This window comes from Amblyomma maculatum, chromosome 3 (assembly GCF_055883805.1).
Source record: "Amblyomma maculatum isolate TAMU_Amacu chromosome 3, ASM5588380v1, whole genome shotgun sequence".
In the NCBI taxonomy this organism is placed as follows: Eukaryota; Metazoa; Arthropoda; class Arachnida; order Ixodida; family Ixodidae; genus Amblyomma; species Amblyomma maculatum.
The window spans coordinates 112934138-113078316 of record NC_139346.1 but is presented as its reverse complement, the minus strand read 5'-3'; the positions used below and the strand labels follow the sequence as shown (position 1 = coordinate 113078316).

Sequence of the window (144179 nt, the reverse complement as noted above, 5' to 3'; positions counted from 1 at the left end):
TTGTATGGCGAGGGAGGGGGTCCTTCGCTGGCGCAGTTGACTGCTTTAACCTGGGGAACACCGTACGCGTACTGTATGCATGCCGCCAGTGCTGTAACCAAGATTAACTGCTACGCCGAGCACATTACGCTTCTCGTACCTAATGTTCGCTAATTTATCGCTCTACTTGCGACATTATATTTATGATATTGAGTTATCATTTCCTAGTTCATTCATACAGGTTATATTTTGTGTTCAGAATGTACTGGCTAAAACGAAATGTGCGGATTGGCTTTATGAGTGACACATACAATAGGAAGACAATGAAACATCATCCGAGTTCGAAAATAATTGAATAATAAAATATTTCCAAAATAATCTACGGATTCCTAATGAGCAGCAACAAAACCATTTGACTTCAAAAGAATTTCATAATTCGTCCGATTTCTGCTGTACTGACATTTAATGCGTTTCCGAAATCTATCCGCTTTACTATCACGGCATGAAAGAGGTTGTTCTCATAAGACAAATTATTTACTCCATATATGAAGAAATAATTAGAGCCCTGTTCTAAAAAAGCATCTATAGAGAAGAGAAGGTAGTATGAGACAGAAAATCTATGTTTAGTTCCCTGCAGATATACAACAGAGGTACCTTCCTAACCATTCTTGAGTCATGTTGATACTTTTCGAATTTTTGTTGCGCCAGAAGAGAAAGGCTAAGTTTAAAACGAATAAAAGGTTAAGGGCGTCTAATTTTGTTTTACTTCGAACTGAACTGTATGTTTCCTCGAAAAAGATATTGCAAATACACATTCGCTAGTATGCGCTCGGACGTTGCCAAGTTTTACGTTATGCATTTGTTGTTGCCTAACGTTGCGTTTTTCGCATGGGCTTGCAGCTTATGTAATCACAGCTACGTTTTCAAACTCGATTCACTTCTTGTCCGGGTTAAGACTTTCTACCACGAAAGCTGAATTTAACGCAGCGACAATCTTTTCTCTGCGCCGATCCCAGCTTACCAGTCCTCGGGGCTCCTTTTTACTAAGTATCCTTAGCGCAGCCTATTACAGGACATTATCCTACCATTGAAATACAGATACCCTCGCCCCAACACGCCAAATCTGGCGTTGGCTCTTGAGCAGGCGGGAAACGTTACCAGTTATTTATGGTCCTATAGGGTGACTCTATGCACCCTGCCCTGCGGAATGTTTGAAATGGTCATCCCATGTCAAACATTCCAGATCTTACAGCGCAACCATCTCTGAATTCTTCAAAGAAAAGCGAGGCTAATTTGCCTCAATGTTCGTACCAAAGACTAAATTACTTTGACGATAGTATTTATTAGTGAGCCGAGCATAATTTGAATATTTCTAAACGTGAGACACCAGACACCATTCAATCGTAAAAAATTCAAATGTTGAGAAAACATGGGAAACCTTTTATTACCCTTTCAGCAGCTTCTGGCTTTCAAAGGAATTCACAGAATTCGCAGAATTTAGCTTTGTATACGGCATAAACCTTCTTAAAAAATTGCAAGAACTGTGGAAGTGCACCAGTTTTGTGACACGTTTTTTAAATTGCAAATTACGAGCGCTGCGACGGAGAACAACAACGAGAGAGTAATGACAAGGACTCGACAAGAGTAATGACAAGTAATGACTCTCTCGTTGTTGTTCTCCGTCGCAGCGCTCGTAATTTGCAATCATGTACCAACTAGCTCAACTTTCCGTATTACTACGTTTTTTAAAATATCGACTTGCACTCGAGAATGACGAAATGGCCTTACTTACCCTGCCTCTATAACTATTTTCATAGAAGTAAAAGAATATACTGAGGCGCAGACTCGGAAAGGCTTACCTTCGGCCCGAGGCCTCCTTTCGGCCAACATATAACAGAGGACGCCAGCGTACTCTTGAAGCACTCCTCACCTCTCCTCACAAGAAACGCATGCAGTCTCGGCTTGAGAATAGCGTCCCAGGTTTTCGCGAACACCTTTATTCAATAAAACACGCAATATATTGCACAACCTGTACCTCAATTACTCACATCCAGCATGTAGACATTAACTTTCATTTCTTATACTGCAAAGTCACCACAGGCGACCAGTAACAAGCGACAGTCTAGCAATAATGGTAAATCGACATAGCAGCTGATCTTTGAGAGCTCTAACGCATAAAGGAAGGAAAAGCTTTGATTGCTTGATTTATTGATTGCTGATTGATTGATTGATTGATTGATTGATTGATTGATTGATTGATTGATTGATCACAACCATTTTCTACCGATTGAGGAGGCCCATGACTCTCCGCTCCTGGCACGCAGGCCTGAGGAACGGGGGCTGGAACCTCTACGACTAAGACTGGCGAATATACATCGGTTATTCGCGACCTCAGCCGCAACGCGGACGGCTCTTGCTGGTCAGCGGGGACGTAGATTCGCAGTAGGGTAATCCAGGCTTTTCTACTTTTAATGTTGTCCCTAGCGCCCGAATACTTAGGGCAGTCACTAAACATATGGTCGAGGGTCCCCCTAACTTTGCAGGCTTCACATTTATCCTTGTTATCATCTATCTGGGTGTAAAACAACCTAGCAGGGTTTGGGAAATTTCCGGCTTGTAATCGCCGACAGGTTTGTAAACGTTCGTCTATCTCCTGGAAGTCGGGCTGCAACACGTGTGCCCAGAAGTAGAGATCTCGGGCTAAATAATGGGCCGCCTTGTTGCTGGGGGCGGACGTGGTTGCTGGGATCAAAGTAAGGGGGATTTCGCGATCAATTTTAGCTGCAGCTGTTAGAATTCGGGCGGCTTCTTGCGAGACCCTGCCTTTTCCGATATACCAGAGAGCAGTCTCAAGATCAATTTGGTCTTCGTTCCGACGCAAGCGAGAGCTATTGCCACCTCTTCAGCCGTGTCCATGTTTCTGCTTCGGATGGTGGCGGAGACGACTGCTGCGCCGCCACCACCGACTACCGCGGCGACTGCCGCCACTGATCGGCCGCTTGCGGCGTCTACGTAGGAGACTTCTGTTCTTCTGAATTGTTTTGCTCTTTTAGCCAGTGCTTCTGCTCTTGTTTCTCTTCTCTCCTTGTGGTACTTTGGGTGCATGTTGCGGGGGAGAGGATAGAAAATTATGTACTTGCGACATTGTGGCGGCAAGGCGACGTTGTCTGTTGTGCCCCTATATCTTTTTCGACCACCCGTTTTAAGATGGTTTAACCCGTGCTTGATCTACTTAATCTGTCATGTCGATTCTCACCGCTTCAACATATTCCATCCAGCTATTATGCACTCCCATTTCTAGCAGGCTTTCCGTAGAGGCGGAAGGATGGATGGATGAACGGACGGACGGATGGATGGAAGGATGGATGGATGGATGGATGGATGGATGGATGGATGGATGGATGGATGGATGGATGGATGGATGGATGGATGGATGGATGGATGGATGGATGGATTTATGGATGGATGGACGGACGGACGGACGGACGGACGGACGGATGGACGGATGGATGGATGGATGGATGGATGGATGGATGGATGGATGGATGGATGGATGGATGGACGGACGGACGGACGGACGGACGGACGGACGGACGGACGGACGGACGGACGGACGGACGGACGGACGGACGGATAGATGGATGGATGGACGGATGGACGGACGGACGGACGGACGGACGGGTGGCTGGATGGATGGATAGACGAACGGACGGACGGACGGACGGATGGATGGATGGATGGATGGATGGATGGATGGATGGATGGATGGATGGATGGATGGATGGATGGATGGATGGATGGATGGATGGATGGATGGATGGATGGATGGATGGACGGACGGATGGATGGACGGATGGATGGATGGATGGATGGATGGATGGATGGATGGATGGATGGATGGATGGAGCAGTCAGTTCTAGGCGCTTTGTATTCTGATATCTTGCGTTGTTCCCTGATCTGCGGAGATTACCCTATCGTCGCTCTTATATAACTCGGCTATAACTGACGTAATGTAGTTCACTGCGTTGTCTCCCTTTAAACAATTTCCCTCGTTATCTTGAATCCGGTCCTGTTTCTTTGATTGTTTTTGCCTAGCCAGCTTATATGGTTCCAGAATTTTCTTGGTCTGCCTCTAGTGAAATCAGGTATTTCTGCCATCCAGCGATCGGTGGACTGCTTTACTTTACTTTGGACGAGGTACTGTACATCGTTTCTTGTGTCGATACGATTCCCATTTTTGGTCTATTTCTTCCAGACGGCGCAGTTTGAGGGAGAAGTGGCGGTAAAAGTATATAGCCTCCCAGAGCTGCACATGGCGCCAAGTACGGGATGTTCGCGTCCAACTCTAGTTTAGCATTGACAGATATGTGGCGCAAACAAAGACACATATCTGAATACGATGATGCACCAACTAGCCTCTCAAGCCGTTATTTTTAACATTGACAGCAATGGCGCAATTGAAGTGACTAAATACCGTGTCGACGCATGGGTGACGCGTAGAGAAACGAAATTTTGCGTTTTCTCTGGTGTTTTTATCTTCCAACTCTCCGCAAAAGAGGGCCACATGTATGAGGTAAAGTTGTGCAGCAGAGCCTAGTTCGGTAGCATAGTTTAGTAGCATAGTTCACTAGAATAGTTCGTTAGGCTTTTTGTGGTTACTCCAGGAACTGCTGTTTGCATGTTTTTACATTTCTTCCATACTATATTTGCTCGTACAGATGAATCAGGAGACAAGTATTAGTACCGGCAAAGTAAAAAAGGGTGTGATAGGCAGGAAGCAACCAGCTATGCTGATACTTACTCGATTGGCTACAATTCGAGTGTGGGCTGGGCCACTAGGGATTGATACTGAACCCAAGAGCCTCAGTCGAGTGTTCACGGCTGCAGTGGGATGAATTGGATCGCCGACTATGCGGAGTAATTGGACTGCCCTGTTGGTAGCAAGTTACGTATTTTGTGTTCCTTAACCTTTACCGTAAATTTATTACGGAATGCTTAACGTCTTTATATGTTAAAGCTATGTACATATAAAAACAAGTTTATTCCCCAATTACTGCCATCTAGGAGTGGAGACTATACGGAGTAATTTAGACCACCTGGGGATCTTTAACGTCTGCGCACGTTAAAGATCCCCAGGTGGTCGAAATTACTTCGTAGCCTCCACTACGGCTCCTCTTTCTTTCTATCCACTTTCATTCCCACCTTCCTCCCTTTCCTTACGGCGCGGTTCAGGTGTCCACAGAAACTAGTGACAGATACTGCGCCTTTCCGTTCCTGTGAACCAATTATTATTGTTGTATTGAAAGCCGCCCCAAAGTAGTCTCTGACGGGGTACCTCTGGTGCAATAAAAAAGCCTTCTTGTCTTTATCACCTTCATCGACTCTTGTCTCAATCACCCAGGTAATTGTTCTAGTATAAGAAAATAGACGTACTTGGATGCAGTACTAGATGTACGCACATGTAAAAAGTGCGCCATTCTACTTCTCTGTTCCTATTCGACGTTTTGGCATCAGCCGCGCCTGTCTCTTAAACAGATAACCACGTGCACTCATACATGTGTGTATATATGTATACGTATATATATATATATATATGTATATATATATATATATATATATATATACACGCATATGTGAGTGCACGTGGTTATGTGTTTAAGACACACACACACATATATATATATATTTTATACAGATGGTTCAAAGACAATATTTCATGTAGGCAGTGCAGTAATAGAAGACAAACAGGAAACAACAGTAAGGTTACCACAGTGTGCCTCAATATTTACTGCTGAATGCTACGCCTTATCCCTAGCAATAGATAAAATAGTCAACAAAAACATCAAAAACAGTATCATCTATACAGACTCTCTGAGCGTACTCGCATCACTACATCAAAAAAATGCTACAGAACCTTTAGTAGGGGACATAGTCCATTATGTAGTGATAGCAAAAACACAAGGACTTAATATCAAACTTTGCTGGGTGCCAAGCCACGTAGGAATCAGCGGTAATGAGAGGGCTGATGCATGTGCCGCGGCCGCCTCCATTGCTCAAGTACAGAAGGTGAAAATTCCACATAATGATGCCATAAAATTCATACAAAGAACACTGAGACAAAAGTGGCAGGCTGCATGGGATGATGAAGTTAATAACAAGCAAGACAAGTCCACTTGTCGAAACGTTGGCTCATCTGCGACCTGAGGCGTACCCTATTTACCCTTGTTCGGTTCTTCTTTTTTATACCGTACACCTAGTAAAGCCAGTTATAAAAGAATGGAAAACATGCAGCCATCAAGAACGTTTTATTGAAGTAATCTTATGCCGCCTTCGTATCGGACACACCCACCTGACTCATAACTTCATCCTAGCAAAGAAAGACAAACCCATTTGCGAACACTGCGGAGAGGTGGTCACCATAAACCACATCCTAATATCCTGTATAAAACTCGATCAACTTAGAAAAAAGCATTTCCCACAGTTCTATGACAACTACATTCCCCTACACCCTAGCTTACTTTTATAGGAGAAAGTTCACTGGTTAAAACGTCTTCTCTCATTGATTTCTTAAAAGATGCCAACATCCTAAACCTACTCTAGTGTATTAAAATAATCGCTCGCTTCCTTTCACCAAACAGATGCGCAAACCCCGAGTTTGGCGCATGATGGCCTTAGCTGCCTATGTGCCACAAAACACAACACAACACAACACATATATTTGTTCAGAGAATCACACTGGAAAACTTAAAACAGATTTATTTCGAAGTTTTGGTTATAGCACCACCTTTCTCAAGAATTTGTTTACAGTGTGCTAAGGCGCCTTTCTAACAGTTTTATAATGACAGCCACAGAAGGCAGAGAAAGGGCAAATGACTGGGAAATTGACGAGTGGGGCGGAAAAAGCAACAAGGAAACGTCGCGGCATTTCGCCGCCACGCGAACACCACAAAGAAGCGGATGCACACGAAAAAAAAGGGGGGGGGGGCGAATAAGTATTAACAAGGGTGGGTGGTCAACAGCCGACGAGGCGTCTCGGTGGGTGTAGACATTTACGTTGAGTGCAGGAATTTGCGGCACATTTGGGCTGATGGCACCCAGCAACAAGACACAGGTGTACCACAAGGGAGACAAAGCAGGTACAAGGTACCTAGGAAGTAAAATGGACAAGAAGAAGAAGTAGAAAAAAAAAAGTTAAAGCGGTAGGAAGAAACGAACATCTCTCAAAACGCAGTCACACAACTCTAGGAACACACGCCATAATGGATTGATTGAAGGTGTCCGAAAAATATTTACAAAGAAATCATCACACTGTTACCTAGATATTAATTTCAGTGAACAGGGCAGAAAAACTTTCGGAAAAAAATCAATTTTTTATTTTTGTGTAATTTGAAACCCTTATTCTATCCTATACATAGTCCAGTCTTTCATTTACGCGCGCGCGTACTATTTACTCCGAAAGCGGCATTTCTCGAAACCTAGGCGGCAACCTACACCACCCGCTTTCACACCTGCTTGAGATGTCTGCCCCTCCTAAGCTACGCAAAAATGTTTTTCAGCGCCTGTTTTGTTCGCGTATAGCGGGTTGGTTGTCACTCATAGGGCAACAGTGAAAAGCTGGTTAGCATATTGTGTTTAGCCAAACAAATATTCAGACGCAGCCAGATTACTCTCGACATGTGGTTTCTCTCTCGTGCTACGGCGTGTTTTTTATTAAGCGACTTTTTTTTTAAATTTTGGAAGAAGGATATTTACGCACTTCCAAAGATCAAGACGAAGAAGTAGATTACAAGAAAATGCTTCCACGGCAACCGGAATAAGTTGATCAGCATTGACACCAAATCTCCGCGACACAATCCAGTGGCGGACGCCGCGGTGACCGCGCGCGTCTCCATCGAAACTTACACTCTGGGTGGGACGCATGGAGACCATAAAGGCAAATGTTTTAACCGTGGCAATGGCCTGATTAGCATTAACCTTCTCTCGTGCACCGCTGTAGTAAGCTGCTCGTGTAAAGCGTGTGGTGACGATTCGTATCTCTTTGAAGAAGTTGCACGATAAGGAGTTGCTTGCGCGTACTCTCAGCAATGTGTAAAGTGTTTCTCAGCGCACCGGTTCTTGACATCCAAACGAAAAATATCGAGCAAATGGCTCTGGCTAACATTTGAGGCATTCGGAATTTCTCCTGGGTGGCTCACAGTCTACTGTTTATGCGTAGCTGACGGACGACGACTATACTTCCTGCATAGGGCTGCACGACCGGTCACTAAGGAGATCCAGAGGGCAAGGAGATAGCATACGAAGGAAGTATTGATAATCGAGGTGCCTATCAGGCTAATGGCTATTAAAATAAATCGTCAGCATGCAGATATAGATTGCTATATTGTAATATATCTTTTTAAATTCAAAGGCAATCATCTCAAAACACAAGATGTTGCTGCATTTGACCCGTTTTTTTTTTTTTTTTCAGAAACTACAGGAGCTAGGGCGATACAGATTTAGAAGTATTCAGTTAACATTACAGAAAGTTTACTGAATTAGAATAATCAGCATTCATGGGTGGAATTGCGATTAAAAGGCTATTACTGTGGATTTTAGCGTTAAAACTTGGTACCCCTAGTAAAGAAATGCAAACAAAAACTCCAATGTTCAGAAAATAAAACTCGTAACTAAATATCACTATCTGAGATACCTGATTAATATGATCCCGACTCGAATGCTCTACTTCAAGCAGATCACGAGAAAAATGGTCACAAACATAGCTTAAAATTCATGGGAGGAATGGGGCCTAGCCAATCCCTTGCACTCAGTGGGGCAGGGCCCGAGGTCCAAACAAATGTACAGTGTACAAACATACATTTGAGGGTGGCACTTTACAATAAGGCAGTGACTACGTAAATAACAAATAACAAATTGATTACGTAACAACAATGACTGTGTATAGAAGTGAAGATCATAAGCATCATAAGCCTCCAAAAACAACAATCCCATCGATTGTAATTCACGTAGAAAGACAAAAGAGCTTGCCAGCCCTCTCAGTAATGCCATAATTCAATGTAAATAATTTGTATATGAAGTACAACTCGCAAGCTTCCCTGTCATAATGTGTTTGGAAGCCTGACCTAATAGCGTCACCATGAAGGAGTCAAACAAATTCCATTTTGTGCTTACTTGTCTCGAGATAGGAAGACTTGTTAGTGTTCTTATATGTGCCCGGTGGTTATTTATTCTTAATAAAAAAAGCGTTTCTGTTTGCCCAATATAATGCTCATGGCACCCGCCGCACTGGAGAAGGTAGACCACATTACTCGTGTGACAGTTGCAAGTCTGCTCTAATTTTTAATGAAAAAGAGGAGACTGTGCTTTCGACCGTTGTGGCTGTATTAACCACTGGACAGAACTTACATCGAGGCTTATTGTACGGTGTATATCCTGAGATATGTCATTTGTAAAGAAGACAAAGAACAGAAAACGCTGCGGCATCGCCATCACCATCGCTTGTCTCCGGCGCCCATCTCGCTCGCGCTGAAGCTGTGCCCTGCGGCTGGTAATTCGATCCTACTCTGCCCGAAGTACTGCCAGCGCTAGACGTTCCAACCAACCATTAAATCCACATTTCACTTGGTGGAGGTCAATCTGAGGTTCCCTGTACCCATCTCGCCCTGGAACTTCGCAGCAGAACATTGACTACCCCAATGACGGAGCCGACTTCGTTGCACCTACCTCCCCCAGTCACCTGCACAGGTGCCGTTCGTCAACGGGACCCGGCTACCTTCAGTGGAAGCAGCGATGACGACGTCGACGATTGGCTGACCACTTACGAAAGGGTCAGCCGTCACAATAACTGGGACGACAACCGTAAGCTCAACAATGTCATCTTTTACTTTGCGTTGCCGCTAATCTGTGGTTTCGAAACCACGAGTCGGACTTTGCCACCTGGGCGAATTTCAAGACGAAATTTTCTGATGTCTTTGGTCGCCCCGCCGTCCGAAAACTCCGCGCGGAACAGCGTCTTCGGTCGCGACTGCAGCTGCCCGGTGAAACGTTCACCAGTTACATTGAGGACATTGTTGATATGTGTCGTCGCGTTGACCCGACCATGACCGAGGCCGTTAAAATACGTCATGTCCTCACAGGAATTGATGACGGCGCTTTTCACATGCTCATCGCGAAAGGCCCCACTACGGTCAAGGAAATCTATGACCTCTGTCAAAGCTACGACGAGCTCCGGAAGGAGCGTGCTTTGATTCGCCAGCCTCATACACCACTTGCTGGACTAGCCGCGGAGAGGGAGTCATCTAGCCTCTCTGAAGACATCAAGGCTTTTGTACGCCAGGAAGTCGCGCGACAACTGTCCCTGCAGCCCTATGTTAAGGAGTCGTCAACAACTGGCCTTGTTCCGGAGCTTCGCCATGCAATCCAACAGCATGTATCTGAAGTCCTCCCTAATCCTGTTCCTCAACCAGCTCAGGTCGCACCTTCAATGCCGTTACTCACGCCCACAGTTTCGTCGTCCGGCGTTGCGCCACTGAGCTACGCTCCAGCATTCGCGCCGGCTCCTCCTCAAGTATTGCGCCGCACGTATGCCGAAGTCACTTCAAGTCCACCGCCTGAGCCAGCATATGCCTATGCTTCGCCCCCCATGCGGTCGATACCAACAGCTTTTGCTCCCCCCTTGCTTCCGACACGATCTCCATGGCGCACTTCAGACAACAGGCCTATTTGCTACCACTGCGGCATCCCTGGGCACACTACACGCTACTGCAGGCGCCGAATAAATATGGCCTTTGCTGCACGGTCTGCGCCACCTTATTTGGCCCCCCAGATCCCAGTCCCATCGGGTCCTCCAACAGCACCCACTGATCCTCAGGACTTCCTCCCTCGTCGTTCGTCATCACCACGTCGCCGCTCCATTTCGCCAATGCGCCGACGACCCGCTACCCAGCCGGAAAACTAACCGCCGCAGTTCGCGAGGCACGAACTGCGTATTCGACAGAATTTCAAAGTCCTCGTCTTAATCCCGCGAATGTTATTCCTGTCATCGTTGAAGGTGTTCATACTCTTGCGCTCGTCGACACCGGTGCCGCTGTATCAGTTATCAGCCAAAAACTCTGCCGCTCCATCCGAAAGGTGACTACGCCTCTCGAGGGACTATCGCTTCGTACCGCATCCGCTCACAGTATACAGCCGACAGCTATCTGCACTGCTCGCGTCGTCATTGCTGCAGCCTTGTACATCATCGAATTCGTCGTTCTCCCCACATGTTCTCATGACGTCATTCTCGGCTGGGATTTCCTGTCCCAGCATCATGCTATCATTGACTGCGCCAGTCCTCAAGTAGAGCTCATTGAATCGAGTGATGCACCGTCTGATGCCCTGCTCCACGAGCCGTGTCCTCGTTTTGCGACCAAACTCCTCGTAGCACATGACATAACCATCCCACCCGTTAGCGCTGTTCTGGTTCCCCTCACTGCCTCTTTTACCACCGCCGCGACAGTCCTCTTTGTGTCCTCTAACGTTGTCTGCCGCCGCCGCCACTTACCGCTGCCGTTTGCCGTCCTTGACATGAAAAACGGCGCTAGCACGCTTCTGGTAGCCAATCCTCTTCCGTCTCCCGCTATGTTGATCGAAGGGGAGTGCCTCGGCCGCATCGAGCCCGTGAACCTTCTGTTCGCCTTTGATGATGTGTCATTCGCTGTTTGCCAAGTTGACGCCTTGACTCCAACTCGTGTGGCTTCAGATCCGCTACAGCGGGACCTTTTTGACCATTCTGTGGACAGCGCTCTAGAACCGCGCCACCGCGAGCAACTTCTTGACCTTCTACACCAATTCCGCGACTCCTTCGACATTCCGCAATCTTCCTTGGACCGCACGACGACCATTTCCCACCTCATCGACACTGACGCTCACCCACCTCTCCATCAGCGGCCGTATCGGGTGTCCCCGACTGAGCGCCGTGTTATTGCCCAACAAGTCGATGACATGCTGCAACGCGGAGTAATTAGAGAATCCTGTAGCCCATGGTCGTCTCCTGTGGTCCTAGTTAAAAAGAAGGATGGCTCCATACGATTTTGTGTTGATTATCGCCGCCTCAACAAAATCACTCGTCGTGATGTGTACCCCCTGCTCCCACGTTCCTGGCCGACAGCTTCGTTTGGCTATGCGTTCCTGCCACCAACAAACTAGACACCAAATACCACGGACCTTATCGCGTCTTGGAACGCACATCCCCTGTGAACTACGTAATCGAGCCAGTCACCCCTTCTTCCGACCACCGCCGTCGCGGCCGCGAGGTAGTCCACGTTAGCCGCCTCAAGCCATATTACAACCCTCTGGTCGTCTCTTCTCCCTGAGTCGCCAGGATGGCGACTTCTTCACGCGGGGGAAATGTAAAGAAGACAAAGAACAGAAAACGCTGCGGCATCGCCATCACCATCGCTTGTCTCCGGCGCCCATCTCGCTCGCGCTGAAGCTGTGCCCTGCGGCTGGTAATTCGATCCTACTCTGCCCGAAGTACTGCCAGCGCTAGACGTTCCAGCCAACCATTAAATCCACATTTCACATTGTTTAATTTCAATGAGGTCAATACGTCTAATGTTTTTGTCATTTAGTTCAATGACATGCAGTGGTTCAGGAAAGAGGCTACTCATTTTTTCACTTTGGAGAATAATATTATTGAGTTTTATTAGAATAGTATTGACGTTTCGGGGCTGTAGCTGTGTAGATTAAGATAAGATTAGTTTGAAAACCAGATTGCGCAGGTGTTTTGCGAATTAAGACGGTGCGGTTGGTTGGTTCGTAGGAAGGGAAAGGCGCAGTATCTGTCACACCTGTGTCTGTGGACACCTGAACCGCGCCGTAAGGGAAGGGAGGAAGGTGGGAGTGAAAGTGGAAAGAGAGAAAGAGGAGCCGTAATGGAGGGCTACGGAGTAATTTCGACCACCTGGGGATCTTTAACATGCACTGACATCGCACAGCACACGGACGCCTCTTCTTTTCGCCTCCATCGAAACGCAGCCGCCCAGGTCGGGTTCGAGCCCGGGTATTCCAGACAGTAGTCGGGCATCTTACCACTGCACCGCCCCGGCGGGGCTTAAGATGGTACGGCTACGTTGCACTGCAGCTTTTTGGACGGCATCATCAATAATGCTCTGCGGGTAGCGCTATAGGGCCAAATATTTGCTGAGCTTCTCAGAGTTGGAAACGAAATCCTCCTCACGAGAGCAAACACGATTGAATCTTATGGCCTGGCTGTATGGGATGCCCTTCCTGCAGTGCTTTATGCGGCAACTTTCGAGATGTATGGTCTGTCCGTGGGCGTCCTAAACACTAATGTTATAAGTTAGTTATACGAAACACGAAGCGTGACATCAGGAATCTAATTATAGAGGCGGAGTATGTATGACAGGAAGAAATAGGGCTGTGAACATTGATAAATTAGCGATGAACTTCAATATATTTTCACCATGACACCATAAAAGAAACATATCGTCTATAGAGAGAGAGAGCAAGAACATTTATTGCACCCGTCAAAAGGTTGGTGAGGATCCGAGGCGACGCTCTGTCCCAACCATGTCCTCCCCCTCAGCCGTCGACCTGGATCCCTTGGATCTCAGCAGTAGCCAGAGCAAGACGGATGGCTTCTCGTTGCCCTTTTTCGTCCTGCTTGAGAAGTAGTGCCTCCCATGTCTCATCTGTTCTGTCAGGTTCTCCAAAACTAGGACACGTCCATATCATATGGATCATGTCCGCTATGCCATCGCAACGTTTGCACCTGGGGCTAAAAATTTCCGGGTGCCACTTACTGTAAAGCTGGGGGTTCGGGAATGCGGGAGGTTATGTAGTTTACGCCACATAACCTCCTAGCTTTTGGTGAGGTGCTTACTGCTTTTGGTAGTACTGATCTGACTAATTTGTAATGATTTAGGATATCTTGGTAGGTGTTAAGGTCATCGTCGAACTGTAGGGGCTCCTCATCACGCAAGAGGTACGGGGTTGCGCATAAGTCGTCACTGGGACCCCGGAATGTAGCTAATCCTCGGGCCAGTATGTGCGCTTTCTCGTTCCCCCTCAACCCCTGGTGCGCCGGTGTCCAAATGAGTGCGACCTGCTCTGTCGGTGGTGGACCACTGGCCAACACTCTTGCTGCTATGGCCGAAATGCGGCCCGCGTCAAAGGTTTTAATCGCTGATTTCGAGTCTGTAACTATAATTTTGACCTGTTGTCGTGTTAGAGCTAGCGCAATGGCCACCTCTTCCGCCTCCGTAGTGGTCGAATTTCGGGTGCTGCAGCAAACTACCGAGCCCCCGTCTTCTCTAGTTGCTACTGAAACACGTCCCCTACCGTTCACGCATTGTGCGGCATCTGTATATAAGACGTCCTGTCTTCCCTCAAAATGGGCTTGCAGCGCTGTCGCTCTATCACTCCTCAGGCTCTCATGGTAAACGGGGTGCATGTTTTTGGGGAGCGGAGGTATTTTTAATTTGTCCCTAACCTGTCTAGGTACTTTTTCTGTACGTCTGGAGCATGCTTGCGGCTCATACCCCAGTTTTTCCAAAATGCTCCGACCAGTACGACTGCGCGAAGTCCTTGCAGCTTCAATGAGCTCTTCGAGGGTGTTGGAAACCCCTAGTCTCATAATCTTGTTTGTCGATGTATTGGACGGTAAACCTAGTGCCGTTTTTTTATCCCTTTACGAATGAGAACATCAAGTTTCTCCTTTTCTGCCTTGTGAAGCCGTAAATACGGTGCCACGTAGACTATCCTACGGATTATAAAAGACTGGACTAGCCTAAGGAGGTTAGCTTCTTTCATGCCCGCATGTTTGTTTGCGGTCCGCTTCAGGAGTCTACAGGTTTGACTGGTGCTCTGTATCGTTTCCGAGTTCCTGCCATTCGCCTGAATTCGTAATCCCAGAACTCTAATGGTTGACACCGTTGGTATAACGTTACCGTTGACCCTGAGTGCTATTTCCGGGTTATCCTGCTTTATACGCCGACGATGGGGCGATCGCATTGATGTGAGAACGAGCGCTTCCGATTTCTCGGCCGAACATCTGAGCCCGATCGGTTCTAAGTATCTTTCTATAACTTCGATTGCCCGCTGGAGTATCTGTTCAATTTCACCGTCACTATATAAATCTTCTAATAAAAGAGGCTTGAGGAGGGAACTTTCAAGCAATTCAGTTTGGAATGCCCATAAATATATTTGCAAAATTAGGACCAACTATAGTGCCCATTGAAGTACCATTTATGTGTACAGAGTGGTGGCCGTCGAATTTGAAGTTATTAATTTCTAGCACTGAGCGCTGTAGTGTTTTAAAGGTCATGTGGTGACTTAATGTCTCAATTTTAGAATCTCTGTAAGCATTTACGGCTGCCCAAATCCCATCAGAGTGGGGTACGTTTGTATATAAAGACAAAACAATGAGGGCAACAAGGAGGTTATTATCTGGGATGAATAGATCAACTATGTCTAAAAGGAACTGTGTTGTGTCCTTGACAAACGAAGGGAAAGTGGGTGGGATATCGCAGAATAAGCTGCCGACAGAACTGGAAAATTTTTCTGTGGTGGTTTCTATCCTCGAAATGATAGGTCGATCGGGGTTATTCTCCTTATATATCTTTGGCAAACGGTAGAACCTGCCAGGAACATGTGATACCGGAAGTAAAGATTTCGCGATTTTATCAGTAATTTTGTTCCCTCTTAAGAGGTCCTGCAGCGTCGTTTGATCCACATCCTTGAAATTCAAATTTGGGTCTGAAGCAATAATACAGTAAACAGTCGATCCAGTTGGTCAGACGACATGATGCACACACAGCGGAGTAGGTGACGACGTACAGGACGCATCGAACAAGATATTCTGAGTGCATCCAAAGGATTGTCTATCGCATTCCCTTGTCCTGTGGCAAGAGTTACATCCGCCAGACCGGAAGATGCTTAAATGATATAATAAGAAAACATACTTCTACGATTTTTAATAAGTCCGAAACTAACCGTGCGTTACAGTGCAACGGCTGCATTTTATGTGAAGAAGAAATGTCTTCAACAGAACGTAATAAAGTAGCAGTTTTGAGGAAGAATAAGGACCGATTAACGAGAGAGATTTTGGAAGCCTGGGAGATATCTTCAGCTGATGAAGCTTGCGTCAGCATGCCTTCTGCTCTCCTATCGAAGAAAAAGAAAGACTTTTTAGATCACTGGGAAGACCGTCAAGTATGAAGTGGTGTGCGTGCTTAGAAGCGGAGAAGGAAGGGGTTGTTGGTTTTCAATTATTCACTTGTCAGTGCAGCATTGTCCTTGTGTGTGTGTGTGTGTGTGTGTGTGTGTGTGTGTGTGTGTGTGTGTGTGTGTGTGTGTGTGTGTGTGTGTGTGTGTGTGTGTGTGTGTGTGTGTGTGTGTGTGTGTGTGTGTGTGTGTGTGTGTGTGTGTGTGTGTGTGTGTGTGTGTGTGTGTGTGTGTGTGTGTGTGTGTGTGTGTGTGTGTGTGTGTGTGTGTGTGTGTGTGTGTGTGTGTGTGTGTGTGTGTGTGTGTGTGTGTGTGTGTGTGTGTGTGTGTGTGTGTGTGTGTGTGTGTGTGTGTGTGTGTGTGTGTGTGTGTGTGTGTGTGTGTGTGTGTGTGTGTGTGTGTGTGTGTGTGTGTGTGTGTGTGTGTGTGTGTGTGTGTGTGTGTGTGTGTGTGTGTGTGTGTGTGTGTGTGTGTGTGTGTGTGTGTGTGTGTGTGTGTGTGTGTGTGTGTGTGTGTGTGTGTGTGTGTGTGTGTGTGTGTGTGTGTGTGTGTGTGTGTGTGTGTGTGTGTGTGTGTGTGTGTGTGTGTGTGTGTGTGTGTGTGTGTGTGTGTGTGTGTGTGTGTGTGTGTGTGTGTGTGTGTGTGTGTGTGTGTGTGTGTGTGTGTGTGTGTGTGTGTGTGTGTGTGTGTGTGTGTGTGTGTGTGTGTGTGTGTGTGTGTGTGTGTGTGTGTGTGTGTGTGTGTGTGTGTGTGTGTGTGTGTGTGTGTGTGTGTGTGTGTGTGTGTGTGTGTGTGTGTGTGTGTGTGTGTGTGTGTGTGTGTGTGTGTGTGTGTGTGTGTGTGTGTGTGTGTGTGTGTGTGTGTGTGTGTGTGTGTGTGTGTGTGTGTGTGTGTGTGTGTGTGTGTGTGTGTGTGTGTGTGTGTGTGTGTGTGTGTGTGTGTGTGTGTGTGTGTGTGTGTGTGTGTGTGTGTGTGTGTGTGTGTGTGTGTGTGTGTGTGTGTGTGTGTGTGTGTGTGTGTGTGTGTGTGTGTGTGTGTGTGTGTGTGTGTGTGTGTGTGTGTGTGTGTGTGTGTGTGTGTGTGTGTGTGTGTGTGTGTGTGTGTGTGTGTGTGTGTGTGTGTGTGTGTGTGTGTGTGTGTGTGTGTGTGTGTGTGTGTGTGTGTGTGTGTGTGTGTGTGTGTGTGTGTGTGTGTGTGTGTGTGTGCCTGTGTGCCTCTTCTGTGTGTCGTCACCTACGCTGCTGCGTGGTGCATCATGGGTCTGAAACTGCTGCCTTGTCGAAGGAATTGTTTTTTTTTTATATGCACCTGTACGCCATTTCATTTCTCTTTTGCACTGGTGTTTATACTATCAAATTATTGCTCTCAAATGCCATATTTTTGCTTCTGCTTTGCTGTTGTACATTAGTTGTTGTACCGCCATCTGCCAAGCGATAGGGTTCCACGGCCTCGTCAAGCTGTTATAACAGCTTTTAGTCGCGGGACCCGCCCAGGATGTTTTCTCGGCAACTAAAGAAATGAAATGTCGTAGAACTCATTCTTCTAGTCAAAAGTATTCATGAAAACAATTGCCTCTTTTGTCTGGCGACTTTATAACAATATCGAAACGTCGTCCGAGAAATTTTAAAGTCACTGTGAGAGATTCTTTCTGTATTGAGACTGCCTTCTATATTCTGAGAGAATATCGTTTTGCACAGGCCTGATGTAGAGATCTAGATATTTATCAAGCTGTGGAGGAGGACTCCCATTATTGCTGAAGGAAAAGTTAAGGAGCATGCTTCTCTGTCGATTAGTCGTCTTCGTACTCGCGCAGAATTGAGCGACGGGCAAATTTCAGCTTAAAGAGCTGAAATTCGTTAATGTTTCCACTGGCAGTGCAGAGGCTCTGACTTTTGGATAAAACGTCATGCTCTGCCTTCGAAAGAATCACGCCTAAAAGATTAATTATGGTTGTTACCACAGACGTTTCCATACCTTTAGAAATGTTACCACGGTAAGCGAATTCCCTGGGGAGATGTTTTGTTCCTTAACCTTCGCTGGAGAGGTTAATGCCATCTCGGCTGAGGTTTCCGTTATTTTGATCAATAATAAACAAATTTTTCTGCTTCAGAGAATTTTAAAGAGTGCTTCTCGTGGTCTCTGAGGAAGTTTGAGTCCATCACCTTCTTCTCTCGTTCTTGTAAACTCTGAAAGAGAGATTCATGGTACCCAATTGCGACTTCTAAAATCTGCATGGACGCATCTCTCAAGATATCGTTCCATCATTTCATGCGGTCAGGTGCGAGGTCTGACATAGCTGGTTTCACAAATAAAGATAAACCCTTTGGTGTCACATTCTGGTACTTCTAAGAAGTGAAAGTGCTTACAACATGTTCATACCCGATTCTTTAATCAGTAATTTTGCGAACGTTCAGAAGCATTCTCGGCAAATTAAAACTGGAATGTTCACCTGACGCACTCTGGCATTAGTACGTCGTACTTTTGCGTTCTGAATCAATGACAGTCGTATGACGAAAATTGCAGCGCCGTCCTGCTGTTGGTAGAGGTTAAATATCTGAGGTCGGATTTCTAGCCACAGTTCTGTTGCTTCTTTTACACGAGGCGTGGTCCATCCACAGGTCCTGGTTGCGGGCTGAGTCTCAGAGGATGATCTGGTGGAAATGGCATGCAATTAGGGCGACATCTTCAAACCTCGGGTGGAGGCCATCTGCAGCGAGTAGCCGGCCAGCTGGAATGTACTCAAGCTCAGGGTCGAATAGAAGACGCATCTCGTGCGGCGACCGTACTGTCGCAGGAGACTGTTGAACCTGCAGCGCTGCCGGTTGCACCGATCGACGAACTGACGATTGCGACCATCAGCGCGCCGGTTGTTAGCCCGGAGGAGCAGTGGCGTCGCGTAGATTGTGCGCACGTTTGGGCGCTTCTGCCGGATAGTGCCAATCAGTTGTCGGTACTTCTAGAACGTGATCCTTGCCGAGATTTAAATGCGAAAACATTACTTTCGTACGTTCACAGATTTTTGTCCGCAGGCCGCGTACACACATCACGTCGGCAGACCACGTCCGCAGAACGTGTCCGCAGCAGTTGCGAAATTGAGAAGTAGTAGGAGGTTAATTAGTGCTGTCAGTCGATAGAGGGTGACGTGATGTTGTGGCAAAAAATACAGATAGGCTAATAAGCTAAATAGCTAATTATTAGAGGCAAAAATGCCAAAGCAAAGGCGAAGGTGGCCTCATTAGCCAAGGCTTGGCGCCACATTTGAATGTATCAAATACTGAAATAGTTTTTTAGGTCAGTCAATTAGGGTGACGTCAAGATGTATGAAATACTAAACAGTTAATTAAATCAGTAAATTAAGGTGACGTCAAGAATCTGAGTAACGCAACCCTACGTCGAGGCAAAAAAGGGCATAGGAAGGGATTGGCTCGCAATTGTAAAGACAAAAGACTAAAACAGTTAATTCAGTCAGTCAATTAGGGTGCCGTCAAGGATTTCACATCACGAAACCGGCCGTAGAGCCCACAAAAGCGTAGGAAGGGATTGACGCGCAATTTGAAAGCACCAAAGACTAAAATGAGTGACCAAGAAGTGAAATAATATTACGTAAAGGATGTGACGTCACACAAACGGAAGTAAACCTGAAAAAGGGCATACGTAGAGGTTGGCACGCAATTTGACCCGCCTACGCTTTGGTGGTGGACGACGGCCGTTGTTTCGGCGCCATCTTTCTCCCACTCTTCCTTTTTATTCTTCTCTTTTTTCTCTTTTCGAAACAAACAGGTGATGTCTTTATATACGGCCAGTAGGACTCGAGAACTCCCTTACGAGACCGTGGTAATTTACCTGAGCAATGCCACTCTAGCCATAATAATGAGGAATGGAAGGCGTAGCATCTGTCACACTTGTTCTGTGGACACCTCAACCGAGCCATAAGGCAAGGGAGAAAGGTACTAGAGAAAGTGAAAAGAGAGAAAGGGGCGCCCTAGTGGAGAGCTGCGGAGTAATTTCCACCCCCTGGGGATCTTTAACGTGCACGGGTGCGGCGCGCGTCTTTCTCTCCCTCCTCATTTTCCTTCTTCTCTATTTTCTCTTCTGTCCGCACGACCCGGGTTCGAACCCGACCTCGGCGGCTGCGTTTCGATGGAGGCGAAACGAAGAGGCGTCGTGTGCTGTGCGATGTCAGCGCACGTTAAAGATCCCCAGGTGGTCGAAATTACTCCGTAGCCCTCCACAACGGCTCCTCTTTCTATCTTTCCACTTTCACTCCCATCTTCCTCTCTTCCCTTACGGCGCGGTTGCGGTGTCCACAGAACAAAAGTGAGACAGTTACCGCGCTTTTCCCTTCCTATAAATAAATCAGTTTAAATCAGGCAGCGGAGGTAACTCAGCTACAGAGCCAGTAGCACCCCCATGCATTTTCTTTTCCTTCTTTCTATAGCCACAAAAACAAACAGTACACTGACGAACACGAAACGCAGCCGCCGGAGGTTGGGATCAAATCTTGGTACTCCGGCTCAGTAATCTGGCGTTTTACTGCTCCACCACTGCGGCGGGGCAATGAATATGGGAGAATAAAAAAGAAAAAACGCGTCTTTTTCCAATGTACGCAAGAACCACCTTCCTGTTTAGACACAGCAGTCATCTTGCTGAGCAAATGATGGAGCCTTATCACATATAGAATTGTCAGAATTTGTGTGTTTTGCCCCGCCGGGGTGGCGCAGTGGTTACGGCGCTTGACTACTGTTCCCAAGATCGAATCCTGACCTCGGCGGCCGCTTTTCGATGGAGGCGAAAAGCAAGGCGTCCGTGTGCTGTGCGATGTCAGTGCATGTTAAAGAACCCCAGTTGGTCGAAATTTCCGGAGTCCTTCACTACGGCGTCTCTCATAGCCTGAGTCGCTTTGGGACGTTAAACCCCACAAACCAAACCAAACCAAACCAAATTTGTGTGTTTTTGAGCCAGTGCTTTGGGAAAGTGCGGATTGCGAATTTTATTTTTGGGCCTCCGACCTTTAGCAGTTCCTGTTGCGTGTTGCTGTCTACGTTACTGGAGTTGCGATATCTACACAGCCTGCAGTGCTCCCGCTCTGATTGGAGCCGAATCGGTGGGCATGCGCTTAGCCAACATCACCTAGACTAAGAGAAGGCCAGCGCAAGTCCCCATTTCCACTAGTCCAACGTCACGACAGTGCAATCTGGGGATAGATCGGTGGCGCCGAGCGCAAGCGTAGCCAAGCAAAGCGATCTGGAAGGACTCGGCCTGAGTGTGCGTGTTTCCAGCCTGTGTTTGCTGTGTTTCTAATTTGTGCTGCATAGGCCAATGCGAGCAAGGTATCTACAATGTCTGGGTGTTGTTGTACGCTAAACTGTCGTTATAACTTTGCCAATGAATCCAAAGCGGCAGTGTACAAGTTTACGTCAGAATCATTTCAAAATGCAGCGTGGACAAAGGCTGTGCCATGGAAGAAAATATTGTCGCGTAAACAGCGACCTTTACAGTTGCGTCCGAGGTCCAAGGCGTGGCAAAGGTTCTACAAACAGCGTCAGAGTTCAGGCTCGAGGTTAGCACACTTCTTCCTCTCACACTTCCGCGCTTCTTTGTCGTCAACGCATGCTACATTAGCCCCCCCGTGCGAAAAGCATCGTCCCGATGCTATATTGAAAGAGGGACAGAGTAAAAGGGGCCGCTATCTGGCATGAAAAGGCTTCAAGCGGACCACGTGGACCACTTCAGAACGCTTGGGACGCCGGGGCTCTGGTTCCTCGTGCGGAACGACTTCATAGTCCAGTTCACTGACGCGTCGAAGAACGCGGTAGGGGCCGAAATAACGGCGCGAGAGTTTTTCGCTAAGTCCGCGTCGTCGAATGGGGTACCAAACCCAGACAAGGTCACCTGGCAGATAGTCTGCAGTCCACCGCCGCAGGTTGTAGCGTTGTGCATCTCGGCCTTGCTGCTGCTGTATTCGCACCCGTGCAAGTTGACGGGCCTCTTCGGCACGCTGTAGAAAAGAGGCGACATCATCATTTGGACCTTCGTCTATGTGGGGCAGCATGGCATCGAGCGTGGTCGTCACTTGTCGGCCGTAAACTAGGCTGAATGGAGTCATGCTGGTAGTTTCCTGAACGGTGGTATTGTATGCGAATGTTACATACGGCAATACTTCGTCCCATGTCTTGTGATGGACGTCCACATACATTGACAACATATCGGCAATGGTCTTGTTCAAACGTTCTGTCAGGCCGTTTGTTTGCGGGTGGTATGCAGTCGTGCGACGATGATTGGTGCGACTAAGAACAAGGATATGCTGGATGAGCTCTGCAGAAAATGCAGCTCCTCTGTCAGTAATGAGTACTTCTGGTGCGCCATGTCTCAGGACAATTTGAAGAACGAAAAATTTCGCAACTTCAAAAGCGGTAGCACAAGGAAGAGCAGCGGTTTCTGCGTAGCGAGTCAGGTAGTCAGTAGCTACTATAATACACCTGTTCCCACAGGTGGAAGTAGGGAACGGTCCGAGCAAGTCCATCCCTATTAGCTGGAATGGTCTGGACGGTGGCGTAATGGGCTTTAAAAGACCGGCTGGCCTCAGAGGCGGAACCTTTCGACGTTGGCAGTCACGGCAACTTCGAACATAATGCGTTACATCGCTTGGCAAACGAGGCCAGTAATACCGTTCTTTAATTCTGGATATCGTCCGAGTCACTCCCAGGTGGCCGGATGTGGGTTCGTCGTGGCAGGCTTGAAAAATCTCATCCCTTAAGCTTGCTGGTACAACGAGGAGGTATTGGCGACTGTTCGCTGTAAAATTCTTCTTGACGAGAACGCCATCACGGAGACACAGAGAAGACAAAGTACGACTGAAAGGGCTAGGGACCATGCTGCCGGCACCTTGAAGAAAGTCGATTACCTGGCGAAGTTCGGGATCATTCCGTTGGGCATCGGCAAAATTGTCTGAACTAATTGCACTCAGAAATGCGTCGTCGTCACCTGAGGCGTCCGAAGCTGGTTGTACAGGAGCACGAGACAGGCAGTCAGCGTCTAAATGCTTACGACCTGACTTGTAGGTTACAGTGATGTCGTATTCTTGAAGTTGTAGGCTCCACCTGGCGAGACGTGCAGAAGGATCTTTAAGGCTTGTCAGCCAACAAAGCGCGTGATGGTCGGTCACCACTTTGAAGGGTCTGCCGTACAGGTATGGTCGAAACTTCGAAATAGACCACACGATGGCCAGGCATTCCTTTTCAGTGGCAGAGTAGTTTGTCTCAGCCCTAGACAAAGCCCGACTAGCGTAGGCGATCACACGTTGTTCACTGTTCCGTATCTGTACTAGGACAGCGCCCAAACCGACATTGCTTGCATCCGTGTGGAGTTCGGTGTCTGCGGTTTCATCGAAATGTGCTAGAACTGGAGGTGACTGCAGGCGACGTTGAAGCTCCTGAAATGCGTCCATTTGCTGGTCGCCCCATGTGAACGGCATATCAGCCTTAGTAAGAAGTGTAAGGGGGGCGGCTATTTTAGAAAAGTTTTTCACGAAACGTCGATAATATGCACATAGTCCAAGAAAGCGTCGCACCTCTTTCTGGTCCCGCGGCGTCGGAAAATTTGCGATGGCAACTGTTTTTTCAGGATCCGGCAGAACTCCCGCTTGGTTCACGACATGGCCCAAAAACTTCAGCTCTTCATAAGCAAAATGGCATTTTTCGGCTTTCAGAGTGAGGCCCGACGTTTGGATGGCGTCTAGTACTGCGTCTAGGCGACGGAGGTGCTCCTCGAAATTCGGGGCAAACACAATTACGTCGTCCAAGTATACAAGACATGTCGTCCACTTCAGATCTCCAAGAACGCTGTCCATGAGTCTCTGAAAGGTTGCGGGCGCGGAGCAAAGGCCGAAGGGCATGACTTGGAATTCGTATAGCCCGTCAGGTGTAATGAAAGCAGTCTTTTCGCGGTCCCTTTCATCGACCTCTATCTGCCAGTATCCAGACTTGAGATCCATGGAGGAGAAGTATCTTGTGTTGCACAGACGATCTAAGGCGTCATCTATTCTGGGCAAAGGGTAAACATCTTTTTTCGTAACGTTGTTCAGTCGGCGATAGTCTACGCAGACACGAAGTGTGCCATCTTTTTTCTTCACAAGTACCACAGGTGCAGCCCAGGGGCTGCGGGAAGGGCGAATGACATCGTTATCGAGCATTTCCTTCACTTGGTCTCGGATGGCAGTACGTTCTTTAGGGGAAACTCGATAAGGCGACTGGCGGAGTGGTCGAACAGTTTCGTCTGTAATGACGCGGTGCTTTGCAAGGTGGGTTCGACCGACGCGTGATGATTTGGCAAATGCATTAGAGTAGCGACGGAGGAGGTGCCGTAGTTTCTCTCGATACTTTCGAGGTAAGGCCGGGTTTATATCGTACAGAGGTTCAGTGTTGTCGGAGGGTTCTGTTGCTGAAGCGCTGGTGAAATTGCATTCATAACTAGTGTCAGTTATGGCGTCGAGATATGCGACAGTTGTCCCTCTGTTCAGATGTTGATGTTCATTGCTGAAGTTCGTGAGAAGAACATCAACTTTGCCATTTTCAACAAAAACAACTGCCCTGGCAACGGCGATGCCTCTTTCAATAAGCAGTTTCTGTTTTGTCTCGACGACGCCTTCTGTATCTTGGATTGGGAGGGAACCCACGGAGACCATAATGCTTGAACGTGGGGGCACACTAACATGGTCATCAATAATGTGGAGTGCAGCGGGGAGCAGGCTGTTGGATTCGATAGCATTCTCAACTGAAAATCTCACGGACTTATTCTGCAGATCGATAATGGCGCCATTTTCGGTTAAAAAGTCCATACCGAGGATGACGTCACGGGAACACTGAGCCAATACGATGAACGTCGCCAGAAAAGTTTGCCCTTGTACAGTGATCCTCGACGTGCACACTCCCGTGGGCATAATTAAATGTCCGCCAGCTGTGCGTATTTGCGGGCCACCCCATGATGTTGTGACCTTTCTGAGAGCTTTGGCGAAGTGTGCACTTAGAATTGAATAATCAGCGCCAGTGTCGACTAGAGCAGTGACGTCTACGCCATCAACGGAGATCTGCAGGTCGGCAGTTTGTTGTGTCGGGCGGCGACAGCTTCGTGGGGTTCGGTCTCGACTTCGATGCTCTGAAGGAGTGGTGGGGCGACTGTCGGCGTTGTGGTTACGTTGAGGATCAGCGGAATTTCGTAGCGGCGTCGATTCTGCTGGTGGCCGTATGTAACGAACTGTAGTTTGCAGTGAAGAACTGTCGTGGGTCTGTGGAGGATCTTGAAATTTTCGCACTGTAGCAGCCGCACCTCCAGAGGCTGCTGCATCTAGTTTCCCCTATGGGGACTTTGGAGTTGCTCCTGGCGTCCAGGAGAGCTGTAACGGCGAGGCGACGGCGATCGGAGGCGGCTTGGGCCTGTGTTGGAACGCGAAATGTATTCTGCGATTTCGCGTGGCTGCTGACCAGGCAACGGACGACGGGCATCAAAAGAAAACCCACGGAGGCCGAGTTCCCTGTAGGGGCAGCGGCGACACAGGTGTCCAGCTTCGCCGCAATGGTAGCACAACGGTTGGTGATCGGGCGTTCGCCAGATATCGGTCCTTCGGCGGCGTACGCTCGGCCGTGAAGACACATGGGCGACCGGTGCGCGAGGCTCGTAGGATGCTGTCGAAGGCGGCAGGTAGCGGCTGGTGACCGCGGCGTAGCTCAGGGTCTGGGGCAGCGGTGTAGCTACGACGGGTTCAGGCGCGGCGACGGGTGCGGGCCCGGTGACGGGTGCGTGCACGGTGACGGGTGCGGGAACACCCGTCACCGTGCACGCACCCGTCACCGGGTGCGTGCACCGATATTACCGATGAAGTGCACTGTGGCAAGAAAGCGTTCTTGTTTGCTTCCTAATACTCGTCCTGCTATTCACCACTATTTGATTTAGCATAGTGTATTAAAGCGTAGGCGTGCCCATATCGAGCCCGCCATTTAGACAGTACAGCTACTAGTAATCGAGTAGCATGCGCCATGTTTTGAGTGCGGAACAAAATTGCTTGGCAACCTAAATTATTTTCTTATGGAAACAATTTTATTTCGCTAGTGGCCACGGGATGGTAGTTGCCATATTAAATGACTGGTTTAAAGCCAATTTAGCTGCTCGCTGCGTTAATATATACATGGCAATCGCTGCTCCCAGCTTAAGCAGAATGTTTTTATATTTACTTTACAGCTTTTTGATCAGCACTTCCGTGAAAGCGACCTCGCATTCACGACAAGCTACACCGAGTGTCGTCAAGGTCACCGTTCTGAGTAATTTCTGTGCCTACCATTCTTAGCTTTGTCTGTCTATCTAACACTAAATGTGCTCTGAGGTGAATTTTGTGCCTGTCTTAATGTTTATTCAAGTAACTCTGAATGAATGTGAAAATTTCCTCGCAACTTGACTTCTGCCATTGAAATAAATGCCACGAGGATTGTGTCAAACTTCTCATGTACTTCAAAAGACTGGCAATATTTGATAACACAGGTAACACAAGTATAACCCTCTTCATCGCTAGCACTAAAAATTTCAAGAGGTAGCTCCAGAGCAGCGTCGAATTAAAAAACACGAAACAGCGTAAAGTGAAGCCGACTTTCAGTATGATCTCACTACGATGACGCCCCTTATGCTTGCACAGGCCTTGTAGTTAAGGGGCTTTACTTGTAGTAGTCTAGGTTTGTGTTGGCTTAGCTGACGAGTAACTAGCGCCATCTGGCGTCCTCTAGGCCAGCTGCCATGTGTTGAGACCCACGTCTCGCGTGCGCGCAGTCGGCGGGAGGGGTCTAGCAACTCTAGCAAGTCAAAAGGTGTCTATTAATAGATGAATTATTTTTATCAGGTACTGAGTGAAACTCCCAGTTTGCAGTGTACCTCTTTCCATGTACTCGATCGGCTTTCCACTGATGCCATGTTATGGTTTGTTTGTACGTTTATGTACAAAATGCATGTCTTTGTGCAATAAACTTTATTTGCGAGGTATTGCTTATCCTCGTAGTTATTTTCCGTCTTTGTGTTCCCTTTGCTCCATCCTTCATCACGTCAACACTCAAGCACTGAATGTCAAAAACATTTGAAAATCACTATCTTCATGCTGCTGTTTATTGCCGTTTCTAAGGGGTACAAGTACACCAAACATACACCCTCGAAATCTGCTGTCTTTCACGGCACTCATTTCAGCCTAACTAGCGTTTGGGCAGCGCTGCTGGGGCTGCTAGGGCTGCTCGGGCTGCTGGGGCTACTGGGGCTGCACCAAAGGACTGTTCTCGAAAATTTTTCTCAAAATCTGCCGTTGGACTCAGGTTGCTTTTGGCTTTCTTTCTTCTTCCCAATAATTTGCGTATTCTTCCTCGTGCTCTGGTCAAGATTGCCCGCTTACTCCGTTTTAACTGCCTCAGCAAATGAGGAGTTTGACAGACGCCATCTCCGCACTGAAAAACCTGCACAAAAAAGCACATCACATTGACGAAAGTAAAGCTTTAATGCAGACAAATATTAACCGATTATAGATACCTGCAGGATATCAAACGCGGGTCAGCTAAATACGTCTGCTTAAAACAACTCCATTATGTAAACCCTGGGATAAAATATCCGAGACATAATCAGTGTTTTGGAATGAAAGTTAGGAACGGGTGCCAGTAGACACATTTACAGCATGTATGTGTCGAAGAAGTTTGAGGCGGCTTTTTCGCTCGGCAAAGCACGCATAAAAATGCAGAAGCAATATTTTGCAGTCAACTAACCTTTCGCTTTGTATGCGTTGGCACATTTAGCCAAACTTTGCTTCGTATATCTCCTCTCAGAGCACCGTCATCATCACAACCGCTAACAGTAATAGCCGCAATGCGATGATAAAATGCCTCGTTAGGCTGGGATAGAAGCGAGCTGTATTTAATTCATTTAGCTGGGCTTCGTCAAGTGTTGCCAAGTCTAAAAAGCATTTAGCGTATATCTTAGGTTTTATTAGGAAGAAGGAGGCTTATCCAAGGTCTTTAGAGCTAGTTTGCCACTGGAGATGTGGACGATGAGGACAATGAACTAAAATCCACAACAACGAAGCACTGCGTGAAAGAGTGGCGGCTTAGGACTTGAAGACTAAAATGCCGACATAACGTTATGACCTATAGCAAAGGCGAGTCAAGTATCTCTTGGCCTCAGCCAGGATTCGCAACCAACTGGCGGGGACTTTTAATGCAGAATTACTTTTATTCTTGCCGACAGATTTTTATAGCTCTGCAGCGAAGGCTTGAAATGAAAGGTGACATGTCATTGTCGCTGTCGCTTTGTGTATAATTTTCAGAATATGGGTGCGGTGGGGTTCATGAAGGGTGAATTGAAGAAACATTGCGGGGCCAATTATTATCCAATCGAAAACGCGCAATGAGTTCCCTTTCTTGCGTAGTATTCGCTTTGGAGTCACAGAAACTTGTCCCCGATAGTTAGCACATGAGGATGTATTTACGTGATTTCAGTTTTCTCTCTATCTAACCGACCAGCGCTCTGAAACAGCCAAACTTAGCTTTATTATGCATACAAAAGTTGCTGTGTGAGACCATGACTGTTACCGCGACCACGACCAAGGGCAAAGACATGGATAACTCAATATAGATCTGATTGAAAATGGTGAGTCCGAGCCAAGCGTTATAGATAGAAAAGGAAGCCTTAAATCTATAAGATCAAGTTTTAGTAGTACTTTTCTCTCCAAACAGCCACTGGTTTTAAATATTCCTTGCTACTTATTCAGCTTGGTTATGTCCCCTAGTTGAGTGCCGGAAAGATACAACTGATATACTTCTCTCTTGAGCGATAACGATGAGCTGCTAGTCATAATATGCGAGTACTTTCCGAATGCGCTCCATCCCAATCTCATTACTCTGTTATTTATACCCACTTCATGGTCCGCATTTTTGCTTACTGCCTACCCTATGTAGATATCTCCAACTTCCAGTGGTTTCAGATATTGTTAAGGTTGGTGCCTTTCCGGGGATGTTGAACATTTACAAACTTTTTCTTGCATAATAATTTTCAAGCCTACCTTCCTGCTTTTCCTGCCTAGGTAATTCTTAATGCTGTGCAATTCGTCGCCTAAGTAATAAAGCAAAACAATATTATCAGCGAATCAAAGATTTCTTGTCTCTGTAACTCGCCCAAGCACCAAGTTGGGCTAAAGCAACCATTTAATACCTATAGGGGCCCCTTAAGGAATTAAGCGGGCAAGCCCAAATTGGGGTGGCCCCTGTCTATTCTAGCTGAGCATCAAATAGGCGTGGGAACAGCTAACGGAGAATATATCCCCTAATCAAACCCCACGGGTCCCTCGCGGAAAACGTAAATTAAACGGAAATTTTCGGTTATCTACGGTTGTACGACAGTCATCTTCACGCGACAGCGTTATAGTATCCCGTTATTCAGAATCTTCGTCGGTGTTGTGAGCGAAAAATCACAGGCATGGCGCTGGCACAGGCATAAAACATGGCCCCACACTGAGTGAACGTATCGTTTCCTGACACTAGAGCTGGAAGGAGTTGCCAACTCGGGCTTCTCGTTTCAAGTGAGTGGGTGTCTTCGATGGCTCCAGCCATGACATTCGCATTCGCGTTACCCCTAGGCCAAGCAGGCACGTTGATACGGCTAGGATCAAGTAGCACTTTATATGTGGGTCAGTAGCTTACGCTGTCGTATCATGCACTTACAGCCGGAGCTTGAGTGTCCCCAATAACTTTCTTCCGAGTGCTTGCACATGGGAAGCTTCGCAGCCACCTCGGCAAAGTACAGCCGCCCTGATTTTTAACAATATAGCGCGAGCATCGACCAAACTGCTGGTTAGCGCCTTACAACGGCGATAAGCGTGCACACGGTGAGAGTTCGTGCATGCGCAAGAATGTGGAACGTCGCCAACAGATATTGTGGCAGGGCGTGTGTCTTTGTGATCCGAACAGCGTAGCTGAAGACGCTCTCTCTTCGTACGCGTGCGCGAACTCTCGCCGTGTTGCACGCTTATCGCCGTTATAAGGCGCTGAGCAGCAGTTTGGTCGACGCTCGCGCTATATTGTTAAAAATCAGGGTGGCTGTACAATGTGCTTAGCCTTGCTTCTGCATTGAAACTAATAGCCTGTCCAAATTAAATATGCACACGATATACGAAACCCTTCACAACCTTGAGCGTACCAGAATTATGAATTGAAACTTTCCTTAATCCATAACAAGGGTCGTCGCGAAGACGAAATATTACACATGCATCACCGGACCACCAGTTCCATACTAGGACCAGAAAAAGAAGTTAACTACTAACATAACCCGATGAAAATAATGATTACATTCAACCAAATGAACCACCTGGATCTGTGTTGGCTCCTTCAGAACAACCCAAATCGACAGCATCGACCACAATTAGAGCTATCTTACCGACCCCTCCATTTATACCCTTCATTGCTAAATACAAAGTATTTCACCACGTCGACCAAACTTTAGTGAAGCGAATAGTGCTTAATCACTTTTTAGAACCCCCAAATGTAAATGGTAGGGCGATTGTGTTAAGTAGCTTCATTGAGAATGAATTACAATTACGTTTAAGGGGTGTCAACAAAAACACATGATTTCTACAGTACTATATATCTCTTGCTAGCTGGAGTTGTAAGGGACTTTGAGTGGAAATTCAACCTATAACATTCTTGAGACTACATTGCTAATGAGGCTTACACAGACGAAATTGCCTCCCCACTTGGCAACCTTTTCCACTGGGACCTCAATTGATGCGGGCTTCAGTGGTGAATTAGGACGTTTCGCGAATATTCCGCTGAACCCACCACTGGCCGATAAAATGGCTAATATAAGTTCAGGATCCCAACGCACACTGGGGAAACAGCAAGCACCAACCTGATTGGTAATAACGATACCAAACAGTTTAGATGGTTATTTAATTAAAGCGTTGTACCAAAGATATCACATGTAATGAAATCCTACCTCCCCAAATCAGTTTTGTGAAGAATACGATACTGAGTGCTTCGACTGCTAGCTATGCTTTACCTATATTGGGAGAAACTTACCTGAAGTGTACTATGTGGATGAGCCCCAACCTGCAATAAAAAGTGCAGTATAATTAACAATATTTTATAGGTTCAACTCTATTTGAACCAAGTCAAGCGCGTTGCCAATCGGCCGGTGCCGCATTTGGTAGTACCACTTGAACCTTGGTTCCATTCCAAACTTGGCTGCCTTCTGGGCAACGGCTAGTCTGACGTCTAGCTGCTCCATGGTCTCTGGCAAGGGGGCGTGGTCTGCCTTTTGCGAAACGGGCTTTTTGTACGCCCATCCGCCTCCTTTTGTCACGCCGCCTGGTGAATTTGTCCCATCCTAGGATCGCGGTCTCGGCCGCACTCGAAGAAATGGCGTATGTGATCACGCATTTACCTAATGAAATAGCGGCGCAGATGAAACTTGACTGTGTTCATTACATAGCGCGAGAATGTGCGGCAGCTTGACACGAAGCACAATCAGTGTAATTAGTATTATGTTACTAACAAATGTGCCGCTGGGGTAGTGCTACTGTGCCTATGAAGTTTTATGGAAATGCAGCTGCAGCAAAGTCCCTTCAAAGTTTCTTTACAACGTAGGTCACGTGGTACATGCTGTCGCTACGCGGTGGATTGGCTCTGATGCGATGGCAACTCGTGTTGTTTACACTAATAAAACAATCACGTGATCTTAATGAATGTGAGCCGCAAAGCTAACACCTTAAAACAGAAGACAAATATAACATAGGACAAAACAATGACCAATTTCAAGTGTATTCCGCTACTCTGAAGTGCGCAAAAGGATATTGCGCATATGACTGTAATATATGCATTTCAATGCTCGCTTGTTAAACCTAAAGTCGCGGGCACGCCTTTTTTTTTTTTTGCTTTGTTTATAAAATATGCAACCAGTGTTATTTTGAATAGTTAACACCACGCTGAAGGACACACAGAAGCTAGGGGCTAAAAAAATGCTTTGAAGAAAGGGCTAAAGATTCGACCTAAAAGAAAATTGTGGATGCCATCCACAGGTGCCAGAAAACATGCAATATTTTTCCAGATAAACTTAAATCTTGAAACTGCTACGTCTCCCCCCCCCCCCCCCCATTTTTACACCAGCATTAAAATAAACAAAAGGCTCTGAATATCCTGGCCTGCGGAGAGCTGCCGTCGCTGCAGCAGAAAAATGTGAATAGAAATGCTAGCTCGTCATAGATGACATTTTGCTGAGCCCACTAAGTTATTGCCTCTGTGAAAATCGATCACCCTAGAGGTCTTCACAAAAGTTCCCGCTGTGTTTTGGTACATACGTTTACTCTAGCGGGACGTTACAGACGACTAAAGTTTTTACTATACTTTTGGAGTCTATTTCATACAAGGGGTTAGAAATGAGTACTTTTCAGCGCAATACCGTGTACTGCATTCGCATTTATGTGGAAGCGTGTGCAGTAATGAAATAATCAATCCGCTGTTATAAGCATACGCGGGACAACATATTGAATAACACGTCGTAAGTTGTAATTTGCGTATCAAATTAAACCAATCAATCACTTTCTAACTGACCTTTCTACTCAGCGCATCAAACGACACCTTCCTGATTCTGAATTCCGACATTTCCTTGGATGCAAGGCCGAACTACGTATTGTTGTCCGGAAGTGTTTGACACCCGCTTTGGAGCAGTTGAAGTACAGCGCAATAAAAGGGCAAGTCTTCAGGGCATCCCTAATTAAGGGCACCGGGTTTAGGCTTTTAAATGGGGGCCACATTTCTCGAATGTAATTACACGCTGCCTCTAAGGAGGAGGTCCTGTGCAATTATTGTTCGGCCGAAGCGCCAAACCTAACCAAGAAATACACCCTATCAAAATAATTGCTGGAGTAATTTCATCTGAATGCTGAAAGTATCTTTCAGACACGATTTGTTATTAAAAAAAAAAAAAAAAAAACTAAATTGACAACCTCAAGCATGGCCAGACAGAGCGCAGATAAACTCTTAGATGCGATGGTATATTGTCACTAGCCATCGAAAGTACTGAAGAAGCAGAAAAAAATTTTAGCTCAAGGACGAGCTATTGAAATATAAATTAAACAAGGCATTGCGCTAAGGAACACCATAGGTAAGGCAATGAAGGCCATGCCGCCGTTTGCACACCACTAGTGGCCGCTATGTTTGTGCAAAAAACACTAAGAGCTCAACAAGTGCTGGCGAACCCATACAGTGTTCATGAGGCGGGCAGACAATTTCCTAGTACAAAAGATTTCGCACTAGGTTATCTTATTGTTTGTAGCTGAAGGTTTCATTTTACCAATCGGTTTAGGCTACAAAACGCCGTTGTGGAAGGCTTTGGGTTAAATGTGAGAGACACTATGCATATTACTACGAAAAGAACTGTCAGCCTTTTTTTGCGGACTTGTTCATTTATTTCTTATAACCTCAAACATAAGATTATAAAGTAGATAGCGCATTAACATTTAACAGTTACTAAACTCAAACCAAGAGCAATGTGCTGCACGTGTTATTGAGGCGTTTTGTTTTAGCGCCCTTCGTACAGCTAGTATGGTTGTTATGTATTCATTTTAATTAAAGCAATAAAAAATATCTCATAATGAATTTAGAGGTATAGTATGTCTAGGAGATGTTTTGTGCAGACATTTTGACAGCGTGTGTAACTCAAACAATTCTCCGCCATTTGAAACACATTCTTTGGCTCTTTATATAGAAAATACCTGCACTGTACGATCTGTGGGTAGTTTGCTTCATATATCGCTTAGTTGCGAATTTCTATTTTAAAGCAGGTGACTCGTACAAATCTTTGCACATCTCTTCAAAAGAAATACCCGCAGGAATCTTACGTTGAAAAACAAACAGGTCGCCTTCGTTAAGACCTGAGTACACCATTTACGTGCAACAATACTCTTTCTAAGGAAACAAATGAATTATAAGAAGTGTCAATTTAAACCCCCTAAGAATCTTTAACGTGCACTGACTTTGCCATTCTCACGACCGCCTACTGTGTTTCGCCTCAATCAAAACTCGCCTGCTGCTACTGCGTGACAAATTACCTGACTCTAAATGTATGTTATTCAAAATACGGTTAAAAAAGGATTACAAATAAAATACTAGAGAGGCTTGAATGTCATATTTTATCAATGGCCAGCTTAGGTGCTCAAAGTGAGAGGTTTATCCTGTCGGTGACACGGCCAGTTGAGAGCAATAAGTCTTAATGCTGTGTTACACACAGGGCTACAAGACTCATCTACTTTTTTGTGCTCTCATCTACTTCTTTTTGTTACGCTAGCAGCTTATATTCATCGCGGAGAACAAGGTAAAAAAACAAGTTTTGAAGTTTTTTGTCACAGCAAAATTTGCGCCTCAACATAACATATTTCTAATCCCCTCAAAGAGGCACAACACAATATAATGTTGCTACGGGATAACACATATCATGAATTCGATGTGGTGTTTTCCAAAGTAATGTAATTATTTCTTTTGAACGACAAAAGTCAAATTTATCTTTCATGTCACGTTTGGCCACTTACTCTGCATGGTGTTCCATCTGGCTCTTTTTGCACAATAATTCGGGGCTCCTGGCTATTTGATATCAGGAGACATGGGAAAGTACATGGAGTAATGGCAGATGTCTGTAATGACATAAACGAGGAAAGATCAAACTAAACGTTAAATTAAACATCCTCATTAACCACAAATAATTTATTTGGATGTCCTGCAGCGGACATTGCGTAAATCTCCTTACACGGGCTTGTGGCACCAGCTCCATGCACACAAACTGAACTTGCGTTCGAGCCATTCACGCTCCCGATGGAACTAGCGCAAACATCACAAAAAACACACATCAGAACACGCTGCGCGGGACCCGCGTACGGTGGCTTCGAGGCCTCTTATGTTCTGTACAAACACTATCATTCTTACCTCACATTGACATCTTCACAATGAAAGTGTCTCCATTTCTCGAAGTCGACAAAGTACACTATTTTAAACGTTAGGGGTCCGACCGAACATAAAAAGGCAAAGATCACGATGCGTGTGTACTATATTTCTTCCTGTTTTTTGCATCGGTGATATACACGACATGCGGAAATCAAATTATCGAAGCATGATATCAAAAATATGTTTGTGTGCATTGGGCATTATAAATATAATAGATATTCAAAAGAAGAGTTGGACGACCGGTCACAAGTCACCGCCGAATGCTTCGGACCTCTCCAACACGCTTTAGGCCTGTGTAGGTAGAGTAAAAGCACTATTGAAAGTGCATCCTCCAGCCGTACAGACAGTACACGCTTGGACAGTACCACAAAAATGCGATATGGACAAGGATAGAGCACCAAATTTTTTTTAAAATAACGTTGGCGCTTTCTTTTGCTTTACCTTGCGACTCACATCAGGAATCTTTTTTTTTTTCTTCAGTGTAAAGGCATATATCGTCAAAATAAGTTTTCAGTCGAGCACTTGGCGACCATTCGATACTCTCGTCAGGCGGAAATGCCTTTACCCTTCTCACATATGACACATGTAAATTTTTTTCCCAAATAAACTCCAGCATCTCAACTACTGCAACTAGTACGATTACTGTTACAACTGCTAATACTGCTACTGCTACTACTATTAAAACATCTAAAAGGCGTTCGCCTTGCGAGCTACTTCTTTCTATCTTGTGTAAAAAGAGTTCCGCTGTGAACGTTCTCTAGGCAAAAGGAATTCAGCAATACCAAGCAATTAACACGTCAATGTATTCTGCGATTAGTTCACGTGGCTCGACATCTACAAGGAATAAAACCGCATCTTTCCGTTTCCCAACAAACGCGTGATGGAGTCTATTCCCTCTAATACTCATATTTATAGTCTACCAGTAGTTCTATGTTTTTAAGGCGTTTGATAATTAGGAGAGGTATTTTGGCTTTCTGCCGATATACAGGTATGCACATGAGCTTTAATTCGAGCGTTATGCGTTGTTCGACGAAGCGCAGTAATAACGATAGTAGTCGCACCTTCTGTTGCACATCCTATTCAGTCTAGTATAGACCCTATTCACTATCAGGTTTAGCAGGAGGCGGTAGTGGCAACCCTGTATGATGGAGACGCCATAACGTTGGGCGGTTCGAAACTAAAAGCGCACAAAAAAGGTTTCCGACGCGTCGGCGCTGGTTTACCGGCGTCCTCCCTGCTGCGCGCCGTTCATTTGTCGGACACTTTAGACGCTGTTTGCAACGCCGTCCGACCAAAGTTCGGATTACTGATTCGCCGAAGCCCCCCCCCCCCCCCCTACACACACACTCTCTCTCTCCAACGTTGCGGTGTGCGTTCCATGGTTGCGATTGAACCACAATGACGTAGCGTAAATAAGCTCCATATTTAGGCTAACCGCGTTTAGAGAAAATCATGACCTATAGAAATATGTCTCCGAATGCGAAGCCCATTCGAAATTTCGATAGTTCCTCTTGTGCGGCCTCCTATCTACCTTGCTTATATATGTGATGAGCTTCTTCCTCTAAATCAACCTAATGAATGACGTGCAGTTTTGTCGAAATCTATTTAGATCACGAATATGGGGATCTGGCGTAGTGATGCAATATCCATTCTATATTGGGCTACGCTTATGTGGAGTTCATTGTGGATTCATTTTGTATGGTTGTTTTTTACCCTTGGGGAGAATGTCTTATCTGCCGTGTATGCGCGCCTAACCGATATATGCCCAGAACGCGGCCATTACTGGTGTCGCCCCGCCGGGGTGGCGCAGTCGTTACGGCGCTTGACTACTGTGCCCAGGGAGAGCGGGATCGAATCCTGGCCTCGGCAGCTGCGTTTCGATGGAGACGAAATGGATTGACGTCGGTGGGCTGTGCGATGTCAGTGCACGTTAAAGAACCCCAATTGGTCGAAATTTCCGGAGTCGGAGTCCTCCACTACAGCGTCTCTCATAGCCTGAGTCGCTTTGGGACGTTAAACCCTACAAACCAACCAACCAAATTACTGGTGTCTTTTAAGGAATTGTATCTACGCCACTTGGGATCGTAGCTTGGGGCCTTCGACATCGCTGCCGTATGACCTCCCAAATGTCCGCATGCCTTAAATGGCGGTAGATAGAGCAATCACGGCGGCTAAATACAATTGTTTCTACTTAACTTCTCGAGTTTCCCACGGGTACATTTATTCACTTTAGGCTGCGAAGCTCCGATACGTCACGAAAATGTTTAAGGCTACTCTGCCATCTAATGTTGAGTCTCGCACCGTCATACCATGGTTTCACTACAAACTGAATGTGTTGTGATTAGGTTACTAAGCCAGCGCAGAAACATATTCTTGGAGGAGCTTCTCAAGAGTGTTGGCAATACGGTCGCGTGTTCCAAACGATTATACTCTGTAGTATCACAGTAATCTGGTATTAGAGTATCTCAGTAAGAGGGCGCATAAGCGCCCTTCGTATATTTAATACCACAACATTGAAAACATGAACGGCTCCGGTTTTGAACCGTACAGGCACGACACTAGTGCTAAACATTTTTAATAGCATAATTAGCCAAATTTATGTGAAACAGCTAGGCTTGTTTTCATTCGAATGCTGCACTAGCAATGAGATAAAATATCGTGCAACTATCAAGGTGCATTGTAAACAGCTCTACTTAGGGAGCCACTGTTCAAACTCATATTTTCGGCACTGCAGCCAAAATTGTTTGCGTATTGTTTCCTTCCTCTATTTTCCCGCAATTTGCAAGCTCTAGGAGGAATAGGAGGAGGAGGAGAAGAGGAGGGCGGAAGGCAGGGATATAAACCAGAAAGAATGAATTAAGGTTGGCTACCCTGCACTGGGGAAGGGGAATGGGGGATGGGGGAGGGTAGAATAGGAGTACCTCCACCAAGAGGCATGTGCTTGCCTCATTCATTTCAGCTGTTGGGATTAGAAAACAGCAGTCCAAGGGGTCTGTATCTTGCTGGCCTATAAATGTCTACCCTTTCCTCATTGTTATACACTGTTGGACTACTACCGTTTCCGCAAAAGTTATCCGCCACTGTGTCTTGGCGTCTTTGGTACTTGAATACAGATTAAGGTTTTGGGCTCATATCTGACCAAGGGCGACCTCGGTTTGACGCCTGTAGGATAGCCGTTCATGTTTAAAGCGCTCGGATGCACCACACAGTTCATCCATATCCCTCCACTAGGACATCCTTCCCAGACCACAAATGAGACAATAACACAGCATGCCGCGACATAACTGTTCATACCATGAGAATGCTAAAGGTAGAAAAATTCGCACGTATCACTGCACCCCTCCCCCCCCCCCCCCTCTAGGCCATTCTCGTGACACCCAGGGCAGGCAATGAAATATTGGTAAACCAGGTACTGCATGGTTAAATGTTTTGTACAGCATACTCCAGTCTACGTTCGCTTTGCTAAAAAGAAATCAAGGCACGCACAACTGGTAACGGATAACACACCGATACCGGTATCTTTGTTCGCGGTGTTGACACCAAGATAGCGTAACTTATATCTCCCCAATAGATATCAGTCTTTGCAACGCTAATGCGGTTATTTATTGCGCGCTCAGCCGGTTCTCATTTGGTTTCGTGAAGCCTGCAGCATAAGGTCATGTGTGTAACAAATACATTTTTTATTGAACAAGTCACTAGCCTAACTGCTAAAGGCAAAATTATTAATTATGCATCCTTCTGTTTATAAATGAAGATCTCTTTGATAATTTTTGTTTCAGACCGGCAAGGAAGGCGTAGAGGGCAGCTGCGCCACCGTTCATCCGCTAACCACACAAACCGGTGCAACGGGAACTCGGTTCATGGTTCGTTGATTTTGGACCGCCTATTGTTGGAGCTATAATTATCAGCAGTCAAACAAAGTGCGAGTTCACGAAAGGGCATGTTTTAAGCTTTGAAGTACGCAGAATGTACGTTCTCGTGATGCTACTACGTGTTCGTAGTAATGGACAAACGCAGGAGAAACAAACAACTTAACTCATACAGTTCCAGAAAGTCGAAAGTGCACTTACGATTGGAAACGGGGCCAGTCGCAGGCAGTACCATCCCATTGGGCCGTATGCCTGGCTATATGAAAGCACTGGGGGAACGTTGATTAGATATAAATACTTGACAAAATCTGCACGTCGGCATTTTAGTGGGGGTAATATATTTCTCTCTATACATCAATCAGGGGACGTTTGTTCGCCAGTAGCTGACATTACAAGCGTGTTCATGCCATTTGAGCCTGTATTCTTCAGCCTGTAAAGGCTGAAGTAGGAAACAACTGTATTATTCACGGCGTATAAGCTCCGTTGACTGACATTGCTACCCTGAACGGGCGCATGGTGGCTCATTTTCTTCCTATTAGCTACATTACGTAAAACATATACGCATTTCTAAATTAATTAGAAGCTGTGAAATAATTTTGCCCCCCCCCCCTTATACTATTCACTGCTTCTTCTGTTACTTGTTATTGTTTTCCCTTCCATTCAGAGCGCACTAATTGAAATACTTGTCGGAATGGTGGCATTTTAGACGTTTATCATGGTTAGTGTTTTGCTGGAACTGTGCTATGGCTTGCAAAAATTTTAAGCACACACTTCTTGCTGATTCATTGTATAAAAATAAATAGATGTTGCATATTATACAGCCGTTTTCTCTTTCCTACAACTGTTTTACCTTGCCAACTCACGAGTGTGAAGAGTGAGACCGTCAGGTGCTTATGATAATTCACGCTCTGCCCCACGTATACTTTAACATATCAGTAAGCTGACTGGATTCTCCATTGAAGAAATAAGAAGTAAGCAATCCAAATGTAATAGATCTGCGCATATGTGCACGTGAAATCCATGCAGGCTATGATGGGTAGATATGTCTGATCCTATCTATCGTTGCAGTACATGTGCACTTAGGGATTAAAAACTAAGTGCCTTCAAAGTGAACAATATCTCTTTTCTTTCATTTAATTTTTGTTGTACATCAGTGCAAATTTCAGCAGACAGAAATTTTTACATACCCGCTGCTGCTATCAAAATGGGCCCAAAGTACTGAATAGACGTCATCGCTGATACGAACACTTCTAAACCCGAGACCTGCGTGGCCGCTATACGTTTTGCCGCCACGTGTATTATTGTGCAGCAAGAACAGATATAGCCTGCCTCCCAAGGACGGTTAACCTATTATGACTTCCATGTAGTGTTCTTGCCCCTGGCATTGTTTCCCAATAGCGATGCCTTGGAAAGAACAATCGGTTTACATAGAGTTGTCTCTCTGCAAATACGCACCAAGGACGCTGTTTTTGTTCCCTCTTCATTGCAATATATTGTGTACAAAATATTTCATTATAATTGTGTGCTTTTAGTTACTTTTGCAATGACATGGTCTCTTATAATTATTTTAACTTTTCAGCCATGCCTTACAACCGCAACTGCCGTAAGAGGAAGAAACGATTTTTTGATACAGATATTGGTTGCCGAAGAAGCTCTATAGAAGCCTAAAGAGCTAACAACATTTATCCAACGTATTCTAGGTGCTACGATCGTGTATTAGGAAATTGGTGTGATAGTCTTGAGAATACACAAAGCGCTAATCGCTTGAAATGATATTACTCGGCCATACTTCATGTGAAATCGGTGAATCGTCGTCTTGAAGTTTGTTTTGACGTAGACAGAAATATTTTATGCGACATTCTGATTGAATTACTATCTTCGAAGTTTTAAAAGTAGAGCTTACCAGTGAGAAAATGATTGCTCTCAAAATCATAATTAAAACATTCCTGTTTTTCTATGACAATTATGGTTCTCATGAACAGTGCAAGAAATAATTTATTTTTGCCCCTTTAAGAATAACACACTAGTTCTTACTTGTGAGCAACTATGTCGATAAAACGAATTGCATCTTCCCTTGTTTATTTTTCAGCGTTAGGTTATCAAGTGTGAAAAAACATTCTGGTGTAACCTTGGTACTCCTGCTTAAGCGGTGAGAAATTATCGTTTGGTGCTCTATGGCACGGTATAAGCTAGGAATTCTGTATTGGAAGGTTGGTAAAGATTTTGACAAAGCGGTAAAGTGTTAAAATTAACATTTAAATTTACCGGCATATTACAGCGAACGATTCAAATCCTAATTTGTTGTTTTTTACAGCCGCTTGCATGCGACCTGATTGTGATTCTAGCGCACAGACCGATTCTGTATTCTTTGTTTATTCCTGCTCCTTGTCTCTAGATCCTGTTTTTATTTCATTTGTCGCGCGAGAAGCGTCGAGGTGTATCTAGAAGGTTCTGGCCACTCACGTACGTTTCTGCAATGTTCCAGGCTATGCTATGCATGGTTACTGCTTTATCTACATGTTTCTTCACCGCCTTTAAATTTATCGTTGGTGCGTGCGATGGACATTATCAGCTCTACAAACGGATAGCACGTTTGTTGCTATCTCCACCGACGAGTTCTTTATTTTTTTTTTTGCGGCTGCAAGTCAGCCCAGTAAAGAGTTGGTTTTCACTGCGCTTACACAAGTCTCCTCTTTTGTCATTTACAGTTTGTCTCCACTGCGTGACATTAGGTGGAGATGCTGCCATTCGTGTTGCGGTCTACCCTTCAAGCGACCATAGCCCTGTTACTGCCATCCTGGGGGAGCAGCCAACAAGCCTCTAAACCAGCCACCAACTTCAACGGCACGAAGTCGAACACGGTTTTCTTCCAATCTTCGTTCAACCCCAGAAGAAGGCCTCAACGTTGATAACGACCCCGTCTACAGTTCCAGTTGTTATGCAGCAGCCCCGAACTCTTCCCGTTTTCCATGGCATCCGGGGAGAAGATGTCGAAGAGTGGCTTGACCAAAACGAGCGAGTGGCAGCGTTCAACAATGAGATGATGTTCTAAGCTCCGAAACATCTTCGTGCTTGACGGTACCGCATGTAATTCATTCGAGAACCACGGATCTCCTCTAACAACACGGGAAGCATTCAAGAATGCGCTTTTGCAGGTATTCGCAAGCGTCGTAAGGAGGGAAAGAGCTTAAATCTTCCTTCAGTTCAGAGATCAGCTCCCCAACGAAGCCGTCTTCACGTACGTGGAAAAAATGAACCGCATTTTTAGTGAGGCCTACCCTGAGATTAGTGAGGAGAAGAAGGAGTCGCTCTCTGCCTGCCTCTTCAGGAACCAGCCGGAAACCGTCGACGAATTTGTCACGGAAGCCTCCAACATGAAAGGGATCCTAGACGCCCGCACACGACAATATAACTGTCCAGTGCAAGCGTGCGCTGTTTGCCCACACACTATGTAAACTGCTAGCAGCAATTGGTGGGAACTTATTCCTGAAGTGACCTGGGAAAAACTGCTTCGACACCTGCCGTCGCCCATGCAACCTCACTTAGCGTCGCTCGCGGACACCGTCTGAAGATGTTCAGTAAGCGACCTCTCCGAGGGCGGCAACGCAAGGAGCAACTGTATGAACTGTGCGGGCGCTTTACGCCACTCTGCGTTCCGACAATACATGAGAAGCCCCCCTAGTGACGAACAAGCCGCTGCTGAACGACGCCCATTGAACTACACCCGCCAAGCCTACGAACGACCCCCAAGCCCCAGTAAGCGCGACACCTGGAGGACTTCGAACAAACGGCCATCATGCTTCCACTGTGGTGAGGCCGGCCACATTCTACGCCACTGCCCGTAGACGCATCCGCCAGCACGACTTCGCCATCGATGCCTCACGACCCCGATCCGGTGAAGGACTGCGGAAAATCGACGGTTATCTTCGCGGAGCAGAGCCTGGAAGCCGTCGGTACCGCTCCCCATCGCCGTAAAACGCCCAATTTGCGTCGCCGTGCCACAGTTATGTGCAAGGATGTTCCCTAAAATAAACGCAGTTACTTTTGGAAGACAGTTTGCTATAGATCAGTATTTTAGGCGTTCTCGGGCATGGGCATTTTCTGCCGACCGGCGCGCCGCAGTGCGGGCGTTTCCTTCAGGATTGTGGGGCGGAGGTCTCCGCGACCACGCCGCCACAGTAGCCAAGATTAGCATGCTTTCGGGGGCTAAATAATAGTGCCATATATATTTTTGACAACCGGTTTTGCAGGAGCGAGCTTATTTGCCTTTTTATAGAGTTAAAATCGACGCTTTATTTATAGAAGTTTGTTTCAAATTGACGTTTATTGTGTTGGTACTTAGTACGCAGTGACGCTAATGCTACTGTTTCGGTACCAAACAGCCGAACAATAAAACGTTTTTAAAGAAGTGAAAGCATTACTGGTATATGCACGGCTCATATATAATTCTGGCCATTTCCAAGGGCTCTTTATGCTTGCTGACAGCCATAGCGAACGTCACCAATTAGCCTATGTTTTCGGGTGCGGAGCCAGTCACATAAAAAATTATCCTCATGTGCTCATGTGTGATGCCAAGCTAAGAGAGGGCAAGTATTGTGTCTCATTATATATAAACAACAAAGCATTAGGATAGTTCTTTATGCCTGGAATATCTGTATAGTGACTCAAACTGTTGCGCCTCCATGTCAAGCAAGATATGCCTTTTCAAACCCTGCACGTATGCAGTCGTGCATGCCAAAGGAAGATGGAGCAAAGAAATGCTAGCTGGAGCATAACTCAGTTTGCATATATTATATGAAGTTTAGCATCCCAAAATGGCATTGGCTATGAAACACACTTGTAGGGGAATGCCTCCGGAAGTTTCGACCAGCTGGGGTGCTTTAACGCGCGCTGACATTACACACTACATGGGCTCCTTCCGCTTCAACTTCCTCAAGGCGCGGCGGTCGCTGATGTGGTCTCCCCTACGTCTTCTGGCTCAGTAATTAAGAGTCCTAACCACTGAGCCACCGCTGTGGGGCACAACACCGTTTCCCTAATTGTAAACTTGAATACTAAAAGAGTAGAGAGACCTCTTGACTTGTGACGTCAAAAGACGAGTTAATTTTGTTTAGAAAATATTGGTATGCGTGAAAGTGCTGCCCAGCTATTTGGGCCAGCGTCATTGCCTGTATTTAAATCTTGTTTAAACAAGAGAAAAGCTGCTTCAGTGTTACATTCCAGACCCCATTGGCTGCAATTAACTCAGTGGTGTGTGTGTCGAATGCGTGGCTCGGCGCCGATTGCATTCAGTTACAGCAGCCAGCCCTACAAAAATGCTTCAGTGTTCTTTTTTCTTCATCTGCTGTGAATAACTCTGTGCTGCGTGTGTCGTATGCGTGACTTGGTGCGGACTGTATTCAGTTACAGCAGTCACCACTAATAAAACGGCTTCAGGGTTCATTTTTTCTTCATCTGCTGTGATGAACCTAGTGTTGTGTGTGTGTCGTATGCGTTGCTCGGCGCCGACTGCCTTCTGTTACAGCAATCAGCACTACGAAAAGTGCTTCAGTGTTCTTTTTACTCTGCCTGCAAGGATTAATTCATTGGTGTGTGTGTGTGTGTGTGTGTGTGTGTGTGTGTGTGTGTGTGTGTGTGTGTGTGTGTGTGTGTGTGTGTGTGTGTGTGTGTGTGTGTGTGTGTGTGTGTGTGTGTGTGTGTGTGTGTGTGTGTGTGTGTGTGTGTGTGTGTGTGTGTGTGTGTGTGTGTGTGTGTGTGTGTGTGTGTGTGTGTGTGTGTGTGTGTGTGTGTGTGTGTGTGTGTGTGTGTGTGTGTGTGTGTGTGTGTGTGTGTGTGTGTGTGTGTGTGTGTGTGTGTGTGTGTGTGTGTGTGTGTGTGTGTGTGTGTGTGTGTGTGTGTGTGTGTGTGTGTGTGTGTGTGTGTGTGTGTGTGTGTGTGTGTGTGTGTGTGTGTGTGTGTGTGTGTGTGTGTGTGTGTGTGTGTGTGTGTGTGTGTGTGTGTGTGTGTGTGTGTGTGTGTGTGTGTGTGTGTGTGTGTGTGTGTGTGTGTGTGTGTGTGTGTGTGTGTGTGTGTGTGTGTGTGTGTGTGTGTGTGTGTGTGTGTGTGTGTGTGTGTGTGTGTGTGTGTGTGTGTGTGTGCGTGCGTGCGTGCGTGCGTGCGTGCGTGCGTGCGTGCGTGCGTGCGTGCGTGCGTGCGTGCGTGCGTGCGTGCGTGCGTGCGTGCGTGCGTGCGTGCGTGCGTGCGTGCGTGCGTGCGTGTGTGTGTGTGTGTGTGTGTGTGTGTGTGTGTGTGTGTGTGTGTGTGTGTGTGTGTGTGTGTGTGTGTGTGTGTGTGTGTGTGTGTGTGTGTGTGTGTGTGTGTGTGTGTGTGTGTGTGTGTGTGTGTGTGTGTGTGTGTGTGTGTGTGTGTGTGTGTGTGTGTGTGTGTGTGTGTGTGTGTGTGTGTGTGTGTGTGTGTGTGTGTGTGTGTGTGTGTGTGTGTGTGTGTGTGTGTGTGTGTGTGTGTGTGTGTGTGTGTGTGTGTGTGTGTGTAGCATGCATGGCTCGGTGCCTACTGCATTCAGTTACAGCAATCAGCACTACGAAAACTGCTTCAGTGTTCTTTCTGTTCATCTGCTCTGATTAACTCAGTGGTGTGTGTGTAGCATGCATGGCTCGATGCACACTACAATCAGTTACAGCAGCCAGCACTACAAAAATGTTTCAGTGCTCTTTTTTTTTCATCTGCTGTGATTACCTCAGTGCTGCGAGTGTCGTATGCATGACTCCGTGCCGACTGCAGTCAGTTACAGCAGTCAACACTAATAAAATGGCTTAAGTGCTCATTGTTTCTTCATCTGCTGTGATTAACCTTTTTTCTGTGTGTCGCATGCGTGGTTCAGTGCCGACTGCATTCAGTAGAACAATCAGCACTACGATAACTGCTTCAGTGTTCATTTTGTTTTCACCTGCTGCAATTTACTCAGTAGTGTGTGTGCCGCATGCATGGCTCGGTGCCGACTGCATTCATTTACAGCAATCCGCACTACAAAAACTGCTTGAGGGTTTTTGTCATCTGCTGTGATTAATTCATTGGTGTGTGTGTGTGTCTCGTATGCTTGGCTAGGTGCGCACCGCCATTCGTGTAGAGCAGTGGGTATCACCAAAGCGGTTTGAGTGTTTTATGCCTGATCTTACTGCCTGCGAATAATTCAACATTAGATATCGTGTAACACGCACAGCCAAGATCGCCTTATGATGTAGCAGTGATCACGAGAAAAGCTGCTTCAGTGTTTCATTCAGACCCATTGGCTGCAATTAACTCAGTGGTGTGTGTGTCGTATGCGTGCCTCGGCTCCAACTGTATTCAGTTACAGCTGTTAGCACTGCAAAAATTGCTTGAGTGTGTCATTTTTTTTTTCTTATGGTATGTGTGGTGTGGAAGCGAAGCTGCCATTTGCATGGCTAGCTGGCTTATAATATAGTAGTTAGGATGTAGAAAGAAGTTTCAATATAATTTATGGTCCACTGAGACAAAATTTAGTACATGGCTTTTGTAGAAGTGTTATATGTAAATATAATTGATCCCCCTTCTTTGACACATTTTTTGAGCGTCACTTTGCCTTTTTGCACAGTAATATTTGCTTTCAATGCACACCTGCGGAAACATAATCAGTTACTTTCTGAACGACTGTAACTATTGTAGTTGTTATGGCGGTCATGAGCTAGCTATACCAAGATACATATTAGATAATGACACAGAACTGCAGGCCAATTGTCACCTTGGTATGTGTTAACATGCACAGGGCACTCCATTATAGCATTCAGCTGAGTGGCAGAAAGTACAGTGCCATTTTATAAGCATCCGCCCATAATCCGCATCATATGCCTCGACCATTGTACAAATTTGTTTTTATAGCACAGATAACTAAGAGGGTCGTATATACAAATACTTGATCGCCTATGATTGAAGAATGCATCAGTTTGCGTGCCCTAGCTGTGCTATGTTCCCCTGATATGTCAAGCTTGCAAAATAATACAGAATGCATAGCCCGCCATTAAAGTACTGTGGTGAGATGCTATTGCAGGATATGAAACTATAGCATACTGCTTTACTGTGTTCAGATGTTGGCGGCCAAAGGATTTTTCTTTTCGGTAGTAATGACACACAATGACCGACAATGCTGCGAAGTGATTGCATGTCAAATTAAACGGGTAGACACATACACAAGCTAACAACTGTTACTTTGTTCAATATGTTCGCATGTAGATAAGCTTGTAATCCAAGCGCAGACTACAGGTGAAGCTAGCAATGTGAAGCTTTTCTCGCATGCCCGCACTATCCTCTGCGAATCAACTTATAAAAGGGTCCTGGAAAACCGAAAGTAATCCCTCATTCTTCCCCGATAACCTAAAGCACGTCATAAGTATCTGCTAAAACGGAATCCTCTGAAGACACTGCTGTATGCCACCTTTTAAGCTTTTTCTCAGCCTTGAGTGCCGACGAAGAGACCAGGGCAGCGCTGCGTAACCTATGATTATAATTTCACCTACACCTTTCTCATGCACAGGGTGCCCTGACCCACCTATTTGTTTTTTGAAAGCAAGTCACCTTCTACTCAGTGGACTGGCGTCTGCCTAAAGAAACATGCGGTAGCCTTGGGGCATCACATTGGTATTTCAAGCTCTATTAGTGTAAAATGATTAACACCATGCCATATGAAACTTGTTCAGGCTTTCTCGTCTAGTGTATTCAGCCAGCGAGCAGACAGAGAACGTGTTGGTCACATTAGCAGTATGTCGGTGAATACTGGCGCCACAAGAGGAAAACTGCATGTAGTGTGCTAACCATCAACATGTCCACTACCGGCATGTACCGACACTATACTGTGCCCTAAAATGAAGTGGCCCACTCTCTTGCCTCTGATTATACCTGATTGTGTGCCACAAGATCCGTCACAACGGCTGAGGCGTTATGAGCCCGCAGAATAAACGTACCCTTGTACACTAGCACAAATGCCTCGTAGTGCTAATTGTAGATGATCGTTGTTCACTATTGTCTATGACACACCCAGATGCCGTCTGATCCATCCTCTTAATAAAATGCTATTCGCTGCACTAGCACAAATGCCTCGTAGTGCTAAATGTAGATGATCGTTGTTCACTATTGTCTATGACACACCCAGATGCCGTCTGATTCATTCTCTTAATAAAATGCTATTCTTTTACTACGGTGTTACTCATAAAAGTTTATCTTAAACTCCTCTTCTCCGCTTTGGGATATTAAGCCACGTGAAACCAAACCAGATTACAATAGCGTACAAGCATAGTTCAACACAGTATCGGCAGCACTGAACGGGTGCTACTGTTTTGGCCTCTAATACCAGGTTTCAGCAACATGTGCAAACTTTCTTGAAAGAAGAGATAACTGACAGAGGAACCAGTGCGGGGTCATAGCAAATAAAAGTTCAGGCTCATAAATTCAGGCAGCTTATTAAAGCATTGTGCACACATGCCCTGGAGTTTCCACCTATTTGCGCACAGAAATCTCGTACTTCATTAGCACTTTGCAACAATTTGTACTAAAAAAGAATTTCTCTGTAGAAAAATGCAACTGTACCAAGAAGCTCTAAAACAAATTTGTCTGGTAGAATGATTTGCAGAATTTATGCATAAGATGCGGGAGCAATGTTTTCTTATAACAGATTGTTTTGCGGAAAATTTAATTTCCTGAAAAAAATTAAAGATATGATGCACAATATTCAGAGTAACGTTTTTTATTTCGAAGTTTGCATGCAGTTGCAACAATCGCTATACTTTAGCAGATGTTGCTTGCATTCTATGATGAGAAATGCAACCTTGCCATGCTTTTTTGGCGAATAAGTCGTGTGTGAGCTTTTGGTCGAGTCAGTTGTAAGTGCTGCAGTGCACTGTTCACACAGCAGCTTGGTGTTCAACGTGACGCTCAGTACTGCACATGACATTGAGTGCTGTAATCTGCCTTCATAGGATGAAATTGCGGAGGTGGCCGTACCAACGCCGTAGTCTTATACAGCAGCGAGAATGGAAGAAATTCTGAAGGGTGCACTTCTTTGTCTAGAATGGTATTATATTTCATAAATTGTCTTCATGCAGATGGTCATGGGAGCAGAGCTTCTTATTTACAATTCCGAGAGCTACTCAAATGATAGAAGCACAGGACAGGTAGCACCTATCAAGTCACTGCTAAAAACGTTTCTCGAGGCACTGCTAAAAACATTGTTGTGGCGCATAATGTGTATGATCATGCACTGTAGATTTTCAATGCTACATTTTATTGCTTGGCATGCATTTTTGCAGCTGTCTATATTCATGAAATGTAATTGGTGAAATGCTAACGCATAGTGTAACTGAAGCATACCTGTGATGCACAACTCAAATAATGGAAGTGAATTTTTAGCATTTAAAAATCGTCTGAAAACCTTTTATTTGAATACAACTATACACCTAAATCCAACGTGCATTACTACTCTTACTTCATTCATAAAGTGCTCCTTCATAGAAGTAACAAAGCAGCTGCCTATCACAGAGTAGACAGAAGGGAGTTAAAGCCTACCCATTAAGTTAACACGTTATATAAAGGAGTTATCTTAGCACATAGCCGGGTCGCACAAGAGTGAGACCTGTCTGGAAACTAACTGGGCTGCATGTATGCATTCACAATCAAAACCTGCAGAGATTTTGTTTCGTATTATTGGCTATCCTTAATTACGTGCAGAGTTAAAAAACAAAGCAAATAAAAATCAGCAAAAGTGGATCACAATGCGCCCGGCACAGCTCCAATAGGGCATGGAGGGCTTGACACTTCATTTACATTTCTCTTCGTTCATCTCACAACTCTTTCTGGCTTTACCGTCGTGCGCTACTCACCTACTGAATATCAAGCACCGGCGTATTCACAGATAAATAAGACCCAGAAGTTGTCGTCAGCTTTCGCGCTCGCTGGTGCGATCAGAGCATGGGCAGCAACATATTTTCACTGATATCGGAGGTACAAAACGGGAAGCCGATCGACACGCACGCTCACACTTAGAAGTTCACGCACAAAAAAAAAAAATAATCCTCGGAGGGCGACTACCACCACTGCGTGGCACACAACATTTAGAATCACAAATTAAAGACGTAAATATCCCAGTAAACAGCGACGGTCTCCCGATGGCTCGTCAGGTGATAACGGAATGCTAGAACGATTGTTGTCCCCCTGAATACAAATCCCCTCTACACAACCCACAAATAACGCTTTCGCCGAATCCCAGCTTGGGGTAATCAGTTCACAGCATCAACGTTCGACTAGGTGCGCACCTATTTTAATTTGGCGGCACCGACGGACGGACGCGACAATCGGAGCCAGCGATTTTGGTAAAAGTTTGCGAAACCGTGAGCGCCGAAGAACACTTTTTTTCTTTGTTTATTTTCCTGTGTGTTCCGTGACGTCACACATTTGGAGAGATGCCACTGGCTGGAAGGGGGTCGTTTGAAGGCTGTTTGCCGCTTTTTTCGTGACCTGTATCCAACTATAGCATAAGCTGGAAAATGTGAGAGACACGCAAGTGGCTGGAATTTCTGAGATACACCTCGGCGCGTCTCCCGCGACATTGGGCATGAACCAACACAGAGTACAGAACAATCCTTGCGCTAGGAACCCATTTATAAGGCCGAATGTCGGGGGCTGTCGAAAAAAACAAATAAAGATTTGAATAGTTGGCGTAAATATTTTTATCCTCATACCTGTATGAACCCACGTGAATAACGCCATGATTCATTGAGGCTACACCAGAATCCGGTAAGTCTATAGGGTTGACCTTTAAAATGCCTAGCACATAGAGGAGGATAAAAAGGGCATAGAAACATTTCAGGACGCTTATATAAAGCTCGCTTGCAGTTTTCTCCTATCATATTGCCTTTTGCCTGCATTAAAAAGTTTGAATATAAATTCTTATTTGGTATTAGAGGCTAGACTATTATACTTGATGCATTTTACACTGAACAAAAATTGTGGGTAATTATATTACTTCCTAAATCTGAGCGCAGCTCAACAGCTATTTCAGTTTTGCGTAGATTAGAGGCAAAGAATTCGAGCAAGTCATGTATGTACAGTCACAGACGTTTTAGTTTCCACACATTTCCATACCAACTAGTTCCTCTCCCGCTTGTTGCTGTTGTTGCAACTGTGGAAAGAAGGAAAAGTAAATGCATGGGCCTGCTACTGGCTCTGTAGCTGAACCACACCGGATGCGTCGCGCGGACAGAGGAGAAAAAAGAGAGAAAATGGAAAATGAAGAGGTAGAGAGGAAGACTCCCGTCGTAACCCCACGCTAAAGATCTTCAGGTGGTCGAAATTACTAAGGAGCCATCCACTACAGCACCCTTTTTTCATTTTTATTTTTTTACTCTAATCTTCCTCCTTTCCTTTACTGCGTGGTGAGGTGTCCACTGAACAGGTATGACAGACAAGCGCCTTACTGTTTCTATAAAAATTGGTTCACCGAACTATTTATTACCTAATTAAACAATATCAACCGTTTTGTCACTTGCAGACCTTTCTTACGCTCTACTTTATGGCACCATTCTTTTTTCGTAGTTACTCTTTTACAGTGCCGACAAAATCATTCCCATGCGAAACCCTCCTTGGCTGCTAAGCTGGTTACGAGGGACCCCGACGACGTCGATGGCGACGCCGCGAAACTCAGGAACGGGGAAACGGGGATCCACGAGCACATGGTGGATCACGTTTGCCTCATTATTATCATCAACTAAAGGCACCGTCATTATCATTGCTAATGTCATCACTGTCATTATCGCTAACTGCTGCAACATTGCCGTCGCTACCATCCTCACGATAGATAAGGAGAATGGCGATGTGCGCTTCACGATATCCATTTTCGCCAGAACTACAGTATGTAATTTTTTTTTCATCAGTAAGCTATGGTACGCGTTGCAAGTGTTGCATTGTTCGCGGTTAAACATACAAAAGCTTAACAGGATTTTTGTCGTTTTTATTTAGGCGGCGGAATGGGAACGCTGCATCAGGACGAATCTGTTCCGATGGGTTCAAGATGAGGGATCGGGCTCGGGCATCTCTTCTTACGCTAGGTAATCAATCGATTTTTGTTTTTTCGCGACGTTTCCGAGCCATTATTAGACACCGTCTGCCAAGTTGGGCGGCTGCGCCTGTTACCTGAGTTTCTTGTCTCCACCGAAGAAGTAGCGGGTGAGATTTTTGGATATCACAGGGAGGTCAGCAAGGGTGTTAGATTTTAATCAGTGCGTTTCTACCTGGAATATTTATTCAGTTTAAAGAGGAAAAAGTTCCATCGGGATCTGTGCGATATTGTCTTCCTAGAACCCTTGTACAGGGCCATATACAGTGGAAGCCCTGGCACAGATGTATTAAAGAGCGTAAAGAAAACGCTAGTTCCGCCACAAGCTAAGACTTTTTCTTTTTAAATAACATACCAGAACATTACCAGTAATGAGGCTTTTGGAGGTAACGAGTTTTTTTTAACCATATGGGGAGCACATTTGTTAATCTGTAGGCAGTCGGAAACAATTCATCATGTTTTTTTTACATTGTTGGGGAGAGGTATTTTTATGGGATGTATTACAATGAGCCATAAAGAAGGATTTTTCACTAGACTCGAACAGTAGTCGATATTTAGGCATAGAGAATGAGGATGGGGTTCATTTGAGGTAATTATGCTTATAGACCTCCACTGTATATGGTGTTACAGAGTGGCAGGCTATCACTGTGACAGGAATGCCAGACCTGCTTGAATTTGTTTTCGAGAGAGTATGGAGCCGTTTATTGCCATTCAAAACGTGGCTGCCGAACCTCCCAAATGGCCCTCAAGGGTTGAGCCTTTGTTGTTGCTGCGGAAGTTTTAAAGTGACGAGACCAGCCTAGCACTTACTGATCGTGACATGTATTCATCTAAAAGGGCGTGTGCGTCTGTTTTCATGTTTTCATGGGATTTTCTTTTTTCCTTATGTTGTGCACCAAAGCCAGGCAATACAGAAAAGAAAATCCAGGGGGACACGCAGTTGGCTAAAGCGTTCGGCTGGGTTCCAAGCGATGGAGGTTTGATTCCCGATGTAGACAGAGTTTATTGATGGTGATTACGATGGATGGGATTACGAGGTACAAACCCAGGTTACCACAGATTTTAGAGCGCAGCTCTTTGGCGCAAACAGGCGCCAAAGAGCCTCGCTCTAAAACTTTTCTGCTGCAATTTCGCCCTTGTAACCTGTTTTTGCTGCTACAACGGGCGAAAGAATTCAATTAGTAGTGCATCGCTTTCTGCTAAACTCTTCCCACTGCTGGAAAAGCACTGCTCCTTGGCATCAGTCTTTCTTCTGGTGGGGTATCCTTCTTTGTCTCATTTCCACATCATTTCAAACACTTCAAATCTGTAAGTGCTGAACTCAACATTAAGCGACAAGTAAACCATTCACCTAACGCTTTTTATAACCAAAAATGATTCAAGCAAACAATCTTCGTTTTTATTCAATCTGCTGAGGCATATTCTACAGCAACGCCCATAACTCTGGCTCCGTTTACATTTTCATCAACAGACTGTAGTTTACACGCACCAAATTTACATACTCATTGCTTTTTTGTGAGTATGTGAGAGTCGGGCTCTTCATGTAGGAATCCATCCACATAGTTTTATTCAATTTATTGACATCACCTGTTAAGGTTGCCACCTTCTATTCCGCCAGCGCTCGTGCTGTTGTCGAACCCCTCTTCTTCTCTTTCGGGGAGTTTATAGGTGAGCTCCGCTTTGAGCGGCAGCGTTCCTTCCTTTATTCTTCTCTTCCACCAAGAATCCTTTTCGCCATTCTAAGCGGCGCTGTGGCTGCCCGCATTGCCATCCTGGGGCCCGCCAATGCAAGATCTATTAAATCCCTCTTCATCAGATGCCGACCAGGGTGACGCTGTTAGACAAAAAAAAATTGTGATAGTTGTGAAAACATCGTCGCAAGGTATTCATAAAGGACTGTACAAGGCATATGTCTTTAAGGCATACATTGACAGACCTGCACGGTAAATCACCTACTCGCATGCGACGCAGATACGCAGAAATGGGCATTATATATGTTTACAGAAACACTGCCCCACATTAAAACACTTCATATCTCAAAAATGATAGAAAACCAATAAAACTTTGCAAGCACACTTAAAAGATTAACACTCGATAGTCATGTACATTAATATCAGTAAGGAACGAGGCACTAGTCCCTCATTTCTGAAGCCGTTGCTGCATCGTTAGGCCCAAAATTCAAATTCATATGTAATGTACTTGCACATGAAAAGTAGGCGTGCACTAATATGACCAAGTTACGGCGGTGGACATCTTTATCAGTTACTCTGATAACTTGCCGCCTACCTTACTGCTGTGGTAAAAGTTGTATCACTTCCCTGATAAAACGCGGAAATCGGGGCGAGTACACGTCAAGGTCGCCCACAACAAAGCTGCCGGTGAAATGAGCATGAGAAGGCTGCCCTTTTTAGCCTATTGTTAGTAATAATGACAGTACACCCTACTCGTAACACTCCATATTTAAGCAAATTAAGGCCTCATTCTTCTTTGTCCCAAGCAAATTTTATTCCTTTCATTTTGGGGGCCTTGACACCCTCTGCTGAAACAAGTGATACGGTTATGAAAAAGAAAGTGATATAATGTGCGCTCCAGCTCAAAGCAGGACACGAAGCTGTCTTTATGGACGTCATTATAAGAACTAAAAGATAAATGTACTCACTTCCGGAAACGCAGCCGATGTAAAATCAGGCGACTGATTTGGAAAAGCGTCCAGAAGACGAGGAAGCACTGTACCGGGAATAAAGAAACAATGATAATAATTTAATTTTTAAGCCTGTGTTGATTAGTGCATTTTGTGAGAAGCGTGCAGTTCACTTTTTTTTTTTTAAGTACGCATATTTACCACTGCTATGTTTACAAACAAAATGGATACTCACGGGCGACGCAGGAGAAAGGAAGGAACTGTAAAAGTTTGGCTCAGATCCCGTTACAGTACATGGAAGCGAATGTTGTCTAAGCCGTTTTCTGATTTTACAGGACACCTATAATGTCGTAGTTTGGCGCAGAGCCAGTATTAACATCCGGACGGACTGAGAAATCATGAGATCTCCCTACTAATGGGGGACAGGTATTTTAAAACAGCGCGAAGCGCATGATATTTTGTGTCGCGAGCTCTGTTATATTAATACACGTAAGCAAACGTACGTTAAAACTTTTTTTTTTCGTTTCGCAGAGTGCTAATATAGGGTGCCATTTGTGAGAATTTGGCGAGTGCTGTAAAAACGTGTGACAAGACGTGCTACATCATTCCACGCGCCATATATTTTGCAACGATGCTAAAATATGTGCTGACAAGCTAAGAAAACCCTCGACAGGCTTCCTAACCGCTGACTGTTTCTCCAAGTCGCGCAAGCTTCTCGCGTAGTCTGATATGCTGCCGCATGAATTACTGGTCGTTCAAGAATTGCAATCTGCAAGGTAATACCGGTTGTTCAATGCATGTAGCCTAGACAATACTACCTTCAAAATGCACGTAATAAACATTATGGAAAGGAAACTAAATGGAACGGCCCAGAGTAACAGATGGTGGCACATAAGAAGCCACGGCGTCCGCTAGGGCGACTTGTGTGAGCAACCAGGGATCTTGGTCGTCTCCTTCTGCGTGTAGTTCGCTTTTCATGCAAAGTGAGGAGTGCCTACGGCTTAGCTGTTTCTGTGCTAAGAGCGGTTGTTCTATCTAGGGAATGTAGCTTCCGCCGAATAATTTGGGCAACGCTGTGCCGAGAAGGGGAACGCAGCGCTTTTTAGGATACATATTTGCCGCATCTTTTTAATCATTAACTTCTAAAGGACGTAGCATGCTTTCTCACACTTTTACCTCAAACCACTCGCTATCTTTTCAACATCGGCCGTATGTACAGGTAGTCTACGAAACCGAAAAATGTTTTTCTAACTTTGCTTTTCCTCTGTAGCTATGGGTCGGGCTCCCGACTTCTGTCTCCTAATGATTTGCGTTGTTTGAACAAGCTCTGCCACTGGAAAGAGTTTTCTTATCGTCATATGGTGGTTTATGTGCCAGAGGTTACAAAAAAAGAAAATAAACAATCTATTGCGTTGACGAGGTCCCGGGAAAAAAATTAAGCACAAATTAAGCAAGCAACACGGCTGCGTAGATAGCAGCAATTGTGCTCGTTGTCTTCAAAGTATGAATGCCTGTTGGACCCCACAGCGCTCAATACAGTCACCGAATCAATATCTAGATAGAGCCTTAAATGTAACCAGATCGAAGTGGAACATTACGTAAACAAACGCGACTGCCATGAACCATTAGCAATACATCTCGGCTCTTACCACGTGACAACGACTGTGATAAAGCCGCATCTCATGATACCGAGCGCAAAACATACAAAGCCCATGATCCTTTCGTGCGCTAAAAATAGGGTGATTTGGCCGCATGCCAGCGGTTCTTGGAAAAAGCATAAATATTCAACGATTTGCGACGTTACTCCCCAATGAAAGCAGTGCATGGTTGCCTCCAGAATAAATCAGAAGGGAAAATATAAACATTAGAAAGTTTAGGTATCACTAGTTTCCTAACTCGCTTAATACGACTTAAGATGGACTACATGTACGATTTTAGGGCGCGCGTGTCGCCGCGGAGACGATGTTCCATCGTCCGGAATGGCTTTATAGTCCAGTTGCCCGACGCGGCGAAGAACTCTTTATGGCTCAAAGTATCGACGTAAAAAAATTTGGTTTAGTACGCGACGGCGCATCGGCGTCCAAGCCCAGACTTTGTCTCCCGGCTTGTACTATGCGTCGAGTCATCGTAAGCTGTATAGGGCCGGGTGTCGGTCTGTAGCTTATCTTTAATGCGCAGACCACCGAGACGCCGGGCTTCCTCTGCGCGCCGAATGTAGGTGGCGACTTCGAGGTTCGCCTCCTTTGGGACGTGCATTTGCCCGAATCCGGCAGTTGAGTTTACTTCCGTTATCCAGATCTACTAACGGCGAGTTAACGCGGACCCCCCGGATTCAGCTTCTTGACCTGCTTGACCAGCTCCTTTACGTCTTTAACTTGCGTCACCATAAGTCTGGTCACACGTTTATTTTCACCCATCAGGTCGACAACGGCACCAAATCGCCCCTAACCCAATGATTGTTCCTTTCTTTGTGGTAGAACGCAATATCTTCAGCGAACATAGGGCCTAAATGTTTCAGCTTGGTGTTATTTCAACAGCGCACACTCCTTGGGCTTTTCGTGCCGTCCTTGTCACAATAAAGTTGGCCTAATTCTGGTTTGCGTACATTATCAGCGCCTGAAAAACTTTAACCTGCTAGGATGACTATCCCTTCCTCTGAATTGACGCCGTTTGATCCCGTTGCAAGGGGCCAAATTTTACTCATCTTTAGACAGTCGTTCAGGGTAGTAAGTCCAATTTCCGACACTAAGCATACCGACATTGCTTTTGTGACACTCAATAGATTTTGTGAATTTAACGCCGTGACGTTCAGCCTGTAAAGCACCTCAAACTTTTAAGCTCGTGATAGACACTGCATTTCATTGACTGAAGTAGAAAATCTGCTTGTAATACTTGGACAACGTTGATTCCTCTGCGGCTCTTTCACCGAATCTCGCTCTAATGAGGCATCTGTTTCGTTTTCTTATTATGGCTGACCTCTAACAGACTCTGAAGGAATGTCATTTCGCGTCCCGCCAATTTTTGATTTTGGGCCACGTTTCTAAAGGCGGTTTGCTTCTTAACCTAGGTAAATTTCCTGATGTCGCTGCGTTCCAAAATCTATTCATGATGAAGAAACTTCGAAATTTCATTCACATCTACTCTTCTTACACTTTATCCGCGATTTCTCTTCCATCCTCGCAAGTTTGAACATATTCCTTCGCGGCAGCTATTACCTCTCCGGCTGCTGTTAGGCCTCAGTTCCTCACACTAGGCCAATCGCCTATCTCGCTGCACGTATTATGCCATTTTGTCCCTGATCCTCCCATTTAAATCTGTATAGAAGCCAGCGGCATTGGTATGGGTGTTCTTCTAGTGCTACAAAAACCAGATTCTGTTGACTATGTTGTAGCATATGCGAGCTGCGCCTAGATGAACCCGTTTTTCAACTATTGAGCAAAGAAGAGTGCTTACCCATCGTCTAGGTGATAACAAATTACGACCCTACCTATACTGCTGTATATTCGAGGTGACTGCGGACCGCAATTCAGTTTTGGCGGCCCTGCCTCAAAGAGCTCAATGATCGCTTTGTTCGCTAGATCTTAAGCCTTCATGAAAATGATATTCGTGTATTACGTCGCTCTATACAAGAAAGCACAACTACGAAAATGCTTTGTCTCGCTTTCATCCGACCAATTAACGCGTTAGCAATTTACATTTGGTGTGTGGTTCTTTGCCGCTCCCCAATATGGCAACCGACTGGCCTGAAGATCGTTGGATCAGCTCCCTTCTCCACTTTCTTTTGCACCCTTAGCCATCGGCCACTTGAATCGCTGAAATAATTTTTTTCGTCCGCAAATGAGTGTTGTGTTTCGTCGGTACTCACTCTGTTATATTACTGCGCCATTCCACACTGACGCACAAGCCGCTAACAAGATGCGTTCAAGACTTATGGACGGCTTCGTCTGCGTCAATAATGAGATGGATTTGGTATATACGTCATAAGTTCGTTGGCTTGTGCCCTGATCGATAATGCCACAAGCCTGGCCATCGCGATTCGACTGGCGCTATGCTGCCTCTTCCTTGCCTAATCAGGCTGTTGGATTTGGTCGTCATTAAACTCTATAATCTGAATCCCTACACTGCCGCCGTAAAGCCGAAAAGCGCTGGGAAATGTAGCGATGGACCACCAAAACCGCTACGCCGAAAACGCTTCCCTCTTTGCTCCTATGGCGTGCGAGGTTCCCACCATCATCTTACACCACTGAAATACTTATTGATATAAGTTCTTGCCCGAGACCGCGATGCGTATAATGTACGAGTTTGCTTTATATACTCCAAATTGGTGATAACTTAAGGCCGGAAAGGCATGATACCTAATAGAATTACGTGTCGCAGACGAACGGAAGCCAGTGTACTTTAGTCAAAATACTTTTCAAAGGAAAGGCATGATACCTAATAGAATTACGTGTTGCAGACGAACGGAAGCCCGTGTATTTTAGTCCAAAAACTTTTCAAAAAATGTTGAATGCCATCCTTGTTTCATATCGAATAAGCAAGTAGTTTTTACACCAACAGATATAAAATTATCTGCTCCTAAGATTTCCTCAATAATTCAGCTGTTATAACTTTTCACTACGCGCGCATGCCAGATGAAAGTCCTTCCATACACTGATCATTCAGAAGTTGCTCGTAATAAACAGAGGCATCTGAAGGCGCTGGTCGACTACCTCAAGCATAATTTCATTTTTGTACTGAGGCAGGTTGCGTTTTGTAGAGTGAGCATAAGTACAACGTGCATGCGCCCTGTTTCTTTTGGAAAAATTAAAAACGTCTTCGGTAGCTTTCATATTTTCTTTATGGTGTCGTTACAATAATACAATAGCTACCCGTCTCGAACATTGATAAATCTTGCACCTGGTAAATTCCCTTCCAAAGCGCATGCGCAGCAACAGAAGAAGTGCGAACGACTACCTCTGTTGCAGCTTGTTACCAAATATTTTGTGAATATCACCATTCGAAATACGTAGCGTTATGGCGGCATAACCCCCCTTTTATTTCAAAGACCAATGATTAAATATTTTTTTTTTACAGCATAAACTCTAGGCTAGAAATTTTCGACGCATGACAATATGAAAGCTATAAAATATATTGTTATTGAAGCCGGACAAAATGCAGTGCAGGGATCAATATGGTCTTCTCACTACTGAGCGAAACAATTCGCTTCCAAATCTATAGAATTATTTCTACGCTTTAAACATAAGCACTAGTGAGGAGAAAATACAATCCAAAACAGCGATAATACATTCGCTGTTTTAGAGGGTAGTTTGTACGTTTTGGTGGTAAACTTTAACGAGATCATGAAAAACGTTTCGCATCGCTCTTGGTGTTTTAACGTTATATATATAAGGTGGTTCCTTTTAATTAGTGAGTGCGCTATCAGAAAATTGTATTTTCTCCTCAAGAGTGATTATGCTTAAAGCGTAGAAATAATTATCTGGATTTGGAAGCGAAGTTTTTTGCTCCGTAGTGAGAAGGCCATGTTGATCTCTACACGAAATTTTTTCAAACTTCAATAACCATATATTTTATAGCATTCATATTGTCATCTGTCAGGATTTCTAGCCAAAATAATGCTGTACGTCTCAATGACATCGTTGAATCGTGTCTCGAAAGAATCGTACTAAGCATTCAGGTGTGTTTGACATGTACGTTTAATGACTTAACAGCCATACTTAAGTCATAAGTGGGCTGAAAAAAGAAGCTGATACAAGTGTAGGAGCCCTGTCTTCTTCTTCTACCCATCGGTTGAATGCGTCGGAAAAGGATACTTTGTTGAATGGTTCATCTATCGAAGCAACTCTGCCTAAATGCAGTTTTTCATTAATTACTGCCACGGCGCGCAGGGAATACTCCCGTCGGCATAATGTAACAAAAGTCTGATGTTCAGACTCACCTTTTTATTTCTTCTTTGTTATTAGTTTTACTAAACCTACATCCCTTTTAACCTAAAAGTCTCGCATTGACAATACAAGTAAGGAAAGGAATTCAGAGTAAAAGAGATTTAACATGCCAGACATTCGGCCAAATCTGCGGAATAAGCTTGTTTTGTCTGATCACAATTACAGAGATTCCTGTCATTTTATTGTAACCAGTGAGTTTAAAAGAAAATAACAGATGCTTTCACTCCAGGGTATATCTAGTGACATTTTAGGGCTAGAAGCAGAAAATTACAATGTGGATATTTTGCATCAAAACACGGAAGCATGCGGAGACTTACGAATTTTCAAAAATTAGTGTTCTGCTCAAAACAAACAGCATTTCTTGATCACATGAATGCAGAGAACAAGTACTAAAATTAAGCAGACCATACTGGACTAAAATGTCTTAAACATGCTATGTATATGTTAAATGAATGAACGGTTAGTCACGGAATCGTCAAAATTGCGGGTAAATGTGGCGAGTTGAATTCAATAACACACATTTATCCGACGGAAACGCAATTCCAGTGCTTATAAAGTGAAATGCGCACTTGTATCAGCCATAGTATTATGAAAAATATGTTATCGCATGGTTCACCTTCCTTCACTAACTTTTTCTTTATGACATGCGTAACCTAAGCAACCTTTTTTATTTCACCTTGTGCGTTAAATGTCCTAATGAGAATTCTGGTTCTATTATCTAGCATTACAATATATAAGCTTGCGCAATCCCCTCTCGAGAAATAGCGACTTGACAAACGATGTACAGTAGGTGTACTACGTCCGTTGTTCTGATCATGGTAACGGTTATGAATGTTCGGAACACGTTGCAAAGCGAAATCCGCATACAGTCAAGAATTGTAATGGCGACCGGCACGGCTATAAAGGAATGCATGTAAAGTACTGACGCCTTTGGTTCAGATAGTAGAGGACATGACTTGCTAATTTTTCTGCAGTGAAACGAATTATCCTCCACCTCAGTCATAGCAGAACTTTGAGTTTTGAATAGCCGGGATAAAGAAAGAAAGGTTAACCTCTTCTACGTTTCTCATGGTTTCTTTAAATGTGTTTTTACCTTGAATAAGCTAACCAACTTCTGATACTTGCCGCTTTTTTCCTCAGCTGTATATTTTATATTCATATCATAAAATAACGGCTCCGGCATAGCGACCGTTGCACTTACCTAGAATAAGGAAAAGGAACATGAAAGCAAACTTTGTGGTTGCCATGGCAAGCGTCCTCCCGGTGTTACTCGATAAATTGGTAGCGCTGTAGGGACTCTCGTTGCCTATCGAATAGCTGTCAGAGCCTCGTGGAGACCCAGAAATCGGGGTCCCTTTCATACTGTCGCATTGTTCAATCGTCATATGTTTTATTGCTCCATGTCCATTGTTCCAACTTTTCACATTCTTGATCCAAATATAAACAGTAATGTCAGGAGAAATATCTCCTGTTTATGCTTCCACTGCATGAGAAAATACACAATTCTTGTGACTTAAGGAGGAAACAAAACAAGACAATAGAATTAGGGAACCGCTCGCCCAGACCGCATTTATTTAGGTTAAGAAATTACACCATTTATTGCGGTAATTAGGTGTACTAAAACACATAACCTGCTACAGGGGGCCTTGTTATTTCTTCAACACGTACTAACGAATGCCTGCATTTGAAAATATGTGCCGCCTCTGTTCTCGCACCTTGTGCTGGCTTGCCAGTTCAGGTTTTTTGTGAGGCATATTATGCCTGGCTTAACAATTGATTTCCCGCTACTTACAGTAACAATGTAGTGCAGACAATCCTTCAGTTATGAGGGCACCGAAAGGTTTGAAAAGAAACTATCTATTGATGAGACATTCGCATATTAATGCGTTCGACTCGATGGCCGAGATAGGAGCAAACGAGATTGGTGACCGTCGAACTACAGAATTTCTGCCTCTCTGTGCCACGGTCAGTTTAAAGCTGACAGGAAGCACGAAAAATTCAAGATAAAGAGCAGGAGTTAATTACAAAACATCAAGAAATAAAAATTACTACCTGAGAAGGAATTAAAGGCAGCAAAAACAATATACGGCAATATACTGGCAGCTGCGTGTGGCTGTGATCATATAGCTTTGGGAAGTTAAACCCCACAAACCAAACCATACAAGATAAATCTTGTTCATCTCGTGTTCTGTAAGGCTGCAAAAGCAGGTCTTGCCAATATCTAGCATTAAGGGCAAGAACATAATTTCGCATTGTTACTGCCCCTGCAAAAGGGGCAGTAACCTGTTGCTATACCGAAGATTGGCAGCAATGATCAATTAAGAAAACAGTGCTATTAGTAGGGATTTTCGCCACGGATATACAACATTTCGGTTCGCACGTGTCGCCATTAGAATGCTATCAGTATGCAGCTTACGGCTTCACCTAGATGACGAATAGTCGTGTATGGGCGAAATTAATAGTGCAAATGCTTTTGACTCCGTCTAAAAAAAAATGGCTGCGGTTTAGCTCCACTGATCCGGGTTATGCGAGCGAAAGCTTTGTTCTACTTGTTTATTCTGTGCTGCTAAGCCACGTTTGATGCTTAGCTTAGTTTGCAGAGCAAAAGTGCGATTAAGCATGGTCAGATATTGTTTGCTGTGGTTTTATTTTTTCATGGCTGTCTGCGAACGTCGAGGAAACGCAGCTGACGCACTGGCTTCGGCGCGTGACTCCTTTATGGCTGCCTGTGAACCTAAAGGACACCGCAGCCGGATCTAGACGACACTAAAGTGTAAAGGATATTTTGACGAGGGAGGTCACAAGATGCAAGCCTGATTGGCAATGGTTGCGGCGAAGCGAAGGCTAGGCTGAACACTTGAAGTTGTGTGGCATTGTGCAAGGCAGCGGTTTATATTTGGAGAAACATGTACCGATAAAGCTTGCCAGGCGCGTGAACAAAACGAAGAATCAGCAGGTATCCAAATTGGAAGAAGCAGAGCAGCAGAATAAGCGAGCGTCGGTGGCTCCTCGCGCCGCACGTGCTGAGAATAACCGCTGCACCTCTTCCTCAGTCTGCACCTTGAAGGCTTCCGAACTTTCAATGCTTTAGCGAGGCTCAGATTTGCTTCCGACTTATGCGTTTGATTTACAGCGCGCATGTAAATTTTGAGACCCATAGTAATGTGAGTATGAGGCAAAGATAGGAATCAGCTTTACTTACTTTGGATATTACAAAGGCTTACGACAGCGTAACATACAGCAACAGCATTCTACATCTTATAGCATCTGGTCCACAATCTGATATGTACCTTTCAGGTGGGCAAGGGAGATCTTATGGAATACATCAAATATTTTAATTACATTTTTTTTACATTATTTCACATACTGCAGGCGACAGCGATACCCAAGCAGCTCAGCAAAAATATTTGAATTGGTCCATTGAAAACCAAATAGAAACAAAAAGTTCCAATGATTCGTTGTGAGAGGAAAACATGAAATTTAGAAAACTTTGGTCATAGCGAAATATGGAATACTTCTTGGGATTGGTTCGGTTGATTGGAACTTTGAAGGTCAATAAAAATTTAGGTGTCAAGTGACAACCCAGATCTGCTTTGTGCAGGATATCAAAAAACTAAGAAAGAATTTACTGGGGTAATTGCTAATAAACTCAGGGAAAACTTAAATTTAAATCAAGCAAAAGATCAAGCAGTTTTTCAGAAAGGTACACTATTATCAATTAAATCTATACTATCAACCAGTGGGTAGCAAAATGCTCGGAATATAACCAGCAATTATACATAGCATTCATTGATAACGAAAAAGCATTTGACTGTATAGAAATATTGGTGGTCATGCAGGCATTATGCGTAAAATCAGGGCATAGACAAATCGGATCTGAAATTAGTGGAAGATATATATACTAGCTGCACAGCAACGATAGTTCTGCATAAAGAATGTAGCATATTTCATATTGTGAGCCTTCTGTGGACCTTTTTTCATTTGTACATGCCATGATTTTCTTCTTTCATTTGTACATACCATCATCATCGTCCCGCGGCGCCGGCTCCGGCGCGCGCCTGGGTTCGTGATCGGATTAAAACGCTAGACAAGGCTTCGCTGTCCTTGCAGTCACGACCTCGCCGTCTCGACCTAGCCTTCTTTTACAAGTGGTTGAGGTGAAATTTGATCCCCTTGCTGCCTTGGGCCCTGCCTCTCGCTGGAGCTACGTCCCGGTCGCCGCTTGGCAACTGCCACCATCGCTATGTCTACCGACAGTACCCACGAACAAGCCTCTACCTCGGCTGCACCACCCCCTCCGACTGTGCCCACACGACAGCGCGACCCGCCGCTGTTCGCTGGTCGTCGCGATGAAGACGTCGATGACTGGCTTGACACCTATGAACGCCGCAGTGCCTACAACCGTTGGGACGATGCTCTGAAATTTCTCAACATCTCTTTTTACCTTATTGAGGTCGTCAGGACTTGGTTCATCAACCGCGAGCCCCACACAACTAACGGGACCACCTTCAAACACCAGTTCCGACAGTACTTCGCCGACCCGGCAGTTCGGACTGAGATCGCGACGACCAAGCTCGCTTCACGCCTTCAAGGTCCTGATGAGTCATATGCGTCTTACATAGAGGCTATACTTGCACTCTGCCGGCGTACTAGTCCCACCATGTCGGAACCTGAACGAGTACACCACGTCTTGAAAGGAATCAATTCTACGGCATATAACATCCTAGTTGCTCAGAATCCTTCAACTATTGATTCCATTATCCCAACTTGCCAACGCATCGACCAGCTGCAGTCCTCCCGATTGCATCCCGCCAACGCTACTGGCCCGACCTATGCTGATCTCGACCTGCGGGCATTTATTCGAGCCATCATCCGCGAGGAGTTCCAGGCCCTCAAGCCTGTCTGTCGACACGGGTGCGATCACTCTTCCGCAACATCTAATGACGCCGGTCTCCGCAGCATCATCAAAGAAGAGCTGGCAACAATCACCGAACCTATGACATCTGGCCCTCCGGCACCCCGCTCAGTAGACTTACGCGCACGTCGCAGCATCCCCCCCTCCTTCAGTTCCCCCGCCTCGACCGCCACCAACCTAAAATCACGTCAATGCAATAGCAACGGCTCAACCTGCACCACCCTATTACGCACCTTGGCGCCCCTCCCGACCAATTTGCTATTACTGTGGCATTAGAGGACATATATCCCGGGTCTGTCGTCGCCGCCTCCAGAACGAGCGCCGTGGTTACGGTACCTTTGAAAGTGACATCCCTTCAACGTCATATTATAAACGCCGGTTTATTCCAAGCCCACCTCGAAGATTATCCCCACCTCCAGAATCCTCGTCTGAGCCTCGTAGAACCCATGCATCCCGACGTCGATCACTATCCCCAACCGCCGCTCAGTTTCTCCTCTCCGACCCGCAAAAACTATCCCTGTCCGCCATCCGGAAAACTAAGTGTTGCAGTTTCCGGAGGTCAAACTGCACTCTACGAAATTACCAAAAGTCCTCCAGATCGCCCGTATAATGTGATCTTTGTTTTCGCTGAAGGATTACCGATCGAAGCATTGATTGATACAGGAGCTGCAATTTCTGTCATTCACGCTGATTTGTGCTACCGTTTGCGAAAAGTGACGACACCATATGATAGGCCTGAACTCCGTGGAGCCAATGACGTCCCTTTGCGCCCTTTAGCCAAGTGCACCGTACGAATTGTTATTGACGGCGTTCGCCATCATGTGCAGTTCGCTGTGCTCTAACCATGTGCGCATCTGATGATCTTAGGATGGGATTTTTTGTCAACCGCTTTGGCGTTAATTTCTTGTGGCGACCGTGTTATCCATATGACAGACAGCGATTTTTCATCTGAAGTTTCTGAACGACATCATCCCCTTGTTGCCGCCGCTGATACTGTTTTGCCGCCTCAGTGCGAAAAACTGCTCACCGTTGTTTCTGACCACATCGCTGACGGGGACGTACTCATCGCACCATCTTATCGCCATCTTGCACGCGGTATCGCCTTCCCGTCTAGTCTTGTGAGGTTCTGCAACGGCTCAGCGACAGTAGCGGTCACTAACACTTCACGTGAATCCCTCGTGCTCCCAAAAAGAACTTCTCTCCCCTGCATGGTGGACGTTCAACCTTTGTCCTTGATGGTGCTCACCGCCCCTCTGCCTCAGCGCCGTGTTTCGCCAGACGGCTCTCTTTCTGTTCTCACAAAGACTATTAATCCTAACCTCACGCCGAACCAACGCCAAGAACTGCTGACATTGCTTCGACACCACCAAGCCATTTTTGATGCCACTTCCCCACCACTGGGACGGACTAGTGTTGCGCACCATCGCATCATTACTGAAGGTAACTCTATCGTTCGCCGACGGCCTTATCGGGTTTCCCTCTCTGAACTAAACGTAATTGAAGAAAATGTAAATGACATGCTCCATCGTAATATTATTCGTCCCTCGACAAGCCCATAGTCCTCCCCAGTAGTGTTAGGTAAAAAAAAGGACGGCTCGGTACGCTTTTGTGTTGATTACCGGGCACTCAACAAAATTACCCGCAAAGATGTATACCCAATGCCAAGAATTGATGACGCCCTTGACTCTCTCCAAGGCGCCGAATATTTCTCGACTTTGGACCTCCACTCAGGTTATTGGCAAATACCTATGCACGAGGAGGATAAAGAAAAAACCGCTTTCTCAACTTCCGATGGCCTTTACGAATTTAATGTTATGCCTTTCGGACTTTGTAATGCACCAGCGACATTTGAAAGAATGATCGATACTGTGCTTCGTGGCCTAAAATGGAGGACCTGTTTATGTTACTTGGATGACATTGTCATATTTTCGTCAACTTTTAACGACCATCTCACGCGCCTGATTGAGGTCCTCACGTGTCTCGCTTCAGCGGGCCTTCAGCTCAACACCAAGAAGTGCCACTTTGCACAGCAGGAAATTAAAATATTGGGACATCTAGTCAGCCATGACGGCATTCGTCCAGGTCCTGAAAAAATCATCGCGGTCTTGAACTTTGCTCGTCCACAACAGATTACAGAATTGCGCAGTTTTCTCGGCCTGGCGTCTTATTTCCGGCGTTTTATAAGGCATTTTGCAAGTATTGCTGCTCCACTTCATGAACTACTTAAAGCACGCAGCCCTTTCGTGTGGACTGAACAGTGCGAAGCCGCTTTTAATAATCTGAAGCACGCCCTCACGTCAGACCCTGTTCTTGGCCACTTCGGTGACAGCGCTCCAACCATCCTGCACACTGATGCCAGTGGTCTCGGTCTTGGAGCTGTACTCCTGCAGCGCGATGCAACTTCGCGTGAGAAAGTGATTGCCTTCGCCAGTCGGACTGTGACTCCTGCTGAGAAAAACTACACCTTTACCGAGCAGGAGTGCCTTGCCGTCGTCTGGGCTGTCCAAAAATTTCGCCCTTACCTATATGGTCGGCATTTCACAGTTGTGACCGATCACCATGCTCTTTGCTGGTTGTCTTCGCTCAAAAATTTGACAGGCCGACTTGGCCGTTGGTTTGTACGCCTGCAAGAATACAATTTCGACGTCACTTATAAATCGGGTCGCCAACACCAAGACGCCGACGCTCTTTCTCGCTGTCCACTTTCGAAATCGGCTTGCTGTTATTCTTCCCAATGCATTTCCACCTATGACCACAGCCGACCTTCTCTTTCCCCAACGTATATCACAACAGTTTCATTTGATGACTCTGAAAACAAACACGCTCTCCATTCACAGCAATTAGCTGATGCCTACTGCCGACGCATCATCGACCGCCTTATTGGCGCTTCGGACCCACCCAATGCTCGGCTTCGCCGACAACTTCGAAATTTTAAGCTCGAAGATGGCATCCTACTCCGCTTCGTGTATTGCCCTGATGAAACTCGCTGCATCCCAGTCGTGCCGCGTGTGCTTCGCCCACGTATACTGGCGGCTCTCCACGATGACGCTACTGCAGGTCACCTTGGTGTTGACAAAACCTACGACCGCGTGAAAAAAAACGATTCTTTTGGCCTGGCCTATCTTCCTGCGTTGCCAAATACGTCGCATCCTGCCCTCTGTGCCAACGTCGCAAACGGCCGACGTCTTCACCCGCTGGCCTTCTACAACCTGTTCCCTGTCCCGCCACGCCATTCGACGTAGTCGGCATGGACTTATATGGTCCCCTACCTCTTTCCGATGCGGGTAACCATTGGATTATAACCGCTGTCGACCACCTTACACGCTACACAGAGACAGAACCTGTACCGATCGGTTCCGCTCAAGAAGTAGCAAATTTCTTTTTGCGATCAATTCTATTGCGTCATGGCGCTCCTCGGGTGCTCCTAAGTGACCGCGAGACGGCCTTCTTATCGGCAGTCGTTGCCGAAGCTCTTCACGGGTCATCCACCTTTCATAAGACAACCTCAAGCTACTATCCCGACTAACATGCTGACTGAGCGATTTCACCGCACCTTATCGGATATGATCTCCATGTACATCACACCGGATCATCGAAATTGGGACACTATTCTACCATTCGTCACTTTCGCCTATAACACAGCAGTACAGCGGACTACCGGTTATTCTCCATTTTTCCTCGTTTATGGCCGTCCTCCCACTACAAAATTCTACGCTTCCTTCTTCTCTACGCCCGACTACTCCACATCAGTACCTACCCAGTTCTAATCTCGTGCGGCCAGATGCCGTCATCTTGCCTGCCTCAACACAGCGGCGTGCCAGGAAGACCGCAAGAGTCGCTACGATTCTACGCATCGCGTGGTCTCTTATCGTCCCGGTGACGAAGTACTGCTTTATACACCACTGCGCACCCCTGGCCTTAGCGACAAATTCCACCACCGCTACCTTGGTCCCTACGAGATCATCAGGCAAGCTTCTCCAGTTAACTACAAAGTCACGCCTGTTGATCCCCCAGCCGATCGACGCCACCGTGGAACTGAAATTGTTCATGTTTCTCGCTTGAAACCGTTTGTCCGCCGCGGTACATCGGTTGATTAGGGGCGGCCAGGCTGGCCGCTTCCGACCCCCCCGGCATATTGTGTGAGCATTCTGTGGACCTTTTTTCATTTGTACATGCCATGATCTTCTTCTTTCATTTGTACATACCATCATCATCGTCCCGCAGCGCCGGCTCCGGCGCGCGCCTGGGTTCGTGATCGGAATAAAACGCTAGACAAGGCTTCGCTGTCCTTGCAGTCACGACCTGGCCGTCTCGACCTAGCCTTCTTTTACAATATAAAGAAAGGATTTAGGCAAGGAGACATGATCTCCGCAGTACTATTCACAGCTTGTTTAGAGGAAGTATTCAGATACTTGGAATGGGAGCAGTGAGGGATAAGGGTAGATGGAGAATACCTCAGTAATCTGCGATTTGCTGATGACATTGCCTTGCTAAGCAACTCGGGGGATGAACTGCAAATAATGATTGATGACATAGACGGGCAAAGCAGAAAGGTAGGCTTAAAACTTAATAAGAATAATACCAAGGTAATGTTGAACAGCGTCGGAAACGAAGAGCAGTTTACGTTAGGTAACGAATCCCTGGCAGTAGTAGGCGAGTGTCCACTTAGGACTGGTAGTAAGCACAGAACCGGACCATGAAAGGGAAATAACAAGGAGGAGGTGATTGGGCCAAAACGCATTTGACAAGTACACTAAGAGTATGACTAGCAACTTACTGGTATCGCTGAAGAGGGAAATATACAACAGCTGCATATTACCTCTACTCACTTATGGGGCTCAAAGTCGAGGCTGACGAAAAGGGTTTTATTAAGTTGAGGACAACGAAGAGGGCTATGAAATGCAAAATGGTAGGTGTAACGTTAAGAGATATGAAGGGTGCGCCGTTGATCAGAGAAATAACTTGCGTTATTGACATTTTAGTAGGAATTAAGGTGAAATGGGGATGTGCACGGCATGCAGTGCATATAGAGGATAATCAATGATCGCATAGGGTAAAAATTGAATTCGAAGGGAAGGAAAGTGCAGCAGGGGGCGGCAGAAAGTAAGGTGGGCGGATGAGGTTAAGTTCGCAGGGGTCAAGGGATGCAGGTAACACAGGAACGGGTTATTTGGAGAAACATTGGAGAGGCCCTGCAGTTGGTATAGACCAGCTGATGATGATTATGATGATGTGGTGAGGCTGAAACACTTTCAGCATTGAGACCTCACGGGATGCTTTAAGCTTTCCATGTTGAAGTTATTTAGCATGTTTGTCACCGAAGGCGTTGCACGTTAACCAAACAACATAAATAGGACAGTAAGATGTTAGAATCACTCAGGTTTGCCAATTTACTTATAGTACGGGTGCAATACTATCGAGGCACCCTCCAGAACTGTAGCATGCTTCACGCTTGACGGCAGGAGTTGCCCTTTTAAGTTTCGGAGAAAAAAAAAACAAATATTTTTAGATACATTTGTTCTAAGGTTGTTAAAACGAGAGCCCCATTTTAAGTTGCCTGTGATTAAAACAGAAATAAAAATTAAAGAGCACAGCGGAGTCTACATTGCACTAATGCGAAAGCACGGATGCTGCTGTTAGTTCCTTCTCGTTGCTTCTAGTTGCCTAATTCACTTCTTGTTTACCCATTTTATTCTTTGGTACTTTAAAATTGCGCGACAATCCCTTCCTATGCCCTTCTCGGCACTACTTCCGGTTGTGCGAGGTCACATATCCTACGTCACATTATTTCACTTCTTGTTTACCCATTTTAGTCTTTGGTACTTTCAAATTGTGCGCCAATCCCTTCCTATGCCCTTTTTGGCTCAACTTCAGGTTCCTTGACGTCACCTTAACTGACTAAATTAATTAAGTATACTATTTGATACATCGTGATCTCACCCTAATTGACTGATTTATTTACCTATCTTAGCATTTGATACATTCAAATGTGTGACAAGTGATTGGCTAAGTGACAGTTTTCCCCGAACATTTTGCAGTTTCTGCCTCTAAATAATTACCTGAATAATATATTGCCTGAATACATTTTCGGACATAACGTCATATTCTATCGAATGACACCTCTCATTAGCCTCTAACACTTCTCAGTTACTCACAACTGCTGTGAACATCGTTTACAACTTTGCCAATGAATAATTACCTTAATAACTTATTGGTCTAATTGTTATTTAGACAGCATTACGTCTCCTTCTATCGATTGACACCGCTCGTTAACCTCTGCCATTTCTCAATTACAACTGCTGCGGACAGGTTTTGCGGAAGCGATCTGCGGACGCGGTCTGCGGACAGAAATCTGTGAACATAGCGAAGTAATTCTTTCGTATTAATAGAGTTGTTCCTTATGAACTAAAAGCAGGTGATTCGTTATGCACTAAGGCACGTTAGATTCCCACACATATACTCAGTCTAGAGGTGTACCCCAAGGCTTCGTCCTCTTACTGTCATTGTTTAATATACTAATGCGTGATTACCTATTCACCAGGCCGTTAAAGTTTAGTGTAATCGGAGAATATTGCATTTTCGCTTCTTCCATAAATATTTGCAATACATGTCATTTGCTGCAAGGGTATCTAAATTTTGTGGGAATTCTTGCTGGACAGCGTAAAGTTAGCTTTATATGTGAACAAATGTTCCCTCCTTGTTTCGCCACAGTTATTCTATGTTGAGTTCTTTGTCGCAGCATTCTATACTCATCCCGCAGATTATTTTCTTAAATAATTGGGTACAATATTTGACACGCAGTTAGAGTGGCGAACCCAAATTGGAAACATTGTGCTTAAAGGTGACCGTGCCAATGGCAGATTCGTGAGGATCCGCAACACAAAATACGATGTGCGTCATGACATTCGGCTCTTTCTTTTTAACACCTACGTTTGACTAATACATGAATTGGGCACCGTTCTCTTTTCTAGGTGCCAAATATTGCAAGCTTGAACCCCTGTTTCGTTTGGGGCGGCACACTCGGCGCCTTGTCTGAGGTCTGGTTAAAGCTGAGGTTAATGATGCGATGTACTTGAAAGTGCAGATACCTAATCTCAACTCCTGGTTTAAACTTCTTACGGTGTGACCGTTTTTAAGGCTTTGAGAGCCTGTTCCTGGATTTGTTAACTCAATATTTACAATGAAAGCAGTTGAGCTGCTATGTAATACTTCGCCCAGATGTAAGCTGTCTGAAATTCAGATCACAATTTGCGTGCTGTCGAAAATTCTCGTTTCAATAAATTCTTTAGAAGTTGACCTCAGGTGGCCTGATACTTTATTCTTATTTTTCACGCTCTCCCAGTGAAGACAAATAATTTTCTTTCGAATGTAATAAATGGGCTTATAGAGGAGTCCCTAGTTAATTTTGCTAAATATATTGCCATTTTTACTGATGCTGCTCTGCCAGTCGAAAAGGCATTTTTTGGCATAGACTTCCGAACTTCTCATTGAGTCATTTCGGGCACATTCTACACCCCTATTTTTGTCTCTGAGTTTCTGGCCGTTGAGTGGGGCTTAAACAGATTCCTTGCATTATCTCTCAAATTATTGTACTCTCAGGCAGTCTTTCCGTCATTATAAAACCTGAAAATTGGAGTGATATTCCGCTCAGCCCTTTCCTTTATTTTTTATTTCACAAAATATCAAAGAAGTTCGCTTTCACGATGTCTCTGAGCACCATGGCATTACACCTAATGGGAGAGCTGATTGTTTAGTATTTGGGACAGTATTTGGGACCTTTAGTCCCAAATACTGTCACTTTCAACGCTTATAATGTCTCCGCTACCTGAGCCATGAGCCTCTACTTGCTACATTTGATTGCCAACGGCTGAAATTTATTTTTAGTATGCGGACGTGCTGTTGAAGGCGATGTGAGGTGTCGATGACCCCTTTGCGCAGCAGAATAGCACGCCCAAATCATTTTCTTGTGGCGTTCAGAACAATCTATGGCAAACCTTTGTGAGTCTTGTGGTTAACCTACTTCCGTATATCACATTTTCTTCTGCCAGTAGTTCGCTTCTCTTCGATGAATTTACTTCGCCATTGGCCTGGCTCGTTTAGCGCTTCCTATGTTTACTCCTATTCTCCTTTTCTTCAGAGTAAGCGCCAAGGGACGCACTAAAACCAGTATGCAATTATGTGCACAACTATATAAATACATCAAGCAGACTCCTCCGCTAAAATTAGAATTCATTGTATTTTCGTTTCCTTTTGCTGTTTTATTAAGTTATAATTTCAGACTCATAATCATCAAAATACTGCACTTTTTCTCCACGAGTTCTTTGTATCTGCAATGCACCCTGGCTAATCCCTCTACATTAGTATGTGCGATTACTACTGAAGTCTCCACCATCATCGCCTCTGGCGGAATACCCGACGCCAATGACCATTGTTCAACGAAGCCAGTAAATCGTTTGCTTTAGTAAAGAATTTCCCTTATAAATCAGAGCCTTTTTCCTTGCTTGTATTTAGCGTCACCTCGTCGTAATCTTTAGGTTCGGGCGTCTTTGCATTGGTGGCCATTAATGCGCTGCCGGGCGAGTTGTTTTGCTGGATCCGCGCACTCTAGGTGGGAGATTACGCACAGGTCCTGGTTTGTTGTCGCAGGCCTCCTGACACACAAGTTAGAATGAAGTGCGCTCTTGTTGTCTCCTAGACGGCTGTGCTACAGACGAAAGTCAAGTTTGGGCAGGTTGCTGCTGCCCTGTCTAGCACTCGGAGTCGAAACCTGTTCTCTAAAGACATCTTTAGACACTTCCAAAGTATCGTGGTCTCCTAAAGACAACCGTGTGGTGCACTCCATTGGATACTCTATTCTTATCTCAAGATTACTTTCTTTAGTCATTTCTTAAGTGGTGTGCAGCTCTTATATGATGAAAGTTGAGCGGCGATTCTCCTGAGTCGCATGTATCTACCAATTGTTCATGATAAAAAATGTCTCGGATGCACTGACAAAATGTACGTGCTTGCTGGAACATTTTTCAACCCCCTGCAATACTACTTCACAGTGGCCTTGCGCCGGCGCAGTGAGCCGAACTGTCGGTCACAATTACGATACTGTTCGTTTGTGTTTGTTGTTGCTGAAGATCAGTATGTGGAAAGGGTCATATAAACACACGCTCATCTGCTGAAATGATCACGTCTTATTTTGCATTGGCTGCAGAAACCTAGCAAAGATCGTTGGCTGCGTGATACGACGTAAAAAGCCTTAGCACCGATTTACGCAGACTGAGACGTCAGCGCAGATAGCGGTACGTCTTCGATCCCCAGTGCCGCCGGGCACCCACCGGTTTCCAATGGGTACAAGATTTCCCACGGCCTGGTGCTCGGCTCTTCTGGGGTGAAATGCTTAGGAAAAGGGGCCATCAACCAGAATGTGTCCCGAATAGGGCGCAGAGCAGGAGAAAATATGAGTCGACGAGCTGTGGGAGTATGGTGAGAAGCCTGTATTATATTCCTGCGAACGTCCACATGAACGACACAACGGCAGGAGTTCTTTTTAGGTGGGAAGGTTTTAATCACAGGGATGCCGCTAAGAATAAAAAAAAAATGTTAATCCATATTTGAACATTATCTGGAATTAGGATAATTTTCTGCATGTAATCGATGAGAAATTGCAAGCCTAGGTCTATAGGCTGATGTTGCCTGATGTCGCTGGTGGGGTTTATGGGTACAACATAGGCGTTCTCACCCTCTTTCGGGAGCTTCTCGGCTCTAAACAGACAGCCTCCATGTGTGTTCTGGCGCATTAACTTATATGACGGATATATCAAACCACTTTAGAAGTAAGCTCTATCGAGCGGTCAGAGGGATACTTGAAAGGTGCAAGCTGGCAGAGCGCATTACGCTTGCCCAGAGCACTCAATGGCTTTCATGACAAGTAGGGATGAAATTTTGTTATCGTCTATATGATGACAAAGTACGTTTTGGTGCTAGAATGCGTAGCTTTGGTTTTTGGCATGGGATGTTAGGCAAAATCGGTAGGTTTTGAAGCCCATCCTTTTACAGGACAATAACGCCAGCTTGGACTATGCTCCATGCGTTAGTGTCAGTTTTTTTATCTAGTTTTTCGCAAAAGTGCTTAAGGATAAGAGAGAAATATGAACGAAGCTGATGTTTGTTGAAAGCCTCCGGTAAAGCGCTTATCATTTCAACGGCACATCTGCTTTTCTCAGCTGCGTTAAACATTAAACGATGCAGGAAATGATTGTTACAAATGGCCGCCAACACGCGTAAAGTCGGAAAAATATGTGCGTAAATTTGATTTCTGCTGGCTGCCGAAGATTCAGTAAAGCCGCTGCTTTCTGCAGATCCGGGTGAAGTCTATTCTGCTTAGGTTATGACAGAAAAAGGACAATGTTTCCTATCTGAGGTGACACACCTCCCTCAGCTTGATTACCTTCAACACTGTCCCATGTCTTATCAAGTATTCATCAAGCTTCGGAGAAACTGGATCCTTAATAGAAGAATCGTTCACTTAAATCTGCCAGCATATTATGAATTTCTGGCTAGAACTTCGCAGGCTGAGAAATAAATAATAACTGTTATATTTATTATACCTTTAATTTAGTGCTGATGGACGTGTTCTGTTATTCCTCTGGTTCTTTAAATAGCGGCAAATTCAGGTAACTCAAAGACAGTATAGAGGATATTAAAATTGAATTTCACCTCAGCGTTTACAAAACAAACTACCCGCTTGTAGCAGCTCCATATAATTATTAAGAATAAATTGTTTTATGTTTATTTTCGTTCCAGCAACTGTTTTCTTTTTCCTATGTACGGCATAAAGGTTACTCCATCGAATTCACCTTTTCTGTTCAATGTCATAACGTGGACCTTGGACCTATCAGCCTTGAAGCTATATGCAGCACAAAGGAGTGGGCAGCTGCCGCAATTCTCATTCAATCAATTTCAACATGGCAGCTCTACAAGCGGTCCACGTCCGCTGCTATAATTGTGCTAGCAGTTTGGAATAATTCCAACATTGCCCAAGCCGTCACACGAATGAACTCAGATGTAGAAGTAGAGACATAGGCCACTGTAGTCGACATGGAAGTGCAATGCAAGCGACTTGCCCAGGCGCTCAGCCCCTGTTACCACTAAGTGGTTGTGAACTTTTCTAATCATGTTTAACGAGTCGTTCATAAAAATAATTTTACAACTCAAAAAAAAAAAAAAACCTTTACACTATTGCGTACCATTTTTGTCGCTCCTTTCGATTTCTTTTTTCTTTGTACTTCGTGTATTCTAGCCATTCCGACAATACCTGCCCCAGCACTTTTCATCGACTGCATTTTATAATGTAGTTAACTAAACACATCTCGCCGAGCTTTCCGACCTGATTAATTTACAGAAAGGAACACAAAAATGAACTTAATAGGTGCCGTCGCGTCGGCTTCCTGGCATTCGTCGATATACATGAAGCACTATAGAGGCCTTAGTTGCCTTGCTGGCTAGTACAAAGATTGAACTGTCAAAGAAACACGGATTCCAGAAAGCTGCGTCCCTTAATGTTGCACTGACAGACTGTCATCTGTTATATTATTTTATGCCAGTAGAACGTTAAAGGTTCTTCTTCGAATCTTCCACACCTCTCCAAGGTGCTCCTCGATTCGGCAGGCGACGTGTAGTTCACACGCAAACACACTGAGACGAAGACCGACGAACTAGCCGTAACAAAAGGAAAATTAACTTTATTGACGCGAACACAAGATACAGAAAACTTATTTACCCGAGACAGAGAGGCGACACACTTTACTAAAGAGACAAAGAATGACTAACGGCAAAACGAGCGCATCACTCTTTTTACGACTCCTCAGTCGGGGCCTGCCTGCTAGGCTATCTTCTTCAACGACTAGCCTCACCACAAGAACCAGAACCGTCGATGGCTGCGCGGCTCGCTCTTAAATAGCCAGCGCAGAAGCTTCTAGACACGGAGGAGGAACGGAAAACAGCTTAGCGGTGCCAAAGCTATGCCTCCCCCCCCCCCCCCCCCCCTCGGCCTTCTGGAGAGGACTAGAATTTACTCGAACTTGGTCAGCACGCGCGGCCCTCCCGCGCGAAGCGAGGAGGAGGGCCGGGACCGTGCGGGGGAATGCGCGCATGACGACGAGGGCGAGGAGGCGCAGCGCGGTGGCCGAGATGACGTAATCAGTAGCGTCGCTTTCTTGTAACTTGGAGAACATTCCATCGCCGTTTTCTGCGGCGCGCGCGCCGAAACATTAAAGAAAGGGCCACCGCGGCCTTACAATGGCCTTACATCCTCTCATATTCACAATCAAGGTATAGAGCCCTGCTGCAAAGAGACGAAATGAATTTAGTTATGCGCTACAAAGGAAACAGTGTCTCATGTGACCGTTAGGTGAAAGGCCGCAGAAATAGCGTTAGGCAACCGCTGTTTCAGACCGTGCCGTATTGTAAATTTTAATATACAGCTCTTGATGCTTTATTTACGTGCTTTAGACTAATGCAAGAAGCATTTAGATGACATCCTGAATAGCAACTTTAGTTACATGAGTGCTAAACGACGATGCCTCGAATTCATGTTTACAAATTTTACACACCCTTTCTTCCAGCATCTTGTGGTAACTGGTGAGTACCACTTTCTGATCAGAGGTACTAAGCAAGGTTTAAAATAAGTGTCTGATGATTACAATGATGGGGGAAAATGCAGGTATGTCGAGGGGAAGGCTTGTTTTAAAGATTGGCGAAGGATGTGAATAATGTCAACTATTGACCTGCTTCCCAGGTGGAAATTCATCAGCTGTGGCTTCTGAGAAGTGGGCTACTGACAAGTGAAATGGGGCCATTTCTCAATTGAAACAATAAAACACAGCCAAATTTAAGAATTGCATATGCTTTCATGGAGGTACCCCCTGAAGCGGTTAAAATATTAAACATGCCCCGTCAATAAAGCCAGACAATAATATGGTGAGCTCAGTGCATCTATCCGCTGAACATACTTTCGCTAACATTTATATATCCTTTTTATGACACTCTCATCAAAACGTCGGTGATGCTGTCCTAGCGAATAAATTTGCTTCGCGAATTTGTGTTTGTAATAATTCCATGTGAATAAACTTTAGTAGGTTGAATACCGCAATGGCTTTTATTTTAAGAACCCTGTTAGCTCAGCTCCATAATTAAAAATGGATGCGTTTATGAAAATTTGTAACACGCGGGCCTTGGTGAGATTACTGGCTTTTCAGTGCGGCTAATTATAAAAAGTCCTAGTTTAAAAAGGTTCAACTTGCTTTTGAATGGGGCAATTTGAAAAACCACTTGGTTTCAAGGTTAACCATTTGATTCATTTTCCTTGCAAGTGCGACCACTTTGGTTCACACTATACATTTTCACCGGGGTTGTATCAACATTGTCCGGATCCAGTTCACGTCCGGAGATAGTTTGATCAGTTCAAACTATTATAGGTCGAAAAATATTTTATTCACACAGCTTTAATATTTGACGCTACATTGCTATTTTGCTTTTTCACATCCGTGGAAAAGCAAAAACCATTTTTTAAAACACACTGCTCCTTGCGCAATGCGAAAGGACAGAATTCGCGGCTGGACGAAATTAAGCGCTTTTGAAGAACGTTTCAAGGACCAACTGAACCCGAAATTTTGATTGAATTGTTGTTGATTTATTCTTCTTTAGGTTCTGGATTCGCGTCTTCTTTCCGTCGTCTTCATTTATGCCCTTCCCATGTGTCAGGTGTTGCACTACAACGCCTTCTACTTTTTCATTATTCTATTATAGTGCTGGGTTCTACAATATTCCGTCCTGTAAGGAATTATAGCGATAAAAATTGAAAGCCAAAGATGATGTCAAGGTTACATGTTTTGACATTATGGAGCTACACTGTAAAAACAAAAACACCTTATTAGGTGTTTTCGCATGTCTATAACTAACACCCATGCACCCTTGAAAAAAAGTGGCTTCAGAGTGCCAGTACACCCTCAAAGATGGTGCTTCGGTTGGTCATAACACCCTTCTATGGGGCCAATTCACTGGGGTGTTTTCATCACCTTTACACCCTATTGCAGGGTGGAAGCAGTGGCATTGCACCCTTACACCCCTTGATAAAAATCAGTGCGGATAACGTCCATATATTGCCTTCCCTAATTAGGAATTACTTATGCCACTACACGTTCCTTAATGCTTTTCCTATGTGCACACTTGCAATCAAGCTTAATGGTATTCTTTTTAACCACCTGTAATGCCAAATGAGCATGTAAAAGAGATGATGCATGCCATTATTTTGAAATCTCGAATGGCCCATGCCAGTATGATTGTTTTTTTAAATTCACAGAGCATGTTACAAAAAAATGTCACACAGAAGGAAACTGGAAGTCTTTTATTCGGCATAGAAGGGTCAGGGTTCGGGCTAGTGGGTGCTCGGGTGCTGGTGGAGGGGGAGGGGCAGGGGGGCACTTGTGTTTTGTTTCTTCATTGATGCGCGCTATGGAACCTCATATATTTAACAATACTGCCACTCTCCACCGAGAGCCTAGCAGACGGGCAAAAACATACATGGTATGTACGTAAATACCTAAAAAAATGAAAGAAACAAAACAGTTCCAACAAATGCAGACAACAAAGTATACATTTTTTTTCAAAAACAGAGCCGAACAATGAACACAACAGCATGGTGACATTTCTTAAAAAACAACAACAGAACTTTTAGTCGTATGCCACAATAATCGCAGTACACATTATTAATCCTATGCTTTGTCAGTGTCAACGCGTGCGCTTGCATAAAATTCGGCCTTAAGCGATGAAATAAAGCGTCGTGCAGCGCATCTTGGCTTCGACACGCAGACGCCCAAAAAGAGGTGCTCTATAAAGCAGCACAAATTGTCGGACCCCTTGTCATATGTCAGATTGAACAGCCAAAATTGACCCATTATTATCACAATACCCTAAGTAGAATCGATGACTCGAAAAAGCTTCCGCTGCTGAATGAAGAGGAAATGCTCTTCAGCTTCTTTGATGCTGCTCTCAGTATATTCGACGCACGGCGTGGCAGGCTTTTCTTCCTGTTCCTTGATAAAATTGTGAAAGAAGTATATAACAGAGCAGCTGTATAAATATGCACTGCACCTGGCAAAAAGCAAATTCAACATAGTTTCTACTCTATATTTAGATTACGCCAATGCCCCTTTAGTGTACAGCAGTGTGCTGGAAAAGGGCCCTATCGGAAACCACTGGTGGTTATCTCACAGTTAACAATGCAGAGTATACTGTTATGGTTGGTTCAGGAGGCACAAAGCCAGCAGTCTGATCAAGTCATAAATGAGAGCACATAAGGTCACCCCATTTTTATTCATGCAGCATGCTGCTGCATGGTAATTTTAGATTATGCAAGTTATTTTATCAAACAAAAATGGCTACACTCATCAAAAGCACCTGGGTTAGAGAACTTCTATGCTGCCCCACGAACTTTTCATTTCACATGAACTGGAATGCTTATTATGATAGTTAAAAATGTAAATAAACAATAAACAGCACTGGAGCACGGTGTTTACTACTGAAATAATAACAGCTGGCGCAATTGAAGGCTTCACACAAGGCCTACAGCATACCCTGCACTGGCCAAGTAGATACTGCAGAACCAAACGAAAAAAAAAAACGTGGAAAGAGCATATTTAGTGATGGGGCACTACAAAAAAAAAGTGCATGTAATACATAACACATAATGCATTTCTGAACTTTTGCACGTCTTCTTGTGCTAAGTATGAACCAGCCAAGCCCTAGGTCATCGCAATGCTTCCTGAAGTGTTTACATTTAAGGTTTAGTAACAAGGAAAAAGTGTTCTCGCTGCTCTATGTGGCAGTTCTGAAACTTCATCACACATTATTCATTGAAAGCGTACACTGGAGCTTTGAGTTGAGCGACAATTACATGTGCAACAGCAGAGCATTACCAAACAACCAAACAGCAGAAGCTCTAAAAAATGTCAACACTGAAGCATGGCATGTTAAAACATTTTCCACACATAGCACATTGTATGCATTGCATGCATGCACCAGTGGTGAGCCTCAAGAGGCGGCAGGAACCTCAAGTGTTCAAGAAATTGTAATCGTTATAGCGGCAGGCAGTCTGAGCACTTTGAAAAAAAGGTTCGAATACTAAAAATATGTTGACTAACTTGAAATGCAAAAATAACAATTTGGATTTATTGAGAATGTTTACTATAAATGAGAATGTCTATGACAGTGTCACATGGTTAATGCATGAAATGTTAACATCTGTATTTGAAGGCATTATATTTATACAGCATGAACCTTGAAACACAGCAGTATCTTCTCCCAACCAATGTGGTAAATCTAATCTCAGAAGGATTAAAATTATTACATCATTTCAAACTTGGCTAGCAAATTGCAACATTTTTTTTAAAACAACTATTAAACTGCATTACCCACCTTCAGCAGCCTGTAGGATAAGACATTGGGGCAAATATTTCTTTTGAAGCAGTCTCAGATTATATATTCCAGACATTAGGAACATGTTAGGTACTAGCATGCATGAGCAGGTTGAGAGACCCCTTTCCAGCAAATGCTAAACCCCACCAAGCTGCCTGCAAGAGCCATCTGATAAAGCATTGCTGGTCCACTGCAGCACAGTGCTTAGTCAAATGGCACACTGCACCAATCTTGACATTACCAGTGTTTCATCAGGTGACTCTTGTATGCAATATGACGTGGTAAGCATGTGATGGCAGGAGTCTCTTCAAAGTGCTCTTGATTGTACTTACAGTGAAAATAATCCTTTCACAGCAAAGAATTCACAGTTGTGATGAAAACTTGTGTAGTATTTCTATTTGAATTATGAATCACTAATACATATTACAAGTTAGACTGTAAACCATTTTAGAAACAAAGAAAATTCGCAATAATGTCGGTTTCAAGTAGGCTTCCTGAATATTCAAATGACAAAGAGAAAACTTACAAAAGATACAAACAACATCCAGAGCTCCCGGCTGGTTCCCAATGTTTGCCAAGAGTTGCAGAATGCATACTGTCTGTATATCTACAATAGAAATAAGCAACACAACAATAGTGTACCTCCTTGCAGGTAAAAAAAGACAGCCGAGTTTTGAGGTGATAATTTATTGTCTAATTTAGGAAGGCAAATAAACAAAATTGAAAACATGTAGGGGCACGCAAGCTGAAAGCCGAACATCTGACAGCAAAAATTAGCAAAGCTTGTGAAGATTTGAATCAGGTATCACCTAATTCTCTGCTACTAGTTGAACAGATTGGAAAAGGCTGCACCATTACAATGGAGAAGAACAATAGGTAATTTAAATTTAGCTAATGCGAAAATTGTTACATATGAAGAAGTGCACAGGCTAGTTATGGTTTTATTATTCTTTCTGATGCTCAGCCATGTTTTTAGTATATCTATAAGGCAATGCAAAATGGCAAAAATGTAGGCATTTAGCGAAAAACTGCCAATTAGATAACACATGCAGCAAACAGAAGGAAACAGCTTAATACTTACGCTTCTTTCTCCTTTCACGCATTCCCTCAGAACATACTTCGAGCAACCGGGCAATGTCCTTTTTTTCTTGCACGAATGGTGTCCTTCAAAACCAAGACAAGTATCTTGTTAAGGCCAATTTCAACTGCCTCTTTGCCGTCCTTCTTGATTAGCATGTTGACGTCATGTAAGAACTGCAAGTTTGTGTGAATGGTAGCCATAAAGAATTCATTTTACTCAATGTTTCAAGTAACTGAATATTAAAAATCATTGTACAAAAGCTAAGGCAATTGATGCCTTTGTACATATCTGAAAAAAAAAGACTGGCATTACAACAAATACAAATATTTACTAAGGTTAGAAAACTGCAAAAACCATCAGTATTTTGCCACTAATCGCCAAACTGCAAGCAATATTAAGGAAAGTCTAATATAAAAAATAACAAAACAAAAATTATGATCCTCCTTCCCTCAACATGGCACACGGCTGAATGACAATAAAATATGTAATATATCTCTAAACTAAGGGTCCCCGCTCAGCTTTAAAAAGTAGGCTTCAATTCTTAGAGACAATCTACAGACATGCATCGTTAGCATATGGAAGTCAAATTGTTTTCTGGGCCCTTTAAATCAGTAAACTGCTTTCAACACATACATTACAAATTTTTTTAAAACAGTAAGTCACAAATTTGCCTACAATATGCGCACTGTGATGAGCAAAGAAGGTAAACATATGCGACTAAGGCTATGATAACCGCTTCATATGTACATTTAAGCAAAAGAACATCTGGTCAGAATCAAACTCTGTAATAGCAACATCCGGTACAATCCGCGCTTAACGGCCGCCGAGAACGAACGTTCGAACAAAAAGTTTAAACAGAAGTGCTGCGGGAGGACGCTCCCCGAGCAGCAAGACGGTGCGCGCCTATGCTCCGAGTAAATAAAAAAAAAGGGGGGGGGGGGGGGTCGCACCGCTCCGAGTGAAAGAAGATGACGAAGCATGAAAGAGGTTTCAGGAGAGCGAGCGCGAAGTGTAAGAGATAAGGGAGGAGGGGGGAGAGGGGAGTCGAGAGTGTAGGAGAATTAAGGTAGTACGCCAACATGACCTTGCCGCACGAACGGAAACAGTAGAACAAAACGGAGTCGTTGCGAACTGAGCGCAAGTATCAAACTGTCAAGAAACGAAAATCGTTTCGTGAACCTCCTGCGCGTACAAAATGCAAGGAAACGTAGCACATACATTATTTCTGTTCAAGAAAGTTGAGACTGATGTTGTTGCGCGAAATATGCGTAACTCGCCGCGACATCTACCACATGTGCGATGTCATTTTGGCAGCCAGGTGAAAACAAGCGCGTCTCACGTTTTCATTTCAGCACATTCTGGAGCGTTCCGGCACAAAAAGACACAGAATGCAGCAATCCGGTAGGACACTGTTCCCACAAAGCGCAATATGCGTGAGAGTAGGCTTACCTTTACAGACGATTGCGTCAGCCGCAAAGTACGCTGTCCACCTTCGTATCACCGGCACCGAACCAACCAGTGCGATTTCAGCGCGAGTGCAATGTAGTCGGCGCATATACCTCTTAATCACACAGAAAAAAAAAATCGTCCATGCCTTCTTCTTTCGAACATCTCAAACATAAAGCGGTGCAGCAGTCCTTCGGCCTGAGCAAAGCAAAAAGAAGCCCGGACACTTGCCGACACGATAAATGCCCGTTTGCGTTGAACACCACATGTAGAAGGCACTACACAAGCGTACACACTTCTGTAACACATATGCATGGGAAATGCAACACATTTCACGAGGGTACACAATCGAAGAAGCACATTCAGCATTCGCCGAAACGTGGTCGAAACGCACCCCACAATGCTAACGGCCATATTGTGAAATTTGAAAAGAGCGTTCGTAGCTACCGGCGGCCTCCTGGCGGTGAAATTTTGTTTCAGTTTCTGTTTCATTTTAGAAAGCACTGGTGTGTAATTTTAATTTTAGCGTTACTTTTGGTGCTTTATTTAGGTGTTGGGTTATATTAGCAGCGCCGCTTGTGTATAAAAGGCTACGAAGTTACGCAGCCATATACCCCCAGCATGTTAGGTGATATTGCTTGCCCGTAACACCCTAAGGCATATTCTCCAACCAAAGCACCCCTTTGGCATGCAAGAAGTGATTTCCAATGGCACGAACACCCTAGACTCAGGGTGTAAGGGTGTTTTGAATCAGACAAATGCCCAAAAAGGTGTTTTTGTTTTTACAGTGTAGTAGAGGCTCCTTGCTCACAGAGGTGGCTAAACGTAGGTCGTCCATTAAGTATGTTTTACGCGAACTAATGAGTGCAAGTAGTTTACCGGCCGGTTCCTGTTTGTTCTATTTACCTTTTACGCGTTGCCTGAACAGTTGACGATTGCAGAAGCCTTCATGACATTTTTTTTTCCTTTTTCTATGAAGGTGGCGTTGTCCCGCTGGGTGTTATGACGGAATTTATTTGTGCATATTCAGCTTGAATGTTATATATTTCATTGTCATTCACCACGTTGGATTTGTGTTCCTATGCGGGTTTGGGAACCTTGCCAGTTTCACCCGTGTAAACATTGCTGCAGTCCGCGTATAGCATGTTGCGTATTCTTCCCGTATACAACTTGCTATAAAACTTGTTTGAAGGAATGTGCAGCGTTGATTCCCTTGAGTCGCGAAGGCGGAGCACGAAGGCGATATTGGGAGCCAGTGATATCAAAAATCACGGAAGTGCAGAGCCGAAACGGAGAGGTAGACGCAGATATAACCATATAAACCATATAATGACATAAAACAGCAATGCATTGTCTGTATTTAAAACGTTTTAGTTGTGTAGAGTTGGTTGAAAAGTATGACTGTTTCTTTAAAAGACATTTGTGATCGCATTCTCTAACTGAAGTTGACGCTGCTCTCGTTTTTTGCCTTTACCACTCTGCTTTGTTTTCCTAGAGGCAAACCACCATAATTTTTGAGCATCTGTAAATCATTCGTTCTTTATTTTTAGTGGCTGTTTTTTAGCTTGAGCCGCCATTTCTGTCCGATTATTTATTATGTATATTTATTGCATTCCTGGCCCTTAACACGATTGAATTCCTAGCAGGGGAAGTGCTGGAAGGCGTTATTGAGGCTTTCATTCCTAGTTATTTTGCTGTTCCTAACGAAAAAAGAAAAAGCTTTCGAAAGCATTCATTAAATGCACATGAACAAGTTTATTAAAATGCTTACTTTTCATTCTGAATGAACTCCCTTGCAATGTCGATACTGTAATAAATTGATTTCGAGAAATCTAGGCAAGTACCGATGTTGAATCACTTATCAGATAACGTAGACGATATTTTGCTACTTTGTGAACGTTATTTCAGCTCGAATGGTGTAGTAGATTTTGCATAGAAATGTTTTAAATCCCAGCCCCCAAATGCACATGAACAAGTTTATTAAAATGCTTACTTTTGATTCTGAATGAACTCCCTTGCAATGTCGATACTGTAATAAATTGTCTTGTTTGGATTCGTCTCACGTTGATTATATGTATAGATGGATATAATTAATCTTTTTTCAATGAGAAAGAAAATGTGAACATCCACAATGTAGAGTTATCTAGAACACTTGATGCGAGCTTTAATTCCTATGCCTATGAGTCATTATTTTCTACTCATATTTCAAGTGATATTGCGTGTGCTTAGAGGATCCATGATACAATAAAGCGGACGTGCAGAAAAATTTCATGCCGAATGTAATATGCGCTATATTATTCTCGTGACCAGCGGCCGACATGAATTAAAAGCGAGGGGAGAAGAGATCGGAATGCAAAACGGATGAGATGAATAGCGAGAGAATAAGTATAAAACTATATTCAAGCCTACATTACCACCATAAACCCGTGATGCAGCTGAGGAACGGTATTTTAACTATGCTTTTCACACTAGAAGTCACTGTTAAATATATATGCTTATAAATTCGCCTACACATGGGCGCAAGCCCCGTGTACATATTTGCATGAAACGCGCAAAGACCGCTCGAATTTGATGCAGGTAATTGCCGAAACACACGTGCACGAGTAGGTTTACGTTGTTCGATCTGCGAATTTTCTCGTATGCAGCGCATAACATTTCACATGGCTATAATACTAGAAATAGCACCTGATTTTTAAGATCCGAACGGTGCACCTCAGCTATGGCAGATGAGACAATGATATCAAAAATAGTAAAACTGTAGCGCCGACACGGAGCGACAAACAAAACTATAAACATCTGCACAGACTCGAGTTTTTCCGACCATCATGCATCACCAATCAAGTCATATTCACCATTTCATTTCACGACCTCTTTGCTAGTCACAGAACACCTTAGTCCCTACGATAGCACCGTGGATGACTGCAGATAAGTTGTCTGTCACTGTGTAGAGCTGCTGCTTTAATTTACGTAGCTGTGCACAAAAGCCATCAGCCTTTGCAGCCATGTAACCTTCAAAAGGGCACCATCTGTTTGCTGAACTTTTACTGCCGTAAGGGGTTTAGCAAGCTTCAGAGCGACGTAACTCCATTTGCTCTTTCTAAGAACTGCAACCTACAGAGCAAATGGTGTTTTAAATAAAGCAAAAATGCTGTTACTATCACCAGAAAACATTTAACATATCTGCATTGTTATGGATTTCATCTGCTTATGCTGGTTATGTTATGCATCATGCAGACTACTCACCCAACGCAAGCACCAGCTGTGCCGGCTCGACAGTGCTCCCTCTGACAGCAAGTCATTTCCTTATATGCTAATTACCCATAAAACCATCACGACAATGCCCTTTTTTTTTTTGCTAACGAAATTGCCAACGAAAAGAATTGCCAATACACTGTTCATCACGCCTTTCTAAACAGCAATAATTTGAACAAGAATTGGGGGCATGGCCAAGGGTAGACGTTTAATGCAAAACGGGTTGATTTCCTGAACTTTATTTTGCTTAAATTGCAGTTACATAATGACGCGGTTACAGTGGTTGATTGTTCGTTTCATTTAACTTTGCAAGGTATGGTAAAAAGCCCTCAAGCTCATTCTAATAATGTACAATTTAATCAGACGGGAGATTCTCCACGCAAGGATAGTAGCAAGCACTGCTTTTCACGTTTCTATGCATTATTAAGTGTTCCTTTTGGCCTTGCTGAGTTTATATTTGCAACTCTTCATTCACACTAATATATGATTTAACCTCTTTTATTTCATCACGGCTATGCAAAAACACGCGCTAATGAGTCACTGGCAAAGGTTGGCGGAGCACTTTCATTGCCTACACAACTAGCTGCCGGTGAAGGCTTGCCCTCGTGTCTCTACTGCCGGTTGTGAATGGAAGTAACTTTGCTCACGGAGCAAAGCAGTTCCTTATCTTTGGAAATATGACATATATGATCTATTTCTTTTGGTGGCTCTACTAGTAACTTACTGTTTTTAAATTGAAAACTGTCCATTATTATAACATTTCTTCGTGTTTTGTGCAGCAGATGATAACGTGCAACCTGGCAGGAGATCAGAAGGTCGAACCAATGGCTGGCGTACGTGGCCCTTTCAACGCTTGCACAGCCCGCTGTAGAAGCTTGCCCTCATGCCGGGTGCGCAAGGTACTGGAACACTAAATAAATGCCGTTACATAATGTTCCTGTGGCTGCCAGGACACGGCAATATTACAGGAAATAGTAACTTCGACGAGGCTCACCGTTTTGCGCAGAAAGGCAAACTTCATGTCAGCATGCCTTTGACTAGAGTTAACGCAGCATGGGGATTTCTTCGTTTAGAGCTGGAGCTCACACTTTCTTCGTGGAACCCGACGGGAATTCTTCCCAACCGTCACCTCATTGCATTGAACTGTGGACTGCGCCTTCGTCTGCCACATAGCCTAGCTCGTTGTGAAACATATATGTGCCGCCTATGGCTAGGTGTTGCTTTAACCAAGCAATACGCTTTCAGGATGGGGATGAGCAACATTTTTGCTTGCAAAAAATATGTCTGTGGAGCAATAATTGGTCACCCGCTGTGTGAGTGCGCTACCGTCCCGAGCAAAACATAAACACTGCAATATGCACTAGACTTTCCCGATTCTTATTATTTAATAGAGGATAACGATACTTTAGTGCACAGCCATCGATAATCGTTTTGTGTTTGTTGCAGGAAAAATGTCTGTCCTTAGTTTAGGTAATTTCAGACAAATGAGGACTGCAGCCATAAATAACAAAATAACAACGGCCTGTTTAGCTAATAAACGCGCACATGATAACCATTGTGGCAGTACCTGGGATGTCACAAGTAGGTCCATGGGACGTCATAGGTTGGTCGAAATGCATATTCGGTCCTAGGTTCCCAGCTTTTGCACTTTGCAAAAATGGCTACAGCTATGATTAAAAAAAGTTTTTGGTAGTGAAAAAATAGCAATGTTTAAGGGACGTTATGAGCTTTAAACTACGATGGCTGGGAAATGATAAAGTTCTAACCAATAAGGTTTGTTAAACCTCAGAAAACTGATATAGGATCAGCCAACTAAAAATGGCAGAAAAAACACCCGAAGTTCCCCACGGTCTCGAAATGTTTTACTGTCGTACCACTAATGTTCCCGATCAGTGATTTCTCCTTTGTGTGAAGCTTAACATCGAGCTGGGCACGAACTGAAGTGGTACGAAACGCTACCTACTATCGCGCCGAAATCTCGATTTTGTATAAATTAGACAAATCGTCATGCAATGTTGCGCTTTCGGAAAAGCTTGGACAGCGAAGAGGAATCTAAATGTATGCACACTGTTAAGGTAAATTTATTTTGATAAAGATACATATATACGTTTACAAGTCAAAACTAAACTACCAAACCCCCCCTCACGGCAGTAAATGCACTGTCACATCGACTGGAACTATAGTTTTGATTTGCATCGACTAATGCTTTTTTTTTGTTTTTGCTTTTCTCGCAACTGTTTTCCTCGTCTGGAAGATGAACAGCTTCTCAGAAATAGCTTAACTGAACTCATAAGCTGAACTCATGAATAGCTTAAAAAGAACCCAGTCTAGTCCAGTTTCAATTATTTTAATATTATATAAGTCTGTTTCATTTTTTAACTCATCACTTTAGGGTCCCTGTCCTGCAGACAACTCTCTGTCGTAGTCGTAGTTGGTGTTGTAAGGGCAAAATCCCGTGGCAGGTAGCATGGCCCAGCAGTAATTGGCTGGTGTGGAGGTTAACGTCACAAAAACCGCAGATAAGGCATAGTTAGTACTCGTTAACAGGAAGTATAAATAAAATCCAGAAGACTTGGGCCCCGAATCAAACGCTCTACCATTTGGCCACGCAAGCGGTTCGTACTCGTTCGTTAAAGCGAGTCTTTCCTTTTTGTCTGGCGCTGGCGCTGAGTAGGGAACGCATCCCAGCGCTGAACTTTAAAAGAGAGGATGGACTTACATGTTCGCGAAACTAACTCTTGAATAGAGCGCAGCCTAGAGGCGGACACTTTATCGCAAATAATATAGACACAAATTAGGAAATTGGTCATCAAAGAAGTAGCAAAATGTGTGGACGCGAAAGAGGTCCAGCAACGAGATTCAACGCTGTCATGGAGTCCTCTGACACCGCAGCTTTATTTACCCCCATTTTGTCGCAAACCGTGCTCCAAATCAAAAGTTTACGTTTTAAAGTTTTGAGCGTTCTGTGCTTTTTATTTAATCTTTTGACTTTAGGCCTCAAAATTGTCCCATTTGAGTTTCAATTTCAGAGCTATACTCTGAACTGAAACATCGGCTCATAGAGTACACCTGTACCTCGATGGGACAACAACAAAACCGAGAGACATCGGAAACAAAGTGCTGCCCTCACAGCTGGTGTGCAACGCTACCCTGACCAACTAACGAAGGCAAAATTTTTACGCCAATATGTATAAGCTTATTGGAACGCTGCGAATCACGACAACGTGGTGGCTTTCCTGTCACCTTATGCGACCAACATAATATCACCAAAAGCAGGGAGATGCATGGCACATCACACACATCGGGCCTACCACCTCAGGACATAATTGAACCGTTACACTCCAAGCACCGCATACCGGTATTATAGATTTACGCCACAACTTGAGCTGTATAGACACGCACTGCTCACGGAGGTGGACATCGAAGTTTCGTTGGCAGAAACCAAAAAGGCATGACACCTGGCCCAGATGGTGTTCAGTACCAAGTCCTAAGAAATGTACCACCCATTGGGCCTCAGGGCATGCCTCAACGGATAACCAGCCTCTATGTGGAACAAGAAATGTCTTTGGGCTCTACACTCATCAGAACAGCAACGGAGCCTTCGCAGCCCAGTTGCTCCGGCACAAAAGCCACACGGTCAGGAACACTGTAAGACGTATGCAGGAGGCGCCGTGAATCCTTACACCAACATTATTCAGTCAGCAGTCCATACTGCTTTGGAGGCTTATCTGGTACCTCTGTGCCAAATTCTACCCAAGGAAAAGCACGGCATTATAAAGACGACTTTACGCAGCCCCACAGATGGCTGTATGGCCCTGTATTGCAGGCACATATGACTGCACGCTGGTATCCACCTGTGCACAATACACTGGTGTAAATGTCACATCCGCAGAGAGCAGGAACGCTACAGCACGTGCTTGAAGCTCTTTACTGCTGTTAAGCCCAAGCTCGCCCCCGCTTTGCGGCTTGTCACTCTGCAGTTAATCAGAACGTTCAACTCACCACTGACCAGGGGCTCCGATTTCGCGCATAGCCTATATTGCGCAATATGCACTATTTTCACAACCAAATCTGCTTAAGGTGTAGAATGATATGCTCTCTGTGTGAATGCAAGCTTGAAAGGTAGGTAGATGGCTTCGAAGGGGGAACTCAAGACGCCACACTTTATACATTACTGGACCAAAAACTACACAGCGCAGTACATATACAAAAAAATAACTCGACAAATAATACCGCAGTCCTATCAATGTAGTGGGCCTTAGGCCTAATTCATGAAGTCACACTCATAACGTCTTGTTACCAGAGGCAGGTGGTTCGAACGCTATCTCGAGCGCGGAGTACGGACCAAAACCCAAGTGGTACTCTGTCTCAAGAGACGCCGGTGTTCCACAAGAGGAGCGTTGAGGAGAACCAGGTGAATGGAGTCGGAGCTGACACGTCGCCTTAGCTGGACGTTGGCGTTGGAGCGTTCTCGCACCAGTGACGAGGTCTTGAGGTCTTCGAGGTAGCAACAGCCGCTGGCTGAGTCGGCGTTCCGGAGGCGCAGACGCAGGACCCCACAGGGTCACTGTCGTGATCCACTAGACTGTTGCATAAGTCGGAGTCGACCACCCTGGTCGGTAGGCCCCACGAACGAACACGTCCTGCCGCAGCTAACAGCCATGCACCAAAGTGTGTACCTAGATTGTTTTTGTTGTCCAAGGAACCTATGGCACATACCCAGAGAGGGAGATGGGCCAAGAAATTGGTAGCAAAGAAAGTTTTTGAGTATTCTTACACGTAGAAATGATTGCAGGCGTAGAGGAAAAGAAACGACAAGGTGAGAGAATTTAAATTTTATAAATTAAAAGTCATAACGCACACAGGAGATTGACACTGGAATTTGTTTGACATATAATGTTGAAAAATTTAGCAAGGCATACGATTTGATTCCAGTTAAAAAATTTACATTGCGATAAAAAAAGACGTGTGACTGTGTCCAGGGATGGGGGCGCCAAGCGATAACATTAATGGACTGCTTAAACAGAGGCAAGCTGTTGCAATGGCCTTTCCATCTTTCCTCCTTTGTCCACGTCGCCACTAGTTTTATCATCCAATTCATGTTCTTCCGCAGCATTTTCACCTGCGTCATAGTCTTCTCAATCTTCCAAAAATGACCCCTGTTTAAGTGTTTGATTCCAAAAAACTTCTCCCGCCTTTCATTGAAGCGCACAAAACCATCGCCACATATTTCACCACTTCACATAGAACTCATGACATTGAGACATGTTCAGACATGTTCAGTTCTTACCACCACTGTTTCACTGACCACCCCATTAGGGCTATGTATGAGAACAAATGTCACATTAGTACTACAACACACCGACCACCCATAACATCTCCAATATTTCCAATAACCAAGACATACAGTGGGTTCTCTGAAAACTTCGCCGTTAGCCATCATTTGTAATATGAGGTCGAAACACTACCCTAGCCTCTGGAAACTGGTGCACCACGTTGTCGACAAGGACCGCACTCGCTTCATGTCCCATAAATATTGGATCTCGCACAGGACTCTTTCTCACTAAAACCACGTTAGTCCCGCTTCCCTCCGCACAGTTATGTTTACCGTGGACCTCTCCCTCAAAGCCATCCATGTGTTTGCTGTGAACCTGCGATTGATTCTTATTTATTCACTTCAATACGTCGAGTCGACATGATCATGTTTATTGTTGTGCAACTCCCCTATCCGCTCTATTTCTGGTTATACAGCGCAAGCAGCTCTTTTCATCGGTCGCAGTCTGCAATCATTTGTTTGTTGTCCCTCATATTGCAGTTTTCGAACACTGGTTGACCGTGTTCACGCGCACCACTTAACTAGCATCTGGTCGCGCGATGTCCTACAAAAAAACACCGTTCTGACCTCTGGACACTACACAAGCGGCTCTTGATCGAGAAACATCAGGCTCTTGTTGCATTGTTTCATCCATTATCTTGTCAAGTTCTTAGTACTCTGCGCCTCCATGAACTGGTCAGTCTTTCAAGCAACTTCGCTCAATGACTTCAATTTTCTTTCCTGCAAAATATCGCAAGCTTGGAGCTGCAACGCGTCAAGCAGAGTAACTACGCGGTTCTTGCCCCTCCCCCTCAAAAAAAAAATTAAATTGGCTAAGGTTTGAGCAATGGCTATCCCGAGTAGAATTGTGGAAGCAATATCTGCGGCGACGCGGCGGCGGCGGCACCTCTGAGTCACCAGTCACCGTGCCGCGGAGGAGTCGGCGGTAGCCCCAGCGGGACAGCTGTGCACCATGTGACTTCACTCCCTTTTGGCGCATGCGCAGCTGGCGCGGCGGCGGTGACACCTCTTTGTCTCCCGCGTAGCGGAGAAATGAGCGACTTGTTTTGGTGACGGCTGCAAGTATGCAGGGAATGCTGGAAAAACCGTTGACATGGCATCGGGTTTCAAAATCTGCAGCTTAAGGCCTTCCCGATAATTTTCTGGCCTGAAGTGAAGGCTGCAGACCTTGCTTCGGTCAGTTGGAACCCAGGGCTGTTTCCCTGGCCCTGAGAAAAAATAGAGCGACATCGTGTAAATAGGTATAAATTACTTAATCCCGGTATGTTCTGAGTACCACTGAATGCAACGCAAACTTAACTACTGGAGCGCACAAGCCACGACCTACAGTAGGTCGTGCCATGAGCGCTCGGAACCTCGATCGCCACTCGGCGGGGGACGTCGCTTGATATGCACATTAAAAGCATGTTTAAAAGCAAGGTGCAACTTAGTGACTTACCTTCGCCTTGCCGAGAGATGTTTTTCAGCCACTGGTTGCGAATATCGGTCGCGGGGAACTCGTGGAACGTCCATCTGATGCTCGGCCGCTTGACTTGCACAGCGGCACGAACAGTAGACCATCGCATATGAAGACGCCGCAAACGCGAAAGCTGGCCTCCAAGGGGGGGAGAATCACTGCAATAAAATCTTGTAACCAAAATGTAGCCACACCAAGCGATCGCCAAGCACTCAACAAATCGACTGTATCGCGCACGTGCGTTCTCGTCTTCGCATGCTCTCGCAGAAACACGTAAATACGCGCGGTCGGCCACAGCATGAGTGTGAGCACTAGCGCCACTATTCACGGTAGCGGTTTGGAAAACTAAAAAGAAAATCACACAAGCAAAAGCAAATTACTGGCGCTGCCGCAGCGCCGCATGCGCAGGTCGCCCATTATACAGTTGGTCGTGGTTTGTTTACATAGCTTTTGCATATAACTTGATGTTAAGTCCCTACGCACTTGAGAGGAGAAAGTGACCATATATGGAAGGGTATAGTAAACATTCCCAGCTCACATTTTACCTACTTCGAATATATAGTGATGGCATCTGTGTCGGGCCCTTTTTTTATATCTTTATGGCCTTTCTTTTTGTACTGCCAAGCGATCTGCTAGTTAGCTGCACTCAAACTTGCTCCTAATTATCATTGTCCATGTGAGATGAATTATGAGTTACGTATTTTGGATTATCTATGTGTTTATTGTTAGCTATAAGTTGTATGCTAGTTAGGAGTAATTATGTCTCTACGAATTTATTTTTTTTATTCAGCGCTCACTCTAATAGTTTGCCTCACGTGGTCATTTCCGGTGATATTTCGGTGAATTTTTTATAAAATTCCTTACCAACACGTGGCCAAACCTTCCTGTGGATATGTACCGTGAGAGGAGAGGCAGGCAACAGCCATAGGTCTGAACTGGATTATACAGAAAGGGCACTTCGGTTGGGGCAGGGTATTCGAGGTGTCAGCGATGACGCAAGGCATTTTGTGTGTATAGCCTCCCAACTGAGGGACTGGGACCTTGCGTCGAAATCTCCGGCAGACCGACAAAACTAGATTCTGCTTCCTACGGTCATTACTCTGAGTAACATTATCAGATGGCTATCGGTAGCCGGCGACGAGAAACGGCTTACACGCCAGCCTTCACCCTTGCTACGAGACCTCGTCATCGGTACAAGGTACCCTGTTCGACTTTACCATTCGGTTCACGATATTGAAGGATATAGTGCGTGCAAAGCATAAAAATTGTTTACTTCACCTGTTTTTTTTTCCAGGACTTCTTGTTAGTGTTTTGGCATCGTAAGAGCTAACGCTAGAATCTACCCCCTTGAAGCGTTTGGATAATGAACCTATCTCGCCAAATTGAACGCTTGACGCTTTCTCGAAAGTATGGAGAGCTCTGCATGCCATGGGGTCTTTTTGCCGCTGCAAAAATGCAAACCTCGACCAGCATATGTGTGGAACGTTACTGTGCCTGTGTATGTTTTCATAAGTTTTCTCCACCACATCGTCATCTATCAAGATAATCTTTTTTTTTTATTCGCTAGTGTAGAACAGCGGGCCAGAATTATAACTCTCGCCTACTTATCTGCTTTTCCAAGCAGTGAACTCATCTATATCTTTTGTCGCTATATCAATGATCGTTGCGCCTTCATTATTAGCGCACTGTACAAAAGTATTTGTTTTGTTTGCAAACATTAGATCCTTCTTTTCACTGTTTAGAAATCCACGCAGAACGCTCAAATTCTATTTCTGACGTCTAGTGTACGGCTCAAAGGCAAATCATCTCTCCTGAGTTTTGTTCCCCAATCCTTAATTACGCACTTCTTTTTCTGCTTAGCATCGAATGTCCTCTTTTTAAGAAAACATAAAAAACGCTTCAAATCTTTGAAGACTTCATTTAATTGTATATCAGCAGAATGTAAAGGTTGTGATGAAGGTTAAGGTCCCAATTAAAACCGTCTCTAAAAATGCATCTTGCTCTTCTATAGTCTTTACTTTTATCTGATTTTGCAGCTCCTCAACCTGACAATGCCCGACGACTCTAAAACCCTCATGCTTGCGCGCCACTGTTCTTTCACATGCTGATCAATGGTTGTATCAGTATTTAATTCTAGCCCCGTTTCGGGAATCTAGGGAAAATAATTTCGCTCATTTCATCTCCAAACAGATTTCGCAGATGATTTCATTACTGAAAACATTCCTGCTGTGATATCGCCATAATCAAAAATAAGTACCTATATTATTCAGTCACACAAAGAGGACAATCACCAATTACAGCAAGACCTGTGGCAGTAAGCCTGCCGCCAGAATTCTGGAACGTAGGGATAAAAATGACTTTGACGTGACTATATTTGAGTCAGCATTTGACTCAGTTGAAACCTCGGCGGTGATGCAGGCATTGCGAAATCAGGGAAGATATATGTAGTGGCTGCACAGCAACCATAGTTCTGCATAAAGGAAGTAACAAAATTTCCATAAAGAATGGTGTTAGGCAACTAGACATGATCTCCCCAGTACTACTCACAGCTTGCTTATTGGTCGTGTGGTCGTGTGTGTTTGCGCTCTTTCAAAGTTTTCCAAAAATGAACCAACTCGCCCAAAAAGAAGTGTTAATGATGTATCTTTCTAGTACAGTGGGCCCTTCATTTTGTGTTCCTTCAACGGCGCTTGTTTCTCGTCTCTTGTCCTTAGTGGTCGTGTGTGTTAGCGCTCTTTCAAAGTTTTCCTATTTACTGAAGTAGCCAAGAGCAACATGACAGGAAGGAGAGCTTTTCCTCCTCACTCAGAGCGAATTAGAACGAAGGTTGCGGTTATTGTCATGTATTGGGTATGTCGGAGGTTCTGTGAACTCATCAGACAACTTGTCTTGGCGGAATTGCCTGTGGTTACCTAACCCGCCAACCCTTTAAAAGAAGAATGACTACCCACCAAGGCCCTATGATTGCCATTTCTACACGCTGCTCCTCCGCCATTTAGGCACATTGTTATGGCTTGGTTAGAGCACAGATTTATATCTCTATACTTAAACCTGTCACGAAACGTGGTATAGGATTACTGCATGCTGTTGAGTATGCGCGACATGAAACTAAAGTGAAAGACAAGTGTTCCGGCACTTAATTTGCCCTTACGCGTGCGTGGTAAAATGTGCCGTTTTTATAGTTGCATCCAATATTTGAAGATAACAGGGATACGATTCGGCATCAAGATCTAAATAATAAGTACTTTTATGTAGCAAAAAATCGAATGGTGGTAGCTACATATTTTAGAGGAACATTCGATTTATTTGGAATCTAGTCTTGTCCAGGCGGATTATCGGTTGCTGTAGGCAGTGGCTATTGTTCGTCTGTTGTATAATTCCGTATTTCATTTGATACAACAGCGTTCGAGGCCTCGCTCTCCAGAAATTTTCAAGCAGAAGTTGCCAGCGTTGTGAGCACAAAATATTATCGACTTGCCTTTGCTAGGTTGTAATTCGCAAATTTCATTACAGAGCATAGAATGGTCGGCGGGATAGATGATACTCAGACTACAAAAATGGTTGAAATGATGTGTGTTAACTAGAACTGCTTCTTTTAGAGTAATACTCCAGCACTCCTTGTCTCTTGAATTCGAAATAAAGCAGGCTAAGCCAATGCCATGCAGGTGAAGGTGCTCAAGTAGCATGAAATAAATGGTCCTATCACATTTTGGTGACAAAAGTTAGCCTTACTATAGGTTCTGCATGAGTATTTGGGGAATCCGACCCTTTTTCTAACAATGGCCTCATCATATATTTCAATAATTCACCTATATTCCGCCAGCTTTACTATCAAAATTCTCGTCGCTCTCACCTGATTGCGCCCATGGTTATCCATCCTATCTAAATCGGTCAATGTTCACGCCGTGACTATCCCTATTTCAAACCGTCTTATCAACAATGACCCAGTATACGCGCCTTGACTATGCCAGTTTTTCAACAATGGCCCATGTTAGTTGCAATACTAAGACTATTGACAACCAGTTTTTACATCCTGGCCTAAACTTCATCTATTATGTACTGCCAATATCGTTTTTAGGGGCTATTCAATTCCAAAGTCAGATGAGAAAAAACATTCCTAGATGCGACGGGGGTATCGCCCAGGTTTGCGCATTGATAACTCTTACTATTTATAGTATAGTTGGTACTCGGAATAACTGTCGAACCTTAATGCAAAACTGGAAGCAGTAGTTCAATACACAATATAGGCTGGCAAACAACTGGGGCTTATACGCTTGTCCACGGTATACCTAGTGGCACGGGATGATGCACGCTGTTTTCTCTTTATTATATTTTGGTGACCTCTCTATACTATATGTCCTACCACAGCAAAGGGTTTCGTATGTAACCTTTTACATATAAGCGACCAGCGGACATGCACAATAGGATACCAAAGAATCAACAAACTGTGTTTTATTTCAAGTGTCACGTGAGCACATGACAAGACAGAGCTAGGGACGGACCGGGCAGGCTTGAAAAAAGTGGTATGATTGAGTGTAAGGGCCATTTGCAGGCTCATGAGATGGCAGAGACAGCAGAGGAGTGAAGTTGTAGGCACGGGGTGCGGGCCATGGATTCGGGGCTCTGCGCAGAATGCTGACCCAGTACAAAGATTCGTTGGTGCCACTGAGAAGAAGCAGGCCGGAATGTCGAGCGTAAAGTCGTCTTCGGACCCTGGATCGCCGGCTCCTGGCAGCCACCCTTGCATAACCCGTGTCACAGCCAGGACATCCTCTAGCTTTTTCATTTGCGTCAGCGCACTGTAATTGTGCACTGAAGACTAAAAAATAGATTTCACACCAACGCACACTGCAGGCAAAATATATATAGTTCATTACTGTACAAAAAGAAAAAGAGAGGCGCGCATGTCATTAAAAGGCAATGTTATTTAGTTATAGGTTATACAGAATAGTTACTCATTCGTGGATCTATCCTTATTAACCTACACTGTTGACAAATTGTCACGCCATTGCAGTAAACTATACTTTGTTATAGGTGGCCTACTGATATTGCGTACAATATGATGGCAGACTCGTAACACCACTTGCGATTTTTTCTGCAGTGATGAACCTCGACGAGCTTGCTTCTGACGTACTCGTGAAAGAACGCATCAGTTACACACAACAAAACGGCATAGTTTCCACAAGAACAAACAAAGAAACGAAAGAAATTTTGGGAGTCAACTTCGTCACGAAATACCACGTGTTGTTGGCTATCAGAAACTACTGGTATACGCTCCCTAACATTGGCGTGCCGTTCATTGCTTCCTCTTCATCGCTTTGAGAAGCTTCGCAGTGTTCTGCTCTTTGCGTATAACGACTCTAAGGCCAGCAGAAAGGATCCCAATTTTGACTAAGGGTTCAAAGTGCAACCTGTTATCGACCACTGCAAAAAGGCCTTTCGAGCTGCGCTTTCGCCTATGAAGTGTCAATTCATTGACAAGACTATTCTAAAATTCAAAGGCCACAACTTTACAAACCAATATATATTGTACGCAATTTACTACGGGCTTTACCGGCGCATAACTGGCTGTGAAAACGCAGCGCTTGGTGCTGGTGGTGGCAAACTCAAGTTTTTCTTCCAAGACGAGAGATACCATTGCAAAGCTGGAACTTAAGCTACTTTAAAATGAAGATGCAGTGGCCTTCATGTAAGTTATTTCGAAGCAAACTCATGCTCCAGTGGAGCAATAGCCTATGTTTCGGCCCTTTTGCTCGCAAGTTGGAAAAGCATTCATGCTGTATAATGCACTGCTTCGACAAATTTTTCGGTAATTTCTGAACACACAAGAATTGCTTTCCGCGAGCAACTGTTCATTTGTAATTTCATAAGCAGCTTCCACTTTTTAATCGAACTCTTTTTCCGTTCGCCTCTATCGCATTCCTCAAAACAGGTAATGATACCAGCATTCTTGAACGGAAACCTAGTGAGTCAAGTCTTTTTTATGCTTTCATTCAAGAACATGCACTGAGAGAGAGAGAGCGCGCCCGGCGCCGCTTCCCCCTATTTTTCGCTCTGCCTTAAGGGTGCGTACGCGCACGTGCTACTGGTGTTACCACCGCCATCTGCCCGGAAGTGCCCACCGCGTGCTTCGACGGCTCGCCGCAAGGGGAGGCGCGGCGCTGGCGTCACGCGCCAGAACTTGAGCATGGGTTCCATAGCAGCGAACCAACGATCCTACATCAAAGTCCTCTTGGGAACTTGGCGTCCGCAGGTGCTTTTTTCTGGTCACGTGAGGACCCACATGCCTTTTTTGCCATCCCAATGTGGTCTGTACCATCCGCAATAAGAACTTGACAACGCCAGCGAGCTCAGGCCGTCTACCTCACGATTGCTGATGGACGACAAAAAGCCAGCAAATTACACTCCGATGGCTGATCGGTTTTAGGTCACATGCTCTAGCATCGCCACTTTACTAAAGCCGGCGATAAAAATTACTTCGCTGATCCTTTATCGCCCGTCCCTAGTCGTGACGTTCCATGCTGGGAAGGAAGGCAATGCACATGCCTCGTGAAATTCTCGATAGCGGGGGCTGTAGTGGTTAAATGGACGACCAGCTGAAAGGGGGCTAGCAGAAAAATGTACTTCATTCGTGCTACCTGTCGCTGAGATTTTTTGAACATCTAAGCGCCGCCATCTCATCTCCTTCTCACTGGACACGCATAACATGTATCTGAAGCACTCTTCACTAACATCCAATCATCATCATCATCATCATCATCATCATCATCATCATCATCAGCCTGATTATACCCACTGCAGGGCGAAAGACTCTCCCATATTTCTCCACTTAACCCGGTTCTGTGCTAGCTGCATCCACTTGACCCCTGCGAACCTCTTAATCCCATCCGGCCACCTAACTTTCTGCCGCCCACTGCTACGCTTTCCTTCCCTTGGAATCTAGTTTGTTACCCTCAGCGACCATCGGTTATCCTCTCTTCACACTACATGTCCTGCCCATGTCCATTTCTTCTTCTTAATTTCCACTAGAAAGTCGGTAACTTGAGTTATATCTCTGACCCACTCTGCACGCTTTCTATCTCTTAATGTTACCCCTACCATTTTTTGTTCCATAGCCCTCTGGGTTGTCCTCAACTTAAGTAGAACTCTCTTGGTTAGCCTCCACGTTTCAGCCCCATAGGTGAGTACAGGCAAGATGCAAATGTTGTACACTTTCCTCTTGAGCGATACCGGTAAGCTGCTAGTCATAATCTGCGAGTGCTTGCCAAATGCGCTCCATCCCAATCTTATTCTTCTTGTTATTTCCTTTCCATGGTCCGGATCTGCGGTTACTACCTGTCCTAAGTAGACATATTCGCCTACTACTTCCAGTATTTCGCTACCTAATGTAAACTGCGGTTCCTTCCCCAGGCTGTTGAACATTACCTTAGTCTTCTGCATATTGATTTTCAAGCCTACCTTTCTACTTTTTCCGTCTAGGTCATCAATCATTATTTGCAGTTCATCCCCCGAGTTGCTTAGCAAGGCAATGTCATCAGCAAATCGCAGATTACTGAGGTATTCTCCATCTACCCTTATCCCTAACTGCTCCCATTCCAAACCTCTGAATACTTCCTCTAAACAAGCTGTGAATAGTACTGGGGAGATTGTGTCCCCTTGCCTAACACCTTTCTTTATGGGAATTTTGTTACTTTCTTTATGCAGAACTATAGTTGCTGTGCAGCCGCTATATATATCTTCCAGCACTTTCACGTACGGCTCGTCTACCCCCTGATTTCGCAATGCCTGCATCACCGCCGAGGTTTCAACTGAGTCAAATGCTTTTTCGTAATCAATGAATGCTATGTATGAGGGCTGGTTATATTCCGAGCATTTTTCAATCACCTGATTGATGGTATGGATATGATCGATAGTAGAGTACCGTTTCCGAAACCCTGCTTGATCCTTTGCTTGATTGCAGTCTAAGGTTGTCCTGATTCTATTAGCGATTACCTTAGTAAATACCTTATACGTAACAGACAGTAAGCTGATTGATCTGTAATTTTTAAGGTCCTTAGAGTCCCCTTTCTTGTGAATGAGGATAATATTTGCATTCTTCCATGGTTCCGGTACCGTCGATGACACCAGGCACTGCGTATACAGGGTGGCCAGTTTTTCTAGCACGACATCCCCCCCGTCCTTCAGCAAATCTGTAGTTATCTGATCCTCTCCAGCTGATTTCCCCCTTTTCATAGTTTCTAGTGCTTTCTTGACCTCGTCCTTCGTCAGTGGTGGAACGTCTGAGTGTTTTTCCCTACCGCCAATCTCATTACGGTCCTGACTACTTTGGCTACTGTAGAGATCTGTATAGAACTCCTCGGCTACTTTGACTATCTTGTCCGTATTAGTGATGACGTTGCCCGCCTTGTCCCTTATCGCATACATCTGGTTTTTGCCTATGCCCAATTTCTTCTTTACCGCTTTAAGGCTTCCCCCGTTCTTTACAGCATGCTCAATTTTCTCCATGTTATACTTCCTTATATCGGCCACCTTGCGCTTATTGATTAGCTTTGATATCTCGGCCAATTCGATCTGGTCTGTTGGATTTGAAGCTTTCATACTCTGGCGTTTCTTAATCAAATCTTTCGTCTCCTTAGACAGCTTACCGGTATCCGCTCTAACTATCCTACCGCCTACTTCTACCGCGCACTCAGTAATGATGTCTCTGGAATTATTATTCCTTGCCTCTAGGGTAATGTCGCCATCCTCAGTTAGAGCTGAATACCTATTCTGTACCGAGATCCTGAACTCTTTTGCCCTCCCCCTCACCGCTAATTCGTTGATGTGTTTCTTTCTTTCTAATCTATTGCGTTCCTTCTTCAGATTTAGGCTAATTCGGGACCTCACCATCCTGTGGTCACTGCATCGCACTTTCCCGATTACCTCTACATCCTGCACAATGGCGGGGGTTGAACACATTATGAAGTCGATTTCATTTTTAGTCTCTCCGTTAGGACTTTTCCGTGTCCATTTCCGGTTCTTCCGTTTGCTGAAGAAGGTATTCATGATTCGTAAGTTATTGCGCTCTGCAAACTCAACTAGTAACTCCCCCCTGCTATTCCTAGAACCAATGCCATAGTCACCTACCGCCTGGTCTCCTGCCTGTTTTTTCCCTACCTTGGCATTGAAGTCGCCCATTAGTACCGTATACTGCGTCTTTACTTTTCGCATTGCCGATTCTACATCTTCATAGAAGCTTTCAACTGCCTGGTCATCATAATTACATGTAGGTGCATCCAATCGACCTATCACAAACACGCTTGTTTCCTAGGTAGAATATGCCGTTGAAAATGAAAGGAGAAAAATAATTAAGACAATTGTGAGCAGGTCATATCAAGCATGTTTCGGCGCTCCTCGTTGCGCAGTGGTAGTAGTGTATTATGTCTCTTTTTATTGCGGGATTGTGTACTCTAATGAAGATTCAACAGCATGGGAAATGTATGTCTAAACGTGCAGCTAATGAGCATGCAAATGCGGTTAAAACGGCGTTGCACGTAGAGAGAGGGAGTAGTAAAGCATTATATACGGCTCATCGCAAGAATAACTTCGTGTCTCCAGATAAAATCATGTCCTGAAACACCTTGATGCTCTAACCGCACGACCTTGTGAGCGAATTGTAAACACCGCTGTGAGCTGGTTATATATGAGGTCACGGGTGGAGGGAATTAAAGTGATTCAAATATAACATGCAATGTGCGTAAACGCCGCTTATCTGAGATTATCCAACTTCATTCCTTTAAAAAAATTGGTTGCAGGTGGATCCCCTCCCGACGACCTTCAGGTTTTAAGCCAGAGACGCTACCGACAACGCCAAGCAATTTTGACCAGCACGGCTCGGTAACAAGCGGTGATTTATATCGATGTCTTGTGGTTGATTTAAATCGGAGATTTCAATTTGATTAGTTACTGATTGCGTTTTCCTTGCACTTAGGTATAATTAATGGTCTTACGCAGATTTCCTGCGCAGCCTAATTTTGTCGAGTTGAAGCATACCTGTGGTGCTCATTGACAAAGTCAACCCAGCCGTCACGCTTGAGACTAAATTCCGATTTATTCCAGTACAGATTCCTTTTTCACCCCCAGTAACCCTCCAGTCAGAGTGTGCAACTGGTGGAGCAAGCTATCACCTCCGGGTACAACTACCTTGAAAATCGTTGCTGCGTCGCGCACAATGTTTCTTCGGAAACGGCGCAGAATGCGGTGCTTGTCGCGTACGCAGAACTTCAAAGAGCACAAGGATCGGAATGGGATCTGCGAATGAATAGGAAGAAAGCAGAGCAGACTAACGTTATATGAAAAATATAATTTTTTTTTATAGTTTACAACCAATAAAACAGTGAGCTGAGAGCTTCAGGGGCATCAAACCAGCTTCCTAGATTACAGGAAATTGTGTTCATTTATTAAGGCAGATAATGTTACACCAACCTGCACTGGGACCAAAATCAGTGATCACCACGCGAAGTGTATATGAACCATAGTTTAGTCCTAGCTGCGATATTTACGACGTGAAAAAATTAAGGTGACTTCTGCTCTCGCCTCGATAACGAATGAGCGTGCAAAGCTGTTTATTGAGAACGGAAGGACTAGTGTAGCAATTATGCGATGCACACGTTCATCTCGAATGTTACAGTACAAGAATCACTCTTCTTGCTCATATTAGGCTTTATGTGTCATTACCACGTAATGTTGACAGGCTGTGAAATTTATGGTCCTGTTCATGCTAAGAGCAGAAACCGTAAACATGTAGCTCGCCGTAATTTGGTTCCATTAGGTAACTTTATCTTCACTGACACCCCCAATAAGATGTTTATAAGTACCTATACATTTGTATATATATATATATATATACACCGGTTGTTTAAGCTAACTTCGGCTATTGGTTAAACACTTAAGTATTAGATATAGGCTAGAAAAATCCGCTGCATACAGCTGCCAGCCGTGTTGCGCAGCACAGGCTAATAGTTTCGTCGAAAATATATAATCTCTTATTAAGGTTATTGTTTCTAATTTCCTTAGTATTGACTTTAAACAACAAACGTTAGTTTCAAAGTTGGAGAGCAGGTTGAGAAACTCTCATTCCATTTATTTATTATTTTATTTATTTATTCGGTACTGTCATTACCATAATGAATCTAACAGGTAGGGCTTGAAAAGTACAGAGGGACGAAACATATTAAATGATAAAACTCAACGTACATATAGGAACAGGCACAAAATTTTACATTAAAATACGTATAGCTGTTAAACCAGAATGAGGAGTGTGTGACAAGATTTTGGCAGACAAATAATACCGCGAGCGAAACCCAAACGGAAGAAATAAGTTCGTAATGACATAAGAACACAATAATTACAGAGATGTACCGTCTTTGCCAGAAGTAAACAGGCTGCATGGTTTGCTTTTCGCTTGTATTTTAAAGCACACTTAGATTCACAGATGACCACAACTTGTTAAGAAGTGAGGACAGGAGCTCGTCATTACTATGCACAGATCTGCAGCTTCAATAGTGGTACAAATTCTCTGCTACCCGACTGAGAAGTGGAACACGTAGCCCGGCTACACTTGCATATACGGTACATAGTTGACTGTCCACACCTGTGCGACAGCCATTAAATGATATTACTAACAATGGATGTGTTAGTAATCCATTTTAATCCCCAAGTTTATATTTCTTCCAAGCTGAAAATAAAGCCAGCGAATTACAAAAACGATCGCGCGACTAGCGCATTCGCGCGCCATTATTGCCCTGCTCTCAACCGTAGATTGAGTGAAAAAAATTCACCTGCGGCCGTGTCCCGTTGTCTCAGTTCCAGTGTTAGGCTGATAGGTTGGCGATGACTGCAGTCTGCTCAGCCAGTCCACTGTGCTGGCTGCAACTTGCGCCGTCCCATGCGCCGACTGGCTCATGCGACGTATGAAACCACCGCAGACTTATCGGCCTATCACTGCAAGCCACCGCCGCAGCTGATTTTGTTTTCTCAAAACACCGTTGAGAGCCGGGCCACCGCCACGTACGATTGCGCTAATGACGTGATTGCTGTTGTAATTCGCTGCCTTTCTCTGGAGCACGGAAAAAAGATACACGTGAGGCACTCCTCATAGAAACTTAATGGAATGGGGATTTCTGAAGTCGCTCTCCAACTTTTGAAACATATTTATTGTCTAAAGTCAATATTATGTAAATAGGAAAAATTTACCTCCATAAACAAATAAACTTCTGGAAACAAAAATTGCCTGTGGTGTGCACGACGGCACGCTAGATATACACAGCTGATATCCCTGGGCTATCCCTAATATGAAATTTTTTAACCCTTGTTACAGTTTAGCTGGGACACTCGGTATATATATATATATATATATATATATATATATATATATATATATATATATATATATATATATATATATATATATATATATATATATATATATATATAATTTGGCCATTATGCCATTATGAAAGATATAGAGGTAATCGGGAAAGTACGATGCAGTGACCACAGGATGGTGAGGTCCCGAATTAGCATAAATCTGAAGAAGGAACGCAACAGATTAGTAAGAAAGAAATCCATCAACGAATAGCGGTGAGGGGGAGAGCAGAAGAGTTCAGGATCTAACTACAGAAGAGATATTCAGCTCTAACCGAAAATGGCGACATTACCCTAGAAGCAATGAACAATAATTTCAGACATATAATTACTGAGTGCGCGGTAGAAGTAGGTGGTAGGATAGTTAGAGAAGATACCGGTAAGCTATCTAAGAAGACAAAAGATTTGATTAAGAAACGCTAGAGTATGAAAGCTTCCAATCCAACCGAAGAGATCGAATTGGCCGAGATATCAAAGCTAATCAATAAGCGCAAGGTGGCCGATAGGAGGAAGTATATCATGTAGAAAACTGAGCATGCTATAAAGAACGGGGGAAGCCTTAAAGCGGTAAAGAAGACATTGGGCATAGGCAAAAACCAGATGTATGCGATAAGGGACAAGGCGGGCAACGTCATCACGATTATGGAAAAGATAGTCAAAGTAGCCGAGGAGATCTATACAGATCTCTACAGTAGCCAAAGTAGTCAGGCCCGTAATGAGATTGGCGGTAAGGAAAAACAGTCGGACGTTCAACCAGTGACGAAGGACGAGGTGAAGAAAGCATTAGAAACTATGAAAAGGGGGAAATCAGTTGGAGAGGGTCAGATAACTACAGATTTGCTGAAGGACGGGGGGGGGGGATATTGTGATAGAAAAACTGGCCACCCTGTATACGCAGTGCCTGGTGTCATCGACGGTACCGGAACCATGGAGGAATGCAAACATTATCCTCATTTATAAGAAATGGGACTCTAAGGACCTTAAAAATTACAGACCAATCAGCTTACTGTCTATTACCTATAAGGTATTTACTAAGGTAATCGCTATTAGGATCAGGACAACCTTAGACTGCAATCAAGCAAAGGATCAAGCAGGTTTTCGGAAACGGTACACTACTATTGATCATATCCATACCATCAATCAGGTGATAGAAAAATGCTCGGAATATAACCAGCCCTTATACATAGCATTCAATGATTACGAAAAAGCATATGACTAAGTTGAAACCTCGGCTTTCATGCAGGCATTGCGAAATCAGGGGGTAGACGAGCCGTACGTGAAAGTTCTGGAAGATATATATAGTGGCTGCACAGCAACCATATTTCTGCATAAAGAAAGCAACAAAATTCCCATAAAGAAAGGTGTTAGGCAAGGAGGCACAATCTCCCCAGTATTATTCACAGCTTGCTTAGAGGAAGTATTCAGAGACTTGGACTGGGAGCAGTTAGGGATAAGGGTAGATGGAGAATACCCCAGTAATCTGTGATTTGCTGATGGCATTGCCTTGCTAAGCAACTCTGGGGATGAACTGCAAATAATCATTGAAGACCTAGACAGGAAAAGTAGAAAGGTATGTTTGAAAATCAATATGCAGAAGACTAAGGTAATGTTCAATGGCCTCGGGAAGGAGCAGCAGTTTACATTAGGTAGCAAAGTACTGGAAGTAATAGGCGAATATGTCTGTTTAGGACAGGTAGTAACCGCAGATCCTTGCCATGAAAATGAAATAACAAGAAGAATAAGATTGGGATGAAGCGCATTTAGCAAGCATTCGCAGATTATGACTAGCAGCTTACCGGTATTGCTCAAGAGGAAAGTATACAACAGTTGCATTTTACCTGTACTCACCTATGGGGCTGAAACGTGGAGGCTAACAAAAAGAGTTCCACTTAAGTTGAGGACAACACAGAGGGCTATAGAACGAAAAATAGTAGGGGTAACATTATGAGATAGGAAGCGTACAGTGTGGGTCAGAGAAATAACTCAATTAATTTTGCAGTGCTAATTTGCGCGAATCGAAGTTTTCTCTATCTCGATGTGTTCGTGAAGTTGAAAAGCACTGACGGATATTGAAAGTTCCCAAAGGTACGCCTTTTCTTCAATTTACCGGACAGTTTTCATCACCGCCGTGCGGGGGGCGTCCCGCTAGGTGTGTTCCGCGAGCGATAGGCCTCGTCGCTGTCGTGGCTGTCGCGGCTCGCCGCCTCGGCGGCAGCCACTCAGCCCCGAGATGGAGGAAACGTCCGTTCTGGCAACGATCTCCGACTCTCCAATGACCGTTCATGTTCAAGGCGAAGAAATTTCACCCGAGGAATTCCACCGCGGCCATGGATGGACTCTCGCGGGGGAACGCATGTCAAGACTCCGTCAACGAGACCTCGACGCGAAGCTCGCCGGCACCGACAACCAAGTAAGCAAGAAAGCGAAAGGAAATAAGAACTTTAAAGCCTCGGCCATCAAGGCAGCGAGAATGCCAGCCATGCCGCTGGAGGAAAACAAGATCGTAATCAGACCGCGAGGGGGACTCGACATCACCAAGATCGGCACTACGACCGTCGCTGCGGCCATTCTCGCCGCAGCCAAGATCACGAACGAAGAGAACGCATCGGACACGATTTGCCCGAACGCGCAACAAAATATAATGGTAATCAGCACGCCCAAGGAAGAAAACGCCGTCCGCTACGCAAGAATTCAAGCTATATACATTCAAGACAAGACCTTTGAAGTCAGCGCGTACCGCACGGCGCCGTACGACACCATGAAGGGCATCATCCGAGGGATCCCTGTCGACGAGAAAGCCGAAGATCTCGACAGCAACATTGTAAACGACAGAAACCCACTCACCGTAGGCGCCAAAAGAATCGGCAACACGACCACGATCATAGTAGCCTTCAGAGGACCCAAGGTACCGAACTTTGTCCGATATGGTGTCACGCTGATACCGTGCCACCTGTACAGAAAGCAAATTGACGTCTGCCACCAGTGTGGTCGGGTCAGGTATCGCAAGGACGTGTGCCCGTCGCCAACCAACCGGATCTGCAGGGGCTGCGGCCAAGCGAACCCAAAAGATGACCACAAATGTACACCAAAATGCAAACTTTGCGGCGGCGCTCAACCGACCGCCGACAGAGAATGTAAAGCCAGATACAAGGTTCCCTACGTCGTTCGCAAGCGTCAGTGGGAGCGCCGAAAGGTCAGCCATCAGCTGCCGTCGGAAAGCGATTTCCAACCACTCGACAAGCCAGCTGCCCATAAGTCAAGAACGCCATCGAGAGACCGCGCGCAGTCGAGAAATAGCAGCTGCAGGAGCCAGAGCAGAGACGCGCGAAAAACGAAAACCCAAGGATCACTGTGGCGTGAGAGAGTCGGTTGGGGCAACGCCGCACAAGGTATCATGAAGATAAATCCGAGCTACAACGCCAAGACAGAAGACAACGCTTCAACCAAGGAACGAGAGATCAACGAGGCCCTAAAAAAGGAGAACGCGACCCTGCGAGCCACCATCAACAACCTCACCAAGGAAATCGCGGAGATCCGCAACGCCCTCCGCAACGTCGAACAGCAAAGATCCAGCCCGAGCGGCAACAACAAGGCCGAAGCAACTACGGCCGACGCAGACAAGGAGCCGGCAACGAAGATGGCCGTCGAATCGCGCAAGACCAAGAACAACATGAGCAACTGCAGCACCGACAGCAGCAACAACAACGTCGAGGCCAAACTCAACAGCCTCGAGGATATGATCAAATCGATGAAGCAAGCCATCGAAGCCTTCCAAACGGAGAACGTCAATAGACTCAACAATCTGGAAAGAATTGTGCAACTAATACTAAGCAACCCAACGTTCGCGCCAGTACAGCATCAAGTCAACCAAGCGCAGCAACACGGAGAATTCCGAATCGGACAATCATGGCCTCCAACTCCACAGACATAACAGTGTGGCAGTGGAACTGCCGCGGCTTCGTCAAGAAGAAGGCAGTCGTCCAGCAGTACATCGAGCACGCGGCTCGCAAGCCCGACGTGCTCCTCCTCCAAGAAACACTAACGGACAAGCCGTCCCTCCCCGGCTACAGGGTGCACGCGGGCCCGCCCGACGGCAGAGGCCTGTGCACCCTGGTCAGGAAGGGACTCACCTTCGTCGGACACCGGCTAAGCAATGTCAGGATTGAACACACGCTCACCGAACTCATACCGACCAAGCAAAGAAAAAACAGCATCTTCATGTTGAACATCTACAGTAACCCATCGCGGAGACTCCAGAGGTTCAAAGCCATTCTTAACAAGGCAAGCACGACGGCCGGCCAGAGCACGCTGATCGCATGCGGCGACTTTAATGCGATGGATCCGGCGTGGGGCTACGTCAAAAGTAATGCGAAAGGCAGAAACCTATCCCAAGACGTGGCGGAACTCGACTATACCCTCATAACCGACCCGGCTTACCCAACGTGAATTGGCAACTCCGTGTCCCGAGATACCAGCCCCGACCTCACGTTCGTCAAGAACAACGCACCGATCACGATCACGTGGAGGAACACGGGGGTGGACCTCGGTAGCGACCACATGATATTGGAAATCGTCATACCGGAGCAGAGTAGCACCAAAGTCAGGAAACATACGTGGATCAATTGGTCTGCTTTCAGAGATAACAGAAATCAGGAAGCGGAAGAGACCGAAATCGACGACATCGACGCGTGGACCAACAAGATCCTCCAAGATGTTCGAAACTCAACCAAAGACATAGTAACAGACTTCGAAACGAACAGAATGGATAGCCGACTGGCCCACCTTATCAAAGCCAAGCAGTCAATTCTCAACAGATGGAAACAACAACGCCTTAATCGTAGGCTACGAAAGAAAGTCGCAGAACTCAACAGAGCAATCGAGGACCACTGTCGAACGCTATGTGCGCAACAGTGGAACGAGATATGCAACGCTGCCGACGGCCAGATGCACAACGGGAAAACATGGAACTTGCTGAAGCATCTGCTCGACGAAACCAAGACTAAGTCACACCAAAGGGACCGACTGGCGAAACTCATCCATCGAGAAGTCACTAAACACGGCGCCGATAAGATGACGAAACGCATCAGCGATAGATACCTGCCGACTACGCCCACGGAGTGCCATGGGCCGTACGGGGGGCTGCCCAACGCCCGTCTCGACAGAGATATAGACGTAGAAGAAGTTCGCACGGCACTGCAGGACCTCAACAGCAGGTCGGCGGCCGGGCTGGACCGCATCACCAACAAGGCGCTTAAGAACCTCGACGACAAATTCATAGAAAGCCTCACGAGTTATTACAACAAATGCTGGAAAACGGGAACGCTGCCGACGCAGTGGAAGAAGGCCAAGATCATCCTAATCCCCAAGCCGGGCAAGCCATCCGACACGGATAACCTCCGACCCATTTCGCTCACATCTTGCGTGGGCAAGGTGTTGGAGCACGTCCTGCTCAACAGGTGGCAAGAATACCTCGAGAAAGAAGATCTCTACCCGGAAACGATCATTGGCTTCAGGCAGCATCTAAGTACCCAAGACGCCATGATACAGCTCAAGCACCAGATCTTCGACGGCAAAACTGGCGACAACAAAGCAGTACTGGGACTCGACCTACAGAGCGCCTTCGACAAGGTGAAGCACTCAGCGATCCTATTCCAAGTCTCGAAACTCAACATGGGAGAGAGATCATACAATTACATCAAAGACTTCCTCACGGACAGAACGGTCGAGCTCAGAGCGGGGGACCTCCAAGCACAAGAGAAGAAGCTGGGAAGCAGAGGCACACCTCAGGGATCGGTCATCTCGCCGGTGCTTTTCAATCTCGTGATGATAGGAGTGGCCGAAAGGCTCAGGAACATCAAGGAAGTGTGACATACGATAAACGCGGACGACATAACGCTGTGGGTGGAAGGGGGCAGCGATGCCCACATCGAATCCATCCTACAGGCGGCTGTTGATGCGATCGAAGACCAACTCGACGGAACGGGGCTCAGATGCTCGCCGAGCAAGTCGGAGCTCCTCGTCTACCCGTCCGTCAAGCACCGCAAACCTAAGAGCAACCCGAGAGAGTACGAGGCAATCAGTCAAGACCAGAGAGGGAAACGCGATCCCAAGAGTTAACAAGATCAGAGTGTTGGGATGACGATCGAGACGCACGGCAGAAACGGCGAGACCGTCACCCGGCTCATTGTGAAAGCGGCGAACGCCACGAGACTACTCAAACGAGTCACGAAAAGAAAAGTGGAATGAAGGAAGAGAGCCTGATCAGAATGATCCACTCATTCGTCATATGTCACGTAGCGTACGTGGCGGCCTACCACAAGTGGAACAAGAGCGAGAGAAACAAGATAGATATACTCATCCGCAGAGCCTACAAGACGGCACTGGGACTGTTCGAAACAACGAGCACCAAACGCCTCCTGCAGCTAGGGGTGCACAACACGCTGGAGGAGATAGCGGAGGCCCAACGTGCTGCACAGCTCGAAAGACTGTCTACGACCAAGGCCGGCCGGAAAATCCTGGACAACCTTGGAATTGGATATCAAGGCAGGGAGCAGACGCAGCTCTCCGTCCCCGATGAGATCAGGCGCCACATCAGAGTGGACTCGGTACCGAAGAACATGCACCCGGAGTATAACAAAGGGAGGAGAGCAGCGAGAGCCAAGGCGCTGATAGACCAGCACGCGGCCAACACACACGCACGCTACGTTGAAGCGGCTGAGTATGCCAAGATACACGGGTTCACGACGGTCGTCGTCGACGCGACCGGTACCGTTCGCACGACCGCCAGCACGAGATGCACCAAGGCAGAGCAAGCGGAGGAGGTGGCCATCGCCCTGGCCATCGCCGACCACGACTGCCACACAGTGCTATGCGACTCGAGGCAGGCGGTGAGAAATTACGCCAAAGGCAGGAGCGAAAGAAGCTGTCCGCATACTGCAGGCAACCAAAAACGACAATGGCAGCAGACAAGTGAGAATCAAGTGGTTCCCAGCGCACGCGGGCGAGGCGTCAGACCGCAGCGCCAACCACAACGAGACGGCACACGCCGAGGCGCGCGCGCTAACGGACCGCGCCTCGGTCGACTGGCCGCTGTGGTTCAGCACCAAAGACCGCATGACGGACTACAACGAAATAATCAAGGTGTTCCGCCTAGCTCGCAGAACTCTTCCACCCCCTTGCTCGGGGCTCAGTCGAGAGCAAGCCGTTTTATTCAGACAGCTACAGACGGGCTCACACCCCAGTCCGTTGCTGATGCATAGAATGTATCCCGAGACAACCCGACAGACAAATGCAGAGTCTGCCGAACGGAGACTGCCGGCTTCGCACACATGCTGTGGAATTGTACCCAGTACCAGGAAGAAGCTAAGTCTGGGAGGATCCCGCCGCGACTGGAAGCAGCCGCAGGGAGCGACAATCAAGAGGAGCAACTCTGGGCCGTCCAGCAGGTCATCAAGGCGCTGGCCCGGCAGGGAACCAGCGAGCCGCCCACGGTGAGCGGGGACCCAGGGCGCGCGGTCGGTGCCCAGAGGACGACGTAGGCCCCGTCCGGAGCGCGCGCGCGCGAGCACGCGTTCTACTGCAGGCCCCGAATAAACGTTTTACCAATCCAATCCAACTCAATTTACCGACATTCTGGCGGAAATTAAGTAGAAGAGATGGACATGGGCAGGACATGTAGTGCGAAGAGAGGATAACCGATGGTCTCTTAGGGTATTAAACTGGATTCCAAGGGAAAAAACGCATAGCAGGGGGCAGCAGAAAGTTAGGTGGGCGGATGAGGTTAAGAAGTTCGCAGGGGTCAAGTGGATGCAGCTAGCACAGACCCGGGCTAAATGGAGAAATATGGTAAAGGCCTTCGCCCTGCAGTGGGTATAGTCAGGCTGACGATATATTTATATATATTGTTACGAAGAGGACGAAGCGGGCAGTGGCGCGGGGCGGAGAGCGCGTGCTAGGTCCGCTGGCCATGAAAGCAAGTTTAATCATCCTGTCATTACGTCGTTCTGTTTCTGTTGTATCGCCGCATTCCATCGCTTGCCATATGTCACCACGCAACATAATATATATATATATATATATATATATATATATATATATATATATATATATATATATATATATATATATATATATATATATATATATGTGTGTGTGAAGGAAAGAAGCCAACAGTCGGAGAGGCCAAGGAAAGCAGTGGGTATTATGTTTTGTCTTTTTTTAAATTTTTACTTCCATATTCACAGAAATGAGTAATGTCATTTGCTTAGGGGAAAGATAATTAAACACAAAGTAGAAGAAAAAACAATGTGCCGATGGTGGGGACCGAACCCACGACCTCCGAATATCGCGTCCGGTGCTCTTCCGACTGAGCTACATCGGCCGCTGTCCCCCCTGCTACTTTCTCGGGTAATTATGTTGTCTATATACGAAACTTGAGAGTGAATTCACCAGCGCCACCCTCAACCATAGCGGCGGACGTGGAACGTCCTGTGTTACCGCCAGCGTCCCGTAGAACGTAATCAAGAGCGAGGGTGAAAGCTGTGCTAGAATCCTCTTACGCTACCTATGGCCTCAACACGGCCAGAACCAAGACCCCCGTAAGCTACAAGCAGATAAATGAAGGGGAAATGAGGGTGCTCGTTATAATACAGGAAGGAAAGAAGCCAACAGTCGGCGAGGCCAAGGAAAGCATTGGGTATTATGTTTTATGTATTTTTTTTTAATTTTTACTTGGATAATCACAGAAATGAGTAATGTAATTTGCTTAGGGGAAAGATAATTAAACACAAAGTAGAAGAAAAAACAACGTGCCGATGGTGGGGACAGAACCCACGTCCTCTGAATATCGCGTCCGGTGCTCTTCCAACTGAGCTACATCGGGCGCTGACCCCCCTGCTACTTTTTCGGGTATTAATGTTGTCTGTATACGAACCTTGAGAGTGTTCACCAGCGCCACCCTCAACCATAGTGGCGGACGTGGAACGTCCTGTGTTACCGCCAGCGTCACGTAGAACGTGATCAAGAGCGAGGGCGAAAGCTGTGCTAGAATCCTCTTACGCTACCTATGGCCTCAACATGGCCAGAACCGAGACCCCCGTAAGCTACAAGCAGATAAATGAAGGGGAAATGAGGGTGCTCGTTATAATACGTGAAGGAAAGAAGCCAACAGTTGGCGAGGCCAAGGAAAGCATTGGGTATTATGTTTTATGTCTTTTTTGTAATTTTTACTTGGATAATCACAGAAATGAGTAATGTAATTTGCTTAGGAGAAAGATATATAAACACAAAGTAGAAGAAAAAACAACGTGCCGATGGTGGGGACCAAACCCACGACCACCGAATATCGCGTCCGGTGCTCTTCCAACTAAGCTACATTGGCCGCTGTCCCCCCTGCTACTTTCTCGGGTATTAACGTCGTCTGTATACGAACCTTGAGAGTGGCACATTGTTTTTTCTTCTATATATATATATATATATATATATATATATATATATATATATATATATATATATATATATATATATAAAGGAGCGTATTGTCTACAAGTCCGAGGCAAGCGCCGGGAATATTTTTTTGTTAGTATTTACAGGATTTAGTGTTATGATGATCTTAGGGATAAAGAATATTAAATGCAAAGCCGAAAAAGAAACAACGCGCCCATCATGGGCGCGTTGTTTCTTTTTCGGCTTTGCATTTAATATTCTTTATCCCTCATATCATCATAGCACTAATTCCTGTAAATGCCGGCAAAAGAGAAAAACATTTAAAAAAAATATCCCTGGCGTTTGCCTTGGACTTGTAGACTGTTCGCTCCTTTAAATTCTATAATAACGAGCCCTAATTTCCCTTCAATGCTATATATATATATATATATATATATGCAGATAATTGAAAGGGAAATGAGGGTCTCGTTAATACAAACTTAAAGGAGGTAACAGTCAACGAGTGTAAGGGAAACGTTAGAGATTTTCTTTTATTGTTGGTATCTGACAAGAATTAGTCTTGTGGTGATTATCGGGATAAAGAATATTAAACGGAAAGCGGAAGGAAAAACAACACGCCGATGGTGAGAGTCGAACACGCGACCTCCGAATGTCGCGTCCAGTGTTCTTCCAAATGAGATACGTCGGCGGCTGTGCAATCCTGTGTGTGTGCGTGTGTGTGTGTGTGTGTTTGTGCATGCGTGCGTGTGTGTGTAATACAGTGCAAAGACTTTTTAGGCACTGATGTTTCGGCGGCGTGACCACCCTTTGTCAGAACGTCCCTTACTTCTTACTTGCAAGGTTTTTCGGTGCATATTATACCATCTCCATTAAAACATTTTTTCATGCGGAAACACCTTTCGACTCTGGTAGAACATAATTATTTCAAGAAGGATGGCATATCAAAACAAATAAAGCGTGCGCCTCATATTTGATTGTGCGAAACATCGATCGAATGCGCCTACTTGAGCTTCGTTTTGTAGTGCTTATACGACCCGTGCACCACCTGTAGGGACGCACTGAAAGCCGCCTGGCAGTCGTTTTCAAAGGCCTTCCGGGATACGAGTTGCCGATTGCTACGAGAATTGCCGATGTTCACGACAGGGATTTGTGTTTTTTCCCCACATGTAGATATTTTTTCTACGGAAGCCTCTAAACATAAAATTAAGTTACCTCTTTGTGTTGAAGAGATCAACTGGGTAATGCGGCAGCTATCTGGGACAACCTAAGGCGCAGACGCTTCAGTTGCCTCCTACAAGCAAATGCTAATTGAACGGCTGCAATATTAGGCCTGTTTTTATTGTGGGCACGCTGCATCAACTGATCATTTATTACAGCTGAATATTCGTTGTTTTCTATTTCTTGTTACATATCCGGCCTTCAATTAGCAGGCTCTTCTCATATATGCTCATGTTGACGCGCCTAGACCCAATATATGACACGTTCTGCGCCACGCTTCGTTACATCGTGCCAGCATCACTCTCTCAAAAGTATGCGCTTCATCGGCTGAATTCAAAAGACTTTAATGCGACATCGCGCAGGGTCCCGTGTCGCAAGAAATCCGGAGTCATTTTCGTCGCATTGTCCATGAACGAAGAAAAAAAGGTCCCGACAAAAATTTAGGAGCAGTTCGAAATGTTCAGATTGACGCTAAATTTCTCAAGCAAGCTCCGTAAAGAAAGTACGATAATTGAACAAAAACTGAGTCAACTTTAGCGGGGGTAGATTTCGAACCGTAGATTTTCCTGTTTCGAGAGAAGCACGCGCTCATATGTCCCAAAGGATCGCTGATTCAAGCTGAATAATGGTAGACCTACTGAATTCGGTGCACGAACGTGGTGCGACAACGCAATCGCAATGTTATTTCAATAGCCGGTGCTTAATTCAGTGCCCCCGTGTTTAAAGCATTCCCCACGGAATTAGCTGTGACGATGGATTGGATCACGGTGATGACATGCTGCATAGCGTGTACTGTCAGAAATGGGTGAACCGCAAAAAGCGAGCGCTTACAACGTTCAGTAAATTCTAGGCTTCGTAAAGCTGATCCTCTTATGTAAAAGGACAAAATGTTTAGACGTCCGTCTCTATACAAGCGCCGTTTATAGATCATTAAATGCGTTCACCACACGCACGGAGCACCATGCCTAATTCAATAAATCTTGTATTGGACGTTCTTCATATCCCTTTTTACTTTGCACCCAGAGCCTCTGAAATGTCTTGATAAATAAGCGCCACAACAATATGCAGCACTGCACTCAATAAATGAACTATAACAGGTTTACGCAGTAGCCAGACTATTTTGTTTTCTCTACCTAAAAGCGTATTCTAATGATCGTCAGAAATTTAACGATGACGCGGTGATATTAGGTGCTTTCATATCGAAATAAAAGAGACGAATTACGTCAAACAGTACGCTCTAGGTCGTATTGCTTGCCGAGGTGGACGAGTAAATAATTTCCACAACGCGTTTTGCATAGCTTTTGATCCTTTACACAAGGAACAATCATAGCTGGAGATGCCCCGTAATTTGTGTCACTGTGCACTGACAGCGGATGCTGTATATGCAGCGATGCGACCGCCGTGGGAAACGAATTCAAGGACGTGACGACTGCATAGAAACACAAGGCTAGAAGACGACCCGGCCTGCTGCGCTCCAAGATCCACTTAGCCACTTCGCCACCATTTAGTGTTTGGTATTTCGTAAATATAATGAAATGACTAACTATAATACGAAGGGCGTGGTGTACGTGATGTGATCGCTTACTTCCGAAGTATGCTTCGCGTCCTGTCATGTATCGTGTTTGTCGACTGTCTTCTTCAAAGACAACACGTTATCAGCGGCCTGTTTAAACTTCAAGTTCAACAAAACTTGAAGTTGGGCTAGATGGTGCATTGTAATTTGACTGAACATAAAGCGCGTGTCCTGTGTCTTCTTCTCTTGTGTGCGTCTTCCCGTGCGCTTTATGTTCAGTCCTTCAAGTTCATTTTGATGAAAATAAAACGGCAAGAAAGCAGTACTTGTTCATGCTGCGCCGCAGACGGTGCGCTGCTACGCGCCACAACAGCAGCAAGAGACCTCTGAACTTGTACTGAAGAGTTCGGGTTGCGGACCCCGTATTAGCATTTTTTATTGTTCAAGCATAATTGCGCTCCCCGTCTAAAGCAGCAGCCCTGCTCATGATGCTTTCGGAGCCTATTCGTTCCCGTAACTGCGGTAACCGCAAAAAAATAACTCAGCTACACTGCCAGCAAGTCTGGCAAAAGTCTCACAGTGCTTATTGTCACACACGACACAGATCCTTCGAGAACGACAGTCATTATTAGCGTGAAGAAAAGTCATTTAGTAGCAGCATTTTTTCAAATCTTGCCAGCTATATCGTGCTTAGTAAGACAGCGTAGGAGCAGGTTTGTATTCAAAGTACTTCAAGATATGAACACTACTCATGGATAAATATGAACACAAAGAAAGAGAGTGCAGTAGAGCGCTCCACTCATAAAAACCTCGCAGGGCTTTGCATGAACCATCCAGATCCTGTCGTGTTGAGGCGGCACAGGTGGGCGCATGACAACACAAAGGCATGTGCATGGATTCGCCAGAATCGTCTGAAAAATTGAATAACAAAATTATTATAGTTCTGCACACCCAACACCCGCTGAATTAACTAAATGTTTCCAAAAACAAGCTAACTTTTTGTGTACCAAAATTATGTATGGAAATCAATATTAGTGCCTTCCAATAAACGGCAAGGTAAACTGTACCCTGAAATTTACGGTCCTGGAAGATATGTAGAGACAATAACTCTGAATTAGTATATCAGCTTGGTCTATCCCTCTTATTATATAGTTCATACCTCACATGCTACCAGATAAAATGTGTTAAAGCGACATTTTATATTATTATGTTATGCCAAAAGGTACTGTTATCTTCTGAAATGGTTGGTTTGTGGGGTTTAACGTCCCAAAGCAACTCAGGATATGACAGGAGCCATAGTGGAGGACTCCGGAAATTTCGACCACCTGGGGTTCTTTAACTGCACTGACATCGCACAGCACACGGACGCCGCTCTGTTTCGCCTCCAACGGAACGCAGCCGCCGAGGCCGGGATTCGATCCCGCGTTCTTGGGCACAGTAGTCGAGCGCCGTAACCACTGCGCCACCCTGGCGGGGACATCGTCTGAAATGATTCAGTGTACAACCGCTTTGTCATGTATACATAAATATCACTTTAGCTTTATGCCTACTATTGGGCAGGGTTCTCCAGTATCCTTCACCTTAAACCAGTCCTGAGCCGGGTACCGCAGCCACCAGCCAAGCCGCACATTCGCTTGCCTTCCCTTGCATCCACGTTATTATGCTTGGAGACCATTGCTTCTTCTGTCCTTGCAATGCTTGACTGTCATGTCTGCTTCACTTATCTTTTTCTAATGGTTTGTCGCAACCTCGTGTATCTTCTGTGAGGCATTGTGCTCACCTCCTGATTATTCCCTTTAGTTTTGTTAGTCCGCGGAAAAGTAGGAGTTAATGGCGAAGGCAGGGTAACCTAAGGATAAATCAATAGATAGCAAAGGAAGCCAAGCCAAGTAGGAGTGGCATAAAATTAAAACGGTGACTTCCATTACGACGTGTTTAAGGGCAATTGGGGGGGCATCTGGCGCTAGATTGGGTTTAAGTGAAAGCATGTATGAGAGGTATTTTCTTCTTGTGGTCCTTGCCCGCGTTCATCATCGTTTCCAACTAGAATATTTATTCCCTTCTCCCTATCTCAGTTTTATTGCCGAACGTATACTGCTGTTTATTGCTTACCCCGCTGAACTGTTTGGTTCGTTCTACTTCATTTTGTTACATATGTTTTTATTCGCCGCTCTAATTAGCTTCTTTTCGCTTATTGTTTGCAATCCGGTCTGATATTCACTCAAGTAGCATGGTCAGCCAAATGCACATCATTATAGCGTCATTTAATAAGGACTTTCAACCGGCTCTCTTCTGAGTCGTAACCTGAAATATCATTTTGAAACAGATACCTAGAACCTGAGGTATGTCTTTCTGCCTAAAGCTTTCCATATTGAGATTTTATGACTTCTTCTACTGTCAGAAACCTCGCATTAGACCTCATTTAGACATATTCGTTTGATTCATATCACAGTGCGAATTATTGGAATAGGCTACACAAGAATAGACGTTTGAACAACGGTAGGCCCAACGGCACGAGAGAAAGCTTGTTAGCATGATTGCTGTGCGCGTTTGAAAACATCCTGAGACATGGCAAAACCAATTCTCATTGTTTAGCAAAATTACCTGGTGAGCAGCACGACCGGAGTCTCTCATAACTTCTACTGCTAGAGATAAGAAAGTTATTTATAGCTCTAAGCTACAGGAATTTTATGGCGAGATATTCAAGGTCCGAAAAAGTGCCACCAGGCTCGTGAAGTAATCGAAACGTATAGAATAAAGCATTTATAAGTTTGGCTGAATAGGGTTGTGAACTACCGTATGAGGATCCACTTCCGGATCTTGGTTCACGTACGTGCTCCTTCCCATTCACTTAATCATTGATCTCCTAATTTGTGTCTCTGCTATCACACTAGTTTGTTGGCATGTGTGAGTGCACTACGTGTGAATTCGAGCCTATTAGATGCAGTCTAGTTGTACGGAAATCTGCTAATTTGGGTTCGTGATTTACCAAAGTTGCTATTTTCTTCTTTATAAGGTACTTTGAAGGGGAGGGCTCATCAACCTATCTGGAAAAAACAATAGGCTTTCGGAGCAGGTATTGAGTGGATTCAACTGGTCTGTTAATGAAATGTCAGTGGCACTTTCTGACTGAAGCGATGGCCTTGAGGTAAAGCATCCGCCTCGTGCTCGGGAGGTAACAGTTTCGATCCCTGGTTCCGCCGGGTATCCACCGGCTTTGAATGGGTACAAGCTTCGTCCGGCCTGGTGCTCTTCTCTTTGGGGGGAAATGCTTGGGAAAGGGGTCATAGATCTAAATAGTGGCGCTGATGGGACAGTGATCTCTTCCGCCATCGGATAACAATAAGTCCGTTTCGCGCAGCAGAAGCGTTTTATGTGGTACTTCAGCGGCATGGAAGGAAGAGCTCAGGCGGAGTTTGAGCAATTTCACACACTGATCGACTGTTGGATCCATATAAGTTGTTTGGAGTTTGCTTGGGCTTGTCTGACGTTGAGGATTACGACCGCCAGAGATTATAACCTGCGTTCAATGAAGTTTCTGCGTGTTGTTTGCAAATCTTTGAAGATTAATTGTGTCAGGCGGTGTTTGATTAATGCATTGCGCCTTGCGCCGTTTTACCGATAAATTGACGTGGTTTTACCAAAATATTGTTAGAGGCTTCACTCTCTAGAATAAAAATGGTAAAGCGCTTAAGCTCTGCCTTTAAACGTTGTACTAGATAGCATTACCGCACCCCGCTTGCGTTATTATTCATTTCTCCTGCTCTTAGCCGCACAGCGGCCCACTACCCATGACACAGCAGTGTTATTTGCCCCTAGCCAGTGGTTTTTGTGACACGCAATTCGGCCCACTACTGGCGCATGGCGTCCGCCTCTCTAGCCCTGAAGTCAGCATCTTCGGTCCCCTAGCACCGCCTTCCTCTGATGGGCCTCACGATAATCCGCGTCTTGAGCAAGCTTCTGTCGCATTGCCCCCGCCTCTCGTGCCCGCATCTCGGCATTTTCGCGCCGCCTAACCCTCATCCCCTCTATTGGCCTTGCCTTCATCTTTACCTTTTCGGCTCAAGACTTACTTGGCCGACCCGCCGCCGAGGACCAAATGTAGAATATGGTCCACTGTTAAGGGAAACATGGCGCCGCGTGCCCGCAGCGCTTTGCAAAACTCTCCCGCGAGAGCCGTTGACAAAAAATGGCATAAGGTGCATGTCCAATAGCCATTGCTGACTGCTCTTCGTCAAAATGCCTGTGGGGCTGCCTATTCTCGCCAGTTGCCGGTGGCAGTGCTTTGTGAAGTGTGTACACTATGCGATTGCATGTTTCCTTTAACGGCGGTCGTACTGTACATGCCCCGTCCACATTCGGACAAGGCTCCCGAACAGGGGCAGACATAAATACACAATCCGCACTTGTCGAAGACGAAAGCGAATCATACGAACGTCCCGCGCTGTTAGTCGGCAGGGTATCCATCACACAAGTAGTTACAAAAATATGTCCTCTTTGCGTCCATTAAAATGTGCACAGCCAGCATAAAGCGCAGGATCGTGGCCGGCCGGCCGCTGATAGTGTGGGCTCTTGGCACCACATTGCGGGAGTAGTGCGAAGAGCAGCCAGCGAGCAAAGGGGTGGCGCCATATACCCTAAAAAGGTCGTGCTAGGCCGTCGTCTGGTTTTCGCCGGCATAATATCGCCTCCAAATTGCATGTTAGCAAAGCGCAAAATTTACAGAAATGTACTCTATTACTCGCTTACATTCTTTTATTTCCGTAATATTTCCTTTCTAATATAGCGTACGGAAAGCTTACATAGGACAATCCTTTACCAGAACAAAACAGTGTGGAATTTTTCATTATTAATATAAACAGTGCGAACACGAAGACAAGGGACAAGAAACAAGAAAGCCACAGTACAAGCGCTGACTCACAACTAAGCCTAAGCCCTTTACTCCAAGGCCCAGAAAAACAAACATGAAGAAAACGAAACAGTCACGTGAAACAACCCCTGGGTTCACCTGCTGCATAAAAAATTACTTAAAAAAATCACTTAAAAAAGACAACCCAGGGGTTATTTCACGTGACTGTTTCGTATTCTTCATGTTTGTTTTTCTGGGCCTTGGAGTAAAGGGCTTAGGCTTTGAGACAGCGCTTGTACTGTGGGTTTCTTGTTTCCTGTCCCTTGTCTTCGTGTTCGCGCTGTTTATATTAATAATGAATAAGTACCAACTCGCCCAACAAAGTATCTTGGTAAGTGTGGAATTTTGCTGTATCGGTTCCATGATCATCTCGCAATCTGAAAGCCAAGGCGAATCTTGGTATGTTCGGAGTACTTTTATATAGTTTTAGTTCTTTCATTCATTGTGGATTTTCGCTTTCCAACTATAAATCACAACAACAAGTGCATTGTAATACTCGCCTAAATTCGTTTAGTTGCGTAATATTTCCTTTCCAATGACAGCCGACGGAATACTTACATAAGACACCCCTTTACCAGTATGAAGGAGACACATAACAACGTCCCTAACTGTTAGTCAGCACCGAATCCACCACACATGTAGTTACAAAAACACGCCCGCTCCGCGTGCATTAAAATTTACAACTAGAGCATACAGCGCAGGCTTTTTGCCTGCCGGCCGCTGACAGTGTGAACTGATGGCACCATAGCGCTAGAGGAATGCGGAGCACAGCCCGCGAGCACAATGGCAGCGCCGTCTACCCTAAAGAAGTACTGCTAGATCAAAGTCTGGTTTTCGCCGGCATGGTGTCGGCACCAAACTCCATTTTAGCAAAGCGCAAAATTTACGAAAATGTACTCCATTAATCTGTATTCCAAAAGAAGGAAAGCAAAGCAGGGGGAGGAAGAATGTTAGGCGGGCGGATCTGGTAAGACCTTCGCAGCGGGCAAATGGATGCAGCTGGCACAGGACCGTGTTAATTGGGGGAATATGGGAGAGCCCTTCACCCTGTAGTGGGTATAGTAAGGCTGAGGATAATGATGATTATTACGACTGTAATACTCGCCTAAAATAATTTATTTCCGCACATTTCTCATGATATAGCGCACAGAAAGCTTACATAAGACACCCCTTACTGGAACGAAACAGAGTGGACTTTGTTGTATCGGTTGCGCGATCGTCTCGCAATCAGAAAACCAGCGCGAATCTTGGTATGTTCGGAGTTCTATTATTTACTTTTATTCCTTTTCTTCATTGCGGATTTTCACATTATAACTGTAAACAACAAAACAACGCCGATACCGCATTTTCTTGGATCTATCGCGTAAGGGCCCGTAGCTTTTCGGTGTTGAGATGAATAATTTTGGGGGCTATTTAGACCACTAAAATTAGCGAGGAGGAAGCTTTTGTTTGAAATGCCCCGCCGGGATGGCGGAGTGGTTAGGGCGCTCCGGTCTCCAAGGATGCGGAATCGAATCCCGGACTCGGTGGTCGCTTTTCGATATAAGCGGAAACCAAGGCGCCCGTGTGCACGTGAAAGCAGTCAGGAGGTCGAAATTTCCGGAGCCTTCCACTACGACGTCTCTAAAAGCCTCAGTCACTTTGGGACGTTGAACCCCACGCACAAAAAGAAACCAAACTTTGGTTGAAACGCAGCTGATTCCTGCTTTACTGCGTAGGCCTCTGTATGTAGTGTGGCGTGGCGTTCGAGGAAGCGGCAAATGAAAGGCGCAGCACGGACGCCTGGATCGAATGAACGGTGGGGTCAGCTTCGTATATGCGTGAATCGCCTGGTGAGGTCATCTGTCATAACCGGAGATGACGTCATGATGACGTCACGTATCGTTATTATATGTGACCGCATTTGATATCCGATCGTTACCGACGACGTCACCAGATGATGTCATAATCTTGCTGTGCCCCGCGAAATATCGCGAACTTCTCCCGGACGCACACCGCGTTGGACACGCATGAACTTATATTGTAGTAGAACGCCAGGGATAGGCGAGCTAATTGTGCATTTTCATATAAAACAGCGCAGGGGACACGGTACTAAGAAGAGAAAAAAGACGCACACGGCGCTAAATATGCAACTACGTTTTTGGCAAAAAACACACTGTACTATAAAGGTAGGCATCAAGAATTCGCGAATGCGCCTTTTCAGAAATGCCCTTGTTACGAAATTAAAAATGTATCCTAACCGCACGTGTCATCATCGTCATTCCCCCCTGTTTAGCATATTCGTTTCGTTAGAACATAAGGCTACTGATTCTTGGCTGACACAACGGTTTGTCTTCCTCACGATAAGGTATGCCTCGGCTACTTTTCTTGTGCTACGATCATTATGAACGGACGGTTATTCGGTGTCGACGAGTAACGGAGTGCACTGACACTAGAGACAATTTTTAGCCAAATTCGATTAACATTTTCCCAAAGACATTTGGTGCTCCAAAAGCTGTACATTGAGGTACCGGCCTGTCTATTTGTGGCCACAGGAGACATGAATCTAGTAGACAATAGCAGCTTTAACGGGAATGACTTTTTTATGATTAATTTTATAATCGCTTTTCTCGCCAATTCCATCTTTCTTTCCTTGTACTGCTGCTCCAAAATATCTTGTTTTCACAAAATGAGCTATAGCCTAACAGTCCAGGTACAACGGTGTAGACAAGCTGGTTTCCCCAACTTCGTTTTTGTTTCGTGTGCAGGATAGATCCTCAAAAAACTGAAACGCTGTGAAAGTGACTTGCAGCAGCCCACCAGTCCTGAGGACGGAAGGGAAAAAATAGTTGTTCTGCCAAACGCTCATACCCTTTCACATAGATTGAAGGGGGGCCAAATATGATGTCAACGTATTCTCAACTCCGAATAAGGTCGGCAAGATTGGAACAGCGGTTCAAAAAAAAAAATGTAATTGGCAAGAAAATTCCTTATAAAGTTAATCATAAAAACAAGTTCGTCCCATGTAAGGTTGTTGTGGTCTACCAGATTCCTATGTCCTGTGCCCGCACATACATTCGTCAGACAGGCCGGTGCCTCAATTTACGGCTTTTGGAGCACCCGAAAGGGTTAAGTAAAATGTTCAACAAATTTGGTTGAGCATTGTATAAAGCGTCTGTGCAGATCGTGCAGTTGACAGGCACTGCTACCCGGCCGTATGCTTTAAAAGGGGTGGGCGAAATAAGAACCACTCATTACGAGGCCCTTAGACACCAATAAAAACCAGCTACTCCTATAGGACAGTGAAGCGCGTTAGTACGACTCACTGGGTGTTTTATCTTCACATCTATAACGGCTAGTCTCTCACATAAGGTGGTAGCTTACGACTCCATGACTTTCAGCATGTATGAGATATGCCAAAGGCACAAACAAGGAATGATTATTTATAAGAGCAACAAATAGCACGTACGCGAAAGACGATCCGCAATGGAGTAAAGCCATTACACTGTCTTGTCAAACTCATTACACAAAGCACACTGTCCACAAAGTACTTTGGTATTGAATGCTGAAGAATCGCCAGTAGAATCAATGCAGCAACCAAATATTCGGGAAATGAGCTTTGCTGATGTGGTAAAGGGGCTGGCGCGGGTTTTTGGTGTCATATCGCATTACTCGTTAGAAACACAGAACGCACAAAGGATCTATGCTCATTGCATGAAGCTTATTCTCATGCTCTCTAGTTAAAAACACCCTTGAAGGCTTCCTTCTGAAATAAATCTTCTGTCAGAAGCCAAGAGTTTGACTTCTGTTAGGGGAAGTGAGTTCATTTTGGAGCACTATATCGACGGATACTAGATTTCGGTGAAATTGGTCATATTCACTGTGTAGAGTACGAACTGTCTCAACGCACCTACAGTGTTTATGTTGTAGATATCCTTCCAGAACACCCATATACCTGGAATGGTTACATTTTGCACATCTTGCCATTGTTAAAAGACAAGAGGAAGTGTCTGCAAAGGCCGATCGTAGCGACAGGATACAGCTGCTCTGCGTCACCGTGCGTCAGCGTAATGCAACGTCAGTTGTACAAGTGGGGTGAGTATGTTATACCGATGTCTAAAGGCTTTGAGGGTAGTCCACCCCAAGCGTGTTGAGGGGTGGGCTAGCACTTGGAAATATTGCGCTATGTGCGCTTATGCAAGTAAAATTGCGGCAATGTGCGCCCTCGCATATAAGACGCGCGAGAAGAATTGTCTGCTAACACAGTAGGAACGATTCAACAGAGTCCGGGTGTATACAGGCAAACATCGTCCTGATGTGTGTTAGGCGCTGTCTCTCTCTGATGTTGCCACTAGGCTCGTTTCGTCATCGGCGTAATGATAATATTTCATTGAAGAAGGATAGACAGTTGGGCGAGTTGGTATCGGTTCATATTGGCGCTCGTGTGTACGTATTCTTCCTTTCGTCCCGTGTCTTCTGGCGCTGTGTCCTTCTAATATTTCACATAAGGAGGCAACGGTGTCTCAGCGAAGGCCAATCACAATTTTAAACCATAGGCTTTTTGAGACATGAAGACGGCCTCTGCGGCACACTTGTACTAGTGTTCGTGGGCACCAGAATACAAATGAATAATGGCAATTAAAGCATTGGTTAAATATTTCGTATAACTACCTTCGTAATTAATACAGTGAAACATCTAGTTACCATAATTTCTTTTTTAACCGGGCAGTAGGAATTCTATTTACAATTTTAGAATTTCAAAATTGCGATTACTGTGGATGTTGTGGCTCAGCTTACTTTGGCTACTTCGCTCCAAAAGACGAGCGCCTTCGAAAAGGCTGTGTTCTAGGTTCTCTGAGTGCGCAGTTGGTCACTATTGAAAATGGCACCTACTTTCTTCGTGCCGCTTCCGCTTCAGCTCTCGTCACTGCTTGGTACTCCAGATCACAAGAGACAGAGAAGGCCACGTGACGCTTGCGTCATTGATTTATGGCACCATGGAAGCACTTAGATAATCGAGTATGGCTACTGCTAAAACAGCGTAAATTTTTTCGAGGAAACACTGCGCTTTTAAAGCCGTGCGTTTCCAAAGCTGATATGAATAACAGTAATTGACAGACACAAATGTCTTTATTGCACTTAATTAGCAGCTGAACTTTAGCAAGTAAAAAGTTTTTCGTTTTCACACTTTAGTCGGCCGTATTCGAACTTATATTATGGCCCTGTATTCTGACGTCTACCAATGTTTATATAAAGACAGCGCTGAAGCCATTTTCATACCGGGGAAGCATATTTTTCAAACTTTATGTTCACGTTCACTGAAACGTCTTTTATATCGAACAGTTGCACATTATGCGGTTCATTTGAAGCCACTTGAGGTGTGCATGTTTGACGTTTAGGCTGATTAAAATCATCTGTACAAGTCAAGCTTCGACTTGAAGGATAACTTCCTTGATTTTCAGCACTATCCCAGGCTTTAAGTGACACAGTGGCTATTTTATTTTCACCTCCAAGGCTCTTTGAAGGACGTCTTTACATCTACGGTGTAGCGTTAAACCGCTCGACCAGCAAGAAGACTTCACCGCAGTGCGAAAATTGCAATATTTTTATTTTGTAATAAAAGTGACCTATACCGCGCAAAACAGACCCCTGCTGTTGTTGAAAAAAAAAAAACAACTGCTCCTGCTGTAAATTCATAAAACGCAATATGTCTGTCTGTAAAACGGTTTTTTAAAATGTTTGTCGTTCTTACAGATGATTTTGATCAAAGGAGAAATTTTTAAACTAAATCTTTGGCAAGGCTCTTTAAATCAGCGGTCCCTGACGGGGCTCGCCGGTGATATAAATCCTGAATCCTTAGTTAAATCCAGGTTGTAACTTGGACTTTTGTCCTATAAGAAAAGTTAAACCTCTCATTAAAAAGCCACAATCAGCAAGGGTTAGTAGTTCTGAGTGAGAGCTGTCCGAAATTCACGATAACTTACATTCGTAAAATAGCAGCTAGAATAGACACAGAGCATGTATATAAACACCACACCCTGAGCACAATAGAAATCCCTACTGCTAAGAAACGTATGAACAGTTGAAGAATCCCTGTCTTTCCTGGCTTACTGCCAGGATGGGACCGGCGTTGAAAGTAGCATGAAGAAATGCATATTCCACAGGTGCTGGCGCTGTTTCCTAATAACTGGATTCTACAGTGCTTTCTTCGTGCGGCGTTTTAACAGCGGCGGCTCTTTTTCTCCCCTTTAAAGTCATTAGCTGAACATAAAAAGAAATACCTTTACATTTCAAGTGAAAATTGTCGGGTATAAAGGCGTACCGATCACAACTCTCGACTTAGCTTCCCAAAGCTACATAGAATCGAAAAGCAACGAATATTTCGCGTGGAACAGACGAGCTAGTAGTGCCACTATTTCACTATTTAATAAATTATGGTAGTTTCTTAGTCTGAAAAGAGAGTGTCAGCATTTTCGTTCGCACTACTTACAAAGCTGGCTTCTGACGGAGGTCCCAAAGGTCCTTTTTGGTTTGTCGTTTCACGCAACACATGAGCTTCTGTGTATTGTAGACAAGCCCACAGTCGCAAAAGAGCTGCGGTGAAGACATGCCAACATTTTTCTATTTCAATCTTCAGCTCACCCATTGTCAAACATGCTTGTGCAGCATTTGAAAGGCGACACCTATTTTAGTTCGACCACTCCTGCCTTGTGTAATTAGGCAGCCTTTACCGCAATATTGCCATGCTTTTATCATTTTTAACAAAGAACATCTGTTTTAGCGTGGCCTTCTGCAATGTATAACACTAGATGCGATGCGAAATATTTGCTTTTCTGCAAATATATTTTATCTACAATGCAGCTTGCCAAACAGTTGTAAGGTAAGGTATTTCAAGGCCATATTTCTTAAGGACAACGTAGAAGTAAACAAGGTTCGCTGTAAATAATTCTTTTATTAGGAAGACTGTGCAGCTTTTGCAATCTTAATATCTTGAGATTTGCTCCGTGTATATAACACTGCGAAAAATGAATGCTTTCATCACCAACACTAGACTCAGGATTCAAAGTCTATGAAGGGTTGTCCTTCCCACGTTACCCTTCTAGAAATCATCAAGGCAAACATGGCCCGTACGATATAGAGGTAGTAAAGTTCATTATTGTCTTATACGCCTGGACGATTATACGTTCTAATTTTGCACACAAAAAAACTTACCAAATATCCATAAATAGGAACACTTTGGTGCAAGTGCGCCCATCTATACAAGCCGTCTGTCCTCTCCTGTTTCTGGTATCGTTGCAAGTACAGGCTTTCATAGAAGACAAAAGAATAGCCGGCTGCGATAGCGTCGCATTCTCAACCATATGTGACAGCAGCCCGCATATGAATACAAAAAGAGCTGTCGGTCATTCTGTATAAAAGGAACTACAAAGAAAGGGGTTCTTGTTCAACAAGAAAGCAGTCGGAGCAAGCGTGCTTGCTTACAGACGATAATAGTCGATGGCCTTCCCTCAAAAAAAGATTGTGAGAACGGTTGTTCTCGTATTAGGAATAGAGACCTTGGATGCGCGTGAAGCCATGCATATATATTGATGAGTACTTTTTCTTTCTCACAAGTGAACTACCAAGCAAGATAGGGCGGCTAGTGTTTGCACACTAGTCGAACGCAATGCTCGCAACTGTATGCCACGAGCCAATGGTTATTCGCGCAGCCGGAGAATGGTTAACTGTGAAGATGTCTGTTTCTGACACACATGACTGTTGCTCTAGTTGCCACTAAGCTATATGCATGTTGATGTTCATTTTATTAGATGTAGTTCACGAAAGTTGTGTATTAGAAAAGATATGTTAGTGGTGATGTCCCGGACAAAAGTGCGAAAAATAAACATTTTCAGTGCCCTCTTTTAAAACGAAATGTTGCTAATAACATTAATCACTTTCATTATAAAGGACCACTGACCACACTCCTGTCGAAAATATTTTGTACCCCAGTTTGTGTGAAGCATTTTGTCTGAAAAACGTGGCCAAACTTATTTTTAAATGCTAATAATTAGGAGGGTTATATCTATCGTCATGAAGCTATTTCTCCGCGCTTCCTTCTACCTGTACCATATCCGATGTTTTTGACTCTCGTTCCTTGTTAACTGCCCTCCACAAGCGATATTCTTCTTCCTCCTCGATTATTGCGAGAGGCGTAGAGTCATTAGCCCACCTTGTAATGTATCGTCCATTCATTAGTGCTTTCACACACAGGTAGGGACACGTTTTTCCGCTAGGTAAGAAACCCACTGGGTCAAGGAGCAAGCTCTACTTGGGTTACTTTGATGTGCTGTGCCTCGTTGAGATAGAGTCGTTGGGACCGCCTTTGCAATGAACTGAGCTTTAACCTATTTGTCCGTTCGAAAACAATGGTACAACAAATAAACTTTCACCGAAGTGATGCAATAACGAAACACGACTCGCCCGAATCGTCCACCTTCACGTGATGAATTGGGGACGGAAAAAGCGCCCGAAAAACGTCGTTGACGCACTGCGTGTCCTCTGGCTGGCCTTAGCCCGTCAATCAGGAGAGCCAATAATAGGCGCCGTTTGGGTGAGGCATGTCAATGCAAACGTCCTGACACCGCTGTTGACCATAAGGAGGTTTGGCCCTCAAAAGGGACCAGGAACGCAATTTTTATTGAATTTTTGTTTTCTGCGTGCGCATGATTTTAGTATTTTGCAGAGACTACATCCGCGACGTGATTGAACGCTAGGCTTGTTAGTTCAGAATATAGATACTCTGCATGGTCACCGGCTCGTTAAAGCCCATGTTTATTTAAAGCTCGTAAAGTCCACAAATACTTTCAGTGAAGCCTTGCTCGTTACACATATAAAGGAAGTAAAATACCACACATATAGGCTGATAAACATTTCAAGAACAATCCACATTTGCTGGTGCATATTAAAATTCTGCTTTTTTTTTTTTCATTACTTCTTTAGTACACTGAATACGAGAGGTCAGTTCAAAAAATGAGTTATGTTGTTAGGTGCGCATTACAAAGCTTGGGATAAATTGGTGGATGAGATTAATGGTTGCATTCAGTTTTTACTCCCCTTCGAGATGTTTCCACAGGTGATATTCTTTATAGAGAGCGGATGATAAGCATTTCAGCATGAAAGCTCCGGCATTGATTGACGGTGCAAATTCCGCTTCACACAACGGGCTCGGAAGAAGAAACTTTGTGAATGAACCTGTAATTATTCTTGCACGTACCTACAGCCTCTAAGTTTTTTCTTCATTTATATGCCACATTTTTCAAGCTGCCTTACATAACTGGGGCATGCACAAGCCTACTGTTTAGAAAATCTGCGATGCGCGGTAAATGCTTCTATAAGGAAGAAATTAGATTTAATGGCAGTAAACTTGTTGATGCGGCTTTTTATTTTCACTTTGTAATTTTTATTTGCCATCCCCTTTGTTGCGGCGCTGGACGCGTATTTTATCTATATATTAGGATTAGCACAAGTTAATCAGGGTTCAATCGTAAACGCGAAATTCCTAAAGACTAAAAAACATTAGTACCTTCACAATAGGCTAGCTAACGTACCCGCATTGAAAATCAAGTATAACTCTTTATTCCTGCCGAGAAACTGTTAACCCTCGATTTACCGCTACTTAATGACGACCAGCTTTGGTTGTATTAGCTGGCCCAAATCATTTGACAAACGGACTCGAACACCTCGTGCCAATTAAAAAGTAAATGCATTGTGTGTGAATAAGCACAACGTAGACGAAATTATTGACTTCGACCATGTTTGAAATACACAGACCTAGAACAGACACTACGGATGGTAGTAACTTAGAATTGGTAGCTTGCCGTCACAAATTACTTGGTATCCTTGGTATAGCGTTTTTGAGTTCGTCCGAAAAGAAAATAAACTCACTTTACGCCGCAGGTGTGACATCCGAAAAAAAGCAGCATTTATCTTTAGTTGTGCAGCCAGTACTTCGGCAGCGTCTGGGATTAAAAATTCGGCTTTTGAAACGCCATTGTAAGCCACAGGGTTGTCACATTCCTTTCACATCGTACCGAAACATGCGATGTAAACACGCGCAATCCGCCTGCAGCTGCACTCTATACTCTAGCTGGCCGAATCGATGGATTCAGTGCAGCTGTAGAAAACATTTGCTTTCCGGCCAAACGGTAGGGTTTATGTGATCTTGTTGCCGTCATTGCTGCAGTCTACGCAGCACGTTGATGCATGTCATGTAGAATGACGTCACCGGTACTGATAATTCACTCAGTTCATAAAACAATTCCAGAATTCACCACAATGATATAGCCAACCGGCTGCGAATTTCTAAAATTGCGGCGTTTTAATATTTAGTAAGTGACCAGTTTCGGTCGTATTTTTGTTTTATGTGAATGCTCAAGGATATATGTCTTCCGCATTCGATGCATTTGCCAGAAGACGTCAAGGCTTTTTCCTACTTCCTGCGAAAGAGGTGATATTTTTAGCCACCAACATGAACCGCGGCATCAAAGTAATATTTTCCTTTCTTGCAAATTCGTGTCACCTGTAGCGTCTGGCAAGAAGTTCCGTGTCATTTTAATTTTATATAGACCACAATAATACTACCAGGAATCACACCAGAAAAGAAATAGAAGCCATATATTTATCCAGAACCAGAAGCGAACCGAAAGCTTACTTTTTGGGCCGTTTTGTCACTGAACCTTACTTCGCAGGATTTAAACAAATAATTCAGGCTGAGTTTCGGACATGACTCAGCCACTCCTTAAGTGCAGGGAGGCATACCAGCTCTAAAACAAAATAGAAGTCCACCATCAAATTTCACCCATCGAGAGCTGCGCTAGGTGCCACCCAACCAACACTATGGAAAAAATACGGGGTTTGTAAATCAGACTAAACCATTTCAAACAGACGGATCAAAAGCCTATTGGCTTTCAAAGTAAGGCACCTCCATGGCACATTGGCTGTAAAAATATCCAGATCGTTAGACATGCACTATAAGTGAAGAAGCACCGCGGGAGAGTAGCCATGCTCACTCGTGTCGTGGACAGTGACAAAATGTCTCGATCAAGGTACAGCTTCATCCTCCGGATTGCGAAAGTGGCTGCCTCAGCGGCGCCTACCAGAAAAGTGATGAAAGTAAGAATATTTCTCAAGGTTTCAAGAAAGAGACTCGAATGAGGCGTTTTAAAGCATTAGGTTCACTGCCTTATTTTACGAATTCTCATTTACTCCGCGTTATTTCGTCGTGAAAGTATAGTATAGCTGGAATCTGAGCTATATACACACGAACATGTTCCCGCATTTTGCCGATGCCCCAAAAAGGAGGCTACTATGCATGCACCGTTACTATGCATGCACCGTTAGCCAAAACCGAGAGTGATGGCCGCCCGACCGCTGGCTCCTCCATCGCGCGGAGCGTGATGTGGCTCAAGCCGCTACAGCACATGCAACGTTACCATGGCAACCAACAAGGAAGCGTCTGTCGGAAATCACATGCGCAAGACATGAAAATGGAAAACTAGTAATTGCTACCAAGACGAGACCTCAGACGAGCACTGGCACCATCGCACAGCACACGAACGCCTCACCATTTCGCCTCCATCAAAAAGCAGCAGCCGGTGCTCTGCTTCACAGTCGGGTACTTTGGTTCCGCAGCCGCTTTCACACCATACTTCGTTTTTCAGCGTTGAATTTTTTTTAGACCTAGTACCTCATGCGTTGCACAGATGGCATCACGTACCCGTGCGCCGCATGATGTTTCATCTAGCGCTGTGCAGAAAACACCGTCAACCTCGTCATCGTGCCCAAGCAAGGGAGCGCCATGCTATCGTCGCAGCCGTTCACGCATCGTAAAACTTCAAAGCAGCCTCAATCTGCGCAGTGAAAATTGTCATTGTCATAAGGTTCAGCCTACGCAACTCCATTATTTAGCCTAGCTAAATTCACTGTACATAAACGCCAACTCGAAAAAGATAATCTGAAGCCTTGCCAGACAGGCTGTCCAGACCATTTCAAGCTAGACAGGCTCGTTGCTGAGAAGCGTACCAAGCAAGGAAGGGAGCAAAAGTCAAAGCGGCACCGCGAATGCGGCCGAGGCTAATGACACTCATGAAATTCAGTTCAATCATATTCAAATCTCTAATATTTTCTGTAATTCTCAGACAAACAAGTAATTTCATTTATAAAGCATGTAAATTCGTACGTCAAGCGGTTTTTCGCTGACATTTTAAGTGATGTAATTTGTAATTGAAGTCAGGATCACCATTACATTTTAGTTAGCCCCACTTTCACCAAAATCCTACCATACTCCACCCGATGCCTGAAAAAAATGTTTCGCGGACTTTAGTTCCGGTGGCTTCTATTTTTTTTTTTTGGCGAGCGAACGTTTCTCCATTCAAAATATGCGATCGCTCTACATGACGTACTGTTGCACGAGCTCTCTATCCTTCTTTGTGTGCTGCGAAGCCTCAACTATTCGCAGCATTTGTGGGTTATTACATAATTTTAAACGCACACATAATAACACTTGTGTTGATTTACAACCAGCTTTAACACGTTTGATCTTCTAAGTGAATAGCGCTAAATTTTAAATCTTCCTAATGTGCATTTTACTCTACATATGAGGAACACTTGTAGAGTGCACTGCTCAGGCTTTATGACAAAATTTTTGCTGACTGTTAGAGAGGATTCGGATAAATATTCCCTGCAAAGTGCCGACTATATTCGTTGGTCTGAATATTTGGCCGCATGTTTGGGCGGGGACGCTAGCTGTCCCAAGTGGCTAAAACGACTATCCATGCGCAGCGATCGCTAGAGTTTTTCGGTTAACGTCGCGGCTGAAGCTGTTTCTGACGCTGTCGGGAACCGCAGTCTAACACAGCCACAAGAGACCAGCGTAGTCGAATTCCGGAACAGATTTATCGAGACAATCGTACTGACATAGCACGTGCGGACCTAGTTTATTCTATTTCACATGGTCTCAATGCTACGTATTTGAGAGGGGGTATCGAAACCTTTTAGTGGGCTATAAGCGGCCTCAAGACGGCCTTTCGCTCTGTCGGAATAGTGAAATTCGCGCGCTAGGAAATTAATGAGAATATAGGTTGCCTTGGTAATGCGCGCCTCTGGGGACATGACAGAAATAGCCGCGGGATATTCTTTGCGAGGTGTCTCAATGAAGGCGAGTTTGTGACGGCCCCATGCGACCACTTCTTCGCGTCTGTTATGGAGCGTGGTAGTGGGTTCTGTAAACTTGTGGAGGACTCAGTACGTCCTCTGTTAAGCAACTGTAAGAGGAGCCTTTACTGGTTACGCTTTAGGAGTTTCATTGAAGACGCAATGTCCAGATTCACAAGGATACACCGGCCCGAAGATAAAGGACGGAGCGGTCGCACTCGTTGAATTCAGTTTCTTACACGTTGTAAATCATTCTGCGACTACTAAGGTGGCGGAGCCAATGTAATATAAACGTATCCGGGAAGCCATAGGGGCGCGCTAAAGACAACTTTTGTAGCTGAATAGGCTGCTCTTCGTAGGATGGTGCGTAGACCGGGAAGCACCATAGGAAGATGGTTTACTCATCTATAGTTCTCTAGCGGGATTAGAAGGGATTCTTGAGCTTTCTATGGTGCGGCTCGACTGTGGAGTTTGCGGAGGGATTTTATGCAGTATATATTGTGTAGCTAGCTAGATCATGGTTCCAAGTAGTTGTATGAGGCTAGTCAATAGGGTTGATTAAAATTCCTGGCAAACTCGTTATTTCAACTCCGTGGAAACCTAATCGCGAAACCTATGTTCAGACAAAGGGCAAGACATTTTTCAATGCGGTGATGTCGATATGGGCACAGCTTCGCACTAGCGAGTGAACCGGTCACTCTGCGACAGGATGCACTGGCAATTGTAACATGGAAGAATGGGCCCTGTCGCATAGAATAAATAGTATGTGTTTAAACCGGTAGCAGTGTTGAGGGAAAAGATTGAAGCCAGTTTTCATGCCTCAAGTCACTTTTACAGATATGGGAGCAGGCACTGTCGTGCACAGCGGCGAATATCGGTATTAATGCTCTTCCAGGAGTATCGCTGTGTAGCTCTGACACTGAAATGGCAAATGTAGTGAAGTGACTGCAATGCAGCATGACGGAACGCGTCTAGAATCACCCTTCGGGATGCTATTGGTGATAGAATTAAATATAGCTTAGAACCGAACACTGCTAGCCTACATTTGGTGCTATATAAAGAAACTTAGATACTAGGGCAGATTGTATCGCATAGTAAAACCCAGATGCCTATAACAAAGCGCAATTTGAGATTGACCTACTTTGAAATTGCGCTAATGCGTATTTGTGATACTCCGCACAGTCTTAACTCCAAAAAACACGGTTAAAAAGGTTTTGACGAACTGTCCATGAGAACATCTGAAGCAGGAGATGCCGAAACAGCATGGTTATCTACAGGTGGAAACAAGATGGCTGTGAAGCTGTAGCTCCGCTCAGAGAAAAGCTTACAGAGGTATTGGTTAAGGGAAAAAATATGACTAGAAATTTTTGTCCTCGTAAGACTCATCCCATAAAGGGTTGCCATATTTACACATGAAGTATTGCATCTGCCTAACTTGAATAAAAACACAAAGTTTATGAAGGTATCTAAACTACAACCAGTAGCTTCTCAATTAGTGACGATTACTAGTGTGAAGTTTGTAGTCAACGAAAACATGTGCAACAGTATTCAGACGCACGGTAAGATCGTGGGGCTTAGTCAGTGAAAGTTATATACGACAGGCTAATTATTGAGTTAAGCCGTACATTTGAAACGCTTGAGTAAATCTAGAACCTGCTAGGCCCTTCTGACGCACTAAAAACACGCACTGTGCACAACATCGCATGAAACATCGAAGTTCCAAAAATTATGGTTGAGGAGCTAGCTGACTAAATAAAATCTGATGCTGCTGTTGCTATCATAGGAATGTTTTTTTGCTAAAGGCAACCGTTGATGAAAGCGAGCGATTTTCGTTGTCCTTCTACGTCCATCGCAAATCAAAAGAATTTTTATATTGGTCACTGCTATATAGAAGCCAAGAAGCTTTTTAAAAATAGGCTCCGTTTTGTGTTTTGGAAAACAACAACCCTATTGCTGTGAAGTGAAAGCGATGTACGACACACCTGAAATTTTCCAACTTTTCTGGCAGCCAAACCCTGGAACTAGTATTCTTGGTGTGCTCTTTAGCAACACTCGAGATTTAGTTTGCAATATACTTGCCGTTTACCAAACATTAACCATCGCTACGTTGCGCTCGCTAAAATTGTCACTACTACTTCGAAAACCATAACTAATGACACCAGATAAAACGTTTTTTTCGATAACACAGAATATAGAAAACTTTCTGAAGCTCCGGGGAACAGCTTATTTTGGGTTGAGTACTAGGTTGATTATTAGATGTAAATTAGGTCAGTTCATGTAACCAGCACATTGTGTAGTGAGCTTGAAGATAAGGGAGGAGGCGTGGGTAATCGGCCCACTTATTTTACTGATTCAAAAAATTCAGCGAACAAATTCACTTAGTGGAAATGCAAACTAGACACTATTCTTTATGTATGCAAAAACATAGCTATATAAGTTATATAAAACATAGCTACGTGAGTATAGCAATCCTGCAATGACCAACTTAACCGGGAAAAAAATGTACAGACAAAAAGAAGTTTTCAACGTTCAAGGCTGAGGCTGATAAAACTTTATTCACAATAAGTGGGAGGAATAGGGGAAGTCAGCTAGCGTGCCGCAGGCCGTGGAGACTTTTGGCAACGTCGGCCCATTCGACGGCCTTGAACTGAATTCCAGGGTCATCGCTGGACCTTAGCTTGTCCCAAGCTTCTTTAGAGGGATCATGCAAGAGTTCTGAGGGAGGCTTATGGGCTTTGCACGCCCAATTCATATGCTCGAAGTTGTCTTTCTCATCGCAAAACCGGCAGAAGGGATTCACATCCTTATTTATGAATTTTGATATGTAGTTTGGATTGAGGAGGGTCGCCGTCTGTAGCTGTCTCCATAGTACTTGTTGTCTGGTCAGTGTTTTATGGGGTGGTGAGAGTGTTCTTCTCATTGCTTTTTAATGTGAAGTGAGTTCGTGGTATGACACGGCTGGCTCAACGAAGGGTTCCGGTTCCTGATTTTGCACCACAGCTCGGTCGGCTAATTCTCGATCGTATTGGTGGGCAGCTTCATTTCCCAGATTCCCCGCGTTCATATTAAATCGATATCTCTCTCGAAAGGAGACTCTCTGATTTCACTGAGTATTTGTGAGGCGGGTTTGGAGACTATACCTCTAGCAAAGTTACTGATTGCCAGTTAGGAGTCGCTTACTATGGTTGTTGTATCCGTAAAAGCGATGGCTGCGGCGATGGCGGCCTACTCCGCCACTAGGGGTCTGGATGTGAAAACAGTCTCCGCCATAACGAGTCTCGCTGGGTTAGTGTTGGGCTGTGTAACTCCACATAACGAATATTTGTTAGGGTCTTCCCCGTCTTCTGCGGCGTCGACGTAGATGACATCCTGTAGCCGGCTGAGGGTTTTGTGCAGGCTCTTAGCTCGTGCTTTTCTTCGGCCTTGATGGGCATGGGGGTTCATGTTCCGAGGAAGAGGTTTGATGATGATCCTCTTTCGACTATCACGTGGAATATTTGAAGGGAGGTTTTGTAGGGGTTCGCCCTCAATACCTAATCTTTCAAGTATTGTCCTACCGGCGGGCGTGCTGTATAGGCGCCTAATTTGGGCAGTTCGTTGAGCTTCTTTGAGTTCCGCATAGGTATTGTGGACCCAGAGTTTGAGAAGCGCTTCGTTAGGAGTCGAGTGAACCAGGCCCATTGCTGTTTTGTAAGCCATTCTAGTGATGGCGTTGATTCTCTCAACTTCGTTTCTTTAGAGTTTTAAGTAAGGGAGGGAGCATACAATCCTGCTTAAGATGAAGCCGTCTATGAGATTGCAGAGGTCGTGTTCTTTCATGCCTCGTTTTCTATTAGTGATTCTTTGTATTAGTCTAGCTATTTGGTGAACCGCCCATTTCAGTTTGTTTATTGCTGGCGCGTTTCCAGAGTTTGTAGCCTGAGCCCCAGAATCTTGATCTCTCGAGCCTCTGGGAACGCACGAGGCAGCGGAGGTGAGCAGGTGCGGTTCGCAACAGCTCAGCCAATTTCTGGTTCTTGTGCCCAGCTAATCTTTCCTGTGACACGTCAAAACTATCAACGGGTCCAGGACGGTATACGGACCCTAACCACTGCCATCTTTTGGATGTGCCCCGCGATCTTCGAGAATCATCCAGTGAAAACGCCTCTGACAGCCACGCCGCCGCACTAGGCCTCGTCTCATCGAGGCGAGCCTGTCCGGCGCGCCGCATTCCTCAGTACCCAACAACCATGGAGAAACCAGTGGATGCAGAGATACCCAACCCACAAGACTATCACCCTGGTGAGTGGAAAACTGTCCTAGGTGCTTATCGAGCTCGAACCTCATATTCAAACGCGGCCTCAAAACACTCATCAATGGCCTCAGTTCACGTCAATCCTAACGGAAGCAACGCCGGCGCGCCGTCGGACGCTGCACCTGGAACCTCTCGAGCTCCGCTACAGGAGACGCCGCACTTACTACGCATGACGCGTGCGGTTGTGCACAAAAGTAAACAACTTGCCGCGCTGCCGGCAGGCACGATACGAGTCGTATTTCGCCCGAGGGGCGGGCTCTCCCTGGAAAAGCTCCCAGCTCCAAGTCTCTTGCAGGCACTTCATGCAACTTCGAGCTGCTCAGTGATGGGCGAATTGCACATCAGAGTTCATCCCACAAACAATACCTTCATGGTAGCAACGGTGACGGAGGCAACAGCTCTCGCCTTAGTGAACATGCAGGAAATCACTATAGATGGCAAGAAATTCCCGATAGCCGCGTATATCGCGGCACCTCCAGCGGCAGTCAAGGGTGTTATTTCCCGTGCATACTGGAATGAAGCACCAGATGAAATACTAAAGGACTTGCAGTATCGCAACCCGGAGGCCAATATCATAGCGGCTCGACGCATGGGGAAACGTTGTCAATCCTAATAACATTTGCTTCTGGTCCGGTACCCCACACCATCAAGTACATGTGTGTTGTACATCGATGCACCAAATACAACGGCAGCCCTGAAGCTTGTACAAACTGCCGGAAACCTGGTCACAGGTACGATGTGTGCCCTCTCCCAAGAAGCGGACTCTGCCCCCGATGTGGAGAGAATCACGCCAGGCAAGAAGACACTTGCACGCCGAAATGCATTCTTTGTGGTGGGAACTCCCTTACCGGTACAGGCTCATGCAAAGCCAGGACCCCCCAGCCTCGACGACGGACAGCGCCGAAACCCAGAACAGCAGTGCCCACGTCAAAGGACTTTCCACCCCTAGTGCCTCGTCAGGATCGCCAGCCAGCCTGGACCAAAGCCAGCAGTACACCCCAAACATCACTGTGGGAGGAAGAGATAGCACTCCTGCGGGAAGAGGTAAGGCGTTTAAGGGCAGCCGTTAGCTCTATTCCTTCCACAACCAACCAACCCCCTCAATCGCCAACACCCCAATAGTTCACACCCCCTCCCCCAAAAAAAACGGCGACCAGAAGACGTTCCAAACATTGACTCCAAATTCAAAGACTTTGCCCAAAACCTAGAAGCCAAGATTCTGGCTCAGACTCAAACGTACATTGAAACCGCCATGGCTAGGCTTACGGAAACAATTATCAGACAAGTAACCACAGCCATTATGCAACAGATTCCAAAAATGATTGCTGGAATGCCTTCGAACACCCCAGCTGACAACCCTACACCAACTTCCATCCTTCGCCCTCCTACCCTCCAGCATGGCCCTGTCGACAGGAGGCAGTAACCCCCGACTACGCATTCTGCAATGGAACTGCAGGGGTTTCGCCGCAAACAAGACCCCCTGCAGCAATTACTCTCTGCTTCCTTCACACACCCGAATATATTAGCGTTCCAGGATGCTGAAACAAAAGTATCACTGCCAGGATACACTCTGGTACCCTCTGACATCACTCCCAACCCTAGGGTTACCACGTATGTTCAACACTTAATTTCATACACTTGTCACGAACTACACTCCCCGGTGGCTCACACACATTTGGAATTAATCCCGTCTGCTCAGAAATCCTATCCCCTATTCATCCTTAACTGTTACCTCCTTCCGAGACAGCCGATTGCCGAATTAATTGCTCTCATTAAAGCTGCATCCACAGTGGCAAAAAAGGACCCCCTCATTATTATAGGCGACTTTAAGTGCGCACATGTAGACTGGGGCTACATGCGCACCAACAAGAGAGGAGCGGAATTACACAACACCCTTCAGATGCAGGGCCTCTCTATATATAATGATCTCAGCACACCCACAAGAATCGGCAATAGTGTCACCACCGATACTAGCCCTGATCTTACATTCGGCCGAAACCTTCCAACACTGGTATGGAGCAACTCGAATGAGGCCCTGGGCAGTGACCATTATATAATAACTATAGAGCTTGACTTTGCCAAAAAAGCTAAAATGTACCGTGTCCGGCAAACTAGCTGGGATAATCTGCGTAAGCACAGAGAGGCCAGAACATTAAAGACCCCCTTTAACCTCCACACATGGATGACACAGCTCAAGGAGGATGTCCAGGCTTTCACGCAAACTTTAGACACCACCCCCCGAGACTCTCATTGCAGATAGTAGGTTAATGCACCTTCTCGAAGCACAGAAGAGTATCCTTGCGCGCTGGAAAGAACATAAGCATAATCGAAAGCTTAAACTTAAACTGGCGCAAATTCAAAAGCAAGTAGAGGAGCACAGCGCCGCCCTCAGTAAACATAACTGGCACCAAATATGCGATGGGTTGCGAGGTAATCTCTCCTCCTCCAGGGCCTGGCATCTTCTTCGACACATGATAGACCCCACAAAAACTAAAAAGGAAACT

At 45.0% G+C, this 144179-nt stretch overlaps 2 protein-coding genes and 2 long non-coding RNA genes across 4 annotated transcripts; 1 reads left to right on the top strand and 3 right to left on the bottom strand.

The window, feature by feature from the left end:
- Positions 1 to 27330: 27330 nt before the first annotated feature.
- Positions 27331 to 34897, bottom strand: LOC146195725 (uncharacterized). Its single transcript, XR_014705589.1, has 3 exons — positions 34796 to 34897; positions 31290 to 31319; positions 27331 to 27683 (listed from the first exon to the last, which is right to left on the bottom strand). It is a non-coding gene; the product is annotated as an uncharacterized LOC146195725 (long non-coding RNA).
- Positions 34898 to 80647: 45750 nt separating this feature from the next.
- On the bottom strand, positions 80648 to 84920 carry LOC146195724 (uncharacterized). Its single transcript, XR_014705588.1, has 4 exons — positions 84683 to 84920; positions 83234 to 83406; positions 82679 to 82759; positions 80648 to 80771 (listed from the first exon to the last, which is right to left on the bottom strand). It is a non-coding gene; the product is annotated as an uncharacterized LOC146195724 (long non-coding RNA).
- Positions 84921 to 104794: 19874 nt separating this feature from the next.
- Positions 104795 to 131552, bottom strand: LOC146195722 (uncharacterized). Its single transcript, XM_084596268.1, has 4 exons — positions 131403 to 131552; positions 130681 to 130784; positions 120112 to 120213; positions 104795 to 105012 (listed from the first exon to the last, which is right to left on the bottom strand). Exons 1-4 carry the CDS (start codon positions 131443 to 131445, stop codon positions 104812 to 104814), a joined length of 450 nt encoding a protein of 149 aa, XP_084452394.1. The 5' UTR covers positions 131446 to 131552; the 3' UTR covers positions 104795 to 104811.
- On the top strand, positions 109340 to 111332 carry LOC146195723 (uncharacterized). Its single transcript, XM_084596267.1, has one exon. It carries the CDS (start codon positions 109358 to 109360, stop codon positions 111056 to 111058), a length of 1701 nt encoding a protein of 566 aa, XP_084452393.1. The 5' UTR covers positions 109340 to 109357; the 3' UTR covers positions 111059 to 111332.
- Positions 131553 to 144179: the final 12627 nt, after the last annotated feature.

What these genes read in the sequence shown, in the direction of transcription:
- LOC146195722 (XM_084596268.1), bottom strand. Translation starts at nt 131,445, where the DNA reads ATGGGCGCACTTGCACCAAAGTGTTCCTATTTATGGATATTTG. An exon ending in TTCCTATTTATGGATATTTG is followed by an intron (nt 130,785 to 131,402) that starts GTAAGTTTTTTT and finishes TCTTCACCGCAG; the next exon opens with CTCTTTTGCGACTGTGGGCT. An exon ending in CTCCGTCAGAAGCCAGCTTT is followed by an intron (nt 120,214 to 130,680) that starts GTAAGTAGTGCG and finishes TCAATTTTTCAG; the next exon opens with ACGATTCTGGCGAATCCATG.
- LOC146195723 (XM_084596267.1), top strand. Translation starts at nt 109,358, where the DNA reads ATGGAGGAAACGTCCGTTCTGGCAACGATCTCCGACTCTCCAATGACC.